At 50.9% G+C, this 105,769-nt stretch overlaps 4 protein-coding genes and 1 pseudogene across 5 annotated transcripts; 1 reads left to right on the top strand and 4 right to left on the bottom strand.

Moving 5' to 3' along the window:
• Positions 1 to 4,715: 4,715 nt before the first annotated feature.
• On the bottom strand, positions 4,716 to 7,500 carry LOC130030289 (high mobility group protein B1-like; annotated as a pseudogene).
• A 30,857-nt stretch (positions 7,501 to 38,357) lies between these two features.
• Positions 38,358 to 83,015, top strand: MMP24 (matrix metallopeptidase 24). 2 transcript variants are annotated; one of them, XM_056121636.1, is made up of 9 exons: positions 38,358 to 38,564; positions 60,051 to 60,199; positions 64,545 to 64,661; positions 66,339 to 66,643; positions 75,197 to 75,358; positions 77,381 to 77,595; positions 78,969 to 79,107; positions 80,453 to 80,719; positions 82,143 to 83,015. In XM_056121636.1, the coding sequence occupies exons 1-9, from the start codon at positions 38,373 to 38,375 to the stop codon at positions 82,478 to 82,480; spliced, it is 1,884 nt and encodes a 627-aa protein (XP_055977611.1). In that variant the 5' UTR covers positions 38,358 to 38,372; the 3' UTR covers positions 82,481 to 83,015. The 2 variants fall into 2 exon arrangements, with proteins under 2 accessions (XP_055977611.1, XP_055977613.1); XM_056121638.1 differs by lacking the exon at positions 38,358 to 38,564 and having other exon boundaries at positions 60,057 to 60,251.
• Positions 83,016 to 85,204: 2,189 nt separating this feature from the next.
• MMP24OS (MMP24 opposite strand) lies at positions 85,205 to 85,533 on the bottom strand. Its single transcript, XM_056121620.1, has 2 exons — positions 85,470 to 85,533; positions 85,205 to 85,396 (listed from the first exon to the last, which is right to left on the bottom strand). The coding sequence occupies exon 2, from the start codon at positions 85,391 to 85,393 to the stop codon at positions 85,241 to 85,243; it is 153 nt and encodes a 50-aa protein (XP_055977595.1). The 5' UTR covers positions 85,394 to 85,396; positions 85,470 to 85,533; the 3' UTR covers positions 85,205 to 85,240.
• Positions 85,534 to 86,067: 534 nt separating this feature from the next.
• EIF6 (eukaryotic translation initiation factor 6) lies at positions 86,068 to 95,605 on the bottom strand. The gene is made up of 7 exons (XM_056121774.1): positions 95,462 to 95,605; positions 95,189 to 95,308; positions 94,994 to 95,079; positions 91,516 to 91,691; positions 90,601 to 90,777; positions 90,264 to 90,445; positions 86,068 to 86,336 (listed from the first exon to the last, which is right to left on the bottom strand). Exons 2-7 carry the CDS (start codon positions 95,293 to 95,295, stop codon positions 86,327 to 86,329), a joined length of 738 nt encoding a protein of 245 aa, XP_055977749.1. The 5' UTR covers positions 95,296 to 95,308; positions 95,462 to 95,605; the 3' UTR covers positions 86,068 to 86,326.
• Positions 95,606 to 97,627: 2,022 nt separating this feature from the next.
• Positions 97,628 to 103,850, bottom strand: FAM83C (family with sequence similarity 83 member C). The gene is made up of 4 exons (XM_056121938.1): positions 103,353 to 103,850; positions 100,182 to 100,349; positions 99,888 to 100,012; positions 97,628 to 99,053 (listed from the first exon to the last, which is right to left on the bottom strand). Exons 1-4 carry the CDS (start codon positions 103,848 to 103,850, stop codon positions 97,628 to 97,630), a joined length of 2,217 nt encoding a protein of 738 aa, XP_055977913.1.
• Between the last annotated feature and the right edge of the window lie 1,919 nt (positions 103,851 to 105,769).

Below are 105,769 nucleotides of genomic sequence, written 5' to 3'. Positions count from 1 at the left end.
AAGAATGAGAAAGAAAATCCAAACTCTTGAGGCTCTATCATCTCACACCCACCTGTCTTTCCTCTAGTTTCAATTTCTCAAAGTTCTGGGAACTTTGGAAGCGAGATGGAGGTGACAGCAATGTGGTGCTGGGGACTGACCCGAGGTTGGCTGCACGGGAGGCATGTGCCCTAACCACCGTACTACCTCCTAGTCCCAATATATAAAAATATGAGATAGATCCTTACAAAGATGTTTATGATTAGGTTTCAGTCATATTGTATTCCAACACCCACCTCTTCACCAGTTACATTTCCCCATACCAGTGTCCCCAGTTTCCCCCCATCAGCCTCCTCTATGGCAGGAGTTTTTCATCTCTTTTCTCTCTCTCAAAGTTATTTTGAAACAAAATTTTAAGATGTATATCAGTCCCCACAGTCAGCCACACAACCCCATGATCTTAGACCCATCGCTGAAGAAGGTGGGGTCTATGGTACCTTCTCCCCCTCCAGATAGACCTTCTATTCCTCCAATCACTTTACTTTCTCCAAGAAACTGCACATTATCACTTTGTATTGCAATTATTTCTGCCCTCTGGCTTGGAGTATGAGCATTCCAAAAGGTAAAAACCACCTGGTTCAGGACTGCTACAAAGGAGAGGCTTACTAGAATTGGAATCAATCAATATTCTAGAAATTTCCAGGGCATTTTTCTTGTCATGCTAAGTTCAGTTGTGAGATTCAACAAAAACACTCGACGAAAGGAATTAATTGTTGAATAGATGCATCTGACCCAAGTTGCAGTTCCATTCTCCAGTGGTGTGACTGAGCAACTGCTTCATCTCCCTGACTCTGCTTCTACATCTGTAAAATGAGACTGGAAATACATGGCCTACCTTAATTCATACTGCTGGCACAAGAAATAAGGCAATGGCTATGCAAGCAATTTATAAACCACAAGTGATATACACAAGTAGAGTCAATATTATTATTTTAAAAGCAGGCTAAAGAGATAACTCAAAGGGCTAAGTGCATGTATTACTTGCTTGTAGAAGACTGGGTTCAATATTTGGCATGCCATGGTTCCCCAAGCACCAAGCTCAGAGTCCCGGAGCACCACCAAATGTGACCCCCAAACCAAAATAAACAACAAACAGCAATATCAAAAATAAATAAATTGGAAATACCTAAATGAATACATCAATGAAAAATTTTTAAAAATATGAAGTAGATGCTGGTAGGTTGAAATTTATATTTTAACTACTAGATCAACTACCAAGGAAATATTTAAAAAGGTAAAAAAAGAAAAATGTAAACAAATAGGATTTTATCAAACTAAAAAGCCTTATTGTAGCAAAGAAAACCATCAACTAAATGAAAAGCAATCTACAAATAAGAGAAAATACTTCAAATTATATATCTGATAGAGGTTAATATCCAATATGTAACCAATAAGTCACACAAAACATTTTATCCAAAAACGGGCAGAGGAAAACAATGGGCAGAGGATATAAATAAACATTTTTCTAAATCAGACTTCTAGATAACCAACGGTACGTGAAAAGGAGTTTACTATCTTTATTTTTGAGAAATGCAAATGAAAACCACAGTGAAATATTAGCTTAAGCTCATTAGGATGGCTTCAATCCAAATAAAGCTGACAAGTGTTGGCAGAGACGAAGAAGAAAGTGGACTGTTCCTGAGAATGTAAATGCCCCTATGTAAAATAATACAGGGGTTCCTTAAAAAAAATTAAAAATAGAAGTACTCAAAGTGATATCTGCACTCTCCCGCTGATTGCAGCATAATTCACAGTAGTCAAAGAAATAGTAGATAAATAGGATAAGGGGATTAATGGTCAGAAAAATGGATAAGGGGGATGTTTTATGGGCAGGGATACAAGTCAGTAACAGAACAAGTTGGGTTCAATCTCTCGCACCACAAATAAATAAAAAGTTTTTATACTCACTGAAATAGTACTCAGTCATTGAAAAGAAGAAAATATTGTCTTCTGTAATGTAGGTGGACTCTGAGGACATTATGCTAAGTGATATTAGGCAAATACAAGCACAATATATCTCACTGATAAGTGGGATCCATAATAAAAATTAAATGTGTATGTACAGAGTCAGTTTGGGTATGGAGGGTAGATGAAATGAGTAAATCTGGCAAGTTACAAACTTCAGCTGTCAAAACTGAGAGAGAGTTCAACAGAGAAGGCCCTTACCTTGCATATGGCCAACCCGCATTTTATTGCTGGCACCCCCAAGCACTACCAGGAGTGATCCTTGAGTGCAGATCTAGGAATAAGTCCTGAGCACCTCTGGCTGTGACCCAAACACCAAATAAGTAAGTAACAGGGAGATATTGTACAACACAGCAACTATATGTAGTAATACCATGTTGCCTTTTCAAAGTTTGCTAAGAGAGAAGGAAGTTCTTAAAAATTCTCATCAAGGAAGAGGAGGTAGGTCAAGCCATAGAGCACATTTCTGCAAGTCTGAAGCCCTATATTTGACCCAGATATGCCACAGCCTTGTGGCATGTCTGCACTCTCCCGCTGATTGCAGCATAATTCACAGTAGTCAAAGAAATAGTAGATAAATAGGATAAGGGGAATAATGGTCAGAAAAATGGATAAGGGGGATGTGTGTGGTGCTGACCAACGTTCTCATCATAAGGAAAAATATCACCATATGTGGTGGTGATTACTAACAAGACTTATCATGGTCATCTTTTGACAGCGTATATAAATATCAGTCATCCTGCCGTTTTGTAAGTGCGCAAGCTCCACACAGTGTGGTCTCCACAAAGTATGCTGCTTCAAAAGTGTGTGGCCTCCACAACATGTGATGGCTCCGAAGTGTGTCCAAGCCCTGTGAACCCCACAAACAAAGACCCAGAGTAAGAACTACAACAAGGTGCACAACCCTCACTCATCGCAACAATAACAATGGAAAGGAAAGGGGGGGGTATTGTTTACAGATATCCTATGAATAAAAACAGGAGACCCAGCACAAAGGGCTGAGCACATGCCTTTGCATCCGAAGACCCAGGTTTGTTCCCTGACACCACACGGACCCTGATTATCACCAGGAGCAACCCTCAAACCCTAAGCCAGGAGTAGCTGCTTTCAAGTGCCATAAGATAATAAAAATAAACTTAACTTAAAATTAAGTAAGGTCAGTGAGATAGCTCAAAGGGCTAGCATGTGTTAGGCCCCGTCACCGAGTGTTCCCCCCATGCCACCAAAACACAAAAAGTATGGGGTGGTCCAAGTGGCCGTCAGTTCAGAATCACCAACTCTACCACCACTGAATGCTGAGCTCACACAGCCAGGCCAAATGTCTCTGGAGTGGCCCTGGGTTTCCTGAGCACAGTTTGGGAGCCCCATCCCAAACAAAGAAAAAGGTAAAAGTGAGGAGTTACAAAGTCAGCTGGCAGTGCATTATTCAGGTGGTCAAACTGAAAAACTCTACATTTCTTGCCCAAGTCAACACTTAGCCAGTTCAAGCACTGACACTAGACCCTGGACTTGTGACTTTTCCCCCCTGCGGTCATGGGCTTCTGGGAGAGGAGGTGGGTGTATGGGGGACAGAAGTACTGGATTGCCTGCAGGCATTCTCCCCAAGCTCATTCCACCTCCAGCAGCAGGAGAGTTGGGAAAACCATGGAATGCATAACTGACTTCTAGAAGAAAGTTCACTGCAGATGAGGAGCGGAGGGCCTGTCTGTCTTTGTTTATGCATGTGTGTGTCTGTTCACAGGCCAGTGCCCTATCTGAGAGGGAGTAGATAACTCCCTAGAATTCTCAGTTATTTTCCTTGGTTGCTTTGTTCGTTTATTTGGGCCACACCCAGCATATTTGGGGGTCTGCTTCTGACTGTATTCAGGGGTCTACTCCTGTCTCTGTATTCAGGGATCACTCCTGGCAAGGCTCAGGGAACCAGATGGGATGCCAGGATTGAACCTGGGTCAGCTGCACGTAAGTCAAGTGCTCTATTCACTGTCCTAACTCTCTGGCCCGAGATTTCTCAGTTATTAACTTTTCTTCTGTTTTTGTCTTTGGACCACACCCAACTGTGCTCAGGGTTTACTCCTGACTCTGCATTAATGAATCATTCCTGGCAAGATTCAGGGAACGATATGGGGTGCCAGATATTGAACCCGGGTCAGCCAAGGACTATAAGCACTGTATCCCTACTATTTCTCTAGTTCCAGTTCTTAAGTCTTGACAACTGGAGTTTGTGCAACTCTGAAGATCCAAGAAGTTCCATTCTTCTTCCGGGGATGACTGTAGACATTTGGCATATGCCTGTCCTCAGTGACCTACCAGAGTCTTGAATGTAGTTTACACAATAAATAAACAAGTCTAGAATAAATGTAAGCAAGCAACTCCCGCATATTCTACAAGCCTCCTCCCCAGGGTGGCCTGGTTTGCTGTATTCCCTCATCTTTTAATTCACATTCATTTGTGTGTGTTTGATGTCTGTCTTGATTTTATGCCTCTTTTCAGGAGGGCTTAGGGTTAGATTTCAATTTCTTCTGATTTAGTTGACTTTTTTTCTAATAAAAAAATTGTATTTACTTAGAAGCATTCGAAATGTCAACAAAACGGCTGCATTTTTTTTCTTTTTCTTTTGCAATTACAGAGCGGTATTCCGTTAACAGAACAACAATTATTTCGCATAAGCTGTATCAGAGACAACTGAAGATGAACAAAACTACCATCCCCATATATAACTAATTTGTGCTGTGCACCAACAAAAACCTCCTTTAAATTTCCATGCCGATTTACAACCCCCATACTGTACCAGGCAAGGCTAGTGGCTATTGAAAATACTACCGGGACAGGGCTATCTAAAGACACATTTGGTAGTGTGTTAACTATACAAAAAAAAGACACTGTACAGTTTAAAAATAAATCTTACACAGCCTTACATTTCAATTTTTTTTCTTTAAAAGGAGTGAGTTGTGTATAGGGGGTTAAATGCTTTATAGACAAGAAAAAAAAACTGCGCTAGAACTGACTTATTCATCACCATCATCTTCTTCTTCATCTTCGTTTTCTTCATCCTCCTCTTTTTCCTCATCCTCTTCATCTTCTTCATCTTCCTCCTTTTCTTTTTCTTGCTCTTTTTAGCCTTAACAACTCCCTTCTTGGCCACATCAGGCTTTCCTTTTGCTCGGTATGCAGCAACATCCTTTTCATATTTCTCCTTTGGCTTGGCAGCCTTCTTTTTGTGAGGCTGCTTATCATCTGCAGCAGTGTTGCTCCACATCTCTCCCAGTTTCTTTGCAACATCACCAAGAGACAGGCCAGGATGCTCTCCTTTGATTTTTGGGCGATACTCAGAACAAAACAAGAAAAAGGCTGAAGGAGGCCTCTTGGGTGCATTGGGATCCTTGAACTTCTTTTTTCTTTCCCCTTTAAGAGGGATATAAGTTTTCATTTCTCTTTCATAACGTGCCTTGTCAGCCTTTGCCGTGTCTTCAAATTTTCCTTTCTCTTTAGCAGACATAGTCTTCCACCTCTCTGAACACTTCTTAGAAAACTCTGAAAAGTTGACAGAAGCATCTGGGTGCTTCTTCTTGTGCTCCTCCCGGTAAGTTTGCACAAAGAATGCATATGATGACATTTTGCCTCTCGGCTTCTTAGGATCTCCTTTGCCCGTGTTTAATTGTTTTCCTCAGCGAGGCGCAGAGTTGCCCAGTGCCCTTCCGGCTCTCGCTTGCCCCAGCGCTGTCTCTATGGAGCTCAATGTACCGCTCAGTTGACTATTGTAGAGGGCAATTTGATGCAAAGCACAACGATAGTTGCTCTAGGAATGCAGAAAGGTAAAACAGGATCCCTGTACAGAAACTTAAAAACCATTTGTCCTATTTAATTCTATTTTATTTTGAGTTTGATTTTTGGTCCATACTGACAGCATTTAGGGCTTGCTCCTGACTCTGCTCAGGGGCCATTCCTGGCAGTGCTCAGGGGACTACTTGGTGCCAGGAGAGAAACAGGGCTGGCCTTGGGGTCAGAGAAACAGCACCGCAGACAGGGAACTTGCCTTGCACACAGCTGACCTGGGTTCAATTCCCCCGCACCCCATGGGATCCCATAGGATCGTTTGAGCCCATCCCTGAGCACTGGTCAGCTGCTGCCTAAAAATGCAAACAAAAAGAAAAAAAATGGGCTGGCCACATGCAAAGCACGCACATTAACCCTTGTGCTGTCTCTCCAGCCACACAACTATTTTAAGTAGAAGGAATGAAGAGGTTAAAAAGTCATTATAAGATACATGCTGAGAGAATGAAATAAGGGACAGCTACCTGGACAGCAAAGATTCCCCCAGGACCTTGACAAAAAAGAATTTCACTGGTGAAGAGAAAATCTCTCCTCCTAGGCTAAGATCTTTGAGGATAGAAATGATATCTCACTTGTCACCTAACACACTGCACAAGATCTAACACAGGGCAAAAGCCCAGTGCATGTTTTGTTTAATGACCAAGTAAGCAGACCCTGGACAGACAGGGAAGCATAAGGGCCCAGAGAATGGAACTGGCCCCAGGAATAGTAAGCAGTCTTAAATGGCCATTCTCAATATAGATCATGGGTTGACACAAGGGAGATAAAATGAAACATATGGGTACCAGATGAAGAAAGCCCACAATTAGGGTTTAGGGGTGCAGTTCAGGGGTAGAACACTTACCTGGAATGTGTCCGAGTTTGAGCCTTGTCAAGAATGAGTTAGAGGCAATGGAGTTGGATATGCTTAAACACTTCTAATTTGTTGAGTAACAATTCACACAATCAATACCAGGACCAAAATCATACATGTGAGTAAGCTAATCCAACTAAGCACATTCATATAACAAATACAACGTTCCAAATCATACCCTCACCTCCAGCTGACTGAAGCCACAGCCCAGGCACTCTTAACATGATGCATCTTAAGTGTCTGGTGAGCTCCATAGTCTCAGCTCAGGGTCGTCTGGTCCACTTGAGTTTAACAGAGGGACGAGGGTCATCAGTGGTGCCGTATCTTGGCGAGTGGGAGACAAGTTGGACAGAGTCCACCCCAGTCTCAGGCACGTTGGGGACTAGGCGGAAATGTGCTGGTTCACGCAGGGTCCCAAGTACGTTGGAAACAGGGAGGAGACCCAGAAGTTCTGTCTGAGTCTGAGAGAGACTATCAGAAGAGGAGCTATCAGAAGCCTGTCATGTTAGGGTCCATTATCCAATCATTTTGGAGCGTCAATAATCAAATTGGCCAGTAAGAGTTCAAGGTGGGAAGTATCCATCCAGTATTGATAACCTGATGTTTCAGGGTCAGGATCTGTGTCTGGTTATTGGTGGCCTTGTAAGCAATTTACTATCTAACTTATCCCACACAACATGAAGTTTCACAAAATGGTAACTTCTGTTCATAACAATCCTTAATACCACCTCATATCACCAAGTGGGACCACAAATGGTGCCCTTCCCCCGACCCTTACCCTCCACCAATACTGCAGCTGGTGTGATCACCATCATGGAGAGGGCAACAAGCAGACAGAATCATCACACCACGTGAACAGTGATGTTGAGTGCTGCTGGCAGTTGCTAATGATTTCCTCCTACAGGAAAATAACACTCCTGACCATTTTTGTATCCTTTGTGCCCAATGCCAGGGACTTCTATGATAACCAACCATGGCTGGAAAAATGAGTGGAACTTTCTGATGAAGGAAGTGATTTCACCCACTCTTTAGTTGGTTTTAGTCATAATCTCTCACACCTTTGGTTGTTATTTTATTTGTTTGCAGGGAGGGCCCTTCCAAGAAGTACTCAGGGAGTCCAAGGGCCAGTACCTGGCCAACGGTACAGGGCTAGGGCCCAAGGATGCAAGGTTGGAGCTGGAGTGATAGTACAATGGGTTGGGCGTTTGTCTTGCATGCAGCTGACCCAAATTTGATCCCTGGCACCACATTTGGTCCCCTGAACATCACTAGGAATAATTCCTGAGTGCAGAGCCAAGAATAACCCCTGAGTATCGCTGGTGTGATCCAAAAAGCAAAAAAAAAAAAAAAAAAAAAGGGGGGGTGGAGAAAAAAGGACAACGGGGTGCTGGGTTCTGAGGTATGAAGAATCTCATGTTAGGAGGGCAGAGAGACAGCACAGGGGGTAAGGCACTTGCTTTGCATGCACTAGTTTGGTTAGAACCCCAGCACCGTGAATGATCCCCCGAGTAACACCTGAGCACTACTGGATGTGGCGCAAAAACTAAAACAGAAATAAACTGGATTAGTGCATACAAGTTTGTGCTGCAACCTCTGTATCATTTCCCCAGCCCTCATCTCTTATGTTCATTTGTAATCCTATAGATAGAAAAATCATTCAAATGTTTTCTGATCTGCCCAACAAGCTCTTTGAAAAAGAAGGGCAGATAGTCTAATTTCCTGGCAGATGTTATTACTCTCATTTCCTGGCAGATGTTTTTGTTCTCATTTCCAGTGGATAGAAAACAGAACCTACTTCCTCTATACTATGTCTTCCTGAGGGGAAGGGCCAGGGCGTACCTGGCTGTGATGGCTCACAAGAGCTGCTTGTTTCTCAGTTATTTGTTTATTTACGAGTGTCCATGATGAAACTCAGGGCCTCACACATGCAAGGCAAGTGCTATTATCAAAGCACTGATTTTTATCCAGCGAGTGATAGCACAGTGGTAAGGCGTTTGCCTTGCACGCGGCTGACCCAGGTTTGATTCCCGGAATCCCATATGGTCTCCCAGCACCACCAGGAGTAATTCCTGAGTGCAGATCCAGGAGTAACCCCTGAACATTGCTGGGTGTGACCCAAAAAGAAAAAAAACTAATTTTTATTTGCTTGTTTTATTTGTTTGTTTGTTTGTTTGGGGGGGCACATGCAGTAGTGCTCAGGACTTAATCCTGACCGTGCTTGAGGACCATATGCGGTACTGGGGATCAAACCGGGGCAGGCTGCACAATCTTGTGGATGTGTTTTTTTTCCCCCCTGGGGGGGGGGCGTGGCATACCCTGCAGTGCTCAGGTGTTACTCCTGGTTCTGCATGCTCAGGAATTACTTTTGGAAAAATGAGTGGAACTTTCTGATGAAGGAAGTGATTTCACCCACTCTTTAGTTGGTTTTAGTCATAATCTTTCAAACCTTTGGTTGTTGTTTTATTTGTTTGCAGGGAGGGCCCTTCCGAGAAGTACTCAGGGAGTCCAAGGGCCAGTACCTGGCCAACGGTACAGGGCTAGGGCCCAAGGATGCAAGGTTGGAGCTGGAGTGATAGTACAATGGGTTGGGTGTTTGTCTTGCATGCAGCTGACCCAAATTTGATCCCTGGCATCCCATATGGTCCCCTGAGCATCACTAGGAATAATTCCTGAGTGCAGAGCCAGGAGCAACCCCTGAGTATCGCTGGTGTGATCCAAAAAGAAAAAACAAACAAACAAACAAACAAACAAACAAAAATCACTTGGGGTGTGATCAAAAAAGCAAACATCCCACTTGGGGGACCATATGGGATGCTGGGGATTGAACCCAGGTCAGCCGCATTCAAGGAAAGTGCCCTCCCTGCTGTGCTATTACTCCAGCCTGAATCTGGAGGGTTTTTAATGTAACTTCTCATTTTTATTCAGGTGAAGTGAGGCTGACAGATCAGGAGACAATTGTTGAGGAATAGTTTATAGTTCAGACAGTTCTCCTAAGGAGGAGATATGCCACCACAACAGGGGTCCCTAGAGAGAGGGGGGAGATCCTGCTCAGCAGGATGCAATGGGGGGGGGGGGAGGGACTGGAACAGAGGCTGCAGTATTTTTTAAGGCACCATGGTTTATTAAGCTGTTCCTGGTAGGGTTTCATGAATAAAACACCCCAGCTTCACACCCTCCACCGGAGTGCCCGCTTCCCTCCACCTGCTGTATAAGGAAAGGCGTGTGAGAGACTGGGCAGTACAGGAGTCACTAATTTATGTGATTTGGGGGTGGGGATGGAGACTCTGGGATGTAGGGATCTGAGTGATGAGGGCAAAAGCACAGTGACCCAGAAGAGTTAGGGGGTGGGGGGCGGAGCCCAGCCCTGGGCTGATTTGTCTATGACTGTACCCAGGAAAGAGTGTCCCCCCTGCCCCCTCCCCACCATAACAGATCACCCAAAGGGGTGTCAGCAGGTCAGTAGGGCCCCAGATGCCAGAGCTTTAAATATAGAAACTAGATCAGTTCTCAGGCTCTTGCTGCCTTTGACCGTTTGTGATAAAATTGTCTAAGGAACTGAGCTTACCCGGGTGGGTGAATAGAGGGGGAGGGAGAGATACCCTGGTGGAGGGTGTGGTACTGAAACCCTAATATTAGCAGTATTGTGAATCGGTGGGCTGGAGTGATAGCACAGCAGGTAGGGCGTTTGCCTTGCAAGCGGCCAACATGTCCAACCCGAGTTCGATTCCTCCGCCCTTCTCGGAGAGCCCGGCAAAATACAGAGAGTATCTCACCCGCACAGCAAAGCCTGGCAAGCTACCCGTGATGTATTCGATATGTCGAACACAGTAACAATTATCACAATGGAGACGTTACTGGGCCCACTCGAGCAAATCGATGAACAACTGGAGGACAGTGACAGTGACAGTGAATCGGTGCCTAAATGAAAATTAAATTTTAAAAATATACATAGAAACTAGAAAATGTTGTAACAAAGTGCAGCTGGGAAGGGAATTTCCCTTTTCTCTTTTTTCTTGCTGATTCTCTGCTGAGTCCTGGGCAAGGGCAGCGAAACCTGTGATGAAACCTCTCTCCAGACCGGGGAGTCAGAGCCAAGGGGGCTGCCAGGAGCCAGAGGGTATTGGGGAAGTTCCAGGCGGGGAATGGGTGAGGGACCCATTCGTTGCATTCATGACCTACAGAATTCTGGGATTCTCGCCCAAGTTGCAGAATTCACCTCCAGCAGCCCAGCAAGGGCTTTGAGGACTAAATAACAATATAGACTTAAGCCTAGACCGAACCCTGAATGGGACACGAGAGGAAAAAATTCAAGCAGGATAGCACTGTAGCACTGTCCTCCCGCTGTTCATCGATTTGCTCAAGCAGGCCCAGTAACGTCTCCATTGTGAGACTTGTGTTTCTGTGTCTGGCATATCGAATCGTCATGGGTAGCTTGCCAGGCTCTCCGAGAGGGGAGGAGGAATCGAACCTGAGTTGGCCGGGCCGGCTACATGCAAGGCAAATGCCTTACTGCTGTGCTAAGCAGGATAGCAAAAACTCTAAAAATGGGCGCCTAGGGGTGGCTCAGTGGCAAAAAGTGACATGTCCTCCAGCATGAGGCCATGAGTTCAATCCCTGAAGCTACCCACAGGTCCCTGGCCATGAGGAAGTGAATGAGTGTCACACCACGGCAACATGTGCAAGCGCCACAGCTGAAAATGTGTATGCCACACTGAGCACCACACCAGAGGTGTCACCCTGGTCCTCACAGTGACAGTCACAGAAAGGGAAGGGGGCTGGAGGGGACTCTGTAAGTGAATTGGGAATGGAACCACCTCTCAGAAATGGTGAGACAGAACTTGTACCTGACCCCAATTAAAGTCCATTGTTTTAACTGCTAAAATAATAATAATAATTGACATCCCGAGGATTTTTTTTGTTTGCTTGGTTGGTTGGTTTGGAGGACACACCTGGATATATGCTCCTGGTTTACTTCTGGCAAGTGCCTAGACCCCCATACTATCTCTCCAGCCCACCACTGAGAGAATTTTAATAGGACTCAATCCCATAACATGATATTCAAAACAGCCAGGGCACAATCCAAAATTTAACATACTAGAACAAGAAATATTCATTCATCTTTAAGGAAAGAAAAAATAAATTTAAAATGACACAGAGGTTGAAATAATCTTACAAAGTCATTACAACAACTATTATAAGCATACACAAGGAAATAAAAACACCTTTGAAAGGATGGAAAGTTAGATGTTCTCAACAAAGAAATAGAAGCTATAATAAAGAACTGTATGGAAATTATATGAAATTTTAAATTTTAATGGAGATGACAAAGGAATGAGGGAGTGAACCTGAAAACAGAGCAATAGAAATTCTTCAATATGAAGATCTCAGAGTAAAAGAGATTTTATAAATAAAGAGTTTTAATGCCTATGGGACAGTATTAAAGAAAATTGAATTTAAAGCTTACAATCTTCCAGTAAAGAAAAACTGTCCAGATGGAGTCACTGGAAAATTCTACCACACATGTAAGGAAGAAATAAAATAAATTCTACACAAACTCTTCCAGAAAGCATCAAAGGAGGAATTTTTGCAATGAATTTTATGAAGCCAGAATTATTTGATACCAAAACGAAAAAAAAGTCATCACATTTTGTAAAATATATATATATATATATATATATACAAAACTTCCATAGCTCTAGAGTAACTATAAGCAAATTCTCAACAAACAAATAGCAAATGAAAATCAGAGGCAAACAAAGAGATAAAAACCACACTACCAAGTGGGAGCCTATCCCAGGTAATCCAATGCTGAAGCAACATTCAACATTTAACATTCTACCAGAACGATAATACAGCAAGGAGAGCATTTGCCTTGAACGCAGCAGACCTGGATTTTATCCCTGGCGTTCCATAAGATCCTCTGAGCACCAACAGGAGAAATTCTTAAACCAGGAGTAACCCCTGAGCATCGCCAGGTGTGACCCAAAAGCAAAAAAAAAAAAAAAAAAAAAAAAAAAAAAAAAACACTGGATGCAGATAGTTACCATATCACTAATGAAAAAATACACACTTGTCTATTTCAGTTGATGGAGAAAAATCTGCTAACAGAATTCAACACCTCTTCTGGTAAAATGTTTCAACAGAGCAAGCACAGAGGAAATTTCCCTGGCCTGAAAAAGAGCAGCAGCATCTACAACAAGGACATCATATTTAGTACATCACAGAGACAGGAACAAGGTAACTACTCCTAGCCAATATTATCCACAAAGTCCTAACTAACAAAGCAAGACAAATAAGGGATTCACAGACAGATTAGAAAGGAAGAAACAATGTGATCTCTGATTAGGGGACTGGAGTGATAGTACAGTGAGTGGGAGTTTGGCTCGCATGCAGCCAACATGGGTTCATCCCCTGCACCTTGAGTTCTGCTAGGAGTGATCCCTGATCACAGAGACAGAAATAAGCCCTGACCCCTGACCCAAACACAGTCAGGTATGATTCAAAAACATATATATATGTATATATATACATATATATACACACATATATATACATATATATATATATGCTTAATGGCGGGGGGGGGCGCACTTTGCAGTGTTCAGGGGCTATTTCTGGCTCTTTGCTCAGGAGAGAGCCTTGGTGATACTCAGGGAACATATCTGATATCTGGAGTCCAACAGGGGTCAGCAGAATGTAAGGCAAGTGCCTGAACTCCTGTTTTCTCTCCACCCTGAGGCTAAATCTTACAGCTAAAAGCTACAGAAGATTCATTAAGAAAATCAAAGAAATCCTAAATCAAGTGAGCACTATAATATGTTCACTAATTAGCAGGTTCAATTCTGTTCAGATGCAAATTCTCCAAAACTGATACATAGATTCAATGCCATCCCAATAAAAATCCCATAATTTTTTTGGTATATATCAAAAAGTTGATTTTATATTTATACAGAAATCTAAGGAACTAGAAAGCTGAAACAATTATAGAAAAGCAGAAGTTGGAGAGCTCACAATATCTGATTTCAGGATTTTCTTTTTCTTTTGGTTTTGGGGCCATACCCAGCAGTGCTCAGGGCTTACTCCTGGTACTGTGCTCAGGGATCACTTGTGGAGGGTCTTGGGGACCACATGGGGTACCGAGGATTGAACCTGGGTCAGCTATATAGAGGCAAGTGCCCTCCCCACTGTACTATTGTTCTGACCCCTGATTTCAATATTTTCCTTACTAACACAATAATAAACACAATGTAGCACTGCCAAACAGATAGAGCACACGACCCACAGAACCAAATGAAGTCCAAAACTAGGTCGACATGTACACAATCAATTTTTTAAACAAAAGTACAATAGAAAAGAAAGATGATCTTTTTATTTATCTATTTTTCTTTTGGGGTCACACCCAACGATGCTCAGGAGTTACTCCTGGCTCTGCACTCAGGAATTATTCTTGGCGGTGCCTGGGGGACCATATGGGATGCCGGGGATTGAACCCAGGTTGGCCGCGTGCAAGGCAAACAAATGCCCTACCTGCTGTACTATCACTCTGGCCCGATGATTTGATCTTTTTAACAAATGATGTTGGAGTAGTTACACATTTTATTACAAAATATAAACCTAGATCTATATATCCCTTATAATTTATATTTTGAAAATCTAGCTGAAATGGATCATAGACCTAAATGTCAAATTTTCAAATGAAAACAAAGGAGAAAATAATTTATCACCTTGGAATAGACAGAATTCTTAAATGCAACAAAAATTCATATTTTTTTTAGTTAGTTGGGGGATTCTGGGAAGTACTCAGGACTTGCTCTTGGCTCTGCACTCAGGGATCACTCCTGGTAGGCTCAGGGGACCATAAGGGGCACAGGAGATCAAATTCAGGTTGACCACATTAGGGCAATTACCCTACTTGTTGTACTATCTCTCCAACCCCAGGGGAAAAAATCTGGTTTGTTTTGTTTTTGTTTTTGAGCCACACCCAGGGGTGCTTAGGCTTATTCCTGGCTTTGCACTCAGGGGTCACTCCTAGAGGTGCTTGGGGGAAACATACAGGGTGCTAGGGATCAAAACTGGGTCAGCCATAAGCAAGGCAAGCACCCTACCCGCTGTATAATCACTCTGGCCCCAACATCTAACATTCATGACTATATAATTGTTTTTCTTGAGATTTTTCTTTCAAGATTAAGACAGCTGTAATCTGTGCTGATCTTCCACTTCTCATCCCACAGCAATAAAAAGCTAGTATCATTTCAGTTTTTATGTTGAATAGGTTATTGGGGTGGAGAGGGTATCTCCAAGCAATACTCATGGGGCTCCCAGGGGTACTTCTCAGTCAATCTGCCCACAGTTCAATGCTCAGGTCCAGCAGTGCTTGCAGCCGCTAGGGTTAGGGATCCAACTCAGCACCCTGAGTCACAGGGCCTGGTTGCACTCTTGTCCTTCTAGCACCCTCCCTGGCTCTCTTTATTGTTTGTTTTTCTTTTTGGGTCACACCCAGCGATGCTCAGGGGTTACTCCTGGCTCTGCACTCAGGAATTACTCCTGGTGGTGCTTGGGGGACCATATGGGATGCCGGGGATCGAACCCAGGTTGGCTCTGTGCAAGGCAAACGCCCTACCCACTATATTATCGCTCCAGCACATCCCTGGCACTCTTTAAGATTTTTCTTTTTTGTCTAGAGGAAGTCCAGCACCCATTAGAGCTATCATGAAGGATCCTTTGGGGGTTAATGACCTAGAGGGCACTGGGCAGGTCTTTGAGCTTGAGCTGTGGCTTGAAGGAGGAAGGACCAGGCCTTAGAGATGGGACACAGAGGTGGGAGGGCGATGATCAGAGAGTGAGAGAAGAACGTGCCAAGAACACACTGTGCTAACTTCACAGCTTGGCCACTGGCCGCCGCTGGACCGCTGCCAGTCTCTTCCTTGAGCTTTCACTTCCTCGCTTCTGAATTGCCAAGTGTCTACTTGCATCTGCCCCACAGTATAACCAAGACCTTCCTGTCCCCATTCATTCAACAATAGTTACACAGCTAACACTAATAACACTCTTCTGTTTTTAGAGCACTCCCATCGTTTCTGTCAGCTCAGCTCTTTTAAACCAGATGAAGGAGCATCAACCCTGGGTTCCAGAGAAGGAAAAGGTTAAATGATTTTACCCTTCTAGTGCCCAAGCCTCGTTGTGCCGTTAGCTAGACTCTGCTGCCCCCTACAGGGCAGGTAGTGCAATCTACTAACACGGAAAAGACACAACACACCTGAGTGCACTTGTTAATTTAGCACATACTTAAGGGGACTGGAATGATAGTACAGCAGCTAGTGCGTTTGCCTTACGTGCTAGTGACCTGGATTGGATCCACAGCAACGCATAGTATGATCCCCTGAGCACCACCAGGAGTGATCCCTGAGTGGAGAGCCAGGAGTAAGCCCTGAGTACTGATGGGTGTGGCCCCCAAACCAAACCAAAAGAAAGACAAATATTTAAGGAGATCTTACTATCTGTTGACGGAAACAAAGACAGAGCTCTTCTGTCCGTGGAGTAAAGGGGGTGGGGTAGGGTTACAGAAATAATCACATAATTAGGTGCTCTGTGAAGGGAAGGAACGGGCTATGGCAAGCTTAGAGAAGTATTGCATTAAGTGGATTTCTTAGAGATGATTAGGAATCAAACACATAGAAATAGATCAGGAATCAAATAGAAGGATAAAGAGGATCCAGGCTGCCACCAACACAGCCTGTGCTGATGCAGTGCTGTGTCTAAGCTGGTGGGGTTGAGAGGAAAATGAGTTGTGAGCGGGCTTTGACCTTTGGCAGTTTGGGCATCCTGTATGACATCCTGTAAGGAACAGAGGTGCAGTGATCAATTGAGTTTCAGAGTTTGGGAGCCAAGTCTGAGTTGGAGAGAAATCTGGGAGTTGGTGGGATACAGATGATATGTAAAATTGTAGTCACAGATAAAAACTATCATGAAAAGAACTGGAAAAGGGAAATTACTGTGTGAAATTACAAGGTGAGAGTGTTTCAGGCAGGAGACTGCAGGATAGTAGGCATTATAAAGAGACCTAGTGTATATTCCTGATGTGGTTCTATAGTCTGGGGAAACTGAGGTCTAAAGTTTGCAAAACTGAGCCTCAAATTTCCCAGAAACCCTCCAACAGTGCCAATGGTGTGTTGACTTGGACTGGGGTCTGCTTGCTTTTTATCACATAACATCCCAAATCATTTTTATAAAAGATGTCACCTCATAATTAAAATTCTCAAAATTCTTTTGATGTCAGGGGTGAGGGGGTTCATTCCTGCCAGTGTTCAGGGGACCATGCAGTGCCAGGGCATCAAGGCCAAGACTCTCACATGCAAATCATGTGTTTTAGCCTTTTGAGTATCTCTCCCGTTCCTGAAACTCTTTATTTTTAATTTCCCTTTGTCAAGTGCAGGAGTGTTACTGATCGGGCAACGTCCCATGGTAAGAGTCAGGATGGGCCACATGTGTCTTTCTCAGAAGATCATCAGAGCTGAAGTCATGAGGGAGAGGTAGAATATATATGGGAGAATGTATTCTCAGGTAGAATATTTATAGAAGTTAGGGATCTGAAAATTAATTCCCTTTTAAATCTCAGTACAAGGGGCCTGAGGGATGGCTGAATAGCTACTTTGCATGCAGGAGGCCTGGGTTTGACCCCAGCACTGCTGCGTTCCTTGAGTACAACTAGGAGTGACCTCTAAGCACAGAGCTAGGAGTGGACTCCAAGTACTGCTAAGTGTGGCCCCAAAGTATATTTACAAAATATATATCAATGCAGGGTCTGGGGAGATAGTAAGGGGTTAGAGGCACATATCCGACTCTCATCTGATCCATGGCACCACCTGCCCCCCAACCCCACCCCCAGAGTGTGCTCCTAGAGGTCCCTGAGTAACACTGGGTGCAGCCCAAGTGGTCCCCAGCACTGCAAGGCCTAAGCAGCATTCTCAGGCCTCACATCAAACTGCTGCCTGATTTGTGGGGAATAACCAGGAGTGTCCCCCTAACCCCCCCAGAGTACTGTGTGCCCCCCACCACATATATATCATTTCGGGGACTGGAGACATGGTTCAGTGGTCGAGCATCTGCTGTGCATGCATGTGTGAAGCCTCTGGCAGTGTCCTCCTCCCCTACACTATTCCTGTGATCCTGGAGCACACGAGGAGGTGTCCTGTCCAGAACTCTGCAAGGAGTATGTGAGCCTGGGGCCAAGTACTTGCGGCCTGGCCATGGCAATAATGACAATGGCGCTAACAACAAAGGAGAGGGGAGCATAGGGGAAGACATACCAGTGCATGAGCACCCCTTAGAAAGTCTCGGCCTCTTCTGGGGTAATGCATTGCTCCACTCTGGGGCAACTCAAAACAGTGCCCAGCTTCCTGGAATCTGCAATCGACTCCTGGGGCCAAGTGGCCCAATGAAACGCCACCCCTGTTGGAAGTAGAGAGATTCAGAGATAGGTGTGGGCAGCTGGGGAGCTTCCACCAGCTTTCAGGTTCAGGCATCTTTCAGCCCTGGGGGAACCAACTGAAATATATCAAGACTCCTAGAGCCAAGAGCCAGCAGGGCCAGCTGGCCTTGGTGCACGGAGTCCAACCAGATTCAGCCCACATGGAGGTGAGGACTAACTGTGAAGCAATATGACTGATTATTTAGCACATCCATCCAAACTTATCCACTCCTGCTCATTCATTCTCTCAACTCCCATGTGCTAGGAGGCGCAGGAGGTGCTAGGGTTACCAAAAAAGCATGAGCCACGGGGCAAGCTTTTGTGAACGCAAGGAGAGGTACTTTTAAACAGGTAACCATCAAACATTGTGATGAAGTGTTAATATAACAAGAGGCAAGAACTGGAGAAGCACTACAGAAAAAGTGTCATGGGTGAGAAGGTTCAAGTGAGACTTCCCAAAGCAGGCCACACACACTCTTGCTGCTCACGCGGTGCCTCGAAGAAGAAGAGATTTTCCAGTAGGGAGGGGGCTCGCGGGTACGGCACATACTCAGAGTTTATGAAGCAGCTAGGTTTGATTCTCAGAGAGATGAGAGAAGCCCCCAGAAAGAGAGAGACAGAGAGAGAGAGAGAGGGAGGGAGGGAGAGAGAGATGGCAGTGGAAAGAGGAGAGAGCATGCCACTTTGGTAGCCAGCAGAGCGTTGGCCCTTTGAGAGGGGGAGTTACCTTCCTCGGAAAGTGCCCTCTGCAGTCACATGGAGGCCATACTTATAAGGCCCCACACTGGTTTTACTTTTTTAAATTACTTTATTTTGTTTTGGGGGAGGCTACACCTGGCAGTGCTCAGGATTTACTCCTGGCTCTGCATTCAGGAATCACTCCTGGAAGGCTTGGGGGACTTTATAGGGATAGAACCCAGGATAGCCACATGCAAAGCAAGTGCCTTACCCATCGTTCTATCACTCTGACCCCACACTGGATTTAATGTCCTGCTGTTATAATCTGAGGTTTCTAATTTCTTTTGAAGAGGTAGAGTTCACACATGATGGTGTTCAAGGGCTACTCTTGCTCAGTGCTCTAAGGGGCCACTCCTGGGGGATTCTCAAGGAGGCTCTGCAATGTCAGGGATAGGACTCTGGCTCCTAGCATGAGAAGTTTATGCACTAGCCCTTTGAGCTATTTTCCTGATCTAGGATCTGAATACTTTTATACTCAGGTTCCTGAATTTTCTCTCTTTCTGTTTTTGTTTGTTTGTTTGTTTGTTTGTTTTTTGAGAGCCACACCCAGCAATGCTCAGGGATTACTCCTGTCTCTACACTTGAGAATCATTCCTGGCAGGGTTTGGGGGACCATATGGGATGCTGGAGATCGAATACTGGTTGGCTGCGTGCAATCTCCATACCTGCTGTGCTATCATTCTGGCCCCAAGGGCTCCTGCATTTTCATTTTGCACGAGGACCTGCAAATTAGGAGGTAGATCCTGGGAGGAGGCAAGAGGAGGACCGTGTTTCACCGGATCATTATTGCCCCCTCCCATACTCATCGTGTACTCTTTTCATTCCAAAACTGGTTTCTACCCTTTCGTCAAATAATTGCCACAACTCTGCTCATCGTGCCACTAAAAAGGTAAGCAGCAGCAGCAATGTATTCACTAGTGACATATGGATGTGCATTTGTCTTCTCTCACACTGCAAGCCGCAAGCTGAGAATTCTCAGCAGACGCACATTGTCAGTACAGTGCCAAAAGCTGACACGTGGTCGATGTACTGCATTGCGGTCCGAACGGTACTCTACTGAGCCCAGTGCAGAGCCTCAGGTACACTGGGAGCCTGGGCAGGTGAAGCTGTAGTAAGTCACACGATATGGTAAGACCAGAATCTTCCTGAATGAGAAACTACACATTTTAGTCTGCCAGAGATAGATGGAAACCACTGGCTCAGCTCGTTTTAGATGACTTTGAGGTCAAAGCTTCTCCACGAAGAGGTGGTCAGCGGCCTAACATCTATTCTGCATACCTATACACTGGGTGTATGTGCTAAAAAATTTTTAAATAATATTTTATTGATTTTTTGTCTTAAAATACTATTAGTAGTTTCTCATAGACATAATTCCAACACCACAGCATCAACAGTGCACCCATCTCCCACTCTCCCCCTCACCCACCTTCACTCCCACCCACGCCCCACCTCAATCATGTGTCAGTTCCCTCGTTGTTAATTTGCCTTTGGATTTGTTGCTGCCTCACTGTGTATTTTTAAGTCCTACATAAGAGAGAGTCATTCTGTATCCGTCTCTTTTATTCTGACTATCCCTAAGACACAAAAGCATTCATTCAAAGGGATATCTGTGAGGAGCAGCATTGTGACAGGCATCGGAGCAGATAAGACCCGACCTACAAAGCGGCTCAGAAGCAAAGCATTGCAAGAGGAAGTATCTGGGCAAAGTTGGCAAGAACCGGGTGTCAGCTAGCACCGGGTGTTCAGCCTTGAGCCTCACTCAACCTCTTAGTTACATGTGCCCAAGACACAGAAACTGTCACATACACTTAGCAGGTCATCCTAACCTTAGCAACTAGCCTTGACTGGGATTGGTCCAGGGAAAAACAGAGTAGGAGAGCTGATAGGCCAATAATGCTAAACTTTATGTGATTGGGCCTTCTTGTAAGCCGAGACCTTCTATAAAATATGTGTGTATTTGGCAGTAAAGTGAACAGCCATTGGGGCTGGAGAGATAGCATAGCGGGTAGGGCGTTTGCCTTGCACACGGCTGACTCGGGTTTGATTCCCAGCATCCCATATGGTCCCCTGAGCACTGCCAGGAGTAACTCCTGAGTGCAGAGCCAGTAGTAACCCCTGTGCATCGCCAGGTGTGACCCAAAAAGAAAAAAAAAAGTGAACAGCCATTAGCTGTTCCTGGAGGGTGTTTCTCTGCGCACCTGTTATCCTTCGCCCCACGGACCCAGTGCACAATGTGTCTGGGCACGTTGGGAAAAAACTGTTCCCCAATACATCTGCACACCTATTTCATCACTACCATTAGTACAACAAGCCAAGATATGTAAACAATCCATAAACGCCCAACTTCAGATGAATGGAACGAGAAGCTATGGCAGATATACACAATGAAATACTATGCCACTGGAAGAAAAAGACAAAATCATGCAATTTGCAGCAGGATGGATAAAACATTCTTTAAAGAGCACTTGTGGCATTTCTGCACTGCACGATGGTGAGCAATGGTCACTGACAGGTGCCCCCTGGAGATCATGAGCACCTGCCCTTGGAACTGTCGAACACGTGGTTAATTAGGAGTTGGGACAAAACGAAAAAGAGAGTCGGGACCTATACCACAATGGAAAGTCATTGGACACTTCAAAGAGATGGGAATTTCAAAAACACTAGATGGATCCGAAAACACTGCTGAGCTATGGTGGGAATGAAGTAAACACTTACCAGCACAAAACCAAGGATTCTGGCGGAGGCCAGTAATAGTGGTGCAGGGTCTTCAGGCATGCAGGGGATGGTCTGTAAGTTCACCTTCTGCATTTTCTCCAGTATAATATTTCAACTCTAATGCACAAATCAACAACAACTTATGTGTTAACTTTGGGGACTTTTTTCCCCAAAACTGAAAAATGTGACTAAACTGTCACAAAGAAATGATGTAGCTTGGAGGCCAGAGCAATAGTAAAGCAAGTAGGGTGCTTGCCTTGCATGCGGTCAACCAAAGTTCCATCTCCGGCATCCACCAAGAATGATCCCTGAGTGCAGAGCCTGGGGTAAGCTCTGAGCACTGCCCAGTTGGGGACGTAAGGGGAAGAAATGATGCATTTCAAAATTGTTAACATAGATTCACAAGTCTTCCAGCCATCCTCATCTCACACCAAAGACAGCCTAGTAACACATGAAAAAACACAAACATTTATAAAGCTTTTCATAGTGGTTGCACCCCACATTTTTTCACCCAAGAAAAGTGACATAAAAAAACTGTAATAATTATGAGTGAAATGCAGCATTTCTGTAATCCAAGGAAATAAGGAGGAAATTTATTTAAGGTCTTATAAAAACAGGAATACAGATCTGCATTGGTGGTTTTTTGTTTTGTTTTGTTTTTGCCAGCAGTGCTCAGGGGTTTCTCCTGGATCTGCACCCAGGAGCTACTCCTAGTGGTGCTTAGGCAACCATATGGGATACTGAGGATCGAATCCAGATTGACCATGTGGAAACCAATGCCCTACCCACTGTATGATTGCGTTATCTTTTCAATACCCACCTAATTAGCATTCTCCTGTTTAAATATAACAGTTTTCCTAGTTGGAAATTATTTTACTTGGATTTGGACAGTTTTGTTATTACTAAGAATGCTGCCATGAATAATTTTGTACTTTTGTCTTTGAACAGTTTGCCAAGATCATCTATCTAAGGATAGAGTTTTGGGGCTGAAGTGATAGCACAGCGGGAAGGGCGTTTGCCTTGCACGTGGCCAACCCGGGTTCAATTCCCAGCATCCCATGTGGTCCCCTGAGCACTGCCAGGGGTAATTCCTGAGTGCAGAGCCAGAAGTAACCCCTGTGCATCGCTGGGTGTGACGTAAAAAAAAAAAGAAAAGAAAAAGAAATAAGAATAGATAGAGTCTCAATAAAAAGAAATAAGAATAGATAGAGTCTCAATATAAAGTTCATGGTCCAGAGAGAGAGCTCAGAGGTCAGTGGTACACACAAGGCATGCACAAGGCCCCAAGTTCAATCCCTACCTGAAATCCTCCCTGAGCACTGCTGAGTGTGACCCTGCTTCACTGATTTGAACAGAAGCCTATCACGGGTCCAGGTACTGAGCCACCCAGCCCTGTTGGCTGAGTATCACCAGGAATGGCCCCCAGACCCCCCTGAGCACTGCTTGGAAGGTTCCCCCCCAAATTAGAATTGATGGCAAAGAGATTTATTCATTTTCTTTTTAAAAAAATTCTGATGATTTAGATACAGCTCTCATTTTTATTTGGTTTTGGGGTCACATCAAATGTTCAGAGATTACTCCTGGCTTTGCACAGAGGAATCACTCTGGCAGTGTTTGGGGGACCACATGGAATGCCGGGAATCTAACCTGGTCAGTATGTGCAAGGCAAACACCTACCTGCTGTACTATCACTCTGGCCCCAGAGGTTTATTCATTTTCAGGGTTGATAAACATTGCTAATTTGTGTTCCAAGGATATTATACCAATTTATACACCTTCTAACAGAGCCTTCGTACTGCCCACTTTAACACTCTGTAGTGTCCAACTTTTTGAGATTTGAAATCTCCTAAGAAAGCAGTTGTGCATTGTTTTAATTTGCCTTTCTTTACTAACAAGTGAGTTTGTCACTTTATATAGAGTACATGCACATTAATCCATTTATATTTCTATTTTCATGTACTCCATTTTTTATGTTGTCATTTTGTAAGGGATACTTACTCTGAATGGCTTCTGAGAGCTAGTTTACATTAAGAAAATGAGTAATAGGGAAAGAAAGATGGCGGCCGCACGGGAGCCTTGTGGACAGCAGGTTTGAGCCGGGCTTGGCGGGAGCGGCAGGGACCTCATGGGAAGGGGGGCTTTGTGGGCCGTCCCCCACGCCCCACCGAGGTCGCCAGCTGCCCCCCACGAGTGGCTCTCTGGCACGGCCACGGACCCGGAGGCACAAGGACTTAGCACAGAGAATCAGCCGCTTGGAGCAGAAAAGCAAATGGACTATGTGTTAAACAGCGCCACCAAGCCTGCCCGGAGGGGAAAGGGTGTTGACCGGCCCGCCCGCTCCTCTCTGGAAAGAAAGATGGCGGCCGCACGGGAGCCTTGTGGACAGCAGGTTTGAGCCGGGCTTGGCGGGAGCGGCAGGGACCTCATGGGAAGGGGGGCTTTGTGGGCCGTCCCCCACGCCCCACCGAGGTCGCCAGCTGCCCCCCACGAGCGGCTCTCTGGCACGGCCACGACTCCAGGGCACAGAAACCAATCTCTTAACTAGCTAACTTTTAATAGAAATTCTTCCAGGGTCAATAAGTAAAATAGCAGAAGTTCAAAACCGCGCGGCCGCAATAGCGGCCGCGCGACATCATTTTATTCTTAAACCAAGTTGTAGAAAGCAAATCATTTCACAACGCTGTTTCAGCATGTCTGATTGTGGGGGGTGGGTCTTAAACTCTAAACAATAATTGTGCATCTTCTATCGAAACAATCTATCTAGTCAAAGTAGATAGAGTATTAACTAGAACTCATCTGCCTCACAAGAATTGGGAGGGGTGGGAGGTGGGGGTCTATTGGGGTTCGGGGTTAAAAATAAGTATTGGGAAAGGGAAATGTGTTTGATATTTACATGACTGAGACCTAAACCTGAAAGCTCTGTAACTTTTCCCACAGTGATTCAATAAATAAATAAATTATTAAAAAAAAAAGAAAAGAAAATGAATAATAGAATTTTTTACAGGTTTATTTATTTTTTGATTTGGGGTCATTCCCAGCTGAGCTCAGAGCTTACTCCTGGCTCTGTGCTTAAAGATCACTCATGGTAGGGCTCAAGGGACCATATATGATATTGGGGATAGAACCTGGGTCAGCCTCATGCAAGGCAAGTGCCTTACCTGCTGTACTATCTCTCCAGACCCAAGCAGACACCTTTTGAGATTTTTACAATATACTCTCTCTTTTCCAGGGAATAGCATTTTTTGTGTGTGTTGGTGGGGATGCAAGAGGTGCTACCTAGTGTGTTCAGGATGTCCAGGGATCCCACGCAGAATATTCAGCCAACATGGCTCATGGAGGGTCAGTGTGATGTTTGGAGGACGCTGTGCTCCTCTGGCCCTGCAGAACTGGTACCGGAAATACCTGGGCCCTCCAGGACTTCCGGAGCCTCAGAGCTGCGGCCAGTGCTGCTGGGGGACCACGTGGTACAGGGGATTGAACCCAGGTGAACACTGGACTACCTACCAGCCCTTCTTTATCAGCCTTTAAAGCTATTTTCTTTGATGTTTAACATGTTTATTTGTATTTTGAATCGATTGTATATTTACAAGATTTAAAAAATCAAGGGTGGGGCTGGAGCAATAGCACAGTGGGTAGGGCATTTGCCTTGCATGTGGCCAACCTGGGTTCAATTCCCAGCATCCCATATGGTCCCCTGAGCACTGCCAGGGGTAATTCCTGAGCACAGAGCCAGGAGGAACCCCTGTGCATTGCTGGGTGTGACCCAAAAAGCAAAAAAATAAAATAAAATAAAAAATTTTAAAAAATCAAGGGTACATGGTGAAATCTCCCTTCCCTTGCTCTCCAGGCACATAGCTTCTCCCCAGGTGGGTAATCACTGTGCTCAGAGCTGGGGGTGCATTCACCAGGGTATGTGCAGACCAGCAAGTCCACCCTAGCACTTGCACATCCCTGGCCCCATCATTTCATAAATGGCCCCGTGCTAGCTGCACCCAGAATTCCAAGCCTTGCCTTTTTTATTTTGGACAGCTCATAAAGTATTCCCTCATTTTCTGAATGTGTCATTTTTAAAAAAATGATTTTTTAAATGCAGTTGCTTATTGTAGGGTCTTCACTTTGATTGCTGCCTTCTTTTCTTTGGGGAGTAGGCAGAGCTGGTTCCATACCTGGTGGTACCTAGGAGATGCTGCCGTGTCGGGGATTAGACCCAGGGTTACTGCCTGCAAAGCACATGCTTCAGCCTTTGAGTGCTCTCCTTGGCTCTTTCAATATTAAATCAAAGGGGGAAATCTGCATGGGAAAATGCATCCAAATCACTAAACTGGGTGAGGGGGCTAAAAGGGGGCATTTCTACATCCTGCAGAATCAAGTCCATTCCTTTCGACATGACTTGACTTGGCTGCCAAATAAAACATCACATTGTCTCCCACTGCTTATAATAAGTTCAAGATGTGTGTGGTAATTTTGTCTCCATTGCATATCAAACAACTCTTTTTTGTTTTGTTTTTATTATTGTTTTGAGGTCACACCTAGCTCTGCTTTCAAGGGTCACTCCTGGTGGGTTCAGGGAACCATATGGGGTGCTGGGAATCAAACCTGGGTCAACAGACAAGTACCTTACCCGCTGTACTATTGCTTGGGCTCCCCAAACAACTCTTTAAAAAAATTTTGCTTTTAATTTTTTAATTGCCTGTTTATCTAGTCTCAGCTCAAGTACTATTTCCTTTTAAGAGAACTTCTTTGACCTCCCTGTTTTTCCCCAGCCACAGGGATCTCAACTCTGCTCCGAAGTCCTGGAGGAAGCTGGAATATGTTAGTCTTGTAACATCAGAGCAGTGTTCAAGTCTTCACTCCCCATAAAGGTAAAGGTAAAGGTAAAGGCCCTCCCGTTGATCGTCGATTTGCTCGAGCGGGCCCAGTAACGTCTCCATTGGAGACTTTGTTGTTACTGTGTCTGGCATATCGAATACTCTCGGTAGCTTGCCGGGCTCTCCGAGAGGGGTGGAGGAATCGAACTCGGGTCGGCCATGTTGGCTGCTTGTAAGGCGAACGCCCTACCCGCTGTGCTATCGCTCCAGCCCCCATAGTACCCTCTAAAATGGCTGCTTAAACCTATTGCTTAGCCTGTTGCATTTAAACAAACAAATAAACAAAGGTGCAAGAAGTTAATGACCTAAACTTCAGTGTCAGGAATTTAGTCCAGGCTTTGCTGTTTCCCAAGCATGCTGGTTGTATAATGTGTTCAGCTCTGAATTCCATCTGGGAAAGAGAGACTCTTGAGTCAATGACCAGGTCAAGGGTCAGATCTGGAAACTTGGAAGGAATATCAAGGGTAAAGGGAATCTGGCTAACCTCCCCCAAACCCCCGGCCCACCGCAGGATTCTTTCTGAAGCTAAGCAAGGGTAACCAGTTAAACTAAGGGAAGGGCAGGGAATATAGGCTTGACCAGATACTGGTCAGATATGCGGCTGGGTGTCTGGCTTTTTATTTTTCTTTCTAAAAGTAAACTTTCTTTCTGAAACTAAAATTGAAAGAACTTTAGAAAGTTCTTTATTTTTATTTTTATTTATTTATTGCTTTTTGGGTCACACCCGGCAATGCACAGGGGTTATTCCTGGCTCTGCACTCAGAAATTACTCCTGGCGGCGCTCAGGGGACCATACGCGATGCTGGGAATCAAACTCAGATCCGCTGCGTGCAAGGCAAACGCCCTACCCGCTGTGCTATTGCTCCAGCCCCATCAAGTTCTTTAGTTTTAGAAAGAAAGTTTACTTTTAGAAAAAAAAAAATACGGAAGTATGGTGATGGGCCTAGAAGGCTCAGTAGCCTAAAGTTTATCAAGCCAAGAATATTTTCCCTCAAATGGAAAGCATTCTGTTATCTGCAATGAGAAATCAATGTTATAGAGGGAAAGAGAGAGAGAGAGAGAGAGAGAGAGAGAGAGAGAGAGAGAGAGAGAGAGAGAGATTTTCAAGTGCATAAAGCACGTAGGATCTTATTCAGTTTTCAACTTCTGCTTCATTGCCTTATAACCCATCTCTTTCTTAAATTCAGGCTATTGTGATGAGAGCACTGAACACAAGGGTGGACAGCGATAAAGAAGTGCAAGTTCTCCCTGGAACCACTTCTCCACACTTACACCAGGTTCACAGTCTTCAATGTCTTCTTACCGGGGGCCCTTATCTGAGCTCAATGCCGACCTCTCCACTACTATATCTTTTTCCTCAAGAACATCCATGGGCAATTCTCCTCTCCTCTTGGCAGCACCAATTTCCTCCCTCTCTACTAGAACATTCGCAGTCAGCAGATGAACACTATTTCTCGTATCTTGATAACAAATGAAAACAAGTCTCTCTTGACCCCACTTCCTCCTCCAGCTGCTACACCATCTCCGCTTTTTAGCAAAACTCTCTTTAGGAAAGGCAGGTTTTCTCAACATTTCCATTATTTTCCTCTTCTCTTGAATCTACTCCAACCCAATTTTTGTCCCCTAAGCTCCGCCAAAATAGCTCTTCTCAAATTCACCAAGAATCTCTACATTAGCTAAACTAGTGATCATTTCTTAATCTTCCAGTTATTGATCTGGAAGCAACACTTAACACAGTGAATTACTCTCTCCCTTAAAAGACTTTCTTCACGTGGCATCCGTGATTCTTGTCCTCCTATTTTCTTCTTTTTCTTCTTTCTCAGGTTCTTTTGCTGATTCCTCTTCATTTCCCCAACTCCAAACACTGGAATATTCAACAGACAGACTCAACATTGTACCTGTCTATGAGCCCTATATCTATTTTTTCCATCTCATGTAAACTATCTTAGAGAACACAAAAAGGACAGCAATCCAATGTTGAAATCAAACTTGATGTATGTATGATAGCAAAACTAGTCAGGCAAAGAAATTATAGACACATGTTACCCATTAACATATATGCTAACGTCTTAAAATATTAGTAAGTGAAAAATAAAATAAGCATTGGAGATGTTTCAGGATTGACTCACCAGAACTTTTTTATATACCATAATTTTCTAAATAATCTATCCTAAACTCTGGCTTTTGAATATTATCTTTAGGGGGCTAGAGAGATAGAGGGATTAAGTTTCTAGACTTGCATGCAGCCAACCTCAGTTTAACTCCCAGCATCCCTACATGGTCCCCCAAGAAACCCCAGGAGTGACCCCCAAGCACAAAGCTGGGAATAACCCCAGAGCATTGCTAGATGTTGTCCAATCCCCTATACACAAGTTAAAAATAAATATCATAATTGTAAATATTATATTGGCTGCCTCTCTAGCCATAATTTTTTTATTTTTTAGAGATTAATACATAATTTTATTTATTTTTTTAAATTTTTAATAGTGAGACATCATGAGGTACAGTTACAGACTTACACATTTTTGTGCTTGGGTTTCAATTATACAATGATCAAATACCCAACCCTTCACCAGTGCCCATTTCCCACCACCACAGATCCCAGTATCCCTCCCACCCCCCATCCCCTCCATCCCACCCTGCCTCTGTGGCAGGGCATTCCTTTTGTTCTCTCTCTCTTATTGGGTGTTGTGGTTTGCAAAAGAGGCAATGGGTGACAATCATGTTTGGTCTATAGTCTACTTTCAGCATGCTTCTTCCATCCTGGGAGGATCCTCTCAACACCTTTATTTGGTGTTCCCTTCTCTATCTGAGCTCCCTATTCCCCTAGCATGTGTGGTTGGCCTCCAAGCCATGGAGTAAAATTCCTGGTACTAATCCTGGCCGTTCTTGGGTGTTAGTCTCCTATTTTGTTACTTTTTGTTCCCCAGATGAATGCAATATTTCTATGTTTATCCCTTTCTTTCTGAGTCATTTTGCTTAACATGATACTTTCCATGTTGTACCACTTGTATGTAAATTTCGTGACTTTATCTTTTCTAACAGCTACATAGTACTCCATTGTGTAAATGTACCAAAGTTTCTTTAACTAGTCATCTGTTCTTAGGCACTCGGGATTTTTCCAGATTCTGTCTAGCCATAATTTTTATGGTAAGAAAGATAACTCAAACAGCTGAGCACATGTGTTGCATGCAGGAGACCTGGGTTCAAATGCTGACACCGCATGGTCCCCTTAGCACCAGGAGTGACCCCAAGTGCAGACCCTGGATTACCTCCTGAACACTAACTGCTGTGCCCCCTCCTCACACCAACAAATAATAAATCAATATATACATATTCTTGTTAGGGCCCTAGGAATAGTTCAGAAGTCGAGCACCTGTTTTGCAAGCATGAAGCTGTGAGTTCGATCCTTATCATCATCCCATATGCCAAATGCAATCCTGGAAATACCACAAAGCTTGAGAATCACAGCAAATGCTGCAGTCAATACAAACTCCTCACAGAACTGCAAAATTAACCAGGCGTGTGCAAGTCCAATTCATTGCAGCAACAAAAGGGAAGAGCAGGGAAAACCATAAAATAAAACAAGATACATTAAGTCTTCTATAATATAAAATAGAAATTCTGAGATCCTCCAAATTTAGTCTAGACCTCTCTCCTGAAGTTAGACCCACATGTCAAAATAGTCAACTAGTCACATTTCCTTGGGTGTTCAGTGAATATTTTCCCACTTAATATTTTCAATATGTAGCACTGTCCTCCAGTTGTTCATCAATTTGCTCAAGCGGGCACCAGTAACGTCTCTATTGTGAGACTTGTTGTTACTGTTTTTGGCATATCGCATACACCATGGGTAGCTTGCCAGGCTCTGCCGTGCAGACGGGATACTCTCGGTAGCTTGCCGGACTCTCCGAGAGGGGCGGAGGAATCGAACCCGGGTCAGCCACGTGCAAGGCAAATGCCCTACCCACTGTGGTATCGCTCCGGCCCCAAATCTGAACATTTTGAGTTGTTTCATCTTTTTTGTGGAGTAATAGCACAGCGGGTAGGGCGTTTGCCTTGCATGTGGCTGACCCAGGTTCGATTCCTCTGTCCCTCTCTGAGAGCCTGGCAAGCTACCGAGAGTATCCCGCCCGCACGGCAGAGCCTGCCAAGCTCCCCATGTCATAATCGATATGCCAAAAAACAGTAACAACAAGTCTCACTATGGAGACATTACTGGTGCCCGCTCGAGCAAATTGATGAACAATGGGAGGACAGTGCTACAATATTTTCAAAATCAGGCTCTTAGGGATGCAGGGGATGTGATTTGGTCCATACCCAGTGTGTTCAGGGGAAGTCTAGAGGTGCTTGAGGGACCATGTAGCTATCAGGGGATCCACAAGCGAAGAATCGGATAGCTCATTGAGTTATCTCTGTAGCCTCCCCCACAAACCAAACTCTTGATATTTTCAAATCTATATCTCCTGCAGCCTTGTTTCCCCACCCCCCCACCCCGCACTTCAAACACCATGGTTTACAGAGTAGTTCATGATGTTTTTTTTACGACATTCACTATTCCAACACCAAGTTCACCGCCAATGTAACCTTCCCTCCACGGTCTCCATTTTACCAACCACCCCTCAAGCCTGCCTACATATCAGGCTCCCAATAATTTATTTTATATGACTTGTTGGGCACAGCAGGTAGGCCTTTTGCCTTGCACATGGCCAACCCTGGTTTGATTCCTCCATCCCTCTCAGAGAGCCCAGCAAGCTACTGAGAGTATCCTGCCCGCATGGCAGAGCCTGACAAGCTCCCCGTGGTGTATTCGATATGCCAAAAAACAGTAACAACAAGCCTCACAATGGAGATGTTACTGGTGCCCGCTCGAGCAAATTGATGAGCAACGGAAGGACAGTGCTACAGTGCTATATTGCCTGTTACCACTTAATGGCTAATGGAATTATCAAAACATTTTGGAGGATTATGGAGAAAAAGAAACTCACTGTTGGTGGGAATGTAAGCTGGTTCAATCTCTGTGGAAAACAGCATGGCAATTCCTCAAAAAAATTTTAAAAAGAGCTGCCATAAGATGTAGCAAATCTACTGCTAGACATCCAACCAAAGAATATATAAACACTACTCCTAAAAGATATGTTCAGGGCCTGGAGCGATAGTGCAGTGGGTAGGACACTTGCCTTGCATGTGGCCAACATGGGCTTGATCCCTGGCATCCCACATAAACCCCCAGCGCCTCCAGAAGTAATTCCTGAGTGTAGAATCAAGAGTAATCCCTGAGTATCACAGGGTGTGCCCCTCCCACCAAAAAAAAAAAAAAGATATGTTCATATCTACATTCACTGCAGTGCTATTTTCAGTAGCCAAGATTAAGAAACAAAGTGCCCAAGGCCAGGTAAGTAGTTATAAAAACTGTGGCACATAGACATACAACAGAATACTACTCAGCAATAAGAAAAGATGAAATTTTGCATTTTTCTACAATTCAGATATTACTGGAGGGTGTCATGAAATAAGTCATATGGAGAAAGACACTGAGTGATCTCACTCATGCATGATATCTAAGCAGAGCTGCAATAGGTCGGGGGGGTAGGGGGACATCCAGCCCAGGGGCCTATGTGACCTGCAAAATCAAGTGTTTGGCCTGGTGCATTGATAGAATGCACAGATTCTGGGACAGACACAAATGCTTTCATTGGCTGCCTATATTTCATGGCCTGTGAATGATGTTCTAAATATCCAAATGGCCGTTGACAGATAAAAGGTTCCACACCCCTGAAATAGACCATAACTCACGAAAACAGTTCCTTAGACTCTGCCCACAGAATTTCCGTGATCAAGGCAGGGGTGGGCAAGCTGGAAGGATTCAGTGGAGTGTGGTGGAGATATAGTAGGTGCAGTATAGTAACATTGTACCCCTAAAATATAAACACTTATATTCTTGTAAGCCAATGCTACCTCAATAAAAATGAACTTCAATAAATTATTAAAGATGCCAAAGAGCTTTTTATTTATGTGGATGATAACTATTGATAATTACCACACTAGAAAGCAAAGCTGAGAAATTAAAAAATACGTGATTTTCTTTTGGGAAGGACCACATCCAGCTGTACTCAGGACTTACTCTTGGCTCTGTGCTCAGGGATCACTCCTGGCAGGGTTCAGCAAAGGACATATATGGTGGATGTGAACTTAGGTCGCCCACATGCCAGGCAAGTGCCCTACCCACTGTACTATGTCTCCAAAAAATATTCTATCCGCCACCCCATTGAAAATTATGATCTACCTGTTAACATAAATAACATTGCCATGAAAAATAATTACATTGGGTTGGGGGTGGTGGGAGGAATACTGGGATCATTGATGGTGGAGAATGGGCACTGGTGAAGGGATGGGTACACGATCATTGTATGACTGAAATGTAAGCATGAAAGTTTGTAAGTCTGTAACTGTACCTCATGGTGATTCATTTAAAGAAATAATTTAAAAAATTATTACATTTTGAAAAATGAAAATGGAGTGTGAAGAGTGGCTTTTGTTTCACATTTTTTTCTTTGCTTTTTGGGTCACACCTGGCAATGCTCAGTGGTTACTCCTGGCTTTGCGCTCAGGAATTACTCCTGGCAGTCCTCAGGGGACTATATGGGATGCTGGGAATCAAACCTGGGTCGGCCGCATGCAAGGCAAATGCCCTACCCACTGTGCTATCACTCCAGCCCCTGTTTCACAATTTTGTAAACTGTTTAACATGCGGCTCCACAGAAGATCACCATGTTCTCATTTCTACTTCCGCAGCCCTTGTGTTGTGACATTTGATGAAACCTCTGGAATCCCACACTGTACATAGCTGAGTGATGAAAGCTAACAAGAAAAATAATGCCAAAGTGTTACTAGGAAAATAGTTTTCATCTCCCAGTCCCCCTGAAAGGGTTGGTGCCATATTTTAAGAACAGCTGACTAGACATAAAATGCAAGCTGCCTGGCCCCCCATTCATCTCTGTATCTCTGCCTCTGCATATGTGTTTCTTACCCCTCTCTACAGAACACATTCCTGGCCATGCAAAGCCACCTTACCTCCTGCCAAGTCCAGACCACTAGTCACTCCCTCCTCTCGACTTCCAGGATGCTTTTTTCTCTCTGAAGTCATCTATGTCATCTGGCTACCTGTGTCCTTGTCGCTTACTAGCTTCAGAACAGCAGCACTTTGCTAAGGAGGCGGTGTGGGCAAGCAGGGCAGGGCAGGGATAGGGGGACCTTGGGTCATTGGCAGAGGCACACAGACACTGCTGGAGGGTTTGGAGTTGGGACGTTGACTGTCTGAAGCTATCCTCAACAGCACTGTAAATCAGGGCGCCTAAACTGGAAAAGAAAAAAGGAAAAAACTATAACTTTATCTTCCTGATATTTGCAGCTGCTAGCTAGCACCCAAAACATGCACTGTACTGCACTGTCCTCCCGTTGTTCATCGATTTGTTCGAGCGGGCCCAGAGACGTCTCCATTGTGAGACTTGTTGTTACTGAGTTTGGCATATCGAATACATCACAGTAGCTTGCCGGGCTTTGCCATGCGGGCAAGATACTCTTGGTAGCTTGCCACTCTCTCTGAGAGGGGCGGAGGAATCGAACCTGGGCCGACCATGTCAGCTGTGTGCAAGACAAATGCCTTACCTGCTGTGCTATTGCTCCAGCCCATCCTCAAAAATATACTTAATATTTATCGACTGAAGAAGGCTGAGCGAGGTTATGAGAGGACTCAGTTTCCCCACTGCAAAGAGCTCAGGCGCAAATGCAATTCTTTCATGTTTTGTTTGTTTAGTTTTGGGTTTGGGGGTCATGCCCTGGGATGCCCAGAAGCTTCCCTGGCTCTGTCAGGGTATTGCTCCCTACTGGGTGGGGAGATACAAATGTAGTGCCTGCGATGAATCCCATGCCCCAGGGATTCCCAGTGCAAAGCTGGTGACCAGCCCACTAAACTCTCTCTGCTACACTCTGACACGATATTTCCTAAAATGATTGTTGGTGCTAAAGTTTCCCCTGACGTCTGCACAGTGAACTAGATGGCTCAGAAAGCAAATCCCAGCCATTAATATGGTCTTCCTCATGAAGTACAGAGAGCAGGGGCCTATTAGTTTTTCAATGAGGAAGTTAGGGCTGAAAGAGGTGAAAGCCTCACTCAGAGGCACACCACAAATCAGTGACAGTCAATCCTCAGACCCAGATCTCTGTCTCAGAGCCCATGAAGCCACTTCCCTGGTGACTGCAAGCTGGCAAGGTCCTGATCTCAGTCTAGCCTGGGATGAGTGCCACCATGGCTTCTGGAACTGTCTCGGGGATATACTTTATGGAACACCTGATTATACCAACCGCTTTCTTCCGGGAGTGACCTCTGAGCAAAACAAAACAAATAAACAAAAAAACCAAGTAGGTCCTGCGCACTACTGGATGTGCTCCACCACTCAAATCTCTTATCTTACCTCTTAGGAACTTATTCTACAACCTTCCATGGATTCTAGGTCTCATCAAGCTTATGAAGTCTATACTGAACTCATCACCTCCCCTTCCTCCTTTTAGCAACTCTTTCTACAAAGACACTACTGACAGGGCTGGAGCAATAGCATAGCGGGTAGGGCACTTGTCTTGCACGTGGCCGACCTGGGGTTCAATTCCCAGCATCCCATATGGCCCTGCAAGCACTGCCAGAAGTAGTTCCTCAGTGTAGAGCCAGGAGTAACCTGGGCATCGCCGGGTATGACCCAAAATGAAAAACAAAAACAAAAACAAAAACAAACAAACAAAAAGACTACTGTCTTTCTTTAAAAAAAAATTTATTATATTACCATGATTTACCAAGTTGTTCATAATACAATTATTTCAATCCTTAAATGTTCCAATACCCATTCCACCACCAGTATGACCTTTACTCCGCTAAGGTCCCCAGTTTTCCTACCAACCCACCTCAGCCTGCCCCTTTGCACACACAAGCAAATTTACTTCATATCGTTTGAAGCAACACAAAGGCAAAAGGAATTATCAAGCCTTAGACCAATACCAGTCAATTTATGGTAATTGCTACATCTCGCAATGATATTACTGAAGTCATTGTCTGAGGATCTGCTGTGCTAGTTGATGCTAGCTGAGCCTTCTGGGTTATTGTTTATGCTCACAAAACAATATGCTTTCTATGCAACTTTCCCATCAGATTTGCTGCTTTCCTACTAGGCTGACAGTTCCATGAAATTTTGAGGTGTCACATAACCAGGCAAGTAGCTGAATAGTTCTCGAGCTATAGATCAGGACATGTTTAGTGGCATGGCACCAATCTCACCACCAGTGTAACCTCCCCTCCACCATTATCCCCAGTTTCCTACCCACAATCCTGTCTCACTAGAAGGCACAAAATAATTTATTACATATTGCTGGTTACAACAAGATGGTAAGTAGAATTATCAAAAATCCTTTAAGTAAAACAAAATTTGCGACAATTGTTCTATCTCATGCTGGTGTTATTAAAATGATTTCTCTGAGGATTAAGCTGTTTGTTGCTAGTTGAATCTTCTGTCTTACTGTTTTCACTTATTGAGCTTAGTGGGCTTCTGTGCTACTTTTCCATCTAATTTGTTATTCTCCTACTGGGCTGTCAATATTATGGAATTTGTTTTATTTTGTGGTTTGGGTCTATACTTGGCGATGCTCAGGGGTTACTCCTGACTCTGGACCTGGGAATTACTCCTAGCAGTGCTCAGGGGACCTTATGGAATGCTGGAGATAGTACCCGGATCAGTTGCATGCAAGGCAAGTGTCCTCCAGTAGTTCCCCAACTAATGTCTCTTCCTCCTTTGTTCATATTTTTGAATGCTGGGAGGGGGACTATATGGGACATGTATAACATGTTATCCTCCCTACAACCTTGTGAGTAATAGCAGCATAGTCAGGTGATAGAACAGCAGTTATGGCCCATGCTTGGCATGCATCCAACTTAGGTTCATTTCTGGTACCACATGGCTCCCGCAGTCATGTGTGCATAACCCTGGAGATCCCCAGAACCGTGGGGTGGTCCAGGAATCCCTGGCACCACAGAGGCCCAGGCAGCACCACATCCTCAAGCCCAATTGCCTGTTTCCCCCTGTATCTCCTGAGGCTTGGGAGCCTCCTGCATACCTCCCCCCCCAAAAAAAATGACAGAGCCAAGATTCAAAACTAAGTCTGACTTAAAAGCCTATTTCCATTCTACCCCTCCAAACTACCAGGCCACCACAAAATTCCACTTTCCACTCACCAACCCGCTCAAACACACCTTCAATCATTACCACCTCCATTTCCCTTCAGAAAATTATATCCAAGTTTCCTGCTGCTAGGAATCTCAATCTTCATAGTGTTTATTTCTTTACTTTATGGGGTTTATTTATGCTCTTCCCAGAACTTTCCTAAAGACACAAGAGATCTACAGACCCAACACCCCCCCCAAATCCTCCCACTTCCTGCCTGCCTGTTGAAATCCAGCCTCTGCAGCGAGGCCCAGAGTGGGTCAGGCCCACACATGTGTGCTGACTTCACCAAAGTTCTCCTGACCCCTGCCACATACTACATGTGGCCTTTCTCTCTCTCTCTCTCTCTCGGCCACACCCGACAATGCACAGGGGTTACTCCTGGCTCTGCACTCAGGAATTACTCCTGGGGTGCTCAGGGGACCATATGGAATTGAAGCTGGGATGCCGCGTGCAAGGCAAACTCCCTGCCCGCTGTGCTATCGCTCCAGCCCCCTACGTGGCTTTTTTGACCTTTGGGGTTTGCTGCCCTGTACTTCCTTGCACTTGTTTTTACCAACAAACCACGCATTTCTGCATTTCTGGGAATTTCTTTCCTTCTTTTTCCCCCCCTTCTTCCGTTTTTTTCCTTCCTTCTCTCCTCCCTCCCTTCCCTCTCCTTCCTATTTTCCTTCCTTCTTCCCTCCCTCTCTACCCTCCTCCTTCCTTTTTTCCTTCCTTCCTTTCTTCCTTTCTTCCTTTCTTATTTTTTAGCCCACGGAGCGCAGGCGCCTACACACATACAGGCAGTGCTCACCGGGCAGGGCCTGGCTTGTACGCGAGTCCATCTTCCCCACTGGGTGGTCTCTCTCCTGGTGGAGATGGGGACCCCCTCCCGGTGGGGACCCCCTCCCCGCAGGAAAATGAGTTTCACCTTAATTTCACTGCGTGTCTCCCAGACCTGTCCCCCGGCGCCCCCTTCCCCTCCCACTCCTCGGTTCCCTTCATTGCTCTCGTCCTGCCCGCCAGGGGCGGCTCCGCAGACCCCCTTCTCCCGCGCCACCCCATCACCAGACCGTCCAAGGCCGAGTGTTCAGGGCGGCTCCTCAATCCCCTCCCCCGGGGCTGACTCTCAGGCACCCCCCTCCTCCGGGGGCCACCCCGTCCCACCCGGCCCCCGGAGGGCGCATCCTTCGGCTTTGGTACCCCGGGTGTCCTCCCACCCCCGGCCCCGGGGCGCCCCGAGTCTCCGGGTGGAGAATAACTGATGCTCCCGCGGCGCTCCCAGCCCCCCTCCTCCAGTCCCACCCCTCCGGCTCGGGCCTCCCGAGTTGCTCTTTCGGCCTCGGCGACCCCCGGGCCCGCGCCGCCGGCCGGCGCGCGCAGGTCCCGCCCGGGCGCTGCCCCCGCGGCCCCGGCCGCCCCCTGCCGGGGCGGGGCGCGCAGAGGCGGGGGGCGCGCGGGCGGCCGAGGCGGCGGCGGTGGCGGCGGCGGCGGCGGCGGCGGCGGCGGCGGGCGGGCTGGGCGCGCGTCCGCGGCGCCGTGACTCGGCGGCTCCGCAGCGGCTGCAGCGGGAAGACCCGGCCGGAGCCGCCGCCGCCGCCGCCGCCGCCGCTGCCATCGCAGCCGGGCGGCCGGGCCCCGCCGCGGGGATGCCGAGGAGCCGGGGCGGCCGCGCCGCGCCGGGGCCGCTGCCGGGCCGGGCCGCGCGCCGGAGCCGCCGGCGGGCCCCCGGGCGGAGGCTGCTGCCGCTGCTGCTGCTGCCCGCGCTCTGCTGCCTCCCGGGCGCCGCGCAGGGGGCGGCGGCGGCGGCGGCCGAGGCGGAGGCGCCCTTCGCCGGGCAGGTGGGGCTGCGCGCGGGGCCGGGGCGCGGGACCTGGGGGCAGGGCGGGGGGGGGCGGCGCCGGGCCTGGGCCGCGGCCGGGGTTGGGGGCGCGCGGGGGTGGGGGGATTCGCGCCCCGGGTGGGGGCGAGGGCGAGGGATTCGCCCCCCACCACCGGGACTGGAGGTGGCTGGTGGGGGGGGGGGCGCCGAGCTGGGCCGCGCCGAGGACCGCCGGGCCCGGCACCGCTTCAGCACCGCGGACAGGGGCAGGGGCGGGCGCGGAGCCGAGGGTCGTCGGGACGCCGGCGGCGGGTGTGTGGCCTGGATGACTATGTGTGAGGGAAGCCGTACAACGCCCGGGAGTAAATAGTAAGCGCTGACAGTCTGTTGTGGGTTGGGAGCAGCCGCCGAGGTTGTGCAAGCTGGAGAAGAGAGAGGATCCGGGGGCTTCGGGAGAGGGCGAGCAGGCCGGGGGGGACAGGAGAAGATCTGGACCGCTGTCTTGGGAGCTCGTCACGTGGAGGGGGGATAGACTTGCTTGGCCGGCCCCGTGGCCCCGCTGGGCAGAACTAGGGCCAGCACGGGGTGGGGGTTGGGGAATAGGGGTTGCAAGAAGGTACATTTCAGCTGGAAACGGGGAGAAGTTTGCAGCAATCAGAGCTGCTCCCCCGACCGGGCTGGGCAGCTATGCTGTCCGTGACATGTGCAAGCCGGAACCCCAGGAGGGGACTGGGTGCAGGCGTGCATAATACCTGCATGGAAACCTGCCCCGGCTCCCGGGTGCTCGCTGTGCTGTTTTCTGTGAGTTCCGTGGTTGAGCCTCATGGCATCATTGTCATTATTATGGCCCTGTGACTGATGAGGATACAGACCCAGAAACTTAAGCCAAGGTCACGCGGCTAGTGAATGACAGACTCGGGAGTCCACACTAGGCAGGTGGACTCGAGGACCCCCGGCTCTTTCACCAGGACATTATCCTCGGTTGCACCAAAGGGCAAGTGGACGGCTCATTTCCTGGCTCTCCACCCCAGGCCTGAGGTTCTGAGAGTCGTGTTGGAACAATGTTTGCTTTGTAGAGGGAAATCAGACAGATTGCCTTGGGAATCCTGAGAGGGGTGTGCGCGTTGGAGCAGAAGGACCTGCTGGAACAGGGCGTCAAGAGAGCATGAGACTCAGGCAACCCCTAAATTCTCTGAAATTCACTGCAAAGATGTGTCTGTATGTGCCGTTGTGCGTTTTTCAAGAAGAGAGGCTCAGAGAGTTTCTTCAGCCTCTAAAAGGCATGCATGGTCCCCCCAATTAGAGTGTGCTGGAAATCTGTAGGCCCAGCTGGTGGTTATTTCCCAAAGTTCTTAGCATTGCTGCATGACTTCTCGTGGAAACTCTCTAGTCAGTCTAGGTTTCTAGCTCTCATGTGAAAGTAGTGTTGCGTAGTGCCTGTCCTATAAGAAGTGCAATCCCAGGGGCTGGAGGGGCGGTGTAGTGGTAGAGTGCTTGCCGGGCATGTGTGAAGGCGTGGCTTCCATTCTCAGCATCAGAAAAATTAGCATCTGGGCTAGAGAGATGGTACAGTGGGTAAGATGTTTGCCTTGCATGCAGATCACCTTGGTTCAATCCCACATGATCTCCTGACCACCACCAGAAGTAATTCCTGAGTGTAGAGCCAGGAGTAAGCCCTGGGCCAAGTGTGACCCAAAACAAACTCCAAAATTAGGATCCTCTGCATATCATCCTGCATATGGTAGTATAGAAAGCCCCTGCTCCAAGTTTTCTACTCTGACCTAGGCCCCTGCTGGCTCCTGTGACCTTGGACCATTTCCTTGCCTTTTCTAGCCTTGCTTTTTAGCATCTCAAAGATAAAGATAGGGCCAGGTGATGTCAACTCTGACACCCCTTAATTCTTAACAAAATTTCAAGATCCAGCAGAGGCTACTCACTTGATGATGTCAGGACTTAGGGGGAGGCTTCTCCTTGTCCCCCAGGATTAAGCCTCAGTCCTGGAGGCTTAAATGAAGTTTGTCTTTCTCAGCTATGTACCCCTGTGGCAGGCCACCCCCAGAATCACTTGCTAGTGATTCAACTCCTCTAACTCACTTTAATGGTCCTTTCAATAGTTGTAAGCCTGAGCACTGTCCCCAGGGGTGGGAATTTAGTAATCTTCCACATATGGAGGAGGATTTCTTTGTGGATTTTCAGTCCTCTCCTGACTGTGACTGACAAGGCCTGTAGAAAACAATTCCAAGAGCCCTTCAATTCCTTCTGGGCCAAAAAACTGACCTCTTAGAACACAACACTATTCCCACTGTCTTATTTTTTAATTCACCATACTTTGCAATGCTCAGGGCTTACTCCTGGCTCTACGCTCGGGAATCACTCCTGGCAGGTTGGGAGGATCCTATGAGATCTAACCCAGATTGGTCACATGCAAGGCAAGTGCCCTACCCTTTGTACTATTGCTCTAACCCTGTAGGTTATTTTCATCTGAGTGCATCCCCCCGACCTCTTCTACTTATTTGCCTGTTATGTCCTGTCCGCCCAACCCCCCAAACCCCTCACTAGGGCATTTTCCTGGCTGGAAAAGCTTGATAGGATCTTCAGTATTCCTGTATGTTTTGTTTGCTTCTGCCCCTTCAGTATCACATCAGACATTTAAAGGTATGTCCAGCATGGTGTCTTGGGCCCCTGCACTCTTAACCTTTTTTCCTTCAGAGCAATGATGATTGATTGCCTCTCTGGTCTATGGATGCCTAAGCAGCCCCCAGGCCTTGATAAAAACTCTTTCCTGAGTGCCACTCAGTTTTTGGTGTCTAACAGGTTGTCCAAAACTTTCCCAAAGATAGGCAGATTATATCCACTGTTTCTCTCAACTATTTGCACCTAATCATCCCTTCCTTGAACACTAGTAGATCACATGGCTGAAACCTTATAGAAGCACCATTACTTTTCAGCCGGGCCAATAAAGATGTTTACTCCTCTTTCTGTCTTTTAAGGCCTTTGGAGCTGGACTCCCCCTAATGCCTCACTAGAAAGCTGCCCTATTGGGTCCACATTCTTATTCCAAACCAGTCTTTCTCTCCTTTATTGTAGAACAAACTAGCCAGGTTTCTTTGGGCATTGCACTGCTGTTTAGGACCATGCCTCCAACCCCCCCCCCACACCTGCCCCACACACACACACAGCCTTTCCAGGTTCAGCTGGAGCACATGCTTTACATATGGGAAACCCAGGTTTGATCTTTGGAACCCTCTGGTCTCCCCCAAGCAAAGAACTGGGAGCAGCTTCCCAAACAAAGTTTTAGCCAAAGCCCTGCTTCTGTAGGAAGCATCCTCTGACTTCTCTAGTTATTTCTGTTCAGGGAAAATCTTGGAGGTAGCCTCAACCGATGTGTTTTGAAAAAACGTTTGAGAGCAAAATAGATGCAGTTCTTGAGCAACCATACAAACCAAAGATGTGTTCTCTCAGAGCTAACACTCCTCTTTGGTAAGTTCTCAGTAAGCATTAAGTAATTCTTGCTCTCTGTCCTTGGTGGCAAAACTACATGGATCTGAACTAGATGCAGGGGTTGCTGCTGGAGAAATTGTGTAGGGGTTAAGGCTCTTGCCTTGCATTCTGCTTCAGTCCCTGGTACCACATGGTCTCCCCAGCACCACCAGGAGTAACCCCAACCACATAACAATAAGTTGCCCCCAAGCACCTCAGATGTGACCCAACCCAACAAAAAATCTCTTCTGAAGCTCTTCTTGGAGGAATGTTTGTGTCCTGTTCCCCCTTCACGCACACACACACATGCGTGTTCACACACACACACACACACACACACATACACATACACATCCTTCAATAGGAATACAGGTTATGACTTTTGGTGTTGGTTATCAATCTACCCCCTTGAGGTCTTCCATAACATGACCTATGCCATTTATGGATGCCATCTATGGTGGTGGCACAGAGGAGAAAGGAACTGAGAGATGCCATGACCTAGAGGCCACCCAGCACTTGCATTGCAGAGCTTGAGAGCTGCTTCCTGCATGGATATGTGGGATTTGACCAAAACTCAACCTACCAAATGATTCAGGACTGGAAGTTTCCTCTGGCATCCCGAGTTCTTTGTCTCAAGTATTTGTACTATATTTGGCTTTTGATTTCATAGATCTCTGATCTTTTTGGTTTCATTTTTAGTTTGTTTGGGGAGGGGGTCACACCTGGATGTGCTCAGGTCTTATTCCTGGTTCTGCACTCAGAGATCACACTGCTAGCAGGCTCAGAGGACTGTACAGGGTGTCAGGGACCCCAACCCAGGGCGGCTGCATGCACAGCAAATGCCCAAAGCCTGCCTGTTGTACTATTGCTCCAGCTCCTCTGATCTTTTATTACAAAAAAAGGCCCAAAACTTCAGCCTGTTTTCTTTCCCCTTCACTTTTCTTAGTCTGCCCTTTGTATTTTGCACATCAGGGGTCCTACCGATTCTCTAATTGGCTTCCTGCTTTTTAGTTTATTTAAAGCCTCTTTCTCTTAATTAGCTCAGTAGCATGCCCCACTAATAGTTGGGTTTGGGGTATATTTGGTTTGATTTTTTGAGCCTTCCTAGTTTCCTATTTAAATGAGAAGGTCGGCAGAGGCAGAAGGAGACAGGCCCCTTGGCCTGTCCCAGGAGGCTGGAATAGCTCTGTCTGATGGAGTTCTGCCCACCTCACGGTGCCAGGGCACCTCTCTGAGCAGATGGAGAATCTGCTTCAGTTTGCAGCTGTAGTCAGGGAACTCAGACTCCTGAGAAAATCTGGGGAGGGGGGGTGTCAGCCCATTCGGAAGCACTAACCGGTTCCCAAGTGAGAGATTTCTTTCAATGAGATCCTGGCCTCCAGTATAACCTCATTCCTATTGGGAGAAAAAAAGAAAAAGAAAAAAGTCTTACTGGTAGGAAATTCTTCCTTTTTCTTAACCTGGCTCTAGCCTGCTGGATTTTTTTCACTCGTTTTTCTTATTGATACTGTGTTTTTCCCTGTGACTTCAACAGCCTCTTCTTCTTCCCAAATGTCTGCATGTGCCTGGCCCCACTTGATCCCGGCGATGCTGGCATGAGTAGATAGGAAAGAGACTGCCCTCATTTTGTAGATGAGCAAATGGAGACTCAGAGCGATTATGTGACTCGCCCAGCACTTGTCCAAGGACCCACATGTCACTAATAAACAGTAAAGCCAGGATCAGAAGCTGGATTTTCTGTCCTTGATCTGAGTGCTTTCCCCTCTGCACTGAACCGCCCTATTCTGGAATTACAGTAATAGCCTTTTAAGCCAATCTTTTCTACTTTTAGGTATATCCACTCCAACTTTTGAAAGAGGTAATTTCTGAGCAAATAAAAGCAAATTATAATTATACCAGAGAGAGATTCCCTTTAGGAAATGCCTATCCCTGTGTTATGATATCGTTTGGACTCAAGAGCCAGGGTTGAGGAGACGGTTCAGAAATCTGGAGCGCGCGTTTTGCATGCAGCAGCCCTGGATTTGATTCGGGCATCTCATGATCTCCCAAGCATCACTTGGTGTGACACCACCACTCTCTCCCAAGCACTGAGCCAGGTGTAGCCCTCAAGCTCTGAGCTAGTTATGACCCTCCCCCCCCCAAAAAAACAGTAAAAACAATATTTTCAAAAGATGAACCAATTCCAGGGCTGGAGCGATAGCACAGCAGGTAGGGCATTTGCCTTGCACACAGCCTACCCAGGTTCGAATCCCAGGATCCCATATGGTCCCCTGAGCACCACCAGGAGTAATTCCTGAGTGCAGAGCCAGGAGTAACCCCTGTGCAGCGCCAGGAATGACCCCCCCAAAAAAAAAGAAGGATGAACCAATTCCTCATGGACTTTAGCCTGTGTCTCCTTAGTATATAGCATATTCTAGACAATGGATGAATATTTTTTGATAAATATTTTAAAGTCAATTTTAAAAAATTTTTTTGTTTGTACAGTGATCATGGCTCACTCTTGACTCTGTACTTAGGGCTCACCCCTGGCAGACTCAGGAGACTATACAGGGTGCCAGGATTGAACCCAGGTTGGGCAGTGTGCAAGGCAAACACCCTACCTGCTGTTTTTAATCACTCTACTCTGGCCCCAAGTTAATTGTATACATTGGAGCTTTGAGGCAGGAGGACAGAGTGCCTCAAGGAGCAGTCTGATGGACAGCCACGCCCTTAGGGTGCCTACAAGGTGCAGGGCACTGGAGATATAGGAGCCCTAAACCCTATTAGCTGTGCCTGGAGCATCAAGTTACTTGCTGTTTCCAGTAAGAGTGCATGAGAAGAAACTGGAAAGAGAAGCCGAGAGCAGATTGTGAAACTGGCTTTTGTCCAGAAGCAGAGGGGAGCCATTAAAGGTTTCTGAGCAGAGCTGCGACCTGCTCGGTGGTGTGGAAGAGGAGGAAGATGCGTTCACTGGCTCCTGCCCTGAGTGCTTTTAGCCTTCTTAGTGCAATTTAGGTCTTCATACCCAAAGGAGGGGCTCAAATAGCCACAAAAGTGGACCACCTGAACTCTGGTCCTCCCCCGTTGAGAGATTTTGAAATAGAGCCATTGGGTTCTCTGGACCTTGGACTTAATTTTCTCCAAGTCCTTCACTGGTTTTTCTTCATTACTACTCCATGGATTTGTTGGGTGTGTATGTGTTCATTTTGTGTTGTTTTGTTTTGAGGCCACACTCAATGGTACTCAGAGGTAACTCTTGGCTCAGGAGGGTGGCTTCCAACCGTGCTCAGCAACCATGCGGTGCTAGGACTTGAACTCAGTAAACTAACCCTTCGAGCTATTTCCCTGCCCTATTTGCTATTTTCCTATCCTATGTCTTTGTTTTTAAAGACAAATTTCTCTCTCTCTCTCTCTCTCTCTCTCTCTTTCTCTGTCTCTCTCTCTTGCCTTTGGGCCATCCCCAGCAGTGCTCAGGGCTTACTACTGGCTCTGAGCTCAAGGATCACTCCTAGTGGTGTTTGGGGAACCATATGATTGTCAGGAATAGACAGACGCAAGACAAGCATCTTACCCAATATACTATCATTTCAGCCCCTCTTTTCCCTTTTGTAGACTGAAAGATCCAATGCAGAGCCTTATAGATGTGCGAGGCAAATGCTCTCTCACCGAGTCATATCCTTGGCCCTTAGGAGCACCTTTGAAGCAGGCTTTAGTGATAAAGAGGAGAACAGCAAAGCCATATAGCTAAAGAAGCTTTGATTACTATGTAATGTTAGTCATATTACTATGTTATTACTAAAGGTATTACTGTGTAATGTTATGCACTGCACTGTAGCACTTTCCTCCTGTTGATCATCGATTTGCTCGAGCGGGCACCAATAACATCTCCATTGTGAGACTTGTTGTTACTGTTTTTGGCATATCGAATACATCGTGGTTAGCTTGCCAGGCTCTGCTGTGCGGGCGGGATACTCTCAGTAGCTTGCTGGGCTCTCCAAGAGGGGTGGAGGAATCGAACCCGGGTCGGCCGCGTGCAAGGCAAACGCTCTACCTGCTGTTGCTCCAGCCCTATAAGCAAGTAGGGGAGAAAAACATACACTACCATTAAAAAACCTTGCTTAGCAATAAAAATTTAAATCTCAGTTCTAGACCATTAATCCTTATATGTAGTGTTCTCTGTGCCCCTAAAAACTGGGCTTGAGCCAAAGTGATTGTACAGAGGGCAAGGCGTTTGCCTTCCATGTGGCTGACACAGGTTCGATTCCCAGCATCCCATATGGTTCCCCGAGCACTGCCAAGAGTAAGACTTTTTTTTTTTTGCTTTTTTGGGTCACACCCGGTGATGTTCAGGGGTTACTCCTGGCTCTGCACTCAGGAATCACTCCTGGCGGTGCTCAGGGGACCATATGGGATGTTGGGAATCAAACCTGGATTGAGCAGGTGCAAGGCAAATGCCCTACCCGCTGTGCTATCGCTCCAGCCCCACCAGGAGTAATTCTTGAGTGGAGAGCCAGGAGTCATCCCTGAGCATCACTGGGTGTGACCCAAAAAGTCTAAAAGTAAAAAAAAAAAGTTATCGAAAGCCTGGGCCTGAAAGAGAGGTGTCAGCCTTTGCCTCTTTCTTTCCTCACCTGCTCTAGGAGCCTCAGTCACAGCACCCAGAAATTCACCTCCTGTGTCCTGTCTTCCCCTCCAGCTCTGTCTGAATGAATGTCCATCCTGTCTCAACTGGACTTCAGGCACTTCCACCCATCCCCCGCTCTTGCCCACCTCTAACGCCCCTTCAAACAGCAGCCCTAGGGCCTTTTACCAAATAAGTCTATACAGGGTCAGTTATAGCTGAAGCAAATATGACAAAAGCTAAAATTTGACCATGCTGGCTGATGGTTGTCCAGAGTTTATTATCTTTTATACCTTTCTGAATGCACAAAACATTTAATTTTAAAAAATTAAAAATAAAAAATGCAGATTATGTTACTCCCACCCTTATCTTGCTTAAATTGAGTTCTAACATAAAAGCTAAAGCATTCATTCTTCATCTGGAAGCACCACAAACACACATGAAATTAGAACAAATTATATTGTGAGACTTGGACCCAACACCCACCAAGTTGTGTACCCAATATACCGTGTATGATTGAATCTGTCCTGTCTCCCCGGCTTTCTTTTACACTGTATCATTCACCTGGCCTTTCTCTATCATGCAGGCTCCTTCTCTTCTCAAAAATTCAATGAGACATTTCATTTTCTTTTCTCCTTCCTTCCTTCCTTCCTTCCTTCCTTCCTACCTACCTACCTACCTACCTACACAAGGCAAATGTTTTACCACTGGGCTACATCACTGACCCCAAGGCATCCTTTTCCCTGGAATACTGGTCCTTTAGCCTTGACTGAACCCTCTTCTTTCACACACAGCCTCAGCCAAGAACTGGCTTCCTTCAGGAAACCAACCCTGACCTCACAGCCTATACCTCCTGCCTTCTGTCTATTCTTCCCATGTGTAACAGTTTTAAGGGAACATTCTGTCTTTCTGTATCATCTCCCCCAAGGCTGTAAGCAGCATGAGAAAGGGTTAAGTGGGAGTGATGGATATGTGAATCAAGGTTTATAATAGACCATGAAAGATGCTCTCAGAGAGGGATGCAGACAGTGCTGTGGGGAGCACAGAGGAAGCCCTTTTCACCCCAGAAGGCTCTCCAACGTAGAGTAGCATTCTTGTTCTATAGGGTTTTTTTGGTTTGGTTTTTGCTTTTGGGGCCACCGTTGGCCATGCCCAGGGAGTATTCCCAATGCAGTGCTCCCAGTATATTTGGAGACACGCTGGTGCTGGGATTGAACCTGGAACCTCTGCATGCAAAGCACTCCAAGCCCTGTGAGCCAGCTACCTGGCCCTCAAGTTACATTTTAGACTGGGGAGGCTCAAAAAACCTGGGGCCCCTTCTGGCAATTCTCAACCAACTGGGCATGTTTCAATGCAAGGGCCCAGGGATGCGATACTGGTTGGGCCCTGCAATGCTAGCGATTACCCATACCACCCTGGTGGCACCCAGCAGTGTTCGAGGACCATGTGGTGCTGGAGTTGGAACTGGGGAAGACCTTAACCCCTAGGCTATCTCTTTGATCCCACAAATCACAGTCTGAAGGATGCTCAGTAGTTTGTGAGAGACAGGCCAGAATTCAAGTGGGAAAGGCCTTCAGGGAGGAAGGGAAGGAGACAGGGCAGGTTCAGGCAGCACAAGCAGGCCTGTAACTAGAGTAGAGGGCACTGGAGTGGCAGGACACTCAATACTATGTCACCTCATGGTATGAAGCATGCCGAGTACCAGACTAAGGAACTTGGACTTGAATACTGACAATAAAACTTCATCTGACCACTTCCGGGTTATCCAGTTCAATCCTCTGTTCATTGCAATTGTGAAACCAAGGCCAGAGCAGCCATTGTCTCCCTTCTTTTCTCTCACTAATACATCGGTATGTCCAGGGCCAGGCTCACAAGGCCCCTCAGACTTGCAGGAAGGCTCTGGAAGGGTCTGGGTCTCTCCAAGTGAATGGGAGCTTAGGCACATCCCTTACCTTGGCTGGACACCTCCCCAGGACTGGAAAACTTGGACATCCCAGTGCTGATCCCAGACCACAATGTGCCATCTCCCAGAGCCTGGTGACTGGCTTGAGGTGGCCTCCTGGGAGTGGACCAAGGACACTCTGCCACAGGCCAGGGAATTCCCGCTAAGTGCACTTACCACCCGCTACAGGCCAGTGGCGGCCAGGAGTGACACCTCGCATGGGGAGGGGTTGTTGGGAAGCTGAGCTGAGCATTGTGGGGCCCAGAGGGACTTTTTAGATGGCTGTAAGTGAAAAAGCAGAGAAGGCAGTGTTTGGAGGCAAGCCAGAGGATGGAGACATCAGGACTAGTCCATCCCTGAGCTGCTGCCTCCTTTTTCTAAGGATTCAGGTGATCCCATTGAGCCATCTGGATGGTCCAGGAAGAACTTAAATTCATCACAATTGTGTCATTTCTTTTGTTGGTATTTAGAAACCATATAACACAGCATGTGTGTTTTACAAAGTAATAAAGCTCAGAGAAAGACCAATGGCATCCAAATCACAGCCATGGGTTTGCGGAATAAGGATGTGGCCATCATTAAAGGCTCATTGTTTTAGCTTCTACAGGCCTCATCTCACTGAGTCCTCCTAGCAAACCTTCTTTTATTATTTTTCATTTAACAGACGAAGAAAATGATGCATTAGGAGAGCAGTGGAATTTAGGGCCACACTTAGTGGTACTCAGAGGCCATTACTGGCTCTGCCCTCAGGAGTGACTCCTGGGAGTGCTCAGCGGACTGTGTAGCGTCAGGGATTGAACCCAGATCAGCTGCTGCATATAAGACAAGTGCCTTAACCCCTGTACTCTCTCTCCATCCCCAAGAAAATGATGTCATTTGCTCAAGGATACTCACCTGGACAAAGCAAAGCTAGATGCTATTGGTAATCTTGATCTCATACCTTTAACTTGCAGATAGGAAACTCCCCACCCCACCACCACCACCCCTCCACTCCTCCAGAAATAGAAATAGAGACCAAAGACTATACTGTCACTCTTGTGCATAAGACTGAGACATCAACCAGGGATCTGAGACCCTAAGAAAAAGATCAGGACCTTAAGAACATCAGTTTAGGGCCTAAAAAGGCAGAGAAACAGGCTAAAACCCATTTGGAAGGACTGAACTGGCAAGAATGGAGATGGGAAATGAATTGTATGCCCCTCATTGTTTGGGAGCCACTCCTACTGGTGCTCAAGGACTATTCTAGGCTCTGTGCTCATGGGCCACTCTCAGAAGTGCTCATGGGATCATGCAGTGCCAAGGCTTGAACCTGGACCTCCTGCGTGCAAAGCATGTGCTCAACCCATTAAGCACTTCCTCCTATGCATTTAATGCTAGTGTACTTTGACATGTTGGGGTGCTTATCATTTACTGAAGTTAGGAGTGGCCAATAAGATGGGCAGGTGGAAGGTCCAGATTTGAGAACAGAGACACAGTGGGTAAGGACTGGTCATGGAGCCAATTGGGGGGAGAGGGATGACTCTCAAGCAGTGCTCTCAACCACGTATGCTGCTTCTCAGACATCAGAGTCTGACGCTGAGTCACCTCATTCTTCAGCAAATACTGATCAGCCCAGGCCACTACGTGTATTCAACATGTTTGTTTCTCTGATGGATCTCAGGCAAGGTGTCGGGATTTTGTAGACTGACCCCACTTCTAGGGCATGACATAATCCAGAAGAGACAAGTCAGTTTCCCCAGTTACAGAGCACTGTGCTAAGAACTGACCAGAGCCAGGGCAGTGATCAGGAAAGAGAAAGGAACTGGGATGGAGTTGAGGAAGGCATCCCCAGAGAGAGGAGCGTGGCCTCCACAGAAGGAACACATCTGTAGTTGGGCCTGAGCGGTAGTGCAGTGGGTAGAGCACTTGCCTTGCATGCAGCCAGCCCATGGTTCAATTCCCAGCATCACATATGGTTCCCCCAAGCCCACCAGGGTTAATCCCAGAGCACAGAGCAAGGAGTAATCCAGTACTGACATAGCTGGATGTTCCCCACCAGCCCCCTCCAAAAAAAAAAAAAGGAAAAAAAAAACAGAGAGGGGAGCATGTCTGTAAATGTGTGGGCCTCCTAGAACATTCTGGAACAACAGAGCTGGGAGGGAAGAGTTAGAGAAGCTGCAGAGCAGCCAGAAAACAGATACAGCCCTCAGTTTTTCCTTTTGTTTTGAGGAGCCTTCCAGGCAGTGTTAGGAGGTGCAGGGGTCACTCCTGGTGAAACTCGGCCAACACGGCTTGGCCGTTCAGCTCAGGCCCTAGGTTCTGAGGACCATCAGGTCACCTCGACAGTGCTCAGGGGCCTCCAGAGCTAAGCAGAGTGATGCTGAGGGACCAGGCAGTGCTAGGGATAGAGCCGGGGTTGGACGTGTGTCAGACAGTTGCCCGAACCTCTATACACACTCCCCAGATTCACGGTCACGGTCACGGTTATGGTCCTCCTGTTGTTCATCGAGTTGCTCGAGCAGGTCCAGTAACGTCTCCATCGTGAGACTTGTTGTTACTGTGTTTGGCATATTGAATACGTCACGGGTAGCTTGCCAGGCTCTGCCGAGTGGGCAAGATACTCACAGTAGCTTGCTGGGCTCTCCGAGAGGGGCGGAGGAATCGAACTCTGGTCGGCCATGTTGGCTGCGTGCAAGGCAAACGCCCTACCGCTGTGCTATTGCCCCAGACTCAAACGTTATTAAAAAAAAAAAACTTTATGGAGGTGGAATGTATGTGCCAAAACCTTGTCCAGATTTAATGTGTGTGTTTGGAGCCCTGTACACCTAGTACCTGCCTGTCAACAAGTCCATCCCCTACCCCAAGTCCCCTCTGGCCTTCGCTACTTATTAATTTGTTATTTTGTGCCAAGAACACTTAAGATCTGCCCTCTTAGCACAAGTTTTGAGGGGTGCCAAGGATCAAACCCCAGGAATAGATGCTAAACGCAGGCCCGAGCACTCAGCCACAGCCGGGCGAGAGATAAGTGTTCCGTAGAGCATGCTAGCCAGCATTGGGTTGAACTGAGGATTTTGAGGACTCCTTCTTAGTGTGAAGCTGAAACTTTGAATTCTTTGACTCCTGCCTCCAACTCCCCTCCAGAGCTTCTGATGGAAATATCCAGAAGTGTGTGTGTTGGGGGGGGGGGGGAGCAGGGGATGAGGTTTCTGCTTGGAAACCCACCCCCAGCTTCCGGCAGCTGTCCTGCTCAGAGGTCCTCCCCACTCAGACCTTCCTAGCGGGCATTCTCTGGAAGGTCCTTCTGCAGAACCGTTTTCATTGTTCCTTCCTGGAGCCCAGCGTGTGGACTGACTGTGCCAGGACCAGAAGTGCCCCCGGAAATGTCAGAGACAAACAGATGTGATATGCAGGAGGGAGGAGCCCCCCTCATCCCTTCCCCTAGCGCTCCCTACACACACACACACACACACACACACACACACACACACACACACATTTACCCCTAAACATCCAGCCTTTTATTGGGAGGCAGGTCCAGCTGTGCTCAGGGGTCATTCATGGCAGTGCTGGGGGAACCCTATGGATGCTGGGGATCGAATGAGGGTCCACTGCATGCAAGACAAGGGTGAGTGGCCTGCCTGCTGTCCTACTGCTCCGGTCCTACCCCTCACCCCCACCTTTTTTTTTTTTTAACAAGACCTTCCAGCCTAGCTTCACTGCCATAATAACCCCTGCTCCTAATCCTTCACCCACTCCTTCTCCAGGCAGCTGCAGCGCGGGGTGGGCCCTCGCTCACCCAGAATGCACCCAAACCCCCTCTGCTTTCACGGATCCCTCTTTCTCTCCTCCCCCAAGGCCCTCGGTGTTCCCAGAGCACTCAGCAGCCCCGCCCGCTCTGCTTCCCGCCGCCTCCATTCCACTTGGAATCTCACCACCGCCTCTGCTGTCTGTCGCTCCTGTCCCTCTGTGGACCGTGTTTCCCCACCCCCACCCCCTCCTTGTTATTCTCTGCTCTCTCCTTTGCCTGCCACTACTGAACCTCTCGGCTTTGGCTTCTCTCAATCCAAAATCCCGCCCTCTGTCCCGCCGTCCAATCAGGTGATGTCAGCACTGATCTTCCATCCTTGGTTCTTCCCAGCTATTTTGGTCCCTGCTCTCACTCTTGAGATTTTTCTCACCTTCCCCAGGGTTTACACCTCGTTCAGCACTTAAAGGGTGACAGACGTCTTAGAGTTGGTTAACTGAGCTGTAAAGGTTAGCCTTCTGATGTGGCTGGTGATTGATGAAGGAGTCCAGGTGTAAAAAGACGAAAGGTGGGTCATTCTGTTCAAATCTGAATGGAATTTTCCCCCTCAGTGAATTTCATGTTGCACAGTGGAGCCTTTTGTCTCATAAAACAAGAAGTCAGGTTGCAGTAGATTGCATTTCAGCAAACTTTTTTTCAATCTCTTATAAGTATCAAGAAGCAGGCTTGGTACATTCAAGTGTATTATTACTCATTAGAATTTCCCAAGGCAGAATCCTTTCCCAGACAACATCTCTTAGATCAACAGTTTATTCATATATTCATTCAGTGATTACTTAGATCACTGACCCCGTGCTAAGCACTGTAGCTGATATGAAAATAAATATGATGGTCTTGGGTCGTGAGGAGCTAAACCTAGTGGGGGAAATGAGCATTTCAATTTGTAGGCGGGATCCCAGCTAGTGGTTGTCTTTAAAATGATAGGGCAGGGCCAGAGAGATCCTCAGTGGACTAAGTGTGTGCTTCCAATGTGGGAGGCTCAGAATTTCATCCTCGCATCACATGGTCCTTCCTTCAGGTAGCACCACAAGTGACCCCTGAGTACTGAGCTGGAAGTAGTCCCTGAGCGCTGCTAGAAGTGACTTAAACACTAAAAAAGAAAGAAATAGTGCAGCCCTTTGGGAGCAAAGAGGGTAGCTATCACTCTTCCAGAGAGAGCCAAGGTGGGGACGTTTGTGCTAAACTTGAGTTTGCAAATATGCATAAAGAGAATTGGGCCAGTGGCGAATGCACAAAGGGCTGAGCACGTGCCCTGCATGTGGAGCCCCAGTTTCAACACCCCCTTCCAGGTGAAAGAGGTCTTCAGAGCAGCAGGGCAGCTTGGAGGGAGAAAGGGTAGGAGGGAACATTTGGAAATTGGGATAGCTGGAGTTTAGGGCTTGCTTCGACACCAGGCAGGCACTTCTCCTGAGAGAAATCAAGGTCTCAGAGCAAAACCATGGTTGCAAGCACAAGGTCAAGAAGTGAAACTCCGAAGTGCCTGGTCCTGAGTCTAGAATCCTTCTGTCCTAACCTCCAGCATGCACATACATCCGCCTTCATGCCCTATTCTGTAACTTAGAGCCGGCATTTGACCTCCTCCCTCCCCTCCCATGTGCCCTATTAGGGATTTTCCCCTGAGCTCTGGGACAGGCCCTAGTGAAGTATGGAAGGAAGCAGAGCCGAGCCCCTGAGCTCTGGGATCCTGCCCTGATGCTGCAGGGATCCTCGCGGGCTCTGAGAGTCTCCTGGCTTGATGAGGAGAGAAGGGGCAGGGTAAGCTCCTGAGGAGAGAAGGAGCAAGGTGAGCTTCTGAGGAGAGAAGGGGCAGGTGAGAACTTTCTGAGGAAGAGAGAAAGAGCCAGGTAAGCTCCTGAGGAGAGAAGGGGCAGGGTGAGCTCCTTTTTTTTTTTCTTTTTGGGTCACACCCAGCGATGCTAAGGGATTACTCTTGGCTCTGCACTCAGGAATTATTCCTGGCAGTGCTAGGGGGACTATATGGGATGTCGGCGATTAAACCTGGATCGGCCACATGCAAGGCAAATGCCCTACCCGCTGTGCTATCACTCCGACTTTGAGTACTATATTTTCCTTGTTAGTGTGTGAACGCCTCTCTCATCTTTGTATCTCCAAAGCCTGTAGTAATGACCCAGTGTTTGCTGAATGAACACAATGAACAGCCACCATGTGGAAATCCCTTCCAGAGAGCTCGATATCTATAGCCAAGTTGCAGGTACCCTCGAGCTAGAAGTTGGAGAAGAATAATATCTAATGCTCAGAGTCCAATGTTACAACAACCACAATATCTGTCACGGGGGCTTGGGGAGCATAGAAAAGGCAGAAAATAACTTTGGGGAGTGAATAAAGGCTTAGAGAGGTAGTAATTAATGGACTTAACCTTAAAATGATGAGTTTGGCCAAACAAAGGAATATGTCAGGCAGAGGAAGGAAACTGTAGGAAGGCATGAAAGAAAATTTGTCTTTCAAAATTTGTAAGAAGCATCAGTGTTCTGTGCTGTGGTTTGGAATGAGAAAACTGTTTTAGATCCCAGATCTAAAGAGAGGTGAACGGTCAGTCTATTGTGGATGTTTTAAGGCTTTATTATCCTACTTTTCTATTAATCGGTGGATTTCATGACATTTCATATTATCCACACTTATGGTGAACTAAATAACTTAATGATAGTTCCTGATCTGGGTCTACCTTCTTCCAAAAGTAGTCTGATTTGATTTGTAAAAACAGGCACATGCCCCATGAGACTGTGTAGACAGAAGGCACGAGATGGGAAGGGAAGGATCCTGCTTCCTGAGTGCCTTGCTCGTGAGCTCACTCCGTAGTCACTAGCCTCTCAGCCCAAGGAGGTTCTGAGTAGCTTAAAGACCTGCCCAGGGGCTGAAGAGACAGTTCAGGGGGTCGGGCACTTGCTTTGCACGCAGCCAACCTGGGTTTGATTCCCGGCATCCCATATGGTTCCCTGAGCACCGCTAGGAGTAATTCCTGAGTACAGAGCCAGGAGAAACCCCTGAGCATCACCAGAGGTAGGCAAATAAAACAAAGAAAAACAGAAAGAGGCCAGCCTGTGGGAGTTCTCCTGTGAATACTTGCTGAGTCAACCAATCTATGGGCTTTCCTTCCTTTACCAACTGATGCCCCAGGATTTTGGGGTCCTGGCTTCATCAGCTTTTCGTTGCCTCCTGCATGCCTGTGGAGACAATCCACCCCCCTCCCCCATTCTGCTGTTGAGATGCTTTATTAGTTAGATCTTCTTCATGCATTTTGCTTTGATTCTCTTTTCCTTCTAACGCTTTTCCCTTTCGGGGGCTAGAGCAGTAGTACAGTGGGTAGGGCGTTTATCTTGCATGCAGTTGACCCAGGTTCAATCCCTGGCACACCCAACCCCTGAGCAGTGCCAGGAGCACAGCTGCATGTGGCCCAAATAAGAATAAAGTCTTACCTTTTCTCTTTCAATGCATAAAACTTGAAAAATAGAAACGCCTCTTCCCCAAGAAGACCCCAATGATATTATAACAAAGGATGTCACAGGTTTTTACTTAAATTACTTTCCCTAGTGCCAGGATGAACCCAGGGCTTCACTCCTACAAGGCAGCCTCTCTCCTGCTGAGACACATCCCCGCTCTAGAACCTAGGAAACAGTTTTGTTTTCTACTTATTTGGGTTTGTGTGTGTGAAGTAAGATATTTTTATTTAGAGAAATATGAGATGGGGTGGGGAGGGAGAGAGAGGGAGAGAGAGGGAGAGAGAGAGAGAGAGAGAGAGAGAGAGAGAGAGAGAGAGAGAGAATACAGACTTTTCCAGAGGGATAAAACTGAGATCACACTTCTGAGACTGAAATAGGGGTGATCCCTAAGATGAAGAATGCGCGTTGTGGCTCATAGTCACAAAATTGGTTATATTCACAACGTTTGTTTAGAAAAAGAAATTTTTTTTTTGCTTTTTGGGTCACGCCTGGTGATGTACAGGGGTTACTCCTGGCTCTGCACTCAGGAGTTACTCCTGGCAGTGCTCAGGGGACCATATGGGATGCTGGGAATCAAATCCGGGTCGGCCGCATGCAAGGCAAATGCCCTACCCACTGTGCTATCTCTCCAGCCCCTAGAAAAAAATGTTATATCATTTCAGACTTAGAAAAATTTTCAAGAATAACAATACTCTTCACCCAGATTCCTCATCTGTTAATATTTTGCTCTATTTGTCTTCTCTGTCCCCTTCTCTCTCTCTCTCTATATATATATATATATGTATATATACATATACATCACGACGACGATCACGGCCACCCTGTTGTTCGTCGATTGCCTCGAGCAGGTGCCAGTAACGTCTTCTTCGTCCTAGCCCTGAGATTTTTTTTTTTTAAAGTGCCATATTCAAGGCTTTTTCAGGGTTAGGAGAATGAGACCCATCATTGTTACTGGTATTTGGCATATTGGGTATACCATGGGGAGTTTGCCAGACTCTGCCGTGTGGGCATGTTACATTTAGTAGCCTGCCAGTTTGACCGAATTAGGAATGAGATGACAAGATGTCGCGCGGCCGCGAATGCTGAGTGTGATAATCTCTGGATCCTGGCCGTTGTTGGAGTTACACGGCAGTTGGTGGGTGTAACTGTCTAGTTACTGGCAGGTCCAGTCCCAAACTGTACAGGCTTGGAGATCTCAGCCCCGGGTCCCACACACCTGGGTTCCTCTGTCAGTTCTTTTATGCGTGAGGCTCATCCAAGTGTGTGGAGAGTGCTCCCAGCATGGCCTTGGCTGGGCCTCGGTGGTCTTCAGCTGTTGGGCCCTGGTGGAGACAGTCAGGCATAGGGTAGGAGACTCTGTCTTGTTCTCTCCCAGGAGCTGAGTGTGATGATCTCTGGATCCTGGCCGTTGTTGGAGTTACACGGCAGTTGGTGGGTGTAACTGTCTAGTTACTGGCAGGTCCAGTCCCAAACTGTACAGGCTTGGAGATCTCAGCCCCGGGTCCCACACACCTGGGTTCCTCTGTCAGTTCTTTTATGCGTGAGGCTCATCCAAGTGTGTGGAGAGTGCTCCCAGCATGGCCTTGGCTGGGCCTCGGTGGTCTTCAGCTGTTGAGCCCTGGTGGAGACAGTCAGGCATAGGGTAGGAGACTCTGTCTTGTTCTCTCCCAGGAGCTGAGTGTGATGATCTCTGGATCCTGGCCGTTGTTGGAGTTACACGGCAGTTGGTGGGTGTAACTGTCTAGTTACTGGCAGGTCCAGTCCCAAACTGTACAGGCTTGGAGATCTCAGCCCCGGGTCCCACACACCTGGGTTCCTCTGTCAGTTCTTTTATGCGTGAGGCTCATCCAAGTGTGTGGAGAGTGCTCCCAGCATGGCCTTGGCTGGGCCTCGGTGGTCTTCAGCTGTTGAGCCCTGGTGGAGACAGTCAGGCATAGGGTAGGAGACTCTGTCTTGTTCTCTCCCAGGAGCTGAGTGTGATGATCTCTGGATCCTGGCCGTTGTTGGAGTTACACGGCAGTTGGTGGGTGTAACTGTCTAGTTACTGGCAGGTCCAGTCCCAAACTGTACAGGCTTGGAGATCTCAGCCCCGGGTCCCACACACCTGGGTTCCTCTGTCAGTTCTTTTATGCGTGAGGCTCATCCAAGTGTGTGGAGAGTGCTCCCAGCATGGCCTTGGCTGGGCCTCGGTGGTCTTCAGCTGTTGGGCCCTGGTGGAGACAGTCAGGCATAGGGTAGGAGACTCTGTCTTGTTCTCTCCCAGGAGCTGAGTGTGATGATCTCTGGATCCTGGCCGTTGTTGGAGTTACACGGCAGTTGGTGGGTGTAACTGTCTAGTTACTGGCAGGTCCAGTCCCAAACTGTACAGGCTTGGAGATCTCAGCCCCGGGTCCCACACACCTGGGTTCCTCTGTCAGTTCTTTTATGCGTGAGGCTCATCCAAGTGTGTGGAGAGTGCTCCCAGCATGGCCTTGGCTGGGCCTCGGTGGTCTTCAGCTGTTGAGCCCTGGTGGAGACAGTCAGGCATAGGGTAGGAGACTCTGTCTTGTTCTCTCCCAGGAGCTGAGTGTGATGATCTCTGGATCCTGGCCGTTGTTGGAGTTACACGGCAGTTGGTGGGTGTAACTGTCTAGTTACTGGCAGGTCCAGTCCCAAACTGTACAGGCTTGGAGATCTCAGCCCCGGGTCCCACACACCTGGGTTCCTCTGTCAGTTCTTTTATGCGTGAGGCTCATCCAAGTGTGTGGAGAGTGCTCCCAGCATGGCCTTGGCTGGGCCTCGGTGGTCTTCAGCTGTTGGGCCCTGGTGGAGACAGTCAGGCATAGGGTAGGAGACTCCGTCTTGTTCTCTCCCAGGAGCTGAGTGTGATGTATATATATATATACATATATATAATACACACATGGCAGAGCCTAGCATGCTCCCTGTGGCATATTCGATACGTCAAAAACAGTAACAATAATGGGTCTCATTCCTCTGACCCTGAAAGAGCCTCCAATACAGCACCATTGGAAGGACGAGTAAGGTGAGGCTGCTAAAATCTCAGGGCTGGGACGAATGGAGATGTTACTGGCGCCTGCTCAAGCAAATCAGTGAACAACGGGATGACAGTGACAGTGACAGTGACAATACACACATACACCCTTTTCCTGAAGCATTTCTCTAAACTTCCATCTTGAACTTGCTCTTCAAGCCCGGGTTCTCCCTTGAATGCATATCTTGCATGCTTGTCTCTATGATTCTTTGCTTGCTTTTTCACTCTGGAGAAGCCTGGGTTCTCTCCTGAACACATATTTCTCTCTTTCTCTTCCCTCACATCTTCCTTCCTTTCTTCCTTTTGTTTTTTGTTTGCTTTTTCTGCTTGTTTATTTGTTTTGGGGGTCACACCCAGTGGCGCTCAGGGCTCTCTCCTGGCCTCAGGGGAACCATAAAGGATGCTGGGGATCAAACCCAGCTCTTCTGCATGCAAGGCAAGCGCCCTACCTACTGTACTATCACTACACCCCTCACATCTTCCTAATAAGTTTCATTCAATAAAAACTCTCTTGCTTCATTTAAAAAAGAAAAAGAAAACCCATATCATGCGTCCTTATATTTATATTTATATTTATATCATGCGTCCTAAATATTTATATGGGTGTTACCTAAAATCAAGGAATTCTTTTGTATTATCATCCCATTATTTTTTCATGTATTCTTCTATGAGGATTTGTGTGTCTAAGTAATACATTTTCTTTTTTCTTTTTGTTTATTGGTTGATATGTATTGATAACAACGCATGTATTTTGGGGTGCTTAGCAATCAAGTGTTCTCACCCTCATGCCAGCAAATATCCTACCTCCTGATTGTGCGAGGGACTCTGACTTCAGCCCTGCAGGGTGTGTTGGTGGCAGCACCTGTGGGGCTTCTTCAGAGGAGGAGCCATCCTTGTGCCCTTGCACATCGGGTCAGAAGACCGTGGGAACCACGCAGGGATGAGTAGAGGGGAAGGGCAGGAGGAGCCTTGAACGCGAGTTTAATCTTCAATCTGTAGCCAGTAGTGATTCTGTGAGGTTTCTAGCAGAGGAAACGCCAGAGCAAGCAGGGCTTTCTGGAGATGAACTTGACAGTGTGTAGGAGGAAGTGACGAGGAGGAAACCAGAGCGTGAGTCCCTGAGTCCCTTGGGTGTAACAGTCCCTCGTTTGCAGGTCGGGAAGCGCACTCCGCAGCGTGGTGTATCCTTTTCCCTCGTGTCTTTCAGAACTGGCTGAAGTCATATGGCTATCTGCTTCCCTATGATTCCCGGGCCTCCGCGCTGCACTCAGGGACAGCCTTGCAGTCCGCAGTCTCTACTATGCAGCAATTCTACGGGATCCCAGTCACCGGTGTGTTGGATCAGACAACAATCGAGTAAGATTTGCAGAGGACATTGTGCCTTTCAACTCTCCAGACTTACATCAGGGTTCGTGTCCATCACGGCCTCAAGGATGCACCAAGCCCAGCTGTCTGCTGATCTTTTACTCCTACAGGCTCCTCCTGGCCAGGACCACCCCCCACCACACACACACACATGCATGCATTTATGCGTGCACATATACATACATGCCCTTTCGGATGGGAACTAAGGTCTCTCCATGGGGAAGTGTCACCCTTATGGGCCTTAGTTTCCTTATCAGCACAGTGAGGGGCTTGATTAAACATGGTTCTAATCTCCTCTGACTCTAATAGCTGGAGGTTTTACCAGTCACCCTTGGTATGTCTTGGGGTCTGACTTGATACAGAGACTCTCGAATGGTAAGCCCTTGGCAACTCAGCTCCCACTTCCCTCCTTCATCCAACATTTGCTGAGTGCCTCTGTGTTCCAGGTGCTGCGTGGGGCAACCTCCGAGGCATTTAGTGCAAAGCCCTTGGTACAGTCTCCCAAGCTCGGAGTAAACAGTTTCAGAGAGCCACTTAGGAGGTGAACCAGGAAGCCAAAGCTCACTCAGAGCAGACAGGAGAAAAGTGTGGGGGTTTGGGGAACCCCCAAAACAAAGTAAAAAGGAACCCAATCAGGGCAAGGGCAAGGGGGTATCCTTACAGTGAGAGTGTGGAGGGGGGCAGAGGGATCAGACTGGAAAGTATCTGTGTTTTGTTAACAAAGAGGCCCTTGGAACCAGGGTGGTTTGGTAGAGACAGCCATGTAGCTGGCAGAGGGAGAGGGAGAGATGAGGAGCAGAGATGTGTTGGAAGAAGCATCTGGAAGATTGACATTGATGGGAAGAAAGAAGCAGTAGTAACTGGAGAGGAGGCAGTTTTGCTTAAGAAGGGAGAGTTGAGGCTGGAGCAGTAGCACAGCGTGTAGGGCGTTTGCCTTGCACATGGCTGACCCGGGATCAGTTCCAGGGATCCCATACGGTCCCCCAAGCACTGCCAGGAGTGATTCCTGAGTGCATGAGCCAGGAGTAACCCCTGAGCATCACCGGTGACCCAAAAAGCAAAAATTAAAAAAAAAAAAAAGAGAGAGGGAAAGTTGAGGGGCTGGAGTGATAGTAAAGTGGGTAGGGCTTGCCTTGAGAGAACCTGGGTTTGATTCCCGGCATTCTATATGGTCCCTTGAGTGCCTCCAAAAGTGATCCCTGAGTGCAAAGTCAGGAGGACCCCCTGAGTATTGCTAGATAGGGCCCAAAACAAACAAATGAAACAAAAAAGTTGAGAGAGCTTTTTTTTTTTTTAAGAAAAAGCCACAAAAATTACGGCAGCTATTTAAGAAATACTATTGCTACTCTAAGAGAAAGAACTGGGCGAGTGCCTTCAGGAGGGCTGGGGCTAGCATCCCCAGCTGAAGGGGAGTGGGGAGCAGGCGTGGGAAGGACAGGAAATCCAGCCCACTGCAACTCCAGGCTCACCCCGCCACGCCGTGAAACTCCCCCAGCCTCGCTCGTCACTCTCAGCGCAGCAGTTAGATGGGAGCTTTCATGTCTTACCTCCCTTTATCCTCAGATTTAAATCATGGGGAGTCTGGGCTTCGATGATCCTAAAGTTCTATCCAAATATTTCCTCTTGCTGCGGTTCTTCGCTTGTGAGTTGGTGCGACTCCGAGCTGATGCCTGTGGGGGCTCCTTGGTGCTGGGCCCATGAGCGAGCTGGTTACGGGGTGCCTGGCCGGCCGCTGTCCCAGGCAGGGGGCCACTCGGAGGGCTTGGCAGCAGCAGGCAGGAGTACTGGTATCTGCTGCGGCACCACCTGGCCCCGCAGGCCTGTTGGACAGGGCTCAGGGAGCGGCAGGTGGACACGAAGGGAGGCCGCGGAGGGAAGCATCGGAGGGAGGAGGATCCCACAGGCTGCTCTGCCCCCGCCTCTGTGGGATGGCACTGCCCACGGGCTCCTCTGTGAGAAGGTGGGCTGCTGTTTTTGGGGGGAAAACACCTTTCTGAACTAACCCACAGACGCGATATTGTGAGGAGGGTGGAAAGAAGATGCTCAGGTGCTCACACTCACCCCTGCCCGAGTGGGGAGGTGTCAGGGGGTAGAACTGAGAGGCCTGTGGCCTTCGGAACCCTTTTGGGTGCATCAGCCTTGTGGTGCCGAGCTGGTCCCTGTTCTCTCCCCCAGCCTCCCTCTGAGCTAACACTCATTTGAAGTGTCTCCCTTAGCCACTCACTCATTCATCCACTCATGCATTCATTCAGCAAACATAGCTCTTCACCCAACTTTGTGCTCAGCACAGAGAAAAAATTTAAAAAAAAACCCTTCTCAGTGTGTTTCATTGCATTCAGTTGTTTATTCAATATACAGCTCATTTCCAGCCCCACCTCACCATTGTGTGTGTTTCGCAAATTCTTTGATCTGTGGATATTTCCCATCATCTGTAAAGTGGCATAAACCATTTCTGTTTCCTCAGTTGTTTCGAGAATCAGACAGTTGATAGATAGATAGATAGATAGATAGATAGATAGATAGATAGATTGATTGATTGATTAATGCATGGGTACTGTTAGTTTCATATCTTACTAAAATTCCTGGGCATGTGAGGCCTTGGGAGCGTACAAAGATGCAGGAGGCCTGGTGAGGTCCCTCCAAGGGCTCTTAGTATGTGGTGAAAACCATGTCTGACTCCTTTCCTCCTTATCAGTGGCAGCTGCTTTCAAAACCTGCAGCCGGCTGCTTTTCCATCCAGAGAGCCGAGCTCTAGTATGGGGGTCACTCAGCCAGTCAAGGACATAAGCCACCAGGATGGCTGAAGCTCCTGTCAGCCCCAGGCTTTGAAGTAGCCTGTCCCGACTCCTCTTGTCCTAATCCCAGAGACATCCCCGGCTTACTGACCTCTCACCGGCTGCATCCTGACTGTAAGCTGTTGTCAGGATTTTCTTAGTACCGGACTCCAGGTTCATGCTGGGACATGGTGATAAATATGACAGAGTTCCTGTCCTCACGGAAGTGATCATAGATTAGAGGCAACAGACTGTAGGTTTAAAATCCTTGTGCACTGCAGTGAGCACCGTGGAGAATTCCATTCCAAGTCCCCAGGATAGTTGTTGAGCCACTTTTTCCACCTCCAGGGATAAAAAGCTGCCTCTCAGGCATTTCATTCATTCATTCATTCATTCAACAACTCCTTATTGAGGGGCCAGAGAGATAGTACAGCGTGTACGGTGCTTGTCTCACACATGGCCAACCCAGGTCTGATCCCCAGATTTCCATACAGTCTCCCAAGCATTGCCAGGAGTGATTCCTGAGCACAGAGCCAGGAGTAACCCCTGGGCATCACCAGGTGTGCCCCCTCACCCCACAATAAATCATAATTGATCCCCTTCTGTGAACAGCCCCCTGCCCATACTAGGGGTCCTGGCTGGACCTCAGAAGCTGGCGGAGGAGACCAAGACTAAGCAAGAGGGGTCAGAACAATAGTACAATAGTACAAGCGGGTACAGCGCTTGCTTTGAATGCAGCTGACCCAGGTTCAATTCCTGGCACCCCATATGGTCCCCTGAGCCCTCTGGTCATGATTTCTGAGTACAGAGCTAGGAGTCATCCCTGAGCACCACAGTTGTGGCACAAAAAAACAAGCAAAAGACTAACCAAGAAAGCAAATGGGCAGAATGAGGGAGTGAGAAATGCTCAGGAGGAAAATAAAGTGGAAAACCCTGAGTGGGGGGCTGGGTCACAGGGGTGGGGGGAAGATAGGGGTCTCCTTCAGACAGGGAGGCCAGGTGAGCCTTTCTGTGGGGGTGATGTTTGGAGCAAGACCTTTATGAAGCCTGGGAACAAGCCATGTGAGGAAGAGGGAGCCTGGCCCACAGGGGAACAGCAAGGGCAAAGGCACAGCCTGGCATCACCTTAAGTACCAGAGGACAGAAGTGTCCCAGCAGCTGGAGGAGGGACACAGGGGAAGAAGGGGGAGGTGGTGGGCAGGACCCTGAGGGCAAGGCTCAGATTGTGGATTTGATTCTGGTGTTTGGCCTCAGCCAGGGAGGCCTCTTAACTGCGCTGACGACTTCTTCACCTGTGCCGGCTCCAGCTGCAGAACAGAGAGCCCGCCTTCTCAGGCTGCAGCTGGGGAAACTGAGGCTCAGCCTGTGACAAGCGGTCGAGCCACAGCTTTGGCTCCCACATGCATGGATGGAAGAATGTGTGAGTGAATCAGGCCAGGGTGATGTTCCCATGGGGGATCTCGGCGGGCCCAGAGCCTGGCGCGCCAGCCCTTCAGCCCCAGCTGATGACAACGCGGTTCCCTCCGGGAGCAGGCCCACAGTCTCCACGTCTCTGTGCCCAGGTGGATGAAGAAGCCCCGATGCGGTGTCCCGGACCACCCCCACCTGAGCCGAAGGCGGAGAAACAAGCGCTATGCTCTGACTGGGCAGAAGTGGAGGCAGAAACACATCACGTACAGGTGCGCATCCCTCCGTCCTCGCTGCAGAGGCCACCCTGGTGGGGTCCAGGGACGGGCAGGGGGCTGGGGAGGGGGAATTGCTCAGGGCCAGGTCTTTGGTGAGCTTCTGGGTTGTTTTCTGTTTGGCTGCCTCTAGTTTCAGAAAGTGGCATTTAGGAACCAAAGAGATAAGATGCTTGCTTTGCACATGGCCCATCTGGGTTCGATCCCGGCATCCCATATGGTCCTTGAGCCGAGGAGTGATTCCTGAATGCCGAGCCAGGAGTGACCCCTGAGCATCACTGGGTGTGATCCTTCCCCCCTCTCCCCAACAAAATGAAAAAGAAAAACTTTTCTTTGTTGGGGGGTCACACCCGGCTATGCTCAGGAGTTACTCCTGGCTTTGCACCTGGCGGTGTTTGGGGGACCATATGGGATGCTGGGAATCGAACTCGGGCTGGCCTCATGTAAGGCAAACGCCCTACCCACTGTGCTATTGCTCCAGCCTCAAAAAACTGTTTTCTAATGCAACTCTAACCTTAACTCCTGTCACTGAGTCTCTCTGGGCCTCTGTTCCCTTATCTGTAGACTGAGCTCACAGCCCTGGCGTTGGTGTGCGTGGGCCTAGGGCACCCAGAAACGCACTGTGGAAAAATACTATAGCCATACAATGTGGCTACAGTAACCCTAATCTCTGTCCAGATAATTCAGATCCCGCCTTCTACCACCAATGTCAGCTTATAGAGAAATAGGCAGTTGTTGATACCAAAGATTTTTAATTACAGGGTGGTGCGGGGGGTTGGTCACGCAGAACAGTGCTCAGGGGCTACTCCTCTGCTCTCAGGGATTGCTACTGGTGGTGACTGGGAGACCACACGAGGTACCGGGAATCAAACCAGGTTCCACTGCATACAAGGCAAGCGCTGAAACCATCTCTCTGTCCCCCAGGGTTTTTCAAAGAAGCATTTCATTTCAGCACTTCACTGTTTGCAAATTTTTGTAACTTTTATAAATATATGCTTTCTGTTATGAGAAAAAAATAGAAAATGCTATTCGCCAGTTTGCTGTTTTTCTAAACTTGGAGCAGCATTCTGCATTTAATATAAATGTTGTCAGAGATCAAATATAAAAAAAACTGATTACAGCAGAACCACTAGAGGGGGTGGAGAGGGAAATGGCTCCAAGGACCGCAGCCCATGTGGTGCATGCAGGAGCCTCAGTTCAACCCTCCGGTCTACCTGTGCTCCCCCAAAACTGCAGGGAACAGCTTGCAAGAGCAGAGCCGGGAGTGGCCCCTGAGCTGATTGTGGTCACTAACAAACAAATCCTGATTTGTTCCCACTGATGAAGCTCAAGCCTGTCTCCTAAGCTGCTTCTCCAGGGGCCAGGGTGATAGTACAGTGGAGCGGGCGCTTGCCTTGCATGCTGCCAACCCACGTTCAAACCCCAGCACTCCATATGGTCCCCCAAACCCCACCAAGAGTGATCCCTGAGCACAGAGCCAGGAGGAAGCCCTGAGTACCACTCAGTGTGGCCCCCAAAACAAAACAAAAAACTAAGCTACTTCTCCAAGTCCTGGGACACCTCAATGGACTGTTAGGGTTTCCCCTTTGAAGACCACTGGGCAGTCCAGCCTCTGGTGTCCCTTCTAACTCTGCTACCTGGTTATCTCCTAACAACTCTCTCCTTTCTCAACAGCATTCACAACTACACCCCAAAGGTGGGGGAGCTGGACACGAGGAAAGCTATTCGCCAGGCATTCGATGTGTGGCAGAAGGTGACCCCGCTGACCTTTGAAGAGGTACCGTACCATGAAATCAAAAGTGACCGGAAGGAGGCAGACATCATGATCTTCTTTGCTTCTGGTTTCCATGGTGACAGCTCCCCATTTGATGGGGAAGGGGGCTTCCTGGCCCATGCCTACTTTCCTGGCCCAGGGATTGGAGGAGACACACACTTTGACTCCGATGAGCCATGGACACTAGGAAATGCCAACCATGATGGTAAGGACACGGCGGGACCCGGGGGCAGTCTCAACATGGTCAGGGGTCAGGGAAATCACCCCCAGGAAAGGCATTCAGTTGGTCCTGAGTTCCCTGAATTTTATATCTTCTTGCCCAGAAACTCAGGACATAATGGGTGGGAATGGCAGCTTTGGGTAGTATTCAAACTGATCCACCAGGATCAGGGGAGATGAGTCAGAGGACTTGGCAAAGGGACTAACTGGGCTGAGCCAGGGGGAGAGGTCAGGGCATGAATAAGATGATGAAGGAATGAGTCAGAAGCTGGAGAAAATGGTAAAAAGGGCATGAAAGCTGAAAGGGGGGCTGAACCCATGGGCTGTCATCAGAGAGCTGCAAGCCTGTGGAATGGAGAGGCTGACTCTCTCCCAGAGGTCAGCCTCGAGGCAGGGATGGGCAACTCCGGCTTCCTGGTCAACCTGCACGTCCCCACTGTGATCCAGTGAGTAGCATCTGGCGCCTGAGTCGGCACCACACAGTGATGGGGATAATGACCGTGGCTTATGCCAGGGTTTCCCCATCAGGATCCCCTCATGAGGCATGTGCTAAGGAAGCAGGCAGGTGTGCTTCGTTACACCCAATTTTAGGATGACAAGTCTGGGACTTGAGTGGCATGACTAGCAGGTGGCAGCACCAACACTCAATCATCATCTGGTCTCCTGGCTGTGTGACTGGGGACACATAGCGCTCTCTTGGTCTCCCTCTCCATAAAAGAAAGGGCTGGATTTGGCTATCCAGAGTTCCTTCCAGCTCTCAATGGCATAGCCTAGTAGACACAAGCATTTTTAAGGGGACACAGTGTCTTCCCCTGCTTTGAGCTGAGCTGAGGACATCAGTAACCCTGCCATGAGCCAGGCTGCACTGAAGGTGGTCACAGAAGTACCAAGAGAATTCAGTGGGAGGGAGGTGGAACAGAGGATGGGTTCTGTTCAGTTCTCAGCATAGTTAATAAGAATCAGAGAGATAGTACTGTGGGCAGAGCATGTGCTTGGCATGGCATGTGGTCAACCCAGGTTCCATCCCCTGGCACCCTGTATGATCCCCTGAGCACCACCAGGAGTGGTCCTTGAGCACAGAGTCAGGGTTAAGCCAGGAGCACTGCTGGGTGTGGCCCTAAAATAAAAACACTGCAGCACTGTCCTCCCATTGTTCATCGATTTGCTCGAGCGGGCACCAGTAACATCTCCATTGTGAGATTTGTTGTTACTGTTTTTGGCATATAGAATATGCCACGAGGAGCTTGCCAAGCTCTGCCATGCGGGCTAGATACTCTTGGTAGCTTGCCGGGCTCTCTGAGAGGGACAGAGGAATTGAACGCAGGTCAGATGCATGCAAGACAAATGCCCTACTATCACTCCAGCCAGTTATAATAAAAACAAATCACACAAATCACAAATCATCCTGTTATTCGTCGATTGCCTCAAGCAGGCCCCAGTAACGTCTCCTTTATCCTAGCCCTGAGATTATATTCAAGGTTCTTTAGGAGAATGAGACCCATCATTGTTACTGGTATTTGGCATATTGGGTATGCCACGGGGAGTTTGCCAGACTCTGCCGTGTGGGCAGGCTACATTTGGTAGCCTGCCAGTTTGTCCAAAGTAGGAATGAGATAATAAGATGTTATAATAAGATGTCGCGCGGCCGCAAATGCGGCCGTGTGGTTCCGGGAGCTGGTTTTTATAGTCTCTGAGTCTTGGGCCGCTGATGGGATTACACGGCGCCAGGGGGCCAGTTGGTGGGTGTGACCCCCGCCTACTGGAATTTGGAGGATCTGGATGGAGGATGCTCGGCCCCAATCCGAATAGGCTTGGAAATCTCAGCCCCCGAACCCGCGTGGCTTTGTCCCTCTGCCAGTACCTTCATGTGTGCGGAGAGTGGTCTCAGCATGGTGGTGGCTGGTCCTGGAGGTCTTCGACTGCCGGGGGTCACACCCACCAGCTGGCCTCCTGGCGCCATGTAATCCCATCAGCGGCCAAGACTCAGAGACTATAAAAACCAGCTCCCGGAAGAGAACAGTGCAGTCTCCTGCCCCCGTGCCTGGCTGTCCTCGCCGGGCCCGATGGAGGGGAGCGGGTTGAGCTTTCTTCTCCGCCCCGACCAGGGCTCCAGCATAATAAAAACAATAGATTATAATAAATCATTACAGATGTAAGTACCCTAAGGGCCATGGCAATTGTTTTCCATTTCCTGTGCCATTATCCATAGATTAGTATTTAATCTGAACCCTTTTTACAGGCAGGTAAACTGAGGAGATATAGAGGAAGATTATGTTCTAAGATCCCATAGTTGAAATAAGATTTGGGGAGTGGGCGTTACTCTCTAGAACCCATGCTCATGGCCCTGCTGAGTGTGACATCACAGGGCATCCGGATCCGAAGCACCTGCAAGTCTCTGTGAGACTGCAGGGTCCTGGGTTTGATCCCTGACACCCCATATGGTCCCCTGAGCCCACCAGAAGTGATCCCTGAGTGCAGCGCCAGGAGTAATCCCTGAACACCACCAGATGTAACTCCAAACCTAAAGCAAACAAAAGATCAAGCTCTTGCAGTTCTGATTCACTGGTTCCAGGCTGGGTATAGAAATCTAATCACTTGGTCTAATTATCTGCCCAGATTACTCTGATGTACCACACCTTGGGAGAAACACCAGCTTGGTTCCCACCATTTCCTTGACTCGCTGACCAGGAGTCAGCGGGGGCTTATGTTGACATATGGATTCCCAGGCCCTCTCTGAATCTCAGCCCAGGGGGATGCTGGAACCTTCTCGCTTCTCCAAGAGCACCTCCAGATCTCTTTCCTCTCAGCCCCGAGGTGGGGACCCTCTCCCTGAAAACATTTTTTCCCATCCCAGGGGTCCAGGATCCACAGCATAGGTTCTGCCTGTCAGAGAGGCCTCCAGAGATGTTTTTTCCAAGGCTCAGCCGAGGTCGAGTTTATGAAACCATGAACTTCCTCCCTGTTCGCTGCCTCTTTCCCATCAAGTGCCAGTTCCTCTGGCCTGGCCCCCATGCCTGTTGCCCTGGATGGTATCCCGGCTTTCAGAATACCGATTTCTCCTCCCATTCCTATTCTTGGACAGTGTTCACTGAGAGTGTGGAAGGAGATGAAAAGTAACACGTTTGAGCCCCCAGTGAGTGCCAGGCACTGTTAACTGATTAGATTTTCCTAAGGGCCACAGGGAGAGGAATGGATTTGTGGACAGTGCTGTCCAGCCTCCTACTCTGCCTTCCCTTCCTAGCTCCTGGGCTTGGCACTGCCCATTGGTATCCTGGCTATTGGAGGCCTTGGGCCCCTCCAAATTCCCGAAGTCCTGGTGGGGGGAGCGGGGCTGGGCTTTCCTAAAAACCTCCTCCCCTCAAACCACCTTCTAGAGGTGGATACTAAGGTATGTCCAGGTGAAATAATATGCCTAAGATGATCTTTTTTATTTTGGGACAACACCTGGTGGTACTTAAGGGCCACTCCTAGTATGGTGCTCAGGAGTCATTCCCAGCAATGTCTGGGGCACCCTGCAGTGCTGGGCAACGGAACTCAGGCCTCTTGCACACAAAGCTCCAGTCCCCTGAGCTATCTCCTGCCTCTGCCACCCAGTCCTGTGACCACCAGGCTGGGAGAAATTCTGAGATAATAAACGTCTTCTTTGGACTAGAGTCATGGCTTCTCTATGGACCCCAAGCCTGAGCTGCTGCCACTGCAGCGTCGAGCAGGGGTGCTGCCGACTGGTGAGAGCGTTCCCAGAAGGAGGAAAGGGTCCAGGCCTGGGCTCTGGGTCTGACCGTCAGATTCACACAGGGGCTCGGCGCGAGGGGGGGGGTCAAAGCCGCCTGGGAACTTCCTGTTTATTGATTCTCTTCCCACTTCCAAGTTTCCCTTATGGAAAATTTCCACATCCCCCAAGTAGGGAGTGAAGCTGTGAAGCCCAGGCACCCAGAGACCTGCTTAGCCGCTGCAGCCACATGCCACTTCCAGCTCGGCCACTCTCCCCCACTCTTAGTTTTTGGCTGGTATGTTTTTGAAACATCATCTGAAGGGTGAAGAGATAGCTCAGGGGACTGGAGCTTTGTGTGCAAGAGGCCTGAGTTCCGTTGCCCAGCACTGCAGGGTGCCCCAAACATTGCTGGGAATGACTCCTGAGCACCATACTAGGAGTGGCCCTTAAGTACTACCAGGTGTTGTCCCAAAATAAAAAAGATCATCTTAGGCATATTATTTCACCTGGACATACCTTAGTATCCACCTCTAGAAGGTGGTTTGAGGGGAGGAGGTTTTTAGGAAAGCCACAACCTGTGATACTCAGGGGCCGCTCCTTGCTCCGTGCTTGGGTGCTCAGAGGGCCACGTGGTATTGGGACTGTCCACATGCAAAGCAAATGCCTTAAGCCCTGGATTCTCTCTCCAGTCTGTATCAGTATGATTTGGAGGCAGGGAGAAACCCACCCAGCAATGCTCAAGGGCTACTCCTAGCTCTGCACTCAGGTGTCAGGTGGCAGGCTCAGGGGACCATATGGGATGCCAGGGATCAAACCTGGGTCATCTGTATGCAAGGCGAACACCTACCTGCTGCGCTATTTCTCTGGCCCATCAGTATGATTTTTAACTCAACTCCAAAGTCATTACCAAACCCAACAAAATCCATAGGAATTTTGAAAAGATCTAACGCTTAGCTTGCATTCATTTCTCTAAACTACCTGCCACAGGACCTTGGGCAGTGGGTTGCTGTGTGGGGACACAGACAGCACGATTTTAGGGCACTTAACACCACTCACTTCACCCCCGTTACCTCATACTTGTCATATTTGTGGACAGAACGGGCATCACTCCTGAGGGGTCCTTGGGCTTAACTGAATTTGGGTTCCCGTCAGCCTGTCTCTTTGCTCCTCGCTCCTCAGTGTTGTCCTGGCAGGGATTTCTTACTTTTTTGGTGAGAATCCTCCCTGAGGGGCTGGGCAAGGCGGCTCAGTGGTAGAGCACTTACCTTGCATGTGTGAAGTCCTGAGTTTGATTCTTGGCCTCACAGTCCGCAGAACCCTGAGCTGAGAATAGCCCCTGAGCCCAGCTCCTGTGTCCCTCCCTCCCAAATCAGAAGAAACCTAAACACCCCCACCCCTACCCCTGGGCGGGCTGGCAGCCCCCCATAAGTGCAGGAGACCGACGCTGCTCCATTTTCCCTGATGCTCAGAGGGGTGGTTCAGGTGTAAGCTTAAACCAGACGTAATAAAATTCACCTGCTGACTAACTGGGAAAACAGCTGACTCAGTCCACCTCCCCCAACTCCTGGAGCCTGGGGAGCGCCCAGGCTGGGGTGTGGTTGCAGAGGATGGCCACTCACCTTCAGCTGGTTTCTGGAGCTGCCTCCATGCAGAGCCCTCCAGGAGCCCAGCCCTTCCGCATTCACCTCAGGACTCCCCCTCCCCCCCCCCCCCCCCCCCCCCGGGGTCCTAACTCCCATTTCACAGTCAAGGTTAAGAAATTCAGATAAGGGGGCTGGAGCGATAGTACAGTGGGTAGGGCGTTTGCCTTTCACACGGCCAACCCAGGTTCAATTCCCGGCATCCGATATCGTCCCCTAAGCACCACCAGGAGCAATTCCTGAGTACAAAGCCAGGAGTAACCCCTGTGCATCTCCGGGTGTGACCCAAAAAGCAAAAAAAAAAAGAAAAAAAAAGAAAAAAATTCAGATAGGGGGCCAGATAGGGGAACAGCAGGAAGGGCATTTGCCTTGCATGCAGCCGACCAGGGTTCGATCCTCGGCATCCCTTATGGTCCCCTGAACTCACCAAGAGTGATTCCTGAGTGCAGAGCCAGGAGTAACCCCTGAGCATCACCAAGTGTGACCTAAAAAGCAAAGAAAGAAAGAAATTCAGATAGCCTGTTAAATGGGGCAGAGCCAGGGCAAAGAATTCTCTGGATTGTAAGTGTCCCTCCACCCGCTGCCCTGGGGGTTCTGCTGTGCCTGGAAAAATACCAAACTCTGGGCACTGTGCCTCTTTTGTGCTCTTACCTGCCCTGTCAGGCCAGCCCTCGGGGGGCTGGGGCACTGGGGGTGCTCCCGGAGCAGCTGCCGGGGACAGTCCCCTAGAATGCCAGCCCCCAACTCTTCTCTGCTTTCACCCTTGGAATCAGCCCCCGGCCCCACTCACTTGTTCAGGGCTGACTCCTGACCCTTGCTGAGAACGGGGCACAGAGGCTAGTGGAGTAAGATGCAGGCTGATGGCAGAGGTCCAACTGGTCCCACTCGTGACCCCTTTTCACCCCAAAACCACAACCCTGGGCCGTGAATGCTGCCAGACATATTCGATTCATGACGAGCTTGATTTTTGGCTTGGGGCCCTCATGCCTTCATGACACTTTGGTATCAAATTTTTGTGCCTTCCCCTCACACTGAATGGTGCTATCCCACCAGGGGTTGTGACCCCCATCCCCCCACACACACATAAGCAACAAGGGTCCAGGGGTTCACCAAGGGCAGGGCCTGCTGCCTGGATCTCACCTGCCCTCCTGGGGGCTAGCCTGAGGCAGAGCCGGGGCAGGAGACGAGGGAAGCAAACAGCTTGTTCCAGAACCAAGCAGGGCCCAGGAGCAGAGCCAGACCAGACCCCAGGAAGCGAGTGGCCTTCTGCTGGCTCTCGCAGCCGCGTTTCTTTGGGAGCCACTCAGAGATGAGCTCAGCCTACCCGCTGCCAGAGGGCCCAGGGCCTGGGACAGGAGCCGGGGGTGGCTGGCCTCCTTGTCCAGCTTGCCCTTCCCAGCAGAAGGCCAGCCCTGGGCTTCTGGCCAACTTTGCAGGGCCCTTGCCCAGCCCCCCTTCGCTGAAGACACTGGTGGTGTTAGAGTACAGCGTGTCCATCTCGGGGCTCCTGTCCCTTCCACAGAGCCCAGCCAGAGGGCCCATGGTCACTTCCAGCTTCGACTCCCCCTGCCAGGGCAGCACTGGTTTAGCGACACGGGGACAGGCGCAGGAATGGGCCTGTGACATGCCTTGAGGCTGGACTCACAAACGCCAGGGGTCTTGAGGCAGGGCACAGCCTTGCAGGTACCAGGGGTCAGAGCCAGCAGGAGACTTCCCTGGGCACACAGATGCCAGGACATTTTATACAACTTTACAAAGTTAGGGTTACCTAATCCCCCCACCTCAAGCCTTGCCCTGCTGCACCCCAGTCAGCATCAGCAGAGGAGGTTGCCCGAAGAGGACCTGACCAGACAGGGAGGTGGTCAGGGGACCAGAGAGCAGCCGTCACAGACTGGAGCCTAATGCCGTGAGCTCTGCCGGAAGCAGTCCCCAAGTTTTAGCACAGCTGGGGGTGTGGCCCCAAATTGCTCCCCCAAAACAAAAGAGCATCTGGCTGCCGGCACCCCACTGGCCTTGGCCAAAGGCAGGTCCTGTGAATGCACCAGCATCTGCCAACCCCCTCTGTGCCAAAGGTCTGTGCCATTCCCTGCCATACTCCGAGACAGATAGTGTCCCCCTCGGTGACCAGGAAACAGGGCTCGGGCCCCATTCCCGGAACTGAAGTGGGAGACCTGTGCCTCTCATGGCCCAGCCCAGGACCCCCAGCCCTGCTCCCCTTGGCACACGAATGCTCTTTCTCACTGGTATTAGAATCCCACCCATGACCTTGGCCAACGCTCTGCATTCCCGGCAGTGTGGTCGCTGGGACTGAGGGTCACTGACCGCCAGCGTGCTGTCCCCAAGACCCTTCTGCTCCTCCCTCCGGTTTGACTCCTCTCATCTCCCCCACACCCCCTTGCTGCTCCTGAGTAGCCCCCACTGACCTCCTGCCACCTGGCGTCACACTACCCGTGAACCCTCCTCCCACCAGTGGCTTCAGGGATCACCGCATGAGCACATCCGCCAGCCAGTTCCCGCGCAGACCCTGGGCCCGCAGCCGCCCGCTGACCTCACTGTTCGTGAGCCTCCCTTCGTGCTCTGTTCCCGAGCCAAGTGGGATGAAAGTGCTTGTCCCTGGCTGCTTTTCCTGGCTTTGCCTCTGCCAGGAATGCCACTCCCGCCCCTCTTTGCCCCTGACCCCCAGTCCACACCCCTGGCTAACGTCTTATCTTGAAACTCCCCACTCAAGTCTGCCTTCAAGCAGGCTCGCCGGGTGTAACCGAGCTCTCCAGGTCCAACCCTTCCTGACAGCTCTTCAAAGTGGGAGATCAGGGGCTGGAGAGACAGCACAGTGGGTACCATACTTGCCTCTCAATCCCCAGCATCACATATGGTCTCCCAAACCCTGCTGGCTGTGATCCCTGAGGGCAGAGCCAGGAGTAAGGCCTGGCCCCAAAGCAAAACAAAAACATCAACTCTGGGAAGCAGAGTCTCACATGATGCGTCTCTTCCTAGGTCACCCCCTCGTCCCCCGCCTTTGAGGGGACTGCTGGAAGACAGGGGGCGGCCTCTTCCTTTGTATGTCCTGAGTCTGGCCCAGCACCTGGTCCCACATGTGGGTTTAGTGCCAGCTGAAGGAACAGATCCCTACACAGACTGACACTTAAGGGGGTGCCCTGGGCACCTTCCCATCCCCCCCTCTCCACAGGAAATGACCTCTTCCTGGTGGCGGTGCACGAGCTGGGCCACGCATTGGGGCTGGAGCACTCCAATGACCCCAGCGCCATCATGGCGCCCTTCTACCAGTACATGGAGACGCACAACTTCAAGCTGCCTCAGGACGACCTTCAGGGCATCCAGAAGATCTACGGTGCGTGGCGGGGGCGAGGGCTGTGCCCCTTTCCCTCCCCGGGGGTGTGCTGGGGTGGAAAGCATCATCCTGACCTCAACCTGACCTGAATCCGCTTCTGGTGACTTTGCAGAACCACCAGGGGGAACTTCCCTACTGCCTACCCCTGGCACAGGAGAGGGTCTGAGCTGGGACTGGGAGCGACACCTGCACTTCATCCTCCAGGGATCAGATGGGCGGGGGGGTGCTAGGTGGATCCTTGACTGAGTGGCAGGGCCTGCCCTTGAGCCTGGCCTCCAGTCTCTAGAGTCCCAGCAGGGGCCATGAGGACTGGAAGAGACCAAACCTGGGTCAGCACCATGCAAGGCAAGTGCCCTATCCATTGAACTATCACTCAGGGCCCCCAAAATCTAATTTTGTTTAATTTGGGGTGGATGGGGGAGAGTTGAGCCATACCTGGCAATACTGAGGGTTTACTCCTGCCTCTGAGCTCAGTGATCACTCCTGACAGTGCTCAGGGTTTATTCCTGGCTCTGTGCTAGTGATCACTCCTGGAAGTGCTCAGGGCTTACTCCTGGTTCTGTGCTCAGTGATCACTCCTGCCAGAGCTCAGGGTTTACTCCTGGCTCTGAACTCAGTGATCACTCCTGGCAGTGCTCAGTGACTCTGTGCGCAGAGATCACAGAGGAGAGAGGAAAGGGTCTTCTAAGAGCACAGAGGCAGGTGAGGGGTGACCCTCCACACTTCTGGCCTCTGCAGCTGAGGGACAATCAGATTTATCTGCCTGCAGTTCAGAGTTCCAGGCTGGGCCATGGATTTGGAGTCTTTAGTGTCCAGTATTAATCGATGGCTGTAAGTCTATCCAAATTCAAATGTATATTAATTAGAATTTGGACCCAAGAGATAACACAGGGGTAAAGGCATTTGCCTTGCATGAAGCTAACCCAAGTCCAGTCCCTGGTACCACATATGATCCCCCAAGCATTTCCAGGAGTGATCACTGAGCAGAAGAAAGCCCTGAGTACTGCCAAGTGTGACCCAATTTCCCCCCAAAAAAATATTAAAATTAGATTTTCAGAGGCCTGAGTGATAGTACCATGGGTAGGGCACTTGCCTTGCATGATGCCAACCCAGGTTTGATCTCGAGTACCACATGTGGTCCTCCAAGCACCTCCAGGAGTGATCCCTGAGAGCAGAGTCAGGTATAAGCCCTGAGCGTTGTCAGGTATGGCACAAAACACACAAAATTAGATTTTCAGTTATTGTATCATATTTATAACTGGTCCCTTACTTCAAGTGCTCTGTGGCCACTCATGGCTCAAGTTGGTTGTGTAGATGGTGGCCATCTGTATGGACACAGTTCCTGCTGTCCCACACCCACCCCAGGAGCAGCCTCCAAGAGGAAGGTTTGAATGAGGGTGTCAGAGCCTGAATGGGGTCACTGAGGTGGTGGTTCTCAGGTTGCTGCACAGCACAATCACTTTGTAACAAAAAGACACGCATCCAGCGTTCACCCCGAGATTTGATTTTAGTTCCAAACCGAGGGTGCTATAGTCTATGCACCAGGAGTTGCAGAAGTTTCTCACATCACCCTAAAAAGTAGCATGAATGGAAAGAGCTGACATAGGACCCCCAGGTAAAGAGAGGAACCCCAACCTTGAAAATGAGGTGGACAGGGAGGGACTGCCCACACAGAGGCTGCAGGAGAAGCTGGAAGAGATGAGAGTTTGGAGGATGATCGAGGCCCGACCTTCTGACTGTGGGCCTTGGCCGGCGACCGTGGCACCCACGGGCTGGAAGAAATGCACAAGGGTAGACCTGGCCCAGATTCTGAGCTGTGTGCATGGCAGAGGGGAGCAGAGAAAGAATGTGGGGGACACCTCAAGAAGGGGCATGTTTTTATTTAGCCAGCGGGTTTAAGGGCCGTTTTGTCGAAAGCAAGGGAATCAAGAATGGGGGGAGGCGGCACGGTCAGGAGGGGGACGATGAGGTGGTGGACTGGGAATGGCTGGCCCCCCTCCTAAGACCCAGCCCTCTCTCCAGGACCCCCTGCTGAGCCCCTGGAGCCCACCAGACCCCTCCCCACGCTCCCCGTCCGCAGGATCCACTCACCTTCCGAGCGGAAGCATGAGCGCCAGCCCCGGCCCCCGCGGCCGCCCCTTGGGGACCGCCCCTCCATGCCAGGTGCCAAACCCAACATCTGCGACGGCAACTTCAACACTGTGGCACTGTTCCGGGGCGAGATGTTTGTGTTTAAGGTAAGACCAGTTTCCCGGCACCCTCAAGCCCCCTGTGGACCCTTCCAGCTCTCTCCAGCATTGACGGGCCCAGAGGAGAGCTGCTTGGGGTTAGGGCCAAGCTGAGGCCTACAGGGAGCCGGCCCAGGCCACTCCCACTCCCCCACAGCTGCCCCAACCTGCCCAGACTTGGGGAGCCTTCCGCTTCTGCTGGTGAATGAGTCTATGCCAGGAGAGAGGAGAAAAGGCCAGTGACCCCACACCTCCCCCCTGCCACCCTCCCGCCACGGGATTGGACAGCATGTCCCCTCACACTGAGGATCCCAGGGGCACCGCCCACCACCCTGTGGAGTGCCCCACACATCCCACAAGCTGACTATGGAGTGAGAAGCGGGTGGCAAGGGCCCCCTGTTGTGCCACCCACGGAGACAATGACTGGCCCTTCTCTCTGACTTTCTGCCTCAGATGCGAAAGTGCTGGTAAAATTCCCTTCATCTGGGGGCCAGAGAGATAGAACAGTGGGGCGTGCGCTTTCTTTGCATGCCAGCTGACCCCCATTTGATCCCCAGCACCCTACCTGGTGCCCCCAGGCCTGACAGGAGTGAACCCTGAGCACAGTCAAATGCCTCAAAAACCAAAACCGCAGCAAAACACAAAGGCCTCATCTTTCACAGCGCACGCTCATCCGGTGCCCTCCCGACCTCCCCTGGCGACTGTGGGTCTAACAGCAGAGCTGCGCAGAGGGCAGTGGGGCCTGGCCCCAGTGCTGGCCAAGCGGTGGCGGCTGTGTGCAGAGCCCATCACCAGACTCTTGGCCCATAGGGCTGCCTTCAGCCCAGACTGTACTGCTAAAGGCACTCCCCCTGGCATCATTCCCCTGAACCCTGTGTTTGTGGGTGAGACACTAAGTACTGTGCCCAAGGCTGCATGGGTATCAGTGGAGTGAAGTCACACCCGAGTCTCCAGGGACCCCCCACGGTTTGCTTCCCAGGGTCTCTGCCCCGTTGGATGGTGCAAGCCTGGAAGACGGCCCTGTGCCTGGCTCAGGAACCTCCCCCAGCTCTTCCCCAGAGCCTCATGTCAGCAATCCTCTGCTGCCCCCGTGTGGCCACTCCTGGCCCGACACCATCCCTTTTGGCTCCACACCTGCCTCCCCTTCCCAAGCGTGGTGCGGTCTTAAGGTCCCTGGGGCAAGCCAGGACATGCAGCCAGTAGGTGGCTTCTGTGAAAGTCAGAAGCAGAGGGTGGAGAGACTTTATGAAGGGTTGCGGGTTGCAAGGCAGGCCCGGGGGAGAGGTTCTGTGGTTGAGCGCTGAGCCCCAGGATTGAGATCATTCTGTTCAGAGGCAGGGGCTTGCCGTGTTCTCTCTCTCCTCCCTGCTCTGCACCCCCAGGATCGCTGGTTCTGGCGCTTGCGCAATAACCGGGTGCAGGAAGGCTACCCCATGCAGATCGAGCAGTTCTGGAAGGGCCTGCCCGCCCGCATAGATGCCGCCTACGAAAGGGCTGATGGGAGATTTGTCTTCTTCAAAGGTAATGTGGCCTGCGGGGAGGGATTCCCGCCCTCTGCGGACACCCACCCCCATGGTCCCCATCAGGGGGGCACAGATGCTCACCCAGGCCCCATCAATTCTCACCAAGACTCTGACATCAGGCAGGACGGCGGGGGGTTGGGGGAGCTGCAGGTGGGCGCTGCCATCTGGATCAAGAGCAAGTGCCCAGATTGTGGGGGTGGGGGTGCACCCCGCCCTCATGTGTAAGGTGAGAAGGGAGGGCCCTGTCTAGGGCTCACAGGGGTGCAAAGCCACTCTGCAGGGCTGGGCAGGAGCCCAGAGGGAAGAGGCCACACGGCCGGAGAGGTCAGGGCACAGGGCTTGGCCCTGAGGGGGTTTCCCATCGGTGACTGGACTTGAGCCCAGGTGGGAAGATGCGGTAAGAGGATGATGGGATCCCCAGGGCAGACTGGGTTTGGCCCAGAGTTATGCAGGGACAGGCGTGTCCAGCGGGAACGATGGGACAGAACGAGGTCTGGTAGCACTTGCCTTGCATGCAGCCAGTCAGCACCCCATTTGGTTCCTTGAGCCCCACCAGGAGTGACCCCTGAGCAGAGAGCCAGGAGTAAGCCCTGAGCACTACTGGGTTTGGCCCCAGAGTAAAGTAAAGGCCCTCCCGTTGATCATCTATTTGCTCGAGTGGGCCCAGTAACGTCTCCATTGGAGACTTTGTTGTTACTGTGTTTGGCATATCGAATACGTTGCCAGGCTCTGCCGTGCGGGCGAGATACTCTCGGTAGCTTGCCGGGCTCTCCGAGAGGGGCGGAGGAATTGAACTCGGGTCGGCCATGTTGGCTGCGTGCAAGGCAAACGCCCTACCGCTGTGCTATCGCTCCAGCCCTAAAGTAAAAAATAAAACAAGGGTTCATGAGAGACAGACACTACTGAGAGGAGGAAAGAGGGGTTCAAGGCTTCTTGTTGCGGCCCTCTGGAAGGTAGAAGGTAATGAGGAAGGAAGCCCCCTGGACTGCAGACAGGCTGATGGGTACTCGGGTCCTGGGAGCTGGGTTCAGTGGGAGGCATGTGGGGTGCAGCCTCCCTGTTGGGGGCTTGGGGGTGTCCGGAGAGGCCAGCGAAGTGACAGGGAAAAGAGAAAGAGAACAGGGCTGTAGTTGTGGCTTCTTGTCTGGCCCCCTGAGCCCTGCCTGGGTGTCAGTCTCACAGGGGGCAGCAGTGCCAGCCCAGAACTCTGTTTGCTCAACATTCACCCACCTCCCAGCCCCCGTGTCATCAGGCCCCATAGAAGGTGCGTGAGTGGCACCTGCCCCCCCACCCCTGGCACCCAGTAACTGGGAAAGGCTGATCCTGGCTCCTCTCGGCTGCAGGTGACAAGTACTGGGTATTCAAGGAGGTGACGGTGGAGCCCGGGTACCCCCACAGCCTGGGGGAGCTGGGCAGCTGTCTGCCCCGAGAAGGCATCGACACAGCACTGCGCTGGGAGCCGGTGGGCAAGACCTACTTTTTCAAGGGCGAGCGGTACTGGCGCTACAGTGAGGAGCGGCGGGCCACGGACCCCGGCTACCCCAAGCCCATCACCGTGTGGAAGGGCATCCCGCAGGCTCCGCAGGGAGCCTTCATCAGCAAGGAGGGATGTAAGTGAGAGCCAGGCGGTGGGGGGCGGGGAGATAGGGTTCCTGGGGACCTGTGCTCAGAGTATCCAGGTGTGAGACACGCCACCTGGTGGCAAGACTGATGCTTCCTACTGACCCTGTCCCCACTGAGAGTGAATTCTCTCACCAGCCAGCAGGCTATGCTTGCCCCGATATCCATGGGCCTCCATCACCTGTGCGGTCCCTCAGTGGCTAATTCTGGAGAGCAGGGGTGGGTATAGGCGGGTCACTGGGCAAGCCTGGGCAGAGGGGAGAGAACCCTAGTGACGATCCTAAGCTGCTCCCAAAGGCCCTCACTGCCCCGCTCCCCTCCCAGAGCTTCCCACGGTGCTGCAGGACCTCCCGCCGGGTGCAGGCGGACCCCGTGACTGCTGGTTGAATAGACACATGCCCCTTGGCCCCTTACCATGAGTTTTCCCAGTTTTCTCCTCTGGGGTGGTCCCGCTGTCCTTGAGCTCAGCGGGGTGATCCATGGGCAGAGACCCCCGCCTGCTGCCCGCCCCCGGCTGGCACTCTCTTGATTTCACCCCCTTGATTTCACACAGTTGGAATGCATCACCCTCACTCACGCTGTCTGTGCAGCTGGGAGGGAGCAGGAACTGAGTCTTGCATTGCACCGCAGGCCCTAGTCCAGAGGCAGGAAAGAACCGCTGGGGAGCGGTAAGGGAGCATCAGAGGCTCTCCAAGGAGGTGCCACCCGCTGCAACACGTGGCGACTCTTCTGAGAACCTTTACACTTCCCAAGAGACATGCCAGAGCCAGAGAGAGGGTCATGGCTGAGCTGGGTGTGTCCACATAGGACGCCAGGTTGGCCCCTCCACCACTGGTCGTCCAAGACACAGCAGAGAACAGAGCAATGTTGTGACCATCCCCTCCCCCAAAAAGGAAACAACTATTGCTGGACATCTTGGGGTACTCCCCAACCCCTGGCCAGCAGGTCCCAGCCACCTGATCTTTGCTGGCTGCTGATGTGTCCCAAGTCACAAGGATCACCTCAGATAGCAGCAACAAGGGGGAAGACAGGGTCAGCAAACTCCACACCTCCCCGTTTGGCTTAGGCAGGAGCGGCACTGTGGTCCCTGAGCCACCAGGCCCTCGGCAGGGGACCCGAACTGACCCACGGGTGACAGGGTATGTGTGTACAGTGACAGAAAGAGAGCCCGAGTTTGGGAGGTGCTGGAGGGGCAGGGCAATGCCCACTTACAGACCCTGCATAAGACCCAGGAGCCCCCACCCCCGACTGGCATGCACAACCCTCTACACACACACACACACACACACACACACACACACACACACACACACACTGCTCCCTACTCCTCACATCCGTGTACCCCTCCACCCCACCCCATTGTCCATCTGGCCCCGGACCCTGCCCCGTGGGCGACCCGGCCTGTCTCTGCAGATTACACCTACTTCTACAAGGGCCGGGACTACTGGAAGTTCGACAACCAGAAGCTGAGCGTGGAGCCGGGCTACCCGCGCAGCATCCTGCGGGACTGGATGGGCTGCAACCAGAAAGAGGTGGAGCGGCGCAAAGAGCGGCGGCTGCCCCAGGACGATGTGGACATCATGGTGACCATCAACGACGTGCCGGGCTCTGTGAACGCGGTGGCCGTGGTCATCCCCTGCATCCTCTCCCTCTGCATCCTGGTGCTGGTCTACACCATCTTCCAGTTCAAGAACAAGGCGGGCCCACAGCCCGTCACCTACTATAAGCGGCCGGTCCAGGAGTGGGTGTGAGCAGCCCGAGCCTCTGTGCACTCGGTCCGGCCAGCCAGGCCCTTCCTCGTCAGGGTCTGAGGGCAGCGCTGGCCACCGCCCACCGGGGCCAGCAGGGCCCTCGGCCAGGGGTGATGCAGCGGAAGTGGCGGGGGCTCTGACCCAGGCCTGGGGCCGGGAGTGACAGCGCTGCACCCCAGGGTGGGTGGCTGGCACCCAGCTGCCAGCCCTCTGTCCCGGGCCAACTGTCCCCGCTCAGGAGCAGTCAGGCCTGTCCGCAGGAAGCGGTGAGCATGCTGGGAAGCGCCCTGTGGTGACGCTGGGCCCCTCGTCTCCGTGGGAAGCCAGCACACGCGCTCTCGGCCCCATCTGGGAGAGCCCACCAGGCCTGGTCCCTTTCTGCAAACACCTGCTGGTCAGATGTCCCCCACCCCATCCCCACCCCCACCGTCTCCCAAGGCGACAGGACCCCCGTTGCCAACACGGTGGGCCACAAAGCTGGGTTTCCCCTGCTGGCAGACAGCAGCTCCCTCAGGAAACCCATCCCCCACACTGGGTCTCACGTGAGACCCCAATTTCGGGTCACATGCTGCAGGCAGGGCTGTGGCCCAACTGGGTCTAACGAGGACCCAGCTGTCACGTATGAATATTTAAATGTCCTGTCACTACTGTTTTAAAAGTCCCATTCTGCAAAGGCTGCTTGAGGCTGTAGGTCAATTAGACGTGACTGTCTTAGTGACAAGGCAGGCCCTCCCCCAGGCGATAAGGACCAAGGTGCTGCCAAGGCTACTCCAGTGCCCACTGCCCAGGAGCTGGGCCTTGCTTTAGTGAAGCTAAAGGGCTGGAGTAGAGGCGAACCTCATTTCCAGAGGCCGAGCTGGGTCTGTGGGCATCCTCCACTAGCCCCCATTAACCCTGCCCCTCTTCCCACTCTGCAGACCCCTCTGGAGCCCGTGTCTGCGGCTGGGAGTGCAGCCTAGGGAGACCCAGGGCAGCCTCCTGAAGGCTGAGCACAGCCCAGGCTCGGCGCTCGGCCTGGAAGCCGTGCTGAGGCCCTCTGGACCCATGTTCCTGCATTGCTCTTCCGGAAAGGGCACCCCTAAACGGGCAGCAGCCCCAAGCAGGCCCTTCCTGACTTCCCCAGCTCCCGCTCTGCAAAGAATTCCTAAGGCTCAGTCTGCCTCACACTAATCGCATAAGGGGTCCTGCCAGCCACTGAGGACCCCGAGGCCAGATGTGTGGGCTAAGCAATGCCCACGGGCTCTCTGCCAAAGCCCAGGGGAGGTGGCGAACTTCAGGGTCCATGCTGGGCCTTAGATGCCACCCAGATCCTCTGAGCCTTCGTGGGCCTTGCCCCGACCTGTCACCTCCAGGCTTTGGGTTGGCTTAACCCATCGTAGACAGGGACTCCAGCTGCCCTAGGAATTGTCTCCAGCAGCCCCTCCCTCGTCCCAGAGGGACCCAGCGGGCCCTCCGTGTTCCTTGTCATCATTCTTGTTTCTTTCTCATTTTGGCCAAGGGCGGGCTCCCTGGGGCAGGTGGAGGAGAACAACTGCGGAGATCTTAGTGATTCGTAGGTTTGTACAGTGTTTTATACTTTACAAAGCACTTTATTAGCTCACACCTGTCCACTCACATCAACTCACAGAGGCCCAGGGAGGCTGGGGGTAACTCTCGCTGTGCCCTCAAACCAAGCACAGAGCGGCTGTTACTGACCTTAGCTCTCCAGGGGTTCACTGGGCCTGGGTCCCCACCCAAGGGCCCCTCTAGGATCCAGGATGAGATCAGAAGTATCTCTTTTATCCATCTTTTCCTGGTCTCTCTTCCCCCTTCCTGGTCCCTCTCCACTTCCTCAGGTTGGTGCTCTCACTTCTTGAAAGCTCTAGACCCCCCAGCCACCCCTGGCTCCTGGGACCACCAAGGCCAGCTGACAGAGCAGGAGATGAGGCAGCAGCCCTGGCTGCAGAGGTGAGGGATGCAGGGCTCGGCCTGGGGGCTTCGGTCTCCGTTCTCCTGCCTTGTGGTTGTCTATTTGTCCACCACCCCGGAACAGGGCAGACGGGGGCCAAGCACTGGGGCCCCAGAGCCTCACATCCCCTCAGCCTGGGGATCATCACAACATTTCACTGTCGGTCACATTTTAAACTGATCAGCCTTTGTATGTTTTTTAAATCATTTCTAAATAAAACAAACAAAAAAAAAAATACAGAGTGTGTCCTTTCCCTGGGACAAGGGAACAAGCATCAGGGCCTAAAACTGGCCTTAGATCTGGACGCAGGGGAGGACAAGAGGTTTCGGGGTGTGTGGGCCTACCCCCCATCTCATCAGCCATCCCCTCTCCCCAAAAGGCTGACCCCTGAGACCCAATGTTCCTGGTGTGCCAGGGTCACAGTTCGGTAACATCGCACTGGGCTCCGAGAGGCCGCCAACTCCCCGAGGAGAGCGGCGGCGGGGTGAGGTGGTGGTCACAGTGGCAGTGAGGTCACTTCTCTCCGCAGCCGGGGCACCCTGACCAAGGTCGCCGGCAGGATCCCAGTTCTCAGCAGGGAGAGACGAGGCGAGGTCGTGTCGGCAGCCACGGCCTTCCAGGCTGCTGGTGTGGTTCTGGGAGCCGCTGACCGGGAGGGCTGCCGCGGGTTGGCGGGCAGCAGGCTGAGAAGCAAACCGAGGCCAGAGCCACCAGAACAGAAGACGGCAGGACGGCGGCCGGGGGGGGGCAGGCGGGGCAAGGCGGCGACCAGGGTCAGCGACCTGTCCTGACTAGTGAGGGGGCGCGGTGGCTCAGTACCAGGAGGTGCAGGCGATGAGGAATCGCACGTCGTCCAGCGGCCCCCAGGGCCCAGGATCGGGCCGCGGCCGCTCGGGAGCCGCAGGCTGGGGCGGGGGTTGTGCCGGCTCCGGGGCGGCCTGGCCGCCGCTCAGCCCCGCGCCCATGGTCTGCGGGGTTAGAGAGCGGTCAGCGGGGCTCCCGGTGCCCACCCCCCGAGCCCCCGCCGCCCCAGCCGCTCACCTGGAGCACCGGGACCGCAGACGTCCGGGACCCACAGCGCCCACCACCCTAGCTCCGCTTCCGCTAGACGCGTGGCGTCACGGCGCAGACCCCGCCCCGGGGCGGGCCAAACAGACCACGCCTGCAGCCCAATCCCAGCCCGCGCCCCGCGACAGCCAGGGCCCCGCCCCACAGCCAGCGGACCCACCTCGCCAGGGCCCGAGCTAAGGGCTGTCAAGGCGGCCTTTCGCCAGGCAGCCAGGCCAGCGACCAGGATGGGTGGGACCATGATTATGACAGGAGGAACCGCTCAAAAGGCTAAGCAGTTAATTTGCACGGAGGGGCCCCAGTTCGATCGCTGGTCCCAGAAGGCCCCTACGCCAGCCCAAGGGAGACCTGGAGTAGGTTCTTACTCCAAAACCCCTAAATCGGAGGCTCTGCTTGGAGGACTTGGTAAGCTCCTTCACCCTGGCCTGGGACGGAGCCCCAACAAGGGCAGAGGGGCAGGTGTGAAACTGGAACTCGGGGGTCAGTGTGCATTCTCACCCACCTGTCCCTAGAACAATGGGGAACAGGGGGTGCTGGCTCAGCCTGAACCCTCTAAACAACACATCCAGAATGGCCAAAAGCAGCTGCTCTTTAATGAAAGTGGCACAGGAAATCAGGGCCCTCAGCAAGAGCCACCAGGTCTGACAGTCAGCACAGTGGCAGATTTTTGCAGCAGGTATACAGAATCAGGTGATGGGGTCAGGTGAATCAGGTGAACCCAGTTCCGGTGACTCCGCTGCTTCCAGCCAGCACCCAGTACAGACTGGGTGGGGCATGGAAAGCGAGTCAAAGTCCAAAGCCAGGAGACCAAGACCGGGAACAAGGGTGACTCAGGTGAGGCTGCACAAAAAAAGGAAAGGCAGTCAGTAGGTGCTTCCCCACCCTCCACTCCCAAGGAGCTTCCCTCCGCCCTTGGGCTTTTGTTCCTCACCCCTCCCAGGATTTCACTGTCCTGAGTCAACAATTCAGTCCTTTTCAGGCTTTTGATTTTAACTCCTGAGCCAGGGATCAGTGCATGCTTTTGGTCAAAGGGCTGACTGGATGCTTTTCATGTGGGGGCTTGGGTTTGGTCCCCGCAATAGAGACCCCAAGAAAAGTAGCCCCTGAGCACCAAGTGTGGTCCCAAAACAAAACACAATAGCCCACAGACCTAAAATTGAATATATAGGTAGAGTCCTCAAAACTGAAAATATATCTTTTCCTCTTAACGTCTTCCATACTTTCCAATTCTGTAGCGCTTTCCTACTCCATGTCTGCATATGCAAATACACACTCACTTCCAGAAGCCACTACTTTTTGTTGTTGTTTTGGGGCTATATCCAGCAATGCTCAGGCCTTATTCCTGGCAGGGAATGATCAGCTGCATGCGAATAAATGACTTTTATGAAACCTTGGTTGAACTCAGAAGGTAAAGCTATTGGGAACCCACAGATTTGCACACAACTTAAGCCACCTTTGCAAGCTGCCTAAGAATTATGTGGAGGAATCCAATACAGGGGTAAGATACTTGTCCTGCACACAGCTGACCTGGGTTCAATTCTCAATGCCCATATTGTCCCCCGAGCATGCCATGAGTGATCCCCTGAGCACAGAGCCAGGACAAAGCCAAGCAACACTCAGTGCAGCTTTAAAAAAAAAAAAACCCAGCAACTAAAAGAAAAAAAAATGTGCGGTCATCTCTCCCCTGCTATGTATGTAAAATTTAGAGGCAGGATATAGAACTAAGTTGTCTGTCTAACCCACTTAGACTTATGACAAAACCTTAGACTTACAACAAAACCAGTAAGTATCATGTTAATGAATAAACGAAGATGGGAGTATGAAAAAAAATATGCCCATGGTTAGTTGGGGTCTATTTCTTGGATGTCTTCTATTTGGGGGTTTCTATTCTCAAAACTCCTGCACTAGCTGAATGAAATCAGTATGCTTCGAAAAGGGCCCTCAATGCGCAAGACCAGTACCTCTTACTCTTTCAAAAGTAGATTGCATCCCAGAATCTCTGGAGTAGGGTCTAAGAACACAGTTCTTATTTATGTTATTTGTTTTGATCCTGGGCATCATATGGTCCCCACATCCCGCAGTGTTCAGGGTTTACTCCTGGCTGAGTTCAGGAATCACTCCTGGTGGCTTCAGGGGACAATATGGGGTGCCAGGGTAAAACCTGAGTTAGCTGTGTGCAAGACAATCTACCCACTATACTATAAGGCCCCTAAGAACTCACTTTTAAAAAAAACTCTTAAGGGCCAGAGAAATAGTATAGCAGGTAGAGCACATAATTTGCAAATGTCAGGTGAGGGTTCGATCTCTGGCCCCCTATGGATTCTAGAGCACTTCCAGGTATAATCCCTGAGTGCAGAGCCAGGAGTGAGCCTGAGCAAAGTGAGGTATAGCCCCCAAACAAAAAAAGCCAAAAAGAGGGCTGAGAAAATAGTCCAGTGGTTGAACACATACTCTGCACACTGGAGGCCTGGGTTCAATACCCTGAACGGAATGGTTGCTTGAACACTGCCAGGAGCTGTTCTCAACACTGTTGTGATATGATCCCAAAACAAAAACTCACAAAGTCAGATAACTGACTTTGTGGGATCAATTTTTTTTTAAGCTATATCCACAGTGGTACTTAGGGGACCATATGATGCCCAGGATCAAATCCAGCCCTTCTGCATACCATGCATGTGTTCAGCTCACTGAGTGGAGGATAACATTGGCTTGTCCTTTCTCCCTTGCCACAGGGAGCTTAGGTTTATTGGGTTACACCCATCACTGTGCTCCCCAGTCACTCCCATTCCATTGTTTATCTGTAACCTTTTTCTCTGTGCTCTCCTCCCCAACCAGTAAATCAGCTTTTTACCTTAATCAGACTGTGTTAATTTGTTAAGGTCAGATCCTTCTAAGGACACTGAACTTGTATTTTAAGTTAATATTGTCTTTCTTCTCTCCTTATATCTTTTAAATAGTTTACTTTAAAGCAATGGCCTTTTTGTATGGACAAAGGAAGACAGTTAATATTATGCTTTGTAACTTGGGAGTTAACTGACTTCAATAATATTCCCTCCCAGGCATCTCCTTTCTCGACTTAAGCCTGTTACCCTTAGTTCCTAGCACCCCAAAAGCAGGGTCCCAACGAGGGACTGAGTGGACCCAGGGTGACCTGGGAGCTACCCTGGCATCAAAATGGGCCAGGCCAAAGTGCCACAATACTCAACTATAAGTATAAATATAAGTTGAGAGCATGGTAATGGACAAATGCTGTCATGATCCAAAAGTAACTACGAGATTAGGACCCTGCTAGGGATAGCAAAGACTAATTTGGCCTGAGCACTGTAGTCTGAGATCGAGGTGACCCCAGGAGAGCAATTCTATAAGCTTAATGTATCTCTTACTGTGTCCATACAAAATAACTATTATGAATGTTTATATGTTTGTTGGGCTGGAGCGATAGCACAGCGGCAGGGCATTTGCCTTGTGCGCAGCCAGCCCTGCTGAGCCGGGTTCGATTCCTCCACCCCTTTCTGAGAGCTGGCCAAGCTACCAAGAGTATCTCGCCCACACAGCAGAGCCTGGCAAGCTACCCGTGATGTATTAAATATGCCAAACACAGTAACAAGTCTCAAAATGGAGATGCTACTGGGCCCGCTCGAGCAAATCGATGAACAACGGAAGGACAGTGTTTGTTTTTTTTTCTTGTATATGTTTGTTGGACAAGGAGAGGAGAAACACACCCATGGGATTCCACTCTTGAGCTGAATGAAAATCTGTCCTAGAAGCTTCCCCTGAGGGAAAGACTTTACCTCTGTTGACTGCATGACCACAACCATGTATAATTATTTCCCCTACCCCTCATGATTTGGGATTTAACTAGGACTGTAAGATCGAAAGTGGTGGAGAGAGAAGCAGAGGGAGAATCAGAAGGTATGGAGATGAGACTGGAATAAACTGCAACTGACACCAATCAGCTTGGCCCTCATTCTTTCCTTTGTCTGCCCATTGTCATCGGCCTCCCCGGGGTCGCTTAAGCAGCGTGAGACCACCGAATGAAGGTGGCCAACAGAAAGAGCCGCCGCCAAAGGCCCCTCATATTTTATTTTTAGTGAATATACAACTGAGTCTATTCTCCAGTCCTTAACTGAAACTTTAACACTACCAACCCTCCAGTAAATTCCAAGAATAATCTGATGGTTTTGTTTTTTGTTTATCTTTGGTTGGGGGGGGGGGTCACACCAACAAGTGCTCAGGAATTACTCCTGCCAGTGCTCGGGGCTGACCCAGGTTTCATCTCCAGCATCCTGTATGTTTCCCCGAGCACTGGCAGGGGGTGCCCAGGACTAAGGGCCGAAAGAAGAAAGAAGGTCAGAACACAGCCATGGTCAGTAAAAGGCGAAGAAATACGAAATCAGAGGGAGCTGGAGAAACAGCTCAAAAGGCTGAGCACCTGCTCTGCCTGTGGGAGATCCAGGCTCAATCCTGGCACCACATGGTCCCCCAGCACCGCCAGGAGCAATCAATGAGCATGGAGCTGGGAGTAGCCCATGGGCACCATTATGCGTCTCCAAAGCCCAATTTCCCCACTGACTTCCCAAAAGATAGAGGGAGAGCTCTTCTGAGGGGAAACTAAGCTGAGTTTTCAAAGAAAGGAACGAGCAAACAGAGGCTCAGGAAAGGCCTGCTCCTGAGGACAGCCTACCAGCACGTACAATGTGTCGTTCCGATTGTAATGCTACACAAGTCCTTCCCAGACCTTCCAAAGGCAGAAAAGAGGAAAGATACCTGTCAATAAGGGAATCCCGCATGCTGGTAGCAATGGTGCTGGGCTGGGCTTCATTCAGCTTGAAGACACTCTCCACAACTGACAGCTCTGTGCTGGTTGTGTCCAAGCCACAAAAGGCACACCAGTCATTCACCACCATCCCAGCGGCAATCACCTCGCTGCCTCGGTTCACGGTGCCTGCCTGCCAAGGGATGAATTGAGCACAGATCAGCCATTACTTCTCCCCCTGCCAAAAAAAGATTCTACCCAGACTCTGCTGCCTAACCCCAAATCCTGATTCCTGAATTCCAGGCATGGTGGTCAGCAGGAGACATTCAGCTGAGCAGGAATACTTACCACCAGGGGGACCTGAAGAAGAGAAGACAGTTCATCCTGGTCCTCAATTGAAGTCTTGGGATGGACCAGGCCGCCCTGGTTGCTGAAAACGGAATAGCTTCCTACTAGCACCTGGTCAGCCACTGTCTGTCTGAAGACTTCCACCTTGAGCACATCAGCCAGGATTTCTTCTGTTTCCTGTTAGCCACAGGGTTGAGAACTTGCAGACCAAAAAAGAGGTCTCCACTCCCAGAACCACCCAAAGTGAGGCTCCCTAAACCCCTCATTGCTGTCATGCAGTTGCATATGAAAGCCGGATAGCCTGGAGCAGAGTAAAGAAAGGTCAGCTATGACGACCTTGACACCAAGCATTATCTGACAGCTCCTCATATGAAGCTCTTCCCTCTAACCCACATTTAAGAGTTCAACTGTTGGGGCCAGAGCAATAGTACAGCAGGTAGGGCATTTGACTTGCACATGTCTATCTAACCCAGGTTCGATCCCAGCATCCCATATGGTCAAGTGTGCCCCCCCCGCCCCGCCCCTCCATGCACCACTAGGAACAATTACTGAGTACAGAGCTAGGAGTAACTGGGAGTAACTGGGCACCTAAGCCTGAGCACTGCCAGGTGTGACTCAAAAGCAAAAAAAAAAAAAAAAAAAATCAAAGGGGGGGTTCTACTGTTAATCTTGTTGCACCTCTCTCCTGCCCCAGGCTACAGGACAAAATGGATTAATCTCCCCAGTTTGGATGAATTAATAGCTTCAAACATTGACCACACCATGGAAGGTCTTTCTTGTCACTATTCCAATGCATCCCTGAAACGTGAGAACTAAGGTGTATAAAGAAAGAAGAGTCATTTGAGAGGCAAGAACAATGATTAACCACAGACGAGGCTGTGCCTGTGACTCTTGGGTCAAACTGGGCTAGCTCACCCTGTCCAGATCTGGATGGACTAGTGCCACGTAGTCGTTGCAAGTGGTGACATTGCCCAGAGCTGAAAGACGCTCCTCTACCCGCCGGATCTGCACGGAGTCTGGGAGGGAGTTTCGAATGTGTTGCAGCTCCTGGTCAGTTGTGTTGTTGGGTACAAGCAGACCATGTCTGTTCCCTGGACACACACAAATTAGGGAGGACAAAGATGCACCATGAATATACAAGATGCCTGGTGAGCCCCAGAGGCTAGGGGCTAGGCATTCCCAGTCCCGGGAAAAGCCCAGATCCCAATACTCCGACTCAGCAATCTGCAACACCCACAGGAAGTCCCAACATCCCACTCACCTTGCCATCATCAACAGAGTGGAGCTAGCAGAAGCACTCTGGCATTAGTCACAAATTATACTTAGAAATTTAAGCTATCAGAATGAGGGAGCGAGGTTGCAAGATGTGCTTTGCATGCGGGAGCCCTGGGTTCAATTCCAACACTACATGGACCCCAAGCACCATGTGGTGTGAAACATGCCCTTCCACAGAGACGTGTGCTACCCCCAAACACACCAGCATGGCAAAAACTATGAAAAGATCATCCACGCCAAGTGTTGGGAAAGACAGATGAAGCAACAGAAATTCTCATGTATTTTCCTGAGCCACACCTAGCAGTGTTCAGGGGACATGTAGTGACAGGGATAAAACCCTGGTTTCTTGCACGCAAAGCATGTGCTCAGCCTGTATAACTAGCTCTGACTCATGCATTCCTAGAAGTGGCAGAGGGGATCACACCCAATGACGATCAGGACTTGCTCCTGGCTCTAGGCTCAAGATTCACTCCTGGTGGTGCTCAAAGGCCCGTAAGTGGTATTAGGCATCGAACCCCAGTTAGCTGCATGTAAAGCAAGCACTCTACCTGCTGTACTAACTCTCCAGTGCCCCTCTCATATATTCTTAACAGTAAACTGGTTAAGTACATCAGATAATTATCTGCTATGGTTTGCTACGTTAAAATATTCACATACCCTATCAAAAAAATATGTGTTCACTGAAAAATACAGCACTGTCTGTAATAGAAAAAAACTGAAAACTGTCTACTATCTGACCAGATGAGCAACACCCTGTGGTATATTTATACAACACAGTATACGGTAATAAATATTGACAGTGGGCCTTAGAGATAGTGGGCAGGGCACTTGCACTGTACATGGCCTACCCGGATCTGATCCCTGGAGCCCCATATAGTCTCCCGGAGAGAATTATTGCTAAGCATTACAAATCACAAATCATCCTGTTATTCGTCGATTGCCTCGAGCAGGCCCCAATAACATCTCCTTCATCCTAGCCCTGAGATTATATTCAAGGCTCTTTAGGAGAATGAGACCCATCATTGTTACTGGTGTTTGGCATATTGGGTACGCCACGGGGAGTTTGCCAGACTCTACCGTGTGGGCAAGCTACATTCGGTAGCCTGCCAGTTTGTCAAAGTAGGAATGAGATGTCATAATAAGATGTCGCACGGCCGCAAATGCGGCCGCGCGGTTCCAGGAGCTGGTTTTTATAGTCTCTGAGTCTTGGCCGCTGATAGGATTACACGGCTGGAGAGATAGCACAGCGGGTAGGGCGTTTGCTTTGCACGCGGTCGACCCGGGTTCAATTCCCAGCATCCCCTATGGTCCCCTGAGCACCGCCAGGAGTAATTCCTGAGTGCATGAGCCAGGAGTAACTCCTGTGCATAGCCAGGTGTGACCCAAAAAGCGAACAAACAAACAAACCAAAACCAAAACTATTCTGAAAAACTGCTAAGCATAGAGTCAAGATAAACCTTGAGCAAAGCTTAGTCCTGATTTGGGTGTGACCCAAAACGAAAAATTAATGGATTAGTTTTGTTTTAGGGGCCACACCTGGCAGTACTCAGGGGACCATATGCAGTTCTAAGGATCGAACCTGGGTCGGGCACATACAAGACAAGAGCCCCACATGCTATACTATTTCTCCAGCCCCCAACTATATCTTGATAATAGCTAACCTGGCTATCTCAGCAAGGCCTAACTCTGGACTCCCAAATTCAAAGTAACTTTCATCAGTTTTTTTGGTTTATTTTTATAAATGTGGGGGGTGGAGGCAGATGAAAAGCCAGGGCAATAAAACAGCAGGTAAAGCACTTGCCTTGCACATAAGCAGACTCAGTTCAATCCCTAGCACCCCAGAGCATCCCCGCCCCCCCTCCCGAGTCCAGCAGAAGTGACCCGAGTACGGATTATAATTAAGTTCTGAGCACCATCAGTGTGGCCCAAACCCCCCCCCCAAAAAAAGGAAAGAGTGGGGCAAGATGCTCTCCCTCGTTATTTATGCCAGAATTTTGCTTTAAGTCCTAAGGTTATGGGCTGTCAGAGTGTTTACCCAAATAAGAAAGTGTTCAACAAGTGTTATTAGTGAATGTTGTGAGTTCCCATTCTGTAATTCAAGGAGCAAAGTAGGGTGCTTAAAAAAAATTTTTTTTAAACTAACTTTGGTTTAGAAAATATGAGGAAGGGGAGAGAGGAGGGAGCCCCATAAAGTAAAAGAATTGTACAGCCCTAGGTGGGATGCTGGCAACTCCAGGGCAGAACACTCTAGTGAAAGGATTCAAGAAAAGTCTTAATAAAGATCTTCCTAGGGCGGAGGAAATGGCTCAAGTTGGGAATCACCCCCTTGCCCAGGACCAAGTCTCTGTCTGTCATCTCTCTTCTACTATCTGTTTCACTTTCACTCTGTCCCTCACTATCTGTCTCTCACTCTCATTGTCTGTCTCACTGTCTCTTACTGTCTCTCAGTGTCTGTCTCTCTTACTGTCTCTCACTATCTTACTGTCTCTCACTGTCTCTTACTGTCTCTCTCAGTTTTGAACGTCATCAAGATTTTTTTTTCTAAATAAAGCATGTAAGCCAGAATCAATGAAACGAGCTCTGATGTGACCCCAAACAAATCCAGCAAGGCGAGCAGGCAAGTGAGTGCGGGAGGGGTCCGGCGCGACGCCCAGCGAGGTGGGAGAGCACTCCGACAGGAGTCGGGACCCGAGCGCTCACACGAGTGTGCGGCCCCGGCCGGCCAGGAAACCCCGAACCCTGCCGCCTTTGGGGGCGTGCGGAAACGGATGCTCGGGGAACAGCGACCCAACCCTTGTACTTCGGACTCTGGGTGCAGAGCCCGGTGAGTCACCGAGGCCATGAGGACCTGGCTCCCCTCCCTGGGTGTCTCCCTGACGGGGCGAGGGGGTCCCGGTGGGTCGGGATGCACCGAACCGGACCTACACACTGCGGACCCCCACCACCCCCCAGACTCGGGCGGAGATCACCGCCACCACTTCACCCGCCGACCCTGCCGAGAGGTGAGGTCCGGCCGGCCCCGGGGCCTCAGGGTTCAAGGCCGGGAAATCCCGGGGGAGGGGGGTCCACTCCGCGAGACCCCCACCTCCCACTCTCCCCCCTCCGGGGCCGCACTTACCCACACACATGCGCCCGATGATCCGGCAGCCGGCGATGGACGCGTGCACCACGGGGATGGTGTCGGAGAGCTCGCCCTCGAACACGCTGCGGGGTCAGGGGTCGGGGGTCACGGCGCGGCTGCCCCCCCACACACACCCCGGCACCGCCCCCCCCCGCCCCAACTGCCCGCGGCGCCCCGCGACCCCCGCCGCACCTGTAGAAGTTCTCGGAGCCTCCGATGGCCACCAGGCAGTAGGTGTTGGTGAGCTTGGCGAAGCAGCCGATCTCACAGTTGTTCTCGAACGACGCCCGCACCGCCATGGCACCTGGAAGGCTGCGCGGCGGAGGGTCGGGGGGCCGGAACCGCGCCCGGCCCCCCACGGCCCCGCCCCTCCGGACCCCGCCCCCGCCGGCGCGCCCTAGCGCCCCCAGCCCGCGGACCCCCGGCCCCCACACACACACACACCCGGGGCCCCCGCTTACTCACCTTTCTAGTCTCTCGTCACACAGTCTAGCCAGGAAAGTGCAGCCTCCACACGCGGCACCGGCCGCGTCTCCGACCCGAGTCGGGCTCCGTTTCCGTTTCCGCCTCCGCCCGAGGGGATTTCCGGGAGGGCGGGCCACGCTCGCACGCGCCCTGCCGCTCTAGCTCCGGACTGGGGGCCGACTCTATGCTCCGGAGGCCCCGCCCCGGTAACACCTTCCGTCCTCCCCTCTCGCGCCTGTCCTTCTGGATCTAGGGCCGGCTGGATGTGAGGCGGGAGCTAAGGAGGAGCCAGGGAGGTCTCGCCCCAGAAGGGGTGGCTGAGGGAGACATTTACCAAAGGAAAGGAAAGCCTGGGGAGGTGTGTGCGGGGCTGACCCACGCCCGAGCTAGAGCCCCCCTTCCTTCCTCCTCCCCACCCCGGAGTCCCGAGGAGAGTGTGAGAATCAAGGGAAAGAATCTGGGCTGGGGAGGATGAGGTCCCAGCAGGTGCTGGAGAGCGACGAGGAGGCACGAAGCAGGGTCTGGACAGAGAACTGATTTTAGTTGATTTCTGTCCCATTTGGGACACCCAGAGTGGGCGAGGGAGTGGGCACTGTCCGGTGCCCATTTAGTGCCTTTGCAGGTTGGTGCCTGCTCACTGAATAGGAACCACCTCGTGTTCCCAGAACAGACAGTGGCGGTCCAGGGACCTGGTCTTTGAATGGGGTGAACTGTGCCCCGTGTTCTGACAGATCTGCCAAGACCCAGAAGGGTCTCAGAATGAGGGCAGAGGGAGCCTAGAGCCCTTTTCCTCCCCCACCCTTAGTTCCACATCCAACTATTCCCCTGCCCCCAAAGCACCCTTCCTGGCCCTACCTCCTTCAGGAGAAACCAGGCTACTACTGGGTCATAGCACCACCGCCTTTATTGATTTGTACAGGTATCTGCGCCACATGAGCTCAGAAAGGGCCCCAACATGTCAGAGCCTGTGATTCTAGGGACACACACAGTGTGTGTGTGTGTGTGTGTGTGTGTGTGTGTGTGTGTGTCCACTGCCTCTACTCCTTTCACTGGGACCCTCAACCTCCCTCAGCTTCCTGCTCTTCTCTTCCTGGAGTCCCTCTCTCCAAATCATCCCTGTCCTTGTTCTCGATCCTAAGAACAAGGCTCTAAGAAACTTTCCTCTCCGCTCCTAACCCTACGTTTCTTCCCACCCATGTCCTGCCTTGCCCACCCTCCAGTACCTGCCGCACTGACCCCAGATCTCCAGGTCCTAACTCTGACTCACCCTCAGTCTGATGCCATCGTGGTTGAGACTCAGATCAGGGCGTGTATGCATTGGGGTCTGTGTGTCCCCGGATCCCGAGGGCTGCTGGTGTGTGGTGGAGTCAAATGCCAGTGAGCACCATCCCTGGGATTCTGTTTGGGTTTATCTGTGCAATATTTTTTGGGGGGAGAGGCATTTTGTGGGTGCAGGGGATACTGTACAGGTATCTGGTGCATATCTGCAATGTGTGCACAGGGATACGTGAACAGAGACATGTGACATTGGATACTGTGCCTTATGTCATTGCAGAAAACCCCCTTGTGAGACAGAAACACAGTGAACCCCTACTCTGCCCATACTTGGACATTCTCCACACCAGTCCTCTGAGTTTCCTGGGCCTTGGCATTTTGTTGCGGTTGCTGTTTGAGGGCCACACCCAGCGATGCACCAGGCTTACTCCTGGCTCTGAGCTCAGGGATCATTCCTGGTGGGGTTCCGGGAACCATACGGGATGCCGGGAATCGAACACATGTAAACCACATGCAAGGCAACCGTCCTGCCTGCTGTACTGTCTCTCTGGCCCCAGGACTTGGCTTTATGAAAGAGAAAACTGAGGGCATGGGCTGTTACACAGCAGTAGAGCCCTTGCCTGGCGTGGATGAGGCCCTGGGTTCAATGTCCAGCACCACCCCTACAAGGAGGAGACAGAAGACCTCGCCCCCAGAATGTTGTGAGGATAAAAGAACAGACGGAATCGGTGACATCCAAGAGCCCAGGACGGGAGTCTCGTGTGCTCACACACGTGTACCAGAAGCCAGAGCTGAGGCAGAGTCCGACGTGGGTCGCGGAATAGCCGCTGCCCACGAGAACGAGGGTAGCATCGCTGTGGACAGAGGGAAACCTGACTCCCTGGGCCATGCTTAGGACTCAAAGCGGCTCCGGAGCAGCTTAAACTTGGATTTGTTGTACTTAGTGATGAGGTCCAGCTTGCTGTGGCCCAGCGTCAGCCGCTTCTCGTCCCCAAATAGGCCATTACTATTGCCATTGCGATGGCCCCCCGGGGCCGCCGTGGGGAGGCCAGGCTCAGGCCCCACCCTGGCCCCCTGCAGCTGGTGATACTTAGTGATGAGGTCCAGCTTGCTGTGACCCAGAGTCATCCGCTTCTCGTCCGCGGAGCCCGCTCTGGCCTGGCGCGCAGGGCTTTGCCTGGGGAGAGCGTTGGGCCCCGGGCCCTCGCCCCGGAAAGGGCCAAACTTGGTGATCAGGTCCAGCTGGCTGTGGCCCAGGGTCTGCCGGCGCTCATCTGGGCCCTGCTTGCTGGCCCTGGCAGAGGAGTTGTTGGCTTCGGGGGGCACTCTGGAGCCCGCAACCTTGGGGTATGGTGCCAGAAGATCCAGGTGGCCGTGGCTGAGCTTTGGGGACAACCTCTTGTCCTCGGGGGTCTGGTCTCCAGCTCGGGAGGAACCTGACTCAGGGCTGTCTCCAGCCCCCTGGGCCAGGGGCAGTAGGTCCAGCTGGCTGTACCTCTGCCCGGGGCACCCCCTCTTCTCCTCTGAGGCCTGCTCACCAGGCCGGAAGGAGCCCAGGTTAGGGGAAGCCCCAGAATCAGGGCCTCCTGCCTCCTGGGCTCTGGGAAAGGGCACGAGGAGATCGAGCTGGCCGTGGCTCTGGCTCAGACACACCTTCTCGTCCACGGTCTCCAGGGCTGGGCCAGGTACCCAGCGACTCCGGGGCGGGCTGGGGCCCTGGTTTCCCGGGAGCCCGTTTTCCGGGAGCCGGGACAGGACCGGCATGCCCCGGGAGAAGGGGAGGAGGGGGCGAGGGCGAGGGAGCAGAGGTGTCCCCAGGGCCAGGGTCAGGGGGCTGGCACTGCTCTGGTTGAGGGCCGGGGAGGATTGAGACCAGGGGGATGCCCCCAGCTTACCCAGGTTGGCTCGGTAGGGCCCCGGGGGGTCTGACAGCTGTCGCTGCAAGGAGGGTTGGCCGTTGGCCTCTCTGCGGGCAGGACCCCGGGCTGAGGACCCCGGGCCCCCGTCACTGCAGCCGCCGCCTCCCGGGAGAGCCAGGTAAGAGGAGCGGCCCATGAACGGGGCGCGCTTGACGCTGCTGAGGCTGGTGCTGGAGGGCGGCGAGGATGTAGGGCTGGGGATGCCCGGTCCGAAGGGCAGCGCCACCGGGGGCGGGCAGGGCGCAGGGGGGGTCAGCGGGTCCTCCCCGCCGCAGAAGCCCTCCACGGGACGTGACTCGGCGTACAGACAGCGGAACTCGCGGTCGAAGTCCTCCACGATGCGGCCCCGCAGCTGCAGCATCATGCTGGTGTGCGCCTGGCTGCAGAGCCACGTGAAGCTGGACAGAGGGTTGGGCGGGGTCAGCGCCTGGAGCCGACCACAACGCTGGCTCCGCTCGGCCACACGGGGGCGCTAGGGAGCGGGCAGGGCTGGAATCCCGTTGGTCAGGCCCAGCTCTGCTCCGGGAGTTGAGCCCGAGGATTTCTCTCTCAGCGCCTATGTGCCCATCTGCAGAATGGGCAGGGCCAAGGTTCCCCCCAGTCCCACCAGTTCTGAGGTGCAACTGTTCCTTCCTGTGTTAAGGACATCAGTCCTTCCACAGAGCGAGTGCCTCTCATCCCAGCCTGTCCTCTCTCTCTCCCTCCCCGCTCCCTCTCGGTTTTTAGGCCACGTGAGCGATGCTTAGGGATGCTCAGGGGTTACTCCTCGCCCTGCACTCAGTAATCGCTCCAGGTGGGCTCAGGGGACCATATAGGATGCCAGGGATCAAACCTGGATCAGCCACATGCAAGGCAAGCACCCTATCCCCTGTACTATCTCTTCAGCACCCAGTGTAGAGTGTTCTTTTCTTTTTTTCTTTTGGTTTCTTTTATTTTTTGAACTTTGGGTCACATCGGACGATGCTCAGGGCTTCCTCCTGGCTCTGTACTCAGGAACTAATCCTGGCAGTGCACAGGGGACCCATATGGGATGCCAGGCATCAAAACCTGGGTGGGCCACGAGCAAGGCAAATGCCCTTTTCCGCTGGACTATCACTCCAGGCCCAGCCTAGGATGCTCTTGATCTTGTCCCTAAACCCAGCGCCCTGTCCTTCCTGGCGCTGAGGGGAAGGATGAAAGAGGCGAGTTCATAGCCGCCAATCAGACCCTCCTGACCTGCCCCGGGGCCTCACCTGTAGCTACCAGCCACCACCTGCTCACAGTCGATGAGGACGAACTTCTCCAGGGCCTGCCCTGTGAAGCGGCGGCCGGCCTTGCTGCAGTAGGTGTCCCCACACGTGCTCCGCACTCTCATGTTCTAGACCAGACGGAAGCCCAGGTGAGGGAAGGCAGAGGAGAGGGGGGCTCTGGCCCCGTGTATACCCCAGATCGGCCAAAGGAGAGGGGTGCCCTCGTCTCACGGAGCCTCATGCCCTCCGGCCACCCGCAGACTCCTCCGCGCTCCCTGCCCCCTGGCCCGTGCTGACCGGCAGGTGGCCCCCATTGAGGTCCATCTTGTAGCACATCTCCAGGAAGTGTCTCAGGTGCTCCTGTGACAGAAGCAGGTAGACAGGGACCCCGCGCCGCCCCGAGGCCTCCATGAGGTCACACAGCAGGTCCATGTCGGTGAACACATCCATCACCACGGCCACCACCTGGGGGCATGGGGTTGGGGTGGTCAGTCCTACCCAGGGCCCGGGGACAGGGGCTGACATGGCAGGAAAGGGCAGTGACCTGGGCCCTGGAGAACAGAAGCAGTAAAGGCATCGTGTGCTCAAGGCCATGAGGTGGATCCCCAGCCCTGCCCGGTGACCCCGAGCATTGGCCAGCTTGTGAGAGGTTATAAAGAAAGCCGGGGGAGGCACTGCCCTGCATTTCAGAGCCTGTGAGAATATCTGAGCCAGAAGGGCCGCTAGTGGTAACCTTGCCCTGAGCTCTAGAGGCTTCGCGGCCTTGAACCCCTGGAAATCATGCGCCTTTTCCTGAGGACAGAGTGTTTCCTTGTCTTGTTTTTGTTGATGGGCTACATCTGGCTGTGCTCAGGACTTACTCCTAGCTCTGTGCTCAGAGATCACTCCAGTAGGGCTCAAAGGACCATCTGGGTGCTCAGGGGCTAAACCTGGGTCAGCCTCGTCCAAGGCCAGTGCCCTACCTGCTGCGCTAATCTCCGGCCCCCAGGAGGGCAGCATTTATCATCAGATTCTCAAGACTGTCCCTGTGAAGGCCTGGGACTTTGGCATGTGGGGAAACTAAGGCCAGTGGGAGGAGGCAGAGCCCAGACTTCAAGCTGCTGCCTGAGGACTCACACTCTCCCTCCCCAGCCAGTTCCTGGGGCTGCAGAGGCCACAGTGCCTTTCGTAGCCCGGAGAAGCTGCAGTAGTCTGAGATGGTCCCCTCCACCATGACCAGTTTTCTGCTAACCTGAGGGCTTGTGTCTCCCTGTCACACGATGGACTGCCTCAGAGAGACATTGAACCCCTATGCTGTGAAGCCCTACAGTGGCCCCCGCCTGCGGGCAACTCTGCCAGTCTAGGCTGCAGGGCAGAACGAAGCCCTCAGGTCTGTTCGGCCTGTTTGTTTGAGGCAGGGGGAACACGCTCAGCAGTGTTCTGGGATGACTCCTGACTCTGTGCTCAGGGGTTACTCCTGGCAGGGATTACGGGACCATATGGGGTGTCAGCGCTCAAACCCCAGTTGACTGCATGCAAGGCCAATGCCATACCCGCTCTACTGTGCTGTTTTTGTTTGTTTGTTTGTCTTTTTGCTTTTTGGGTCACATCAGCAATGCACAGGGGTTACTCCTGGCTCTGTACTCAGGAATTACTTCTGGCAGTGCTCAGGGGACCATATGGGATGCTGGAAATCGAACCCGGGTCAGCTGTGTTCAAGGCAAACGCCCTACCTGCTGTGCTATCGCTCCAACCCCTACTATGTCGTTTTGTTGTCTGTGCTCAGGAGTTTCTCTCAGTGTTGCTCAGGGGACCATGGAATGCCAGGGACTGAACCCCCTAAGCATCCTGTGAGCAAAGTGTGTGCTCAGTCTGTCGAGCTATGTGTGTGTGTGTGTGTGTGTGTGTCCATGCATGCACATGTGCGTGTACGTGTACACACATGTGATGCCAGGACTGAACCCAGGTCTCCTCCATGCAAGGTCTGTGTTCTGTTGCACTCCATGGCCCCACACACAGCTCTGGAGCCAGGATGGGGGGACCCCACCCCCTGCAGCTTCCTCACTATCTGGCGGGGCGAGTGGCTTCCTCAGGCGTGACACGGGCTAATGATAGCTCCATCTCCGAATTATGGGGCCTCCCTACACGCAGCAGCTTCTCCATAAACACGCCTTTCCTGATGCCTCCCCGGCCAGCCAGCATGGGCATCCCAGCTCACAGCTTGCGGGGAAGTGGTCCCGATGGGGAGCCAAGACGGTGGGGTGCTGGGGTCTTCCCGAGTGCAAGGCTTTCAGGGCTGAGGGGAGCAAGGTCTGTCAGGGAGGGATCAAAGGGGCCGCGGTGACGACACCAGCCGCGGGTACCACCTCACTAATGACCCCGTTCCTGTGCCGGTCAGGCCTGGCCCTCCCCTGCCCGGGGCACAGGCGGGCCAGCCAGGGAGACTCTGCCAGCATCTGGCTCCTGATCTCTGCTCCCCTGGAGCAGGAAGGACACCCCCTGGGCCTGCCATCCCCCCTGGGATCCTCTGACTCACTCTGCAGTCCCTGACGCCGAGGTCAGCGCTCCTCAGAGGAGGCTGTACGGGCACCCACCACCCCGCCAGGCCCCCAGCTTTGCTTTCTCGCGAGTCCCTGACCCCACTCCTGAGCCTCACAGCCTCCGCTCTTGTGCTGGGGGTTCACAGCTAGAAGCCCAGGCCCACACCCCAGGCCAGGAGCAGGGACCCCTTTCTGGAGCCTGGAGCCCTGCGTGCTTCACCCACAGACTGGTCTCCCTGAGCATGTCCCAGCCCCACTGTTTTCTCTATTGTGGGGATGGCCCAGATGTTCAAGTATGGGGGCCATAACTCTTATTTGGGGATGGAGGAGGTTGGGTCACACTCAGTGGTACTCCGGGGATACTCCTGGTAGGGTTTGGGGACGGCCATAAGCGGTGCTGGGGACCAGACTGGGATCAACTGCACGCAAGGCAAGCAGACATCTGAAAGACGCGCTGAAGGTAGGCCATGGACCGGGGTCAGAGAAGGAAGCAGCTTCCCCCTCTGCAATATACACAGCATCCTTTCTCAGAGTGTGTGTGTGTGTAGTGGGGCCGGCATTTGCCTGGCACCCGGCCAACCCAGGGTTCCATCCCCAGCATCCCACATGGTCCCCTGAGCCCACCAGGAGTGATCCCTGAGCATAGAGCCAGGAGTAAGCCCTGAGCACAGCCACGTGTGGCCCAGAAGCCAAAAACAAACCAGAACAAACAGAGTCTGTGCGTAGTCCCCGAGACCCATCCCATGTCTAGGTTTTTTTCTAGAAGTTTCTGGAAAGCCAAGGAATGACCAAAGCACATGTCCACCCACTCAAAGTTTGTGTCCTGCTAGAAACCGGAGAGTCTACTCCCAAGACTTCCCGCAAGCGGCTCTGTGGCCTCAGGTGGGCACCCTTCCCTCCCCAGCCTCCTCCCTACCCGTGGGAGGAGGGGTGTGGGCAAGGCCCTTACCGTGCGGGCCTGGCTGAAGAGGAAGCGCAGGAGGTCCTTGATGTTCTTGGCTTTATCCCGCTGGAAGTGGACCACAGCTTGGGTGGGGCTGAAGCCTGTGGCCTGCGGGACCTCGGGCCAGCCCAGGTCCAGGTCCGGGGGGTCTACGTCGGAGGCCATGGGGAAGTAAGTGCCTGAGGTGACTTCGGAGAGCAGGCTGAGCCGGTCAGGGCCCGAGGCCTCTGGCCCCTGGCCGTCGCTGACCTCCGGGCCGCCCCGTCCATGGCTGCTCATGTACTCCACGTCCAGGGCACTGAGGAAGGGCAGCTCGCGCTCCTCAGAGATGACCCGCAGGTAGGCAGCCTCGCCCCGCTCCAGGAGGGCATCGGCTGCCAGCCGGGCCGCCTCGCTGTGCTGCAGCACCAGGGGCGAGCTCTCCCGCCACCAGGGCCGCTTCAGCTCCTCCACCCGGCCCCTCAGGGGGCCCGCCATGCCCCCCGCCCCCAGGCCTGCGAACATGCCTCGCTGCTGGCTGCCCTCACCCTCCCAGGGAATCCATGGCAGGCCCCCCCCTGGGCTGCCGCCTCAGGAAGAGGAGCTAACAGAGCCGCCTCCTGCCCGCCTGCCCCGCGTGTGGCAAGGCCCCCAGTCCGTTGCCACCCTAATCCCGAGCCTGGCCCCGCCCCATCGCCCCTGGCCTCGGAACCTGTCGGGTCAGCCTCACCTGTCTGCGGCTGTCCGGACTCGCCCAGGCCGCGCCCCCTCCTTCCCCCAGCCTCCCACCTCGCCCGCTGCATCCTGCACCCCAGCCTGTCCCCTCCTGCCTCCTGGAACTTTCTCTCACCTTCCAGAGTTAGGGATCCGCGCTGGAAGACACCATGAACATCACATGCACTCGCACGCACGCACGCAGGCTTGCACCAGGGTGGGTGCATGACTCAAGACGCCGAGATGGAGACGGGAACACACACACAAGGCTGATGGCCGGCCCGAGAGTTACAGACGCGCATGCACAGGTTATGGAACACGCGAGGCAGACCACACTGGGAGAACAAATGGACAGCTGACCCACGCTCACTCAGACACTGGCCACACAGCCCCAGCAGACCATGATGGGGACTGCATGCCGGGCACCGTCCACGACCAGGGGAATTGCTGAATAGCGCAGCACCCAAACCCAGAACCCAGGCCCATCTGCTCTCCCCAAGGCTGCCCCCTCCACCTCCAGAGCAGCCCTTGCTCTCCCCCACCAAGTCCTGAGCGCGACTTGCAAGGGTCTAGGGCAGTGGCCCGGACCCCAAACCCCAAGAACCGCCAGGAAGTGTCCAGATGCCCTCCTCCAGGCTCCACCCACATGCAGGTCTGAGCCACTCTTCAGTAGGTTTCTAGAATCTTCCTAACAGGGGCCCCTGGTGCACTGGGGCAGTGGACCAAGGTCCCCCCAAGGATGGCCATTCCACAGAGCTGTGTTCCCTACTGTCTCGGCTCCAGGGCCCCTTGACTTGGTGGAGGCCAGGATGGCCCTGAGCAGCTGGGTGGTCACCAGACACAGGACCAGCCAAGGTCACCTGTTGACAAAGAGACAAAGGCCAGTGAGGCTGGCTGGCCAGCAGATATAAGGTCACAACTCCCACTCAGGGCCTTATCCGTGTCCACACAGCAGGGCATACATGGTGTGGTGGGGTGGTATTGAGGGGCTCCCTTTGCTGAATATTTGCACCCTTGGGTGGCACTCTTGGGTCCTGACACCGAAGATGAATGGGACATTGTCTTTTGGTGGCGAGGGCTTCCGGGCAGTGCTCTCTGGGGGGTTGATGTGGGGCTAAGTGGGCCCAGCAAAATTGGGGGCCACCATGCCCACACCCAACAGTGTTGTGGGGGGACACCAAAGCTACAGGCACCCTGTAGTGTTTGGGGAGTCCGGCAGTGCCAGGGAGCAAAGTAGGGGCCTGTGTTTCAGCTTACTGAGCCAAGCTAGAAGGGGGGGAGGGCAAACGCCGGGGTGGGGGAGGGGCAGGCCCGCAGACCCTGGGGCACCAGCGCTGTGAGGAGGCCCCTTGGGTGGGGGGCTCATGCCGGGCAGGGGTGAGTAAGCAGAGCCAGGCGTAGGAGGGTAATGAGCTCCGTGGGCAGTGGAAGCCGGGCCTTCATTAGGGCCTTATCTCCAGATGGGTTTATGGGGAGTCAGGAGCGCTCCTGCTCAGCCAAGTGCTCCCGGAACGCAGGCAGCCTGGTGTCTGCGTGGCTGAGGCCCTGTTTATCCCTCCGTGTCATTTCTCCTAAGGCACATGTCCTTGCCTCTGTTTCTATGTGTGGTGTGTGGGGAGGTGAGGTGGAGGGAGGTTTGGGCCACACCTAGCAATGCTTCGGGGCTACTCCTAGCCCAGTGCTCAAAGGCCACTCAGGGAACCATGTAGCACTGGGCCTCCTGCACGCAA

Source organism: Sorex fumeus, unplaced genomic scaffold, assembly GCF_029834395.1.
Source record: "Sorex fumeus unplaced genomic scaffold, SorFum_2.1 ptg000044l, whole genome shotgun sequence".
Classification (NCBI taxonomy): domain Eukaryota; kingdom Metazoa; phylum Chordata; class Mammalia; order Eulipotyphla; family Soricidae; genus Sorex; species Sorex fumeus.
This window is presented reverse-complemented; position numbering and strand designations above follow the sequence as displayed.

Bases quoted from the DNA above. Each gene is read 5' to 3' on its own strand.
- FAM83C (XM_056121938.1), bottom strand. From the start codon at position 103,850: ATGTTCGCAGGCCTGGGGGCGGGGGGCATGGCGGGCCCCCTGAGGGGC. The intron at 100,350-103,352 runs GTAAGGGCCTTG...CCATGCCCCCAG, and splicing joins TCTTCAGCCAGGCCCGCACG to GTGGTGGCCGTGGTGATGGA. The intron at 100,013-100,181 runs GTCAGCACGGGC...CGTCTGGTCTAG, and splicing joins TCAATGGGGGCCACCTGCCG to AACATGAGAGTGCGGAGCAC.
- EIF6 (XM_056121774.1), bottom strand. From the start codon at position 95,295: ATGGCGGTGCGGGCGTCGTTCGAGAACAACTGTGAGATCGGCTGCTTC. The intron at 91,692-94,993 runs GTAAGTGCGGCC...GTGTGTGTCCAG, and splicing joins CATCGGGCGCATGTGTGTGG to GGAACAGACATGGTCTGCTT. The intron at 90,778-91,515 runs GTGAGCTAGCCC...TGTGGCTAACAG, and splicing joins TCCATCCAGATCTGGACAGG to GAAACAGAAGAAATCCTGGC.
- MMP24 (XM_056121636.1), top strand. From the start codon at position 38,373: ATGCCGAGGAGCCGGGGCGGCCGCGCCGCGCCGGGGCCGCTGCCGGGC. The intron at 77,596-78,968 runs GTAAGACCAGTT...CTGCACCCCCAG, and splicing joins GCGAGATGTTTGTGTTTAAG to GATCGCTGGTTCTGGCGCTT. The intron at 79,108-80,452 runs GTAATGTGGCCT...TCTCGGCTGCAG, and splicing joins GAGATTTGTCTTCTTCAAAG to GTGACAAGTACTGGGTATTC.
- MMP24OS (XM_056121620.1), bottom strand. From the start codon at position 85,393: ATGGGCGCGGGGCTGAGCGGCGGCCAGGCCGCCCCGGAGCCGGCACAA.